Source organism: Peromyscus eremicus, chromosome X, assembly GCF_949786415.1.
Source record: "Peromyscus eremicus chromosome X, PerEre_H2_v1, whole genome shotgun sequence".
NCBI classification, from domain to species: Eukaryota; Metazoa; Chordata; class Mammalia; order Rodentia; family Cricetidae; genus Peromyscus; species Peromyscus eremicus.
In genome coordinates, this window is record NC_081439.1 from 12,559,176 (window position 1) to 12,703,354 (window position 144,179).

A 144,179-nucleotide genomic window follows, 5' to 3' on the forward strand; every position below is an offset into this window, starting at 1 on the left:
TTTTTGATTAGATAGAAAGGGGGAAGTTCTGGGGGGAAGTCTTTCTGTGCGTGAATATGTGTTGTTCCCATTGGTTAATAAATGGACTGCTTTGGCCCATGGCAAGGCAGCTTATAGGCAGGTGGGAAATCCAGGACAGAGACAGGAAAAAGAGGACAGGCAGAGAAGAGACGCCAGCCACCACTAGGAGAAGCAAGATGTGGAAGTACCGGTAAACCACAAAGCCACGTGGCAACTTATAGAAATGGGTTAATTTAAGTTATGAGAGCTAACTAGTGAGAAGCCTGCCATATGCCATGCAATTAGTAATTAATATAAGCCTCTGAGTAATTATTTTATAAGCGGCTGTGGGACCAGAGAAACCTTCTGACTACAAATGGTGCCCAATGTGGGGCACTGAGCCATATAGACCTAAGAAAGCTTAAAGATTCTGAAAGCACAGAAACAGAGTCACAGTGGGATTCCTAGTCTCACAGTCTCATGCCAGCAGCAGCACAAACTCGTCTTGTGTGTGTATATATAAAGTACTATGCAATCATAGATTGATTGATTGATCAGTTTCATTAGGACAGAAGCTTCACAAGAATGGAGACGTCTAGCTTTTCCACTTTTAAATGGATGAATAAATCATACCACACAGTTCCCTTCATGTAATTTACAAATAACAAAACATGCTGATACAACTCTAAACTTCTATTTCAAAATTAAAATTTTCAAAAATCATAGGGCAATTTTAAAGATTGAAGATTTTTTTTAAATGAATATTTGGATAGATAAAAGGTGTGTGAAAATATCTAACATGGGATAAGGGACTCCACATCAGAAGATGGGCTTGAAGAGTATAGGCTTTCACACAACTTTCCTCAAATTGTAGCCCAAGAAGACAGCATGCAAACTAGGTAGTCATTTCCCTTCTGTTCAGAATGGGGCATTTTCTTCAGCCTATATGCACTCATCTTACAAGTAGCCTATACTTTACTCCAGGATGGGGAATGTTGATAATGGCAGGGTTGCTTATCAGAACTTCTTTCTATGACAAACCCCTGAGCCTGGAAATATTTTAACTGCAAGTCCAGGGAAATCTTTATCTGGTGTGCAGAGCAGGGTGAAGGAAGGAAATCATGGTCTGCAGAAGTCCTACGATATGTCCAGGAATGAACTCTATGCTTGGCACCATGCTAATTAGAGTTTGTTAATGGGAGTGAGACTGATGAAAATATGGAATATTTTCTATAAAAATTATTAGAAATGATCCATGGACCTTGTGATTAACAAAAGTTAAAACTTATAATTCAATAGCTTGTTAGTACATTGGAAGAGTCATACAGCCATGATGATATTCTAATTTTAAGATATTTCCATTGTCCTCCAAAGCAATGACATGCTCCTTATCAATCATTCCTCATCCCCCTTGGTCTTTTAGGCCATGACAACCACTAATGTGTCCTTTGCTTATATAGATTTACCTATTGGAGTATTTTGAATAAATTGAATCATAGAATGTGGTCCTTTGCTTTTGGTTCCTTTTCATTAGTATAAAAAATGTTGAAGGTTCATCCCTGTTGTAGCATTTATTAGTACATGATCATATTTCCCATTCCCCCTTCCAACTCTCCTTGTATCTGCATCTCTCCAATACATTCCTTCCTAACTTCATTCATTCCTCCTCCCCGTTCTCCTCCTCTGTTTCTTGATAACCCACTAAGTCCATTTAGTGCTGGCTGCTTCCTGTGCTCCAGAATAGAAGAAAGGAATGTTTGTTGTTCAATGTATTCAGTGTAATGGTATTAAGTTACAGAAATTCAAGCAGATTAAGACATACATATTCTTTGGAGCAATGTCTTTTGTCCAAGGTCATGTTTTCTATGTAGATACCCAGCTATATCAACACCATTTATAGAAAAATAGTTCTGTATAAATTTTATGTACGTGGTTTATGAAAGCATATGTGCATGTGTGTGGGAGCCTGTGGAGGCCAGAGGTCAACTCATGATGATATTTCCTCTATTGCTCTGCACCTTGCTTTTTGAGACAGAGTCTCTTCAGTAGACCTGAAGCTCACTGTTTTGGCTAGAGGCAGGCTGGCCAGTGACCTCCAGAGATCTGCATGTCTTCTGCTTTCAGCACTGGGGATACAGACATGTCCCATATCACCCTGGTTTTACACTTATGGTGGTATCTGAACTCAGGTCCTCATGCTTGTAAGCACATTACCTACAGAGCCACATCCTCTTTCCCTCCTTTTCTAACTCAGTGCCCTTGTTGAAAATTAACATAATTTTGAAGGTTTTTTTAATTCTCTTTATTTCCATTTATTTGAATGTATGTTCCTGTGCTTCTTCTAAATAATTATCTCCTTTACTGTTGATTTGCAATAAATTTTGAAATTTGAAAGTCTAAATCCTATACTTTGTTTCCTTTAAAGCTAGTTTTGGCTTTTCTGAGCTGTGCAATTCTGTATGAATTTTAGGATGATACTGTAATTTAGGCAAATAAATCAGTATGAATTTTCATAAAAATTATGTTGAATTTGTAAATCAGTTTGAGGTATATAATCATCTTAGTGATAGTATGTAACAAAAATTGTTAAACAGTCTTATTAATAAAAAAACACAGAGCCAGATATTGGGGTGAAACCTGAAAGATCAGAGGAATAGAGCAAGCCAGCTACAAGTTCTTACCACTAGGAAATCCTCAGCCCAAGAGAGCTACTTCCTGCATAATCAAACCTTATATACATTTCTGTCCCTGCCATCTTACTTCCTCTCTCCTCCCAGCTACATCACTTCCTCTTTCCGCCCATCTCCATCACTTCCTGTCTGTCTGTACAGACCTCTATGGTTAACTAGTGCTGGGATTAAAGGCATGTGCCACCATGCCTGGCTCTGTTCCCAGTGTGGCCTTGAACTCACAGAGATCTGGATGAATCTCTGCCTCCTGAATGATAGGATTAAAGGTGTGTGCTACCACTGCCTGATCTCCATGCTTAATATAGTAGCTGGCTTTTTCCTTTGATCCCCAGGCAACCTTTATTTGTTAGAGCACAAATAAAATATTACCACATTAGTATGTCTTATGAACCATGAATATGGGTACTTTCCTGTTTAGAGCTTTCCCAATTTCTTTTATCAATATTTTATTGTTTTTAATGGAAAAGTCTCACATTTTTGTGAACATATTTCTAAGTATTTTATTCTTTTCTATGCTACAGTTAACCAAATTATTTCCCCCTTTAACCCATTTATTTTCTATTTAGAATCTACTCAAAATAGTTGTACATATTTCTGGGAATACAATATGACATTTTTATATATTAACAGTGTATAAATCAGACAAGGTAACTGGTAAAACCATCACCTCAAACATTTATCATATCTTTGTAATAGCAAGTCAGGAATTATTTAATTTCCTTTTCAGATTGCTCCTTTGATTCTGTATATTGCTATAGTTTGAATGTGTTTCCAAAAAATTGTTTTGAAAACTTAATCCTTACTATAACAGTGATATGAGCTGAATAGGAGGCACTTAGACCATAAGGCCTCCACCCTCAAGGTTGTATTGCTACTGATTCTAAAAGATCTTAAGCTCCAAGTTGGATCTCTTGTTTTCTTGCACCCTCTCCTGTCATAAGGTATAGACAAAAGGCTCTCACTAGGTTCTGGACCCTTTACGTTGGGCTTTTAAGCTTCTAGAACTATAAGTTAGTGCATTTTAACTTACTATAAATTACCCAGTCTCGGGTATATTGTTATAGCAGCTCAAAATGAGCTAAAAGATATACCAACCTTGCATCTGGAAACCCTATTTGGACAGCTGTGAGCAATATGAGAAAAGCAAATATATATGTAGGATAAGCATAGAATCAAAACTATAAAATAGTTACTCTTCCTGGGTATGTTTGTGACATATTAGTGCTTCTGCTTCCAAACTTTAATATTAAACACATGAATCTCCCAGGAATTTAATTACAAGTCAGGCTGTTGTCACAGGCTTTGGGATGGGACCTGAAATTCTGCCTTCTAAGAATGCCTCAGTATAGACTTAGGAGCTTTTATTTATTATTTTCAAATTAAAATTTACTCCAAATTATAATACCTCCAGTAGATTATTTTCCCATTTTATAGATAAGATTGGAGGGCAGGGTAGCAGAGGGCAGGGTATGATATTTGTGCCACTATTTCACCAGTTGGATTGTTTTGTCAGGCCAGTTGTTACTGTAGGTGGCAGAATTCACAGCTGGGTAAGATTGGTGATTGTTTTTATCCTTCAATAGTAGTAGTATGAATAGATGTCTAAAGCTATTCCCCTAAGGCGGCTATGGCAGACCCTGTTGTTTTACTGGTGATAATGAATTCTGCAGTATTACTACCATCCCTAGGGTGTCAGGCTGTAAGTTAAAGAATCTGCATACAGCTCTGGCCATATAGCTGTATAGGGAAGACTGTAGATAAGTAACCACATTCCTTTCTATTAATTTTCATCAGAATACGAGAGGATTTATATTCCATAAGCAAAACATAAGAGACAATTCCTGTTGTCCTTAGCACCTTTTATTGAAGAACGACCCTTGGTGACAATATGGCAGGCATATCAATGTCAGCCAAGAGGGGAGTGGTGGAGGACACAAATGCAGAAACAGTAAGATTCAGAAAAATAATAGCAGTACATGGGATAGACAACTCCCCGGAATTGTACAGCAAACACTGATTCTTTATCTATATACACTGCCCCATGCCCCACCCCCTTCTAAGGATTTAATCTTCAAATAATACAATATTCTGCCACAGAATGATTATTGGTATACACAGCTCCTCTGACAATGAGAGGGAGCTGCCAAGTTCCACATGGGTAGAAACAGCTAGCAGTCTACCCAACTTCTTCCATCTGAGCTTTGCTACTTGAAAAGCAGCACCTTCAGGGAGGCTGGATTTGAGGTTGCAGTCCTGGTACTCCTTAGGCAGCTTTTTTGGCACATGAGGTTAAGTGGCAACAGAAATATGAACCCAGTCTTGAAAGAGGATTTTTATGTTTTTATTCTCTTTTTTTTTTCCTATGCATCCAATGTCTCCCTTTTCAGGGCTTTAATTCCAGTATATTTATCTCATTCTCTTAGATTCTATTTGGGTATTTACTTCTACATCTTGGCTGAGTCTTCAATCATGGGACTTGAGGAGAGTCAATTATCTAGAGCTCTGGGGATGGGGAAATAGTTGTATGATAGTAATCCTGCATTGACTTCCTTTGATCCACCCTGCTTTCCAGTGAGGTTTCTGTAAGTATCTGAAGGGAAAGAGTGGAAGACCAGTAACCTTTGGGTGGGGGGTGCCAATCTTTTGACCCACTTTCACGCTGATATCTTCTCAGGGACCTTGGAAGATGGCTGATCCCAGAAACCAAGACCAGAGAGAGCTATCCCATGCCAAGTAGTACTTTGCAGTGATGTTCCTCACTGTGGAAAGGCCACAGCAGGAGTAGGGCATGCCAGTGTGGGTTCAGTCTATTGAGCTTTGCTACTTGATATATTTTTGAGGTTATCTTTCAAATCCTTTGGAAACTCAGCCAACTGAGTTCTGAATCCAACTCTACCAACTATTTTGAGGTGGGATGAGTGACAAAATGAGAATTTAGGCTATGGCTGTAGCCCAGTGATACAGCACTTGCCCAGTATACATAAACATAAGGCCTTGGGTTCCTCCTCCAACGATGCTAAACAACAAACAAACACACACAAACCACAGTTAATAGTATTTTTGGTATCATATACTTCAGGTATAATAAACATAACAAAGACTACAAATATCCAGCCTATGGCCATCATATCCAGCACAATGACTGCTCCTTGCTCTACTATAGCCAAACACATCTTTGAATGATAAAATACATAACTCTCACACATCTTTGAATGACAGAACATATAACTCTCATTATCCTAACACAAGACATTTGAACTTCTTTATTGATTGTCCTAGGGCCCATTATTAAAAGAAGGTAAGGCAAGTGTGGCCTTTACTCCAAGTATTTCCTCACCTCTCCCAATTTTCCTTTGGGTAAGCTCTCAGCCATCCTGAATAGAATAGCACAGAACATAACAGCACAGCACTGCACACCATAGCACTGCACAGCACAGCACTTCACACCATCGCACTGCACAGCACACCATTGCACTGCACACCATGGCACTGCACAGCATGGCACTGCACAGCATGGCACTGCACAGCACTTCACAGCACAGCACTGTACACCATCGCACTGCACACCACAGCACAGCACAGCACTGCACAGCACTTCACAGCACTGCACAACATAGCATAGAATAGGGGCTACAGAGCTTCGCTGCTCAGTATAGACTTCAGAGTTATGTTTAAAAGAATTTGTAATCTTCCACTTGAGGGGAGAATGGCAGTACTGATATGGTAACAGTGGTTCTTGTGGAGGCAGCAGTACTATTAAAGCATACCCAGAGACCCACAGACAAGGTTGCCACCCCTTTAGAATATCCTGCTGGCCAAGAGTCTCCCAAAGCTGTCAGACACAATGTGGCGAAAATGGAAGACAGTGACCAGTATCTGTAGCAGCAGTGCAGTTCCTTGGCAAATTCTTTGGTTGGATGAGGAAACACTGTAGTTACAATGAACCTCCAAGGACCCTGAGGAACTCAGCAGTAACATGTGGTGATGCCAGGGCTTGGTTGTCTTGGATTTCTGCTGTATTGATGGGGGATAACATCAAGGACTGCACCCAGTTAGTAAGGAACATAAGATTGAGCTAGATAAAAGGGCAGTTTGGTGGTGATTCCCCTCTTGCTATTGCCCTCCCGAATGCCGTTCCAGGACAGAAGCTGGCTACCAATGTAAAGTCTTGACAAAAGCAACAGCTTTAGTTCTTTGTACATTAATCTGTGGTTTCACTTTTCATAGTTTCAGTTCTCATGATCAACTATGGTTTGAAAATATTAAATGTAATATTATAGAGTTAAACAACTGATAAGTTGTAAATTATGTGCCATTCTGAGTAGTGTGATAAAACTTTGCTCCATTCCACATGGATCATGAATCATCTATCTATCCAGTGTATCCATGCTATATAGGCTACCTCTCTTTAGTCCCCTCAGTGATGAGATTAACAATTGTGGTATATACAGGGTTTGGAACTATCTGAGATCTCAGGCATTCACCAGAGGGGATGCTTTAGTACATAGGCCAAGAGGATAAGAGGGATACTGTCTGTCTAGATCCTGGATGGATCGTAATTTTCTCTGGAGCCTGGCCCTGGCTGAAAGTACTCTTCTAGTTTTGTTTCCTTGAGGCTAGCCACTGAGAAAGCAGTTGTTAGAAGAGTGCCTTCCACACTCTCCTTCATTCATTCCTGCATCCTAAAATTTTCAGTTTCAGGAGCGCACTCTAGTTTCAAAACACAGTGAGAAAACAGTGAATTGTACTCAGGAATGTTACGGCCATCTAGACCTCAAGGAAGCACATAGGAAAGCTATGGTAGGGGACTCTGGGGTCAAGGGGTGAGCTTTCTCAGGTCCTTGAAGCTATGGCAGGAAGAATTCACTGCCTCGGCACTTGCTTACTTAGCCACAGTGAACTCAGGCTGTCTACATAAAATGTTTTCCTTCTGGTTAATATCCCCCTCTCTAACTTATTTCTTCTTGCCTCATTAGTTAAAAAAGAAAAAAAAAACCATAAAATTAAATAAAATCAAAGACCATTTGAAATATAATAAGAATCCTCTCCCCCAATAATGAAGCTATATCCTGAAGTCAGCTGCAATAGAAATACTAGAGGCTCAAAGAGTGAAGCCCTGGCATGTGACTCCTAGTGATGTCCGGGCAAGATACAATTAAAGTAGTAGGTCCATCATGTTATGGCAGGAAGGCCATAGTAAAACACTGTCAGCTAGCTGTCGGGGAGGGTAGACATGGAACCACTTTGTTTAAGCCTGGGTTTTACTGGAGGGGAGGATGAGTACGAGGGTATACCCAACACTTGCTCTCCTTCTATGCAATCTCTTCTTCTGTCTCCTGCTGCGAAGTTTGGGGGAGGGCCTGACGCTGGTGTTGGGTGAATGCATTCAAGTAAAGCAAATCTGCTTGGGCAATGGCTAAGCTAGGCCACTAGCCTGGGGGAAGAGGGAAACTGCACATTAAGAGGGTCGTGTGGCAAAGGGGAACACTGAGTTTGTGATGTCTTTGGTGTCCTAGTACAGAGATGAAGGCACTTCATTGGTTCGATGGGTTCCCACTCACTGGGAACGAGCACAGGGCAGTACAACCACACCTTGCTTCAGCTCTGCAAGGCAGAAGCTTAGGGCCTTCCCAGGCTCTCCTCGATGGCTGGCCAAGGCAGATGGCTGCAACCATCTGCTAAGTCATTTCTATATAGTCGGCTAGCAAACTGCTACTGAAGACTGAAAGCACTTTCCATTGTGGATAGATAGGCAGGGGTGCAGAGGCACTGGTGGAATTAGAAATTGTTGGGCCCCAAGTGCAGGCTCTCTTTGAGGCATTTAAGCTGCTCTTCCCCAAGTTTAATCTTCTCATCCAGCTCTCTCTGTTCAATGATGAGAGCAGATTTCATCTTCACAAAGTGCTGGTAATCTTGGAGCTGGTCCTGAGGCAGGTATCGGGAGACCAGGCCGAACACCAGCTTCTCCCTGTGGTCCACGTGCTCCTTCAGCTCCTTGGCATCTGCCAACTGGTTTGTCAGCTGCTTCTTCTTCTCCATCAGCACCACCTGGGGAAGCAGAGGACCCATTAAAGGCTATCCCAGTCCCCAGGCATCTGCACAGCAGTCTTCCACCAAGGAAGCAGCTCCAGAGCAGCTATACATTCTGCTAATTAACCAGCCCTTGATTTCCTGTTCCAAAGTACTCGTTCACACACAAACCTCCCTTGCCTGTAGCTGCAGAAAGACAAGCATGACAGCACTTTTGGATAGGAGCTGTGCAATCACATCTCCCCATCTCAAGGCTGTCTTTAAACCATGGACCACCACTTGGTTTGGCATTGAGGAAGCCTCTCACAAAGCTAATCTAAGTCCCTTCCATTTGCTGAACAAATATCATTGTAGTGATGCCTTCTGTACGGTGTCTCTGTGGGACTAAGTCATGCCTGGGGGTGTGTATTTGTGTGTGCACGTGTATGGACCTCTTACCATGGATCAAAGCGACTTGTACAGGGGAAGGTAATGGAGTTGAATTCAAATATGATTACAGAATAATGAAATAACCTGCAAAATTGAGGGTCTCTTTGTAATTCTAAGGGGGATCAGAGGCAAATTGGCTGCTGTTGTTGCTGCTGTTCCTGTTCCTGCTGCTGTTTCTGCTTCTGCTACCACCCCCACCCCTATCACTACCATCACTATCAATCACCAGCACTAGCAGCTAGCACTGATTGCATATTTACTCTGTTTCAGACACTATTTTATGCAATTAACTCGGATTATCTCAACCATCACAGAAAACCCATGAAACAGGTTGCACGCTTATTTCATTTTTTAAATGAAGCAACTAAGATGGAGTAAAGCTAAGTAAGCTGCTTTAGAGTCACACAGCTAACATGCAGAACCAAATTTTCAGGGCACTAAAAAGCCAGTGCTCACACTCTTAATGCTGTTTCCTGTCTCCCTTAAAAGCTAAAGAGGCATTTCTTCCATCTACACCCTCAGAGACAACATCTGTACCTTCTCCTGGCTGGTCTCTGAATCGATGCTGTTGAGAGCATTCTCTACCCGGGCCAGTCGTCCAGAGAGTGACAGCAACAGGTTGACCACTTTGTCCAGGTCCCCAATAAACAAATGATACTTTTCCAACTCATTGGATTTGCAGACCGCTTTTAAGTTGGCCTCTACCTCCTCTCCAAGGGCAGCATTGGCATTGATGTCATCCTGGAGCCCTCGCTGGGCCTCCCTCAGGACAGAAAGTTTCCGACCAATGCTTTCAATGAGCTGAATCTAAGAGAGTTAAACAAAGACAAAGGATGAACATGGCCTTCAACAGAAACAGATTTGGGCTTAGCAGAATACATGCCTGCATCCTGGCACTTGGGAGGTGAAGGCAGGAGGATTACAACCTGGCCTATATACCGAGACCCTGTCTAAAGGACCAGACTAAAAATGGAAGGGGGAGGGAAGGAGGGATAGGGCAAGGAAAGACAGGAAGGAGAGAGGGAAGAGATAGAGTGCAACCTGAGCAAGTGATAAGCAATTCTAGTTTTCTGAATAGGTACCTTCCTTCCCTGTTTGGTAGGAATTTCCATGTCACCACCAGAGTTCCTGGTATTAGGAAAGTGGTACCCATGGACCCAGCTACATTTGCAAAATGCAACTGAGACTATAATAAATGAGAACTAGAGAGCTTCTGAGGCCCTAGATTGGAAAGAATTGTCATCAGATATTTGCTAATCACTTTCTATGTTCTCCTTTGGTGCCCATGACAGTGTGCTAGGCCCTTGTCCCCTTGGATCACTTTTGAGGCCTTTGGATGAGAATGAAAATTCTGCAGTCATAATGACTGTGTTTGACTTCTAGCTCTTCCAATTTCTATCTGCAGGATCTTGAATGATTTGACTTAATTGAGCTTCACTTTCTCTCTTTGTAGAAGGATTGTAGGTAAGTGTTGTGTCCATTATACTGAATGGTAATGATTCAATAATAATTAAAAAGACTTAGCACAGAAGGTGTCAATAAAAAGTAGGCCACTGTTATTACTATTGTTCAATTTGACGCATTACCTCCACCTCAGAACCATTCAGGTTTAGCGCTCTGCTCCACTATATCCACAGCCCTCATTCTTGACTGCCTGAATTGATTCTGTAGTTCCACTTGCTCAGTTTCTCTGTATGGGGGCTATTCTGGTTCTTTCTCTAAAGCCCAGCTTTGCTCCCACCCTTCCTATAGGAAAACCTCTTCTAGAAGTCTTCTCTCAGTGGCATCTTTCTTTTTGAGCTTTGAAGTATTTTACCTTAGGGGTATAGCTCAGTAGTACAGTGCTTCATTAGCTTATATAAGGTACTTATTTCCATGCCTAGAACTGCAAACAAGCAAACAGAAAACCACAAACAAAACAAAACTTTTAGAATCAGAACATTACAGTGTGTGGTGATTTGAATAGGAATGGCCTCCAAAGGTTCATATATTTGAATGCTTGGGTCATTAGCGAGTGACACTACTTGAGAGGGATTAGAAGGCGTAGTCTTGTTGGAGTTGGTGTGGCCTTGTTGGAGGAAATGTGTCTCTCAGGGTGGGCTTTGAGGTTTCAAAAGCTCAAGCCAGACCCAGTGTCTCTGTCTTCCCGCTGCCTCTGGATCCAGATTAGAACTGTTAGCTACAATGTCTGCCTGGGTGCAGCCATGCTCCCCGCTATGATGATAATGGACTAAACCTCTGAACCTGGAAGCCAGACCCCAATGAAATGCTTTCCTTTAGAAGAGTGGCTGTGGTCTCTTCACAGCAATAGAACAGTGACTAAGACACAGTGTAATTTTAATTTGTTAATTCTATTTTATATGTGTGAGTTCACTCCTTCACTGTTCATTATAAGTTTCTCAAGGGAAGTACTGCCTAGTGCTAAGTTTTGTTTTCTGTGTGATGAAGTGTCCATGCAAGACAACTTAAAGGACTAAGAGAAGAACGATGTACTTTGGCTCACAGTCTCAGACGCTTCAGTTCATTGTGGCAGCCAGGAGCAGAGAGTGAGAGCCTGTATTATAGGTTTTCCCACCCTCACCCCTTTATTGCATCTGGGCCCCCAGTCTATAGGATGGTGCCATACACATTCTGGGCATGTCTTAGTTAATCCTCTGTGGAAATGCCTCACAGAACTCCCAAAGGCATGCTTTGCAGCCTCTAGGCACCTATCGATCTAATCAACTTGATAAGATTAAGCACCATAGCCTATCCCTCCCATTTATAGCAGTAATCAGTTGTGTGACTACACTCACAGGAAGGCAATGAGTAGAGTGAGTGGAATTTTGCAGTCATATAAACCCCTGGATACGAATATTGTCTTCTACAAACTCTGAAACTTCAGATACAAAGTTTACTTCTTCATCTAGTCTACCTTTGTCCAGGGTGCTGTGACAATTTATAGTAAATATGATCACAGAAGCAAACTATTGACTGCTGTTTCTGAGACAGTAAATGCTCAATGTACATTTATTTGTGCTTTCATTATCATAAGCATTATTATTAATATTATTATAAGGAATTCAGGAATACATGTCTAGGGGCTGTTGAGATGTGTCAGTGGTTGAAGCGCTTGCATGCATGCATGAGGATCATAAGAAGCCAGGCACAGCAGAATGTGTCTGCAACCCCAGCATTGGGGGATGATAGAGACAGAAGGATCCCCAGAGTTCATTGATGAGCCAGTCTAGCCAATCACTAAGCTCCAAGTTTAGTGAGAGCAACTTTCTTATAAAGAAGAAGGTAAGAAGCAATTGAAGAAGAAACCCAGTGTTGACCTCCAGCTTCCATATACACATGCACACACATATGTGTGCACACATACACATCCTGGTACAGACATATACCAGAGTGAGGGAGAGTGAGCCAGGAATCGAGAGAGAGAGAGAGAGAGAGAGAGAGAGAGAGAGAGAGAGAGAGAGAGAGAGAGAGGGAGAACCTTGTTTAGCTGAGTGGCTTGATGCTATCCTGGGTTGCCTACAGCCTTTGTAGCCAGTATTGCATTGTGCTTAAGATCATGGACTCTAGCAACAGACTGTTTTGAATATCAGACCTGCCACAAAGTAGTGGTCTGACCTGTTAACACATTACTTAACCTCTGTGTGCTTCAACTGCTCTACAGGAAAAAAAGTAGGAGAACAATAGCACCCATATCACAGAGTGGTTATGAGAATTAAGTGAACTAATACAGACTTAGGATAGTGTCTTGTACACAGGAAGTAAGCTCCAGTGTTTGATTTATTATTATTCAAGTTTAGACTTCTGGGATGTGTAGATTTGGAGTGTTTGTTCCTCTCTGATAGCTCATTTGGAAATGTTGAAGGTGACCAAGACTATGAGGTTCCAAAGCCTGTTGTCAGGAGAAGTCAGGAAATCATCATGTTTGTGCTTGGAAGTGTGGGGATGATCACCAAATCCACTGAGAACTGGGAGCCCAGTGATAGGAAAGAGGAAATATAACGAGGTTTCAAAATCTTCTCAATTATTTTGTCACCTTCCACTCTCTCATACAAAAGCCGATGTCAGTGTCAAAGGATGACCCACTTGGATTCTCACTTCCTCACCCAGATGCCGACCTCTGGGGACTGAGGGAAGAATGGGAATGGAGGGAACGCTTTACTCTGCAGGACCTGGCCTATATAACCTGACTCTTTAGCCTGGGGAAGGCATACTGTATGCACTGTATGAAATTGGCGAGTCATCACAGGCTCAGCCAGAGCTGAGCTGTTTTTCTGGAACACTGCAAATTGATGACCTTCCTCTCCTTTCTTCCTTACACACAAACACTGCCCTGCCCCACCCGCGGTCATTGCATATCACTCTCTGTTATTCTGTTCTTTGCCATTTCCAGTCATCTCTCTTCCCTTGGCTAGACTTTCATTATGTTTGTCCCTGGAAAGGCCAGGCCTTGAATAAGCAAGGAGCCACTCTGCCATGTTCAAGAAACATAGACTCCAAGGAAGAGCATCTGGATCAATAACATTTGACACTTCCATGGTCCAATTATTTCCCTGACATTTTGCTTCAGATGGGAAATTGGAAGGAGGGCTTCTGAAAATGGCCTTATGTTTTCCTACAGGTCATGTCCTGAAAGAGAAATATGGGCAGAAGAGCAATTTACATTGAGTTCACATGTCCACAAAATGGTAAATTGGGCCTTTGAGGTTGCTATGACAACTCTATTTGCTTATGAAATAAAATAGGTAAGTGCAAGGGGCGGGTAAAATGATTCCAGGAACTTGATTAAAAAACTAGGCTACTGGTACTTAGAGGAAGAAAGGGAGGCTTGGAACAACAACAACAACATCCCCATTTACCTATTTTGTATTTTCAAGAGATAATTGACCATCATTGCAAATAAATAATAGTCTGCCAGCCTATAATTTCTCCTTAGTCAGTCTGTTCTCTCTCCCAGAAACTTACAGAGAATACAAATTAATGGCACTGCCATTGGCCAGAGCTCTGATGTGCCTTAGGCAGTGAGTTAGATTGCTTAATTCAAAAGGACAGTATGGGAAAGCAGAAACCCAGTCCTGCCTTGAGTCAAGAACCTGTTATTTAGTACGTTGCCTTGGAAAAAGTAGTTCCTCTAACTGGTTAAAAGAGTGGGGGCAATAATAACACTTACCTTGCAGGGCTAGGGCTATAACTCAGTGCTAAAACGCTGGCCTGGCAAGGGCAAGGCTCTGGGTTCAGCCCTAGCACTACAAAAGAAAGAAAGTGGGGTGAGGGAGACAGGGAAGGAGGGTGGAAGGGAGGGAGGTTGGTTGGGGATGCAGCTCAGAGAAAAGTGCTTTTCTAACACATGCTAGGCCCTAGTTTTGATCCCAAATGCTTCAAAAATTTCCACTGAGACTCAGGTTGAGCATCAGTGTAGCACACATAAAGTCCTGGGGTCCAATCCCCAGTGACAGACAGACAGATGGGCGGGTAGGCAGGATACACATACACACATACACACACACACACACACACACACACACACACACACACACACATACCCTCCAAAAGCAAGATGGTTCTAAGGATTAGAGAGATAATGATGAGTACTGCTACTGTTGATTAGAGACTAGACGGAGGAGAGGCTGTTTGATTTCCATACTGAAACCAGGACTGAAAGGCATGCTGGGGGTGTAAAGGGCTAGTTGTCCTTCAGACACAGCTAAATGCTGGAAATGTCTGGGATATACCAAATCCTTACCTTTTTTTGAGCCAGTTCATAGTCAACTCCCTCCTCTCCCAGGCCTGCCTCTGCCATCTCAGGCTGCTCTTTTAACTTATTCAGCAGTTCTGCCTTGGCCACAGAGATATTATAATACGCTGAGTAAGAGGTAGGGACTCCTGGGGCCCCCGGAGGAGGTGAGAAGTGCTGAAACTCTTGTCTGTGGAAACAAAAGGTGACCATGTGAGCACTTTTGTTGAGCGAGCACTGATGTTTCTCCTTCCTTGGTTTCCTCTACCTATTACATATGGCACCACTTTCCTTAGCTATTATAAAATGGACCAGAAGGCACTGTTCAAACATGAACAGGTCACACGGAGGCTATCTAAAAGGCAAATAAAGGCAAACTTTAAGAATGTAGCAGCCTATTTCCATGTGCCTCTATGTCCCTGCCCTTAGTAGCTTATAGGATGTTTTTATCATTTGGCTCAGTCATTAACACCCTATTAAAATATAGATGAACTTACAAGACCTCAACGTTGTGGGCTTCTGATGATAAATGATTCTCCTTAGTTAATGACCTCAGGGGAGGGACTGTGCAGCAGAGAAATGTGCTCCTCTAGGCCTGGGGACCTCTCCTCTACCTAAGCACAGAGCCTACTCAGCCCAGCTCTACCTGACCTGCTTGTTTACAAAGGTACCCCATGGCTTTTCTCATACTCTAATCTTTTATCCTGATGTCACTCCTGCTTGAAATGGCCACTCCACTGTAGATGTCCCATAGCAAAGTGTGACCTCAGCCATGGTCACCATTTTGAAGGCTGGGATTTGCATCCCTGCCAAAAATTTGTCACAGCCCATCTTATCTCTCATGAGCTCTCTGATACTGCCTCTGGTAGGGCAACCATTTGGCCTGAGAATGGACAGCATCCCTCCACTTCCAGAATATTCTCACTGGCCCCAGCCTCCTGCATGGTTGCAGAATGAAATGAGGAGGATGAAACCAGTGACACCCAGGGCTTGACAAGTAATAGCAGCAGAGTCTGTTGCCTTGGGTTCACTGAAGGCTTCTCAGAGCCTGTTGCCTTGGGTTCCAGCCAGTGGGAGAGAATTTCTTCCCAGGAAAGAAGTTGTTCTGACTCCACCCTGGCTTGGATTTAGACTCTTCTGACAATAAAGCTTCTTGTCCAGTGGGAAAAGGGGGAAGTGAAGGTTATAATGTCAGGTTTCAGTCATGGAGGAGTGAACAATTCTGCCCAGGGTTTATGCAAGGGCAAAGGCAAAGTCTTCTCTCTCTTTCTCTCTCTCTCTCTCTCTCTCTCTCTCTCTCTCTCTCTCTCTATATATATATATATATATATATATATATATATATATGTGTGTGTGTGTGTGAAATGCAATAAAGACATCTAAAGTTCAGCCATGCTAAGCCATATACATACACACACATATATATGCCATATATATACATATATATGTGTGTATACATATATGTACATACACACATATTCCCTTTGCCTAGCAGCTACTCCTACCATCCACCTGTCTGTGTCACTAGCCCTTCCTAACCTCTAGCTGTTTGAAAAGGAAAATAGGAGAAACTCATTAGTCATTTTTGCAGCTATTTGTAGCTCTTAGATAAAGGTCAAACATAATAGCTAAAAAGGCTCCACAGCTATTTACTGATTCATGCTATGCTGTCTCTTAATTCATCACACAAAGGCAACCTGGGCATGCCAATAATCCTCATTCTAGAGACATTTATTTTACACGGAGGGTTTCAAGCTTACAACTATAATACTAATCTATATATGCAGTGCTTGCTATACTGCAGAAACTGTCCCAAGACAGGTAACACACATGTGCATAGCACACACATGTGCACATATGGACACTCACAACTGAATGTTCATCATAACCACTTTACAGACAGGAAACATGAAGACCCAAGAGGTAAAATTATATTCCCCAGGTCATCAGCCAGTAAGCTACACACCAATGTTTTCTCCTTTGGCAACCTGACTCCACATTTGTGCTTTTATCCTTTATATTATGTGATAGTGACAAACGAACAACTTGATACTCTACAAACCCCCTATTTGTAAAGTGACTTTTGAGCTGGACTATGTCTTTGATATCAGAGAAGAGAGAATATTCTGGAGGGAATGCAAAGACATGAACTTTGGGAATTCCTATTTTTAAGAATTTATGGTACACATCAATGCTGAGTCAGAAACTGTAATGATCAAAACTCATGTGCTACATGGAAAGTCAGTTCCTCAGCAGATACAGCCCTACACCTCGTTACAGTAGATCATATTAAGCACTGTACTCTAGGGTTCTTTTCCTCGTTACCCTCATGAACAAGGAAGTGATTACAAGAAATCTATAGGAAGCTAATCTGAATTGGAAAGTAAACATTAAATGTAAGATCAGAACCTTCCACTGAGCATTGAGAGAATGTGCTTAGAGTTTGCGAAGCAAACTAGATCTACACTAGCATCGGTTATTAGCCTGGAGCAACGTTTGATAATTTCCATGACTTCCCTCCATATGTGTTACACAATTTGTAACTAAAAAGTAAATTTGTGGTAAAGATATACTATGGCTTAGCATGGCTCAACTTTGGATGTCTTTATTGCATTTCACATTGAAAACCTTACATGTCTGCTGGCCTCAACACCATCTATTTTGTACTGTCCTCGGGTCTGAAGAGAATCTACTTCAGGACCTAGGGTACTGAAATGACACTGTGGGCAATGTGTTAGACTGTCTGTGATCTTGTGAGACAGTTACATTTCCTTCCTTAGCTTCCCTTTTCTCTTCAGAAAGGTGGAGGGGTGGAATTACAACTCTTCCTTAGGTTTGTTAGGGGAGACTAAATCAAGGCCCTAATAAACCCTTCCTAAATGTAAAATCCTTATACTACACCTAACCTCCCAAACTCCACAACTCAGTAGCCCAGCACACTATAGAGTGTCAGTGGCTTCTCTCATCACTGCAGGGCTGACTGCCTCTGCGGCTCCCCAGCACCACTAAAGGTTATTGTACAGACTCTTGCTAGCTTAGGAAAAGGTCAACACTCCCTCACCTTCAAATGCCATCTCTGCTGAGTGCATGTTGCTTTTCCATCACTGTAAACCCTAAGAAAGTGTACATCACATGCCACCATGAAAATACGTAAAATCATGCTCAGCACATCATAAACAGGTGGAGAGACTTCGGCTACTATGGAAATAATGCTCTTCCTTAAATCTTTATCATCTGAAGGAACACTGAGAATTGATTTTTTGCAACTAGAAGCCAAGGCTGTATGCAAATGAATGCATTCCCTTGCAGCCTCTAATTCATCACAAACCAATGGCTGGAGCAGGTCATCTGATGTTTAGCAATAGGGATTTCTTTCTCAGTGGCCCAGGTGTCAGGACAATAAAGGCTCCTAAAGGAGGGAAGTCCATAGCCTAGAACTGCGACTTCTGGCGCACATTACGCTCTAAGAGAGAGGATAATGCTGTAAAGCCCCAGCCAAGTGGAAGAACAAGCCTTTGTGAGAGAGGTTGCAGAAGGAGGAGAAGAAGAGGAGGAAGAGGACGAGGAGGGGGAGGGGGAGGAGGACAAGGATGAGGACGTGGACGACGAGGACGACGTGGACGACGAGGACAAGGTTGCTGCAGCAGCTGCAGCTGCCTGGATTTAGAGGCAGATAGATCTGGATTTGAGTCTTTGCTGCACAATACTGAATTAATTAGTCCCTTATTTTGCTCAACTTCAGCTACCTCATTTGTCAAATGGGGATGATAATGGCTAACAGGGATGTTGGGAAGAATAACTTAAATAATGTACATTAAATGCCAGGCAGTGTCTGGCACATAGAAAGTGCTTAATTGAAAACTTATTTGATTATCTATTTAGCCTTTTGAAATATTAGTTCAGTGCCTACTATCTTCCAGGTAACCTTTCAATCTCCCAGCTGTAACACATAACAAGCACAACACAGCTAGTTTCTGCAACACATTTTCCAGTTGCAATACGGCAGCTTGAGAAGTCGCCACATGTGGTCTGCTAAGGGCTTCTCACAGAGCCCAGGAGCTGGGCTTTATAAATGCTTTCCTTATGGCACCTCAGAGAACTGCTCAATCAGCTCCAGATAACCAAGTAACATGATTAGCCTGTCCATAAAAGTCACATAAACAAGGTACTTCTAATAGCAGCTCCTCCCAGGCAAGATCCTGCTATAAAAAGATTTAAAGAAAGCAATTAGGGGACACCTGTCTGCTCATCCCCAGTGGAGCTCTGAAGAAGGGGAGGCAGAGCTAAGAAGCCTGGCACTGAGCAATGGAGATCATGGAGCTTCTGTTTGGGAGCGAAAAGGACAGACACACACTGGGGTGCACAGATGAGCACTGACATAGAAGTCAATGGCAGTCCGCAATCCTGGTTTGATCTCTCAGCCCAGCCAGCTCACCCTGCCAATGACTGCCTACTGTCCAGCAAAGCAAATGTGAAGCAGCAGCAAAACAAGAGGGTGGAGAAAGTGGAGGAGACAAAGAATGCCCTTAGCTGTTATAAGGAATTATCAGGCCATAAGTACCTAGCTCCAGCTACACCTTTCTTCTGGGATTGGGGGAAGAATTCAGATGCCCAGGCTACTTTGTTAGAGCAGGAGCGAGGTTTCAGAAAAGGCCTAGGTAGGACAGGCAAAGAATGCTTTATGCTTTCATGATGGGGGGCCAGATATTGATGTATACCTTAAAGATACACTGAGAAGCAACAACATATTTTCTTAATGATAAGGATAAAACCTTGAACTCCATTTTCTGAGTACCTACTTGTACCAAGTGTCTATTTATGTCCTTTACATGCAATATCTTAACAGTCAGAACCAGGTAGAGCAGGTACGTTATCATGCCTGTTTTCCAGGTAAGGAAAGTGAGGATCATTGTTAGACAGTTGCTAAGTAGTAGGGGTGAAATCCAATTCATGCTGCTGGCTGCCTTTTCTGGGACCCAATGTCTTTTGCAAACACTTACTTTGGGGTCACAGTAGCTTCCTTCTCAGTTGTCCTCCACAGTCCGTGAGCGCCATGATAGCAAGGAGCTTGAGCTTTCTCAGGCTGGGCTCCAATGTGGCCCCTTACTGGAGGCACAAAACCACTGGGATGCAGAGCAAAGGTCTCTTGCTCTAGGAGACGCTGTGAACCCTGCCTTGAGGCCTCCAGGTGGCCCATCTTCAGGGGCTGTGGCTGCTCCAGGCCCTCATCTGGATTAGGGGCATGGGAACCAGTGGTTTCTGAACTAAAATACTGGGGTGGTAGGTCTTCCTCTTTTTCTCCCTCCTCCTCCTGCTCTTGCTCCTTCTCCTCCTCTACTTCCTCCTCTTCTTCTTCATCACACCTTTGTTGCTGCTGTTGCTTCTGCTTTTGCTGTTGCAGCTGCTGCAGCTGCTGCTGCTGCTGCTGGGCTGCACGGAAGAGCCTGTATTTTTCCCAGTTGGGAGGAGGAGGACGAGGGGGAGGAAAAGCCTTCTTTCGGGCCCCAAGGAGCTCTGGTTGAGTCTCATTGCCTTTAGTAACTGGTTCCCTCTGAGGCTTCCCCCAGGCCTGGGTGTTTTGAGGCTCTAAGCTGATGTGACTCTCTGAAAAGGCTCGGCTTCGCAGTGGGCGGGGCATGGAGGCAACAGAACTCCCATCCTCATAAACTGAAGACTCCTCTGCTTTGTTCAAAGCAAGTTTGAAGTCTCCAAGAAGGTCAAGAGAAGAGATTGCTCGGTAGTTTGACAAGTCCAGTGCTGGGTTCTCAAGGCAAGGATGGAAGGGAGTAGACCATGAAAAGCTGGCCTTAGAATGAGCCATTTCCCTGCAAAACAGCAGATAAGCGTTGACCAAGACAAGCATGAGGTGGATGGGCCCATATTTTGGATGACATAATTTCTGCAAAGTTAAAATGGCTACAAAATTCTAATATATGCAGTAAATGTAATGGCCATGGGGATAACAATATAATAATGGAGACAATGACACTTTTTGTGCATAAGCTAAGTATTAAACACTAGAGGAGTGCTTCTCACCCTTCCAAATGCTGCAACCCTTTAAGACAGACCCTTTAATACATGTTGTGGTGACATTGCTATTTCATAACTGTAAGTTTGCCACTGCTATAAATCATAATGTAAATATCTGATATGCAGACCACCAAAGGGGTCATGACCCACAGGTTGAGAACCACAGCACTTTCAAGTTTTTTTCCATGTTCAAAGTTATTTGCTCCTTACAATAAACCCAGGAGGTAGTTCTTATAGTTTGGATTTTATAGTTTTGGAAACTGAGACATAGTCAGGATAAGTAACTTGTCCAGGGTTATAAAGGTTATGTGGTAGAGCTAGGATTTAAACCTGAACTGCTAGCCAAAGTCTAAATATACACATAGCACCCCAGTCTGTTTATGGCACTCAGACTGGTTTTCCTGCTTTAGTTGATTTCTTGCTCTTTTTTTTTTACTATGAAAAGTTTCTAGTGTTTACAAATATATAGTGATTTCCATAATGAACATCCACATTCCCACTTATTACCCAGAATCAGCACAATTTAATACTTTACTATCAAAAGTTTGTGAATTTTTCTTTTGTCTCAACCCTCACTTTCCATTTTCCTACTGCTATTTGATGCAAGATAGATTATAAATGAATTCCACATAACTTCCCTGTTCTTACATGTGTAATAAAAATACTAAATAAGCTATTTACAAGTATCTGCCACTTTTGGTGAAAAATATTTCCTTCTGATACATTACAACCTGAAATTTCAAAAAGAACCATTAAATTATAGGCTTTTCTGAAAACTTTCAAAAGTGGATAGACTATTCTGTTACCAAAAAATTGAGGCTAGGGTAAAGAAGGATTAATAACATGAGCAAATGTGGACTCACAGAGGAGAAGCAGCAAGCACAGGGCCTAGACGGGTACCCTGCACCAGGGCCTCTGTGTCTATAAATATGGCTTCCAGTTTAGTGCTTTTATGAGATTCCAGAGTGTGAGAATGAGTGGGTATCTGACTCTTGTGCCTTCTCTTGGGCTCTTTTCCTTCTGTTGGTTTGTCTTGTCCAACTTTGATATGATGGTTTTTGTTTTATCTTATTATATTCTATTTTGTTATATTAAAATGAATGAATGAATGAATGAATGTAAATCTAGGCACTAAAGGCTAACAACTGAACTGTCACTTATACCCACTGGGAGAGAGAAAATCAGTTTTCTCCATAGAGTGGCACTGGGTATTTCAACCACTCTTAGGGGAGGCCTCATGGTCGGGGCAGTTGACCAACATGTAATGGACTCCACAGTTTTGTTGTGTGATTTCATTTGGCTACAGTTTGTTTTTTGTTGGGGGGGGGTGGTAGCTTGGTTTTATTTTGTTTTCTTTGTTTTGAGGGGTTTTGTTGTTGTATTGAGTTTTTGCTTGTTTTTTTGAGAAAGAACTTAAAGTTGGGTGGGTAGAGAGAAGAGGACCTGGAAGGAGTTGGGAGAGGGGAAGAATACAATCAAAATATATTTAAATTAAAAAATAAATATATATAAAGGTTAAACATCTTATGAGACAATTGTAAGTACAAGTATCTTACAGATTAACAGAACCAATCAGTAAATTTAGAAATAAGGCAGACTAGCCAGGCATGGTGGTGCATACCTTTAATCCCAGCATGCAGGAGGCAGAAACAGGTGGATCTCTGTGAGTTTGAGGCCAGCCTGGTTTACAGAGTGAATTCCAACCTAAGAGTATATATATTAGAGATATCCTGTCTCAAATAAAGATAAGGAATAAAGTAGACTATAAAAACATCACCTATATAAAAACATTATAAAACAAGGAGATAAAAATTATTCAGTAAATTTTTGGACAACTTTTGATTGGTGCTATATATGTGAATATATACTTAATATTCTATGTTATATATTTGTATAAATAAAAAAATGAAATTTAAAATATGATCTCTCCTAGGAAAAATAATATTCTTTTAAGTTATAAAAGATAATCTCCAAAGACAAAGTCCAGGTACTTTGACTATTTATAAAATGTCAAACTTCCACATGGTAAGATTTATCAAAATGAAATGACATCTCTTCAGCTGATTATAAAGAGGTAAACTCTTTAAACTTATGATCTTGTTTCCTATGGTAGCCTGTGAGCAATCAACATCATGCTGAGTCCTGTCTACTGCCAGGAAATTCCCAGGGTTCAATTAGATCAGCAGAGAGACTATGCATTTAACAGTCATGACGATGGCTGAGACTATTTCTTTAAAAATAACAGTACACATAATGCTAACTAAGCTTAGAGAAAATGGAAACAAAACATCATTCCCTTCATCACTAGTTCCTACATGGATCAGAAATTCATACCCACATATCTTCACTCTTCTCATTTGGGTCTTAGCCTACCTGTAGACTCCTAATGCACAAATCATCCAATTCAGTATATCCTCTCAAGGAATAAAATAAAAACAAAAAGTAGTGAGTGAATAGCAAATGGCAGATATATATCAGGTAGAGAGGGCCTTCCTGATGATCCTATTTATTAGTCTTAATTACTCTGATTCTACTTTGCATTCATTCCTCTCCCAAAATACCATAATGCTAACAACTTGGATATAAGATAAAGTTCTAATTACACTAAATCTTTCTCTTTCTCCCCTCTCGCTCTTTAGGTGAGCGAGCACATGCATATATACATATAAATATATATCTGCCCCACACCTTGTTTGTGTATGTGTGTATGTGTGTGTATGTGTTTGAGAGACAGAGTCATGTTATATAGTCCAGGCTGGCTTTGAACTTGAAAACTTCCTTTGTCAGCCACATAAGAACTAGCATATCTTGTTATTCCCAGAAACCCTGAATCTTTATGTAAAAAAATAAACATAGAATCAAACATCATAAGAAAACTGTAGGTAATGTAAAGACAAACAAATAAAGTCAGAAACAAATTTAAGACTGTTTCAACTTACAACTAAAATTAAAATAAGAGAAAACTCTAACTATAAGACTATACTTTCTTTTCAGGACCCCAGTGAATATTTTTTAATTGCCTATATATTGAGCCAGAGGCAATACAGACCACATTCTCTAATCATAATTCAGTAATACTGGAAATTAATTCCAAACATGAAAGATGAAAATGTGTAGTATATAGAAAACAAACAGGAAAACTTTTCCACTTTAGATAAAGAAGAAATCTGAAACTCAGGATATCAAGAAACCATCAGAAGCCAGAGGATATACTTCACTAAAGTGGTAGTTCAAGGAAAATTTATAGCTCTCAACACTTACATTAAAAGATGACCTTGGAACACTCAGCTCTAAATGGGATGCCTCCATCAAATCCCTCCCCTCAGAGCTCAGGGAGCCCCACAGGAGAGGAGGCAGAAAGACTGTGAGAGTCAGAGGGGATGGAGGACATCAGGAGAACAAGGCCCCCTAAATCAACATGATCAAAGCTCATATGAACTCACAGAGACTGAAGCAGCAAGCACAGGGCCTGCATAGGTCTGCACCAGGTCCTCTGCGTATATATTATGGCTTCCAGTTTAGTGTTTGTATGGGATTCAGGTGTGTACTTTCTCCTGACTCTTGTGCCTTCTCTTGGGCTTTTTCCTTGTGTTGGTTTGTCTTGTTCAACTTCTATATGAAAGTTTTTGTTTTATCTTACTATATTTTATTTTGTTATAGTCTATTACTATCCCTTAGCAGCCTGTTCTTTTCTAATGAGAGACAGAAAGGGAGTGGATCCAGAGGGGAGGGAAAGAGGGGAGGACCTGGGAGGAGTAGAGGGAGGGAAAACTATAATCAGGACATATTGTGTGAGAGAAGAATCTATTTCCAATAAAAGGAAGAAAAGATAATACCAAAGTAAAATAAACGAATTAAGTACTCAGTTGACAAATTCTTAAAAAGAGAATCTAAAAACTGATCAAAACAAAGCAAAAAATATTAAAACAAGTAGCAGAAATGAATACAGTAGAAAATAAATGCTATAACTAATAATGAAAGATAAAAATGGAGGGGTATATGGAAAAGTTTGGAGGGAGGAAAAGGAAGGGGAAATGATAGAATTATATTATAATTTCAAAATAAAAGAAATTAAATTTTATTTATTTATTTTTAGGGAGTATTCTTTTTTTAATTTTAAATTTATTTTACATACCAAACACACTTTCCCCTCCTTCCTCTCCTCTCATTCCCTCTCCCCACCTCCCTTCTACGCTCCCCATCCCCTCCTCCTCTGTCTCCATTCAGAAAGGGTAAGGCCTCCCATGGGAGTCAACATAGAACCTTCATCCAGTAACTGGTGGAAGCAGATGCAGAAATCCACAACCAAGAAATTAAATTTTAAAAAGAAAAAATGAAATAGTAAAATTGATAAACCATTTACTAATCAAATAGAATACTCCCAATTGTTCTATCTTGCTAACAAACGAGATAAAAATTTCTCATACTTTATAGCTTTAAGTCATGAATCAAAAATAAATTGCAGAGACAGAGCAGTGCCTCCAAGAGTCCGTGTGTCTGTGTCTTGCTTTAACAGTGTTTAGATGGAACAGACCCGAGGGACTCCCTCATGTTAGCGTCCAGCCGCTTTTCAGTCTCTCCAGTCGCAGTCTCTGGAACCATCTCCCAGCCGCCTTTGGCTCCTAGGACCAGCCAGCATCATCTCTTCGCTGTTAACTGCACACTGCGTATCAGCCATGACCTCCCCAGGCTCATCAGAATTATTCCACCAAAGTGGAGGCTGCAGTGAACTGCCTGGTCACCTTGCACCTGTGGGCCTCCTATACCTACCTACCCCTCTCTGGGCTACTATTTTGATCGGGATGACATGGCTCTGGAGGGTGTAGGTCACTTCTGCAAATTGGCCGGGGAGAAGCGCGAGGATGCCCAGTGGCTCCTCAAGATGCAGAACGATTGTGGGAGCCGCGCATTCTTCCAGGATGTGCAGAAGCCATCTCAAGATGAGTGGGGTAAAGCCCAGGAGGCCATGGAAGCTGCCTTGGCCCTGGAGAAGAACCTGAACCAGGCTCTCTTAGATCTTCATTCCCTAGCTTCTGCTCGCACAGATCCTCACCTCTGTGACTTCCTGAAAAACCACTTCCTGGATGAGGAGGTGAAGCTCATCAAGAAGATGGGCAACCACCTGACGAACCTCCGCAGGGTGGCTGGGCCACAGCCAGCAGACTGGTGTGCCCTGGCCATCCCTGGGCGAGTACCTCTTTGAGAGACTCACTCTAAGCATGACTAGGAGGCCTCACCTTCCAAGGGGCTCCCTCCTCTGCTCTGCACTGGCCAGCCTCAGGACCTTCACCTGAACATCTTGAGCCAACTAGGCAGCTTTGTAACCACCCTCAAGCCCCTCCCAAGTCCTGGACCAGGTAAAAATAAAGATTTTTGAAATAGCAAAAAAAATTTGCCGAATTCAATTTGTAAAATATATAAATGCAATGTTACAAATGGTGAAATAAGTATGGATACAGAATAAATGAAAACAGTAAGAATACCTTTTGATATAACCATCTGGAAAACTTAGGGCAATTTCTTAAGAAACCACCAACTACCAACACTGACTGATTGGAAAAGAGACTATACTCATTAGTTATCATAGAAAAAAATCAAAGTACTTAACCAAAAGTACAGAATCACACAGTTTTGTGCTGTTCTGCCAACCTTCAAGGAACATACACCACTAATATTATGTACACTTTCTAGACTCTGAAATCTAAAGAAGATAGAAGAGACCCAATTCCAACAACTAGGAAATATAGAAACAAACAGTAGAGACAAGTCTCATCTAAGACTATATATATATATATATATATATATATATATATATATATATATATATGTAAACTTAAAGTATTAGTGAAGAGAATCTAGGAGGATGTTAAAAAAAGACTATACCATAAACATGGATGCCAATCTTAGAAATTAAAATCTCATTTAGTATTAGAAAATCTATTCATATAATTGACAATACTAATAAATCAAAAGACAAATGTTATAAAACAGTTTCCCTGATCCTAAAACATATTATCAAACCTTTCTAGAGTTAAAAAGCAACTAGTAGGAAAATGTAACTAGTTCTATAAAATTATCATTGTTATACCCAGGGCTTCATGCATGTTAGGCAAGTGCTTTATCATTGAGCTATACCTCCAGCTCAGCAAAACAGTACAGAGATTCCTATGAAAATTGGGAACAAGAGAAACTGCCTACTTTCCCAACTAGTACTTAATATTGTTCTGAAAATGCTGATATGAGATTTGACATGATGAACATGTAATCAATGGAAGGTGGTATTATGCATTGATGGCATAATTTATCTGAAAATTCATGATAATTGAAAATGTAATACCAACAGTAAGAAAATTCAGTTAGGTATCAAGGTATAAAATGAAAATATAGAAACCAACAACTTTTGGTTGCATGCAACCAAAATTATGCATGCAACAATTAGAAAATATAATGGAGGGCAAGATCATACTTGGCATAGCAATTAAAAAGATAAACTATGAATAAACCTAAACAAGAAATATCTGGGACTTATATGCAGAAAAGTTTAAAAACTCTATTGAGGGACATAAAACACTATGTACATAAATGAAAAGACATACACTGTAAAGACATCAAGTTTACCCAAATTAATATATAAACTTAATATGAGTCCAATAAAATTACCAGCAGATGGGATTTTTGAAAGATTCTTCTAAATATTATTTGGGACAATAAAATTGTAGTGATTACCATGAACAGTAGCAAAGAGTTGTGATGGAGAAGGAATCTTACCAACTGTGAAATATGCCCTGAAGTTACAGTGAATAAGGCAGTCTGACAAAAAGAAAGTGGATTCATGGTATAAAATACAGAATACTGGTTGGAAGTGTAGCACCTGTAATCTCAGCATTTGGGAAGGAGGCTGAGGAAGGTGGATTTCCAGGAGTCCAAGGCCAACCTGGGTTACAAAGCAAGACTCTCTCTCTAAATATTTAAACAAGCAATAAAAATGACAAAACCCATAGAATGCTAAACTGGTTCAAACACATGTGAAGTTAGCTCATTATAACCTAAGCTAGGAAAGATGGCTCATTTGCATACAGTTTTGGAACAAATAAGATAGTCACCAGTGATAAGGTTAAACCTTCATATCCCTCTTTCCAATAAAGTTCATATATATATATATATATATATATATATATATATATATAATTTCAAACGTAAAAAAGACATTATGATAAATTCTAGAGAAAAACAGAAAACACAAGCAAAACTAATCCTAAGATTAAATTCTAATGTAAGTCACTAAATATAGATGTAATCAAACAGAGGTGATACTTAATTTTGATTTCCCCCAAATTAAAAATTCATTATAAGAAAAATATCAGAGATAAAATGAAAAGGTGATGATATACTGAGAAAATCTGTTTGTTTTATGTATGTATGAAGCACACTTACTAATCCACAATAGAAACCAGCAACACAACAGAGGAGAAAAGGTATGCAGTTCATAGCAAAAGGAGGATGTCTTCTCAACCTACAGAAAATGCTCAACCACATGTAAACTTATAACTATATACAAATGATAATGAACCATTTTAAAATGAAAATTAAAGAATTTATAAGGGTATAGGAAAAATAGGTGATCTCACACACTGTTGGTGGAAGTATAAATTGGTGTCATTTTTTCAAAAGCCATTTGTAAAGAAAGAAGAGTCAACATCGATTATCCTTTGACCCAGCAATTCAATTTCTAAGGATTTTTACATATTTCTATATTATATATGTAGTTATATATATATTCTATGTTGGTATTTTAACATGAACCCTGTTGGATTACATAAGGATATTCATTATAGCTTTGTATATAATCACAAGGATGGAAATATTCTAAATGCCTTTGTATAGGAATTAAAGTAAAATAAGAGCTAAATATGAAGTGCTATATAGCTGCTCAAAGTAATGCAATAGATCTGTATTCAATTTACACAAAAATCTATAGAACTATCATAAAAGTAAAAAGGCAAGATATATAATCAAGTGTATATAATAAATAGACACTAGTTTTTTGGTACACAAGAAATGTCTAAGTGTTTGGTGAGGTGCTGTATTACTGGATCAAAGTAAGGTCCTTCTAATGTGTGTGAGTATGTAATATGTGAGAGCAAGTATATGATATACTTGGAAGTAATATTCTTTATTAAGTCCATTCTACGTATAATCAATATACATCTAATAAAAAGTGAGCATAGAAATCCAAAATAATTAGCAACATTCAAATTGAACGTAAGGCATAAAATTGACACTATACACTTCCCTGCCTGGAGCTTAAAGTATTCAGAAAACAGACCCCTTGCTGTGTTTGATAAGGGTCCTTAAAGATCATGCCACTCACACACTTCCTATATTCCTTGCCTGTATATATTCTGTTCCCTTTACATCCCATTCTCTTTCCTTCCTTCCTGTGACTTGTCAAATTCATATTTAATTCTCACTTTTCCAAGGAAGTAGTTTTTGATTCTCCACTCCTCAAAGTATAGGGCAAGTGGGCAGTCTCAGAATCCATTGAACTTACTAATACAGTACTACTTAGTTGCTTGCCCCTTAAATATGATCATTATGAAGGTGAAAGCCATGTCATGTTCATTACCACATATCATCAGTAACCAGTATGGTGTCTATGCACAGCAGGTACTTGGTAATTTCTTTATGACTATGGTAAAATAAAAGCTCATCTATTGTCCTCTAGCCCCAAGGGCAAAGCCACTAAGCAAAGGGAACAATAAATAATAGTAAGTCAGAGAGTAGCTTCCAACTTCTCTATAATCTAATTGAGGTGTGTGCATGTGTATGAAAGAGTAGTATTTAGTTTATACCTGTGTTTGCAGAGCAAGCATACTAAATTCCATAGTTTTTGGAGTGATGTAGGCTAATACAAATTATCAATTTTATCAACCACATAATGCTTTCTAACTTTATTACTGGGCTGATATCTGCTATGGCACTTCTAATGAGGTAGTTGGAGCATTTCTGCTGTGATTAACCTTTAAGTCTGGTGAAGGCCTTCCTTAGCTACACATCTCAAAAAACCAGGTGCTTCCACAAGATGCTACTTCCTACTTGCTATGGTATGGATCTGGAATGATGGGCCCCCCTAGGCTTGTTTACAAGTTTGGTGCTATTAGGAGCTGGTGAAAATATTTAGAGGTGGGAACCAGTGGGAAGGCTTAGGTCCTTGGGCATGTTCCCTCAGAGGAAACTGCAGGGCTCTTCTATTTAGTTTTACACCCAAACATGAGATGAACAGGCCTTCTCTACTATGTTCTCTAGCTATCAAGTACTGTCTCACCACAGGCCCAAAGCAATGGAGCCGGTGGTCACTTATGGGAACCTTCAAAACTGAGCCAGAATAAAACCCTATCCATTTCCCAATACTTGGTACCTAATGCCTGCTGACTGGTGAGATATTAATAAATGCCTTGGTATTTTCATGGGTCCCTTCTCCTTCATTGTGATGGAGAAGTCTGTATTTTCAGAAAAATTAAGTCATCTTTCTACTGTAGCTACACTTTTAAAACACTTGGTACTACTTTTTCACACTGGACCCTAACAACCTAACTGTTTTGTTTTTGTCTAGGTCATTTCATTGTTTTTTTTAAGCTCCATAGTACTTTACTTATATTTACACTTACTATGATTTTTTTTTTTTTTTTTTTTTTTTTTTTTTTTTTTTTTTTGGTTTTTCGAGACAGGGTTTCTCTGTGTAGCTTTGCGCCTTTCCTGGAACTCACTTGGTAGTCCAGGCTGGCCTCGAACTCACAGAGATCCGCCTGGCTCTGCCTCCCGAGTGCTGGGATTAAAGGCGTGCGCCACCACCGCCCGGCACTTACTATGATTTTAAGTATCAAAATATAAGTATTAAGAAATTAATAAATACAAGAGATTTATGAATAAACTATAATAACAGCCTATGTCAGAGGTACAGACAGAACTTCTTTCTGGGACATGATCCAAAAGTTGGACTCCACTAGCCTTTGACAGCAGTCCTTAATCAAGGTGAATCCTAATCAAGATTATCTGGGGAGATTGTTTTTACATGCAAATATATAGGGCCTTGTCCCTAGAAATTGGGATTTCAATCCCTGTGGGGGGTCCTAGGAACCTAAACTTTAAACAGCTAACTCAAGGGAGTCTAAACAAGTGCTTCTAGAATCACAGTATATAAGCAAGAAGCCAGGGTAAAGCGTAGGAAGGTTATTGTTGTTTGGGGATACATCTATTTGTTCCAATCAGGTTGGATTTGAAACTCTTCATGCTGCCCCTACCCCTCATCATATACACTGAGTTGTCAATTCCTACTTCCTGTCCCTGCATCTCTCCCATTTCGCCACCTTAATTTCCAATCTAGACCTTATGCAATACAGTGGTTTCTCCAAAGGTGTAACCACTTTTACCATTTTCTTCAACTATTAAAACTATTTTTACATAGTCCTTCACATAGCAGGGACTGGGACTATGTAAGATTTTCTTCTCATTGATCATGTACAGCAATATTTGGTGAGACTCTGTTGACGAGTGACTTGTATACATACTGGTCATAATGACTTCATTATTGTGGGCATTCCTTCTACTTTCTAGAAGCATATCTGCTTCTTCCCCTCTGATGTAAGTGGCTCTTTGATGCTCAAATGGCTGTGCACATAAAATATTAGAAGCCCAGTTCCTTTCATAGTAGGATTGGTTTGTACTCTTAACAATTTCCAGTAAGTAGCCTGGTTGGAGCCCAGTGTCTCCCAGATAGGATTATGGTACCATCAATTTGTACAACTGGAGGACCCTCAAAAGGCATGCTCCTTTCTTCCAATTGATTTTTATATTGATTATCAGGGGGGGTTAAATGAGACAAGGATGGCTGAAGTAATTAGTTAGTAACCAAAGTAGACATGTTTGTATACCTAGTCTTTTGATTCTTCATACTACTCTTAAACCCAAACTTGCTTTAAAATTTTTATTATTTTTTTTAAATTAAAGACAACAAAATTGCCTTTGAGATTAAATGCAATAAAATATCATGGAATAAACTTAACTAAGAAGGTGAAGGACTTCTACAATGAAAACTTTAAACCTCTGAAGAAAGAGATTGAGAAAGACACTACAAAATGGAAAGATAGCCCATGTTCACAGATTGGTAGAATTAATTTTGTGAAAATGACCATCTTACCAAAAGCATTTTACAGATTCACTGCAATCCCAATCAAAATACACACAATAATCTTCACAGAAAAAAATCCTAAAATTCATATGGAACCAGAAAAGAACCCGGATAGTCAAAGTAATTCTGAGTAAAAAGAACAGTACTGGAGGGATTGCTATTCCAGACTTCAATATCATAGAACTATAGTACTAAAAAACAATATGGTAATGACATAAAAATAAACATGTAGACTACCAGAATAAAACAGAAAGCCCATACATGAGTATTTGTAGCTACAGACATTTGATATCTGACAAAGAGGCAAAATCATACACTGAAGAAAATATATTTTCAACAAAAGGTGCAGGTAAAACTGGATGTCCTCATGCATGCAGAAGGATGATATTAGATCCCCTATCTATCATTCAGCACAAACATTAGGTCCAAGTGGATCAAAGACATCAATTTGAAACCTGAAACACTGAAACTGCTAGAATAAAACATAGGCAGAACCCTACAAGATATGGGTGTAGAAAAGCACTTTCTGAACAAAACTCCATTAGCCTAGGAATTAAGGTCAACAACTGACCAAGTGGGACCTCATAAAACTAAAAAGCTTCTGTATAGCTAAGGAAACAATCAACTGGAAGACAACAGAATAGGAGAGAATCTTTGCAATCTATACATCTGACAGAGGATTAATATCCAGAATATACAAAGAACTAAAAAACAAACAAGCAAACAAAAACCTCAAACAAATGACCCATTCTAAAAATGGACCTAGGACCTGAACAAAGAGTTCTCAAAAGAAGAAAAAATGGTTAAGACGTATCTCAAAAAATGCTTAGCATCCCCAGTAATTAGGGAAATGCAAATAAAAACAACTTTAACATTTTATCTTAGCCCAGCCAGAATGGCAAAGATCAACAAAACAACTCACAACAAATGCAGGAGGAGAATTGGGGAAAGGGGAACACAAATTCACTGCTCCTGGGATTGCAAACTATGGAAATCAGTGTGGAAAATTCCCAAAAAGCTAAAAATAAATCAATCATGACCCAGCTATACCACTCTTTGGCAGACACACAAAGGATTAGATACTCTACTATAGAGAACTTCCTTAGCCATGTTCACTGCCACCTTACCCACAACAGGTAACAATAGAAATAGAAACAACCTAAATGTCTTTCAACCAATGAATGAATAATGAAAATATGGTACATATACATTGTGAAGTACTATTCAGCTGTAAAGAAAAATGAACATTGTAGGTAAATGATAGTAAATGAATGAGGTAACCCAGACCAAAAGAGACAAATGCTACATGTTCTCTCCTATTGGCAATTCCTAGCTCTAGATCCTCAGATGTGAGTGTACAAGGTGGAGGAAGAGGAGAAACCAGGAAAGCATAATAAATGGATCACAGGTGGGGGAGGGGCTTGGGAAGGGAATAGCAGGAAGAAGGTGATATAAAATCAGAAATGAAATAATTGGGGGTGCTCCAACTGGGGAGAAGGGAAGGAGATCAATCCAGAAGGAAAAGAAAGTGAAACATACAACATGAAGTTTGTTGGATAAAGCCTAATCATATTATTTTATATCTACCTAAAATTATACACTGTGTGTGTGTGTGTGTGTGTGTGTGTGTGTGTGTGTGTGTGTGTGTGTGTTAAAGGAAGTTAAGCCATTAAGCCACTTGGGCTGATAGTGTTCCCTATAAGAATCACAGACTAACAAAAACCATAGTACCAAACACGAGAAATCTCCTTTGAATGGTTGGCCAGAGTAGTCCAAGTGACTCCCAAAACAATATAGATTATCAATGTAGCCCTTGGTTCTCTGTCAGGGCTTAAGGGTGGGACCCTATTGCTGCAGACACCACACACTTAGGATACAGGACTTGGATGTTCAAACTGGATCTGACCCGAAAGCCTCTTTTTCCATGGTCTAGCTAGACCAGTGTAATTCCTTACTGTAGTCTAAATCTTATCCATATACCTACAGATAAACATAGTCCCCACCCCTCATCAAATTAGCCTCTCTTCACAGCAAATGGAGATCATCACAGAAAACTGCAACTGGACACAATGCAGAGATCAACAGATCATGGGGAGCCCAGCCCCAACAGATTCACCCTCATCACAACGCCTGAAGAGGGAGGAAAGGCTGTGAGAGCCACAGTACCAGGGAGTCTACTGCTGATCATATTCATCTCTCTCCCAATTTTTTCCAGATTGACATCCCATTTTATTCCCACTCAACTTTGTGTCACTAAAAAAAAACAAAAACAAAAACAAAAACAAACAAAAAAACAAAAAACAAAAAAACAACAATAAACAAAAACAAAAACTTCAAGCTAATGTGTGCGGCTCAAATATTCTTGGATGTGTAGTCTTCCACTAGAGCGTGATGGACCTACTAGTGACTAACTTGCTTTTTCTCATCTCTTCCTTTTTGCTGAATAAAAAGGGAATGAGTGAGTCTACAGTTAAAGTCTTTGGCAAACTAGGACCTCCTGGCTATGTAGCCATTTGGCTGAGCTGGGCCTAGTTCTGGTTTCTTGACTGTTGAGCAAGGTTGAACATTAAAGAGCAGGCAACTTTGCCCAACTTCCTTGATATAAAGCAGGAGCACAGCTAAAGATTACAGCTGTGACAGGCTTGGATTGTGCACTTTGTCCAACTACATGCTGGACTTCACTCTAAAAAGGAAAATCGGCATCTACTGGGAATCTTCCTATGTATCCCAAAGCATTTCTGTGCTTTTTAATATAGTTAACCTTCAGGAAGGCTTTGTAAGGTAAGTAGTCGACTGAGGCTAAGATGGGTTACACATCTTGTTCAAAGCCATGCACTCTTTGATTTATGTAACTAGATTTTGAAAATCTGCTAGAATTCAAACCCAAGTTTTTCTCCCAGTATTTTCTGTGGTGCTCTACTGCCTTCCTGGGTATGGCTAGGGAAAGGGATAGAATGGTAAATTTGATTAGCATCACAGAGCATGGCTGCAGCACAGTGGTCTAACAGGTTTCCACTGAATTATGTTAAGCACAAGCCAGGGATATTGACCTGTAAAGGTTTTAATTTCAAAAAGGCCCAGGCCTTATAACGTATATAGAAATCTGTAACTGTGCTTTGGGACCAAATAAGGATTTTTCTGCCTAGAAGGCGGGAGTCTCCACCAATGGGCAGAACTATAGTATAGTTTCTTGCTTCTCAATATATATTAGGCACTGTTTTAGGCATGTTCATGTATGTATTTTAATTAATTTTCTCAATACCCAATAAATTAGGCGACATTATCCAGTTTGTAGCTGGGAATCCTTAGGCTAAAAAGGACAAACTATTTTCTTAACAAATAAGAAAGCAGAGTGTCCAGACTAGAGTGTATCTTCTCCTGCTCGGAGGAGGAGCAGTTCCACTGAAGCAAGGGTTGCTAGGGTAGAGTGCTCTCTTTGCCTCCAGGTATCTATGAAGACTTCAGCTCCTCACTGAAGGAAAGGGGGGAAGCATGAAAATGGAGATGAAAAGACTTGGGTGACACCAGTGAGAGACTATACGACTCTAGCTCAAAACCAAAAGCAAACTGCCTGCCAAAGCCTGGGCTGCTCTCGTTTCTTCGGACAGGCTGCCTTTGCTTCTGACAAATACATTGTCCTCCTTTGTTAAAAATGTTAGGGAGATCGAACTGAAAACGAAGAGCAGTTCCGTCAGAGGCGGAAAAACCTCCTCCTGCCTCTTCCTTCAGTCTTTTGAAGTTTCCTTGTTTGGAAATTTTATTTTTAAACTTACCACAATAGCTTGGCATTCCAGGATCATAGTAGCAAGAGTACACAGGGCCAGTGCATCTTGCCTTTCCCTTCTCTGCCCAGCCAAGAGATAAGACTGCTCCAAGAGAAACAGCCACTCCCAGGTTTTTACTAGAGGAAACATTTGCAAGATCCAGGAAACAAGACATAAGGAGGCTACGAAGAAGAAAGGACCCAGAGAGCTTGCTGTGGTCATCTCTCCGTGTCCCTGAGCTCACGGAAACTTCCAGTGGATAACAGCAAATGGCAAGTGCCAGGACTTATTCCAGGCCTTCTCCAGGTCCCCAAGAGGTGAAAACACACTGCTGTTCAAGGAGATAGAGAAGCCCTTGCTCTGATGGGGTTGTAAACAGTAAATCTTAGTTTCCCACCCTCTCCCCGAAGACTCTAGCTGCTACTTGTCAAGGTACCACACATACAGAAGTTACACACTGGTAGACAGAATGTGTGCTTCTCTTTCACTTCCCCAAAGGATGAAAAGTCCTTAAAAAATGAGGAGGATGAGTCAGATATGATATTTATGGGCATGTATGGGCGGGGCAGGATACTGCGTCATGGAAGTGGTGACATTATGTGGAGGTTCAGGAAGGTCTGATTAGGTATCCCTTTAGATGTCAAAGTTCTCATGGATTTAAATAAGCAGAAATGCTAACTGATGGAGAGTTTCAGCAAACCAAATTGTAGCCAGCAGTGCGGTCAAGCATGGCTGGTGAGAACCAGTCTGTCATTGATACAGGGATTTTTCTAAAGCCTTTGATCTCAAACTTCCCAGAACTAAATAAAACCGATATGGTCTGCTACTTCTTCAGATTTTCTTTTTTTTTTATTTTTTATTATAAATTCCAACATTTTGACACATACCCAAAGAACACTATGTGCTTTCAAGTCAAGCTAGTTATATTTGATCACATTCTTTCCTGATTTTTCTTTCAAATTCAATACATGGTTTGGTGTTAAGCTTTCTGGGGCTAACATAATTACAAATCCCCATTTCTTTGAAAAATTCAGTATTTGTATATTTGTCATTGTTAGTGGCTGTTCTATTCTAGTTCCATCATTGATGATATAATACATTGATAAGCCTTTTCAATGACAACAAGTAGCCAATAGTATGAATATTTTTCAAGAAATTAATTTTATCTTTTGGATTATTCCTTAAAGGGTATATTGGGCCAGAGTATGATGAGTAATGTATTCTTGTCACATATTTCCACATTGTCCTTTAGGATAACTGAACCAATATATACTGCTTCTAGAAAAAAATACTGTTTGCTCATGCCTTGCCTAGGCAGGATTTTATAATTTCACTTATCATTTATGTAAACTGTTGACAGTTTAATAAGAAGGCTATAATACCTTGAAATTGATTTTTATTTATATTCTTTAATTGCTACAGAGGTTATAGTTTTCCATGGAATGATTTTGCAGCCTTTCTTTCCACATGTGCAAAGTAAAATGCCTACTTATTTTCTTTGCCCATTTAAGAAGCTAAATCTTCAAACTAACCCTCTCTATCTATATTCATTCTTCATATATTTTAGACAAGCAACTGTTGTCAATAAAATTGTTCCCAGGCACTCCCCTCATTCTGAGGCTTAGCTTTTTATTACATTTTGTGTACAAAGTTTTTTTCCTAGTTTTTTTATATTTCAACCCATCCATCTTGTCTCCAGTGACATCTTCAACTTAATAGACACAGATTTATCTTGCATCCCCAGCCAGAAAAAAATAAGCTGTTCCATTGGTTTACCTTCTGGCTAGGATCTGCTATGGATCTAAGTAAGGTATATCTCTAAGTTAATCATCCTTCATGCAAATACCCTAAATTTCTCAAATTTCTTAAATTGATTTTTAAAACAAGCTTTAGGTTGCTTCAAGTGTGTTCCATATTTTCAAATTAGCTTGTTTGTTCATAGAATCCATTTTAAACTTTAACATTTTAAATCAACTATCATGTATTTGATAATTTCCATATTAAGACAGGACTTTAAGTCTGAGAGTGCAAGTCTACTATCTCTTAAATCTGAGAGGGCAAGCCTACTATCATTCTAGCTAATGTCTTCTTCCAGATTCACTTCACTATGGATTTGACAAGTTCTATAAAGTACCCCCATGAAGATTCTAATTGTAGTATATTATATATGAATATTAATTAGGGAGATTTGTATAGTCTTCGCAAGCTGAAGCAGATTACAGATATGTATTCATTTCTGTTCTTATTTCTTTCATTAGAATGTTATAATTTTCCTTGATTAAGTGTTGTGTACCCAATGTTGCATTATCACCCATATTTCAACACTTTCAATACTCACTTTGTCACACTTCCAACAAGTCCTACATGCTTCTAAATGTTTCAGTCTTACCTGTAAGGTATTCCTGAAAAAATGTACTATTCCTTATGCAATCAGATTCAACTATCCATTTTCTTCTACTGGCAGAAAATAGGAAGCATGTCCTGAATTACGGATCCCCGCCCCTGCACCCACTGCCGTCAGCAGAGAGCTGAAACCACTACACAGAGCTCTAATTTTGTCAAATACAATGTAACCTAGAAGTAATGGGCTCTGGAATAAGATGCCTGCCTGACCTTGGGACGTGATTTTAATCTTCTGTGAGTCAGTTTCCTCATTGGCAAAACTATGTCATGAATAGTAACAATCACACAAGATCATTATAAGTGATAAATAATATAATTTATGCAAAATGGGTCTGAAAAATAGTAAGCACCCAGTAAATATTAGCTACCAGGGCTCTGCTTGTCATTAATAGCAAAATGATCTCTTTCCTTAGTTTTAATTTCTTCCGGAGTATTAGATTCCTCAAGAATGAATTGGGAAAAAATAAGGCATTTTGGGGTTAACTATGGCTGTGTATATAATAAATACATATTCTGAAGTTACACACAGAGGGGGGAAATGGAAGGATCAAGGTAGGCAATCACAAGTACAGAAATCCAAGGGAGATAATCCAGAAAAGAATGTCTGCTGGCTTTAAAATACCTACAATTATGTAACTTTTTCTTCCACTAGATCTACTCATAATTTCCCCCTCCCACTAATATCAAAATGAGTTTGCATTCTCTCTGCATGCAAACCAAATAACAACTGAGAGAGACAACTAAGAATGTAACTACCTAGAATTATCTGCTTTGCTTCTAGGCACAGAGAGTAGCTGAAGATTATACTTTTGATTTTCCCACCTACACCCATCATTGCAGTTGTGACAGAAATGACATAATAAATATGAAAGTGTATGTGTGTGGTACTAAGGCAGAGTGTGTGGGGGGGGGAGGAACTCCATCAGGATTTTTCCTTATAAATGTCATTTCCTCACTGAATCTTTTCTAGTCCTTCTTATCTTACCTGGAAAAAAAAATCCCTTTACTGTATCTTACTAATTTTTAAAGTTAGCATATAAAATAATATATTTCATTATGGCATTCCATGTATGTGTATAATTGTAGTTTCCTCATAACCACTCTCTATTATCATATCCTTTCTAGTCCCTCACCACTGGTCTCTCTCATACCCCTACTCCAGCTATTTTCGTATCTGTTTATATATTGATAACTGTAGACTCCTCATATGAGAGGAAATGAGGTGTTTTGTTTTTCTCTTCACCTTACCCTCTCATCCCCCCTTACCCCTACATTCAATGCATTCCTCTCTCTGCACAGAATCCTAGTTTCATGTCATATATAGATACATACACGAACACATATGTATGTTCAACATGAAATAAAACATAATTGTCTTTCTGACTCTGATTTGCTTCATTTAAAACTATGATCTACAGTTCTGTTCACTTTTCTACAAATGGCATAACCTTCTCCTCCTTTATGGCTGAATAAAACTCCAAAACTCCCTTCTTTGTCTCTGTCTGTCCCTCTGTCTGTCTGTCTTTCTCATGTGTGTGCATGCACATTTTCTTTTTCTATTTTTCTGCTGATGAGCATCTAGGCTGATTCCCTGTCTTGACTATTGTGACTAGTACAGCAACATGGGTGTGCAAACATTTCTGTGGCATGCTGAGTCCTTCAGGCATATACCCAGTTATGGTATAACTGGGCCATATGGTAGTTATGTTTGTAAGTTTTTGATGAATACCCAGATTGGTTTACATAGTTGCCTGAGAGCCTTAACTGTGATCTGCTTCTTCCATTTTCAGCATGACATAGACATTCTTTTCCTTTCTGTTCATCTTTCCTTTCTATTTTAAACCTAATTTAGTTACTGAGATCTCTACCAAACCATCACTTAAACACCTGGCTTTCAAAACTTAGCAGGTACCACAATTACATGGAAGGCTCAATAAAACACATACTGCTGGCCATTTTCTAATTCATTAGGTTTGGGTAGGGCCTTTGATTTTCATTTTTAAGAAATTCTTGGATGACATTGAGGTTGCTGGGCCTGTGACCATGTTTGGAGACCACTAAATTAAAGTGTCTTTAATTTCTCTTCTTCTCCCTAGCCATTTTCTTCGAAAACATTTCAGTGTTAAAATCTTTCTAAACATTTTAATCACACAGTAAAATAATGATAATAATTAAAAACTAGTGAAAAGGAGTGGCCCTCTCCCATATTGCTGATAGAAATGTAAAACAGTACAGCCATTTTGAGAAACAGGCAATTCTTCAAAAAGTTCAATATAAAGTTACCATATAGACCAGCAATTCTACTCCTAAGTATATGCTAAGGAGAATTGAAAACATACCTACCTAGAAAATTATATATGAATGTTTATAGAAATAATATTTGTAACAAAAAGTAGAAACAATTAAAATGTCTATTGGTAGATTGTTGTGGAATATTAGTTGAAGATGTGTTACATTTGTTTAGCTGTGGAACATTTGTTTAATGATGCAAAGATGTGTTGCATTCTTCTATGTTGCATTTGTTTAACTCTGTGAAGCTGTGTTACTGTGTCTGTCTAAAACACCTGATTGGTCTAACAAAGAGCTGAATGGCCAATAGCCAGGCAGGAGAAAGGATAGGTGGGGCTGGCAGGCAGAGAGAATAAACAGGAGGAGAAATCTGGGAAGAGAAGATAAGGAGTGAGCAAAGGAGGAGAGGAGGAGGTCAGGAGTCAGCCACCCAGCTACACAGCAAGCCACAGAGTAGAAGTAGAGGAAGGTATATAGAATTGAGAAAGATAAAATCCCAGAGGCAAAAGGTAGACAGGGATAATTTAAGTTAAGGAAAGCTGGCTAGAAACAAGCCAAGGTAAGGCCGAGCATTCATAAGTAAGAATAAGCCTCCATATATTTATTTGGGAGCTGGGTGGTGAGCCTCCCAAATAGAAGACTAAAAACAACCAACTACAGTAGATGACTGGGTAAAGAAAATGTGATCTACTCCTGTTATTTGGCAATAAAGAAAAATTAAGTACTGAAATATGCTTCCATGTGGATGAATGGCTAAAACATCATCCTAATTAAAAGACATGAGATACAAAAGCACATGTTTAATGTGATTCCTCCTGAATGAGGTAAACAAAAAAAAAGCAAATCTATGAATGCAGGAAACAAATTAACAATTGCTTGAGGTTGAAAATGGGAACGGTAAGTGGCTGCTGCAAATAGACATGAGAGACTATTGCAGGATGGCAGAAACATTCTAAAATTAGATTGTGGTAAAGATTATACATTACCCACTAAACACACCCAAACTGTACACTTGGAATATGAAAATTCATAATGAATAAAGATGTTTTCATTTCTTCCTTGTAGAACTCCCTTACAAGCAATCATGCCATCTTTCCTATATCCAATATTTTGCTAAATTTGCTTTCCTGAAGGACACATATGATTGCAAACTGTCAAAGCCATTAATGCTGTCTTCCATGATGGCAGTACATTGACAGATTTTTCTTCTAGCACTTTGGCCACTTGATCCTGCTTTACCACTTTCTTCTCCTCATTTTTCCCTGTCTGAGTGTTTGGCAAGCATCCTCTGAAGAATGTGCTTGTAGACCTCATTAACTTCACCTCTAATATATACCAGTTCTAAGGTACCATCTTCTCTAAACCGGCTCCCTTTCTACTGATATAGACTGTCCCATCTATGTCAGTAACTTCCCAGGTCACCAGGGCTCAGCTAGTTTTAATTATCTCCTGTGTTCCAAAGCTCCAGAAACAGTTTTCTCTACTTGTCCTTCAAAAGATACTTTATAGTTTTTAGCAAATAATCTGAACAGACATTCACATGAGAAGCAATAATGACACTGAATAAACACATGAAAAATGTTCAAACTAGGATGATCAAGGTAAGCAAATTAAGATGATAGCAGGTATAACTGTTATGTCAGAAAAAGAAAATTTTCAATGATGGCAAAATTTGGTGCAAAGAACTGTTCTAGTATATTGCAGGGGGTAATGTAAAATGCCCCCTAAGGAAAGTCATTTTTTAAATCTGTGAAGGATCATAAAAATGTTCATATACTGTGAACTAGTAATCCAAACTCCAGATAGTAGTTTCTTTAATAATTGTTTCAGGTAATTGCTTTAATGAGATAATTTAAAATGAGAAAAAAAAATCTATAGATATTCAAACTGTTCTAGATAATTTTTTATAATAATAAGACATTGAAAATACCCTGATTATTCAACAATTTAGGATTGATTAAACAAATTAGTATACAATAAACAGATGAAATATTATATAGCCATTAAGATTATAATTACTAAGGAGGCTTGAATAAAAATTATTTATCAAATAATGCTTAGTGTATCAGGATACAAAAGCTCATTTGCATAGTTATTATAACCATGCCAGAAATAATCTCCACACCTATAGAGAAAACAAACAGGAAATTGGAGCAATAAGGTGGTAGAGACAAGGCTATTTTTTCTTGTGCTTAATTTTCTATAATATTGTTTCCATAATAAACAATTATTTTTTTCTCCCAAAAGATCATACATATTTATCTTTTATACTGTATTTCGATTGCACCTCCACAGCCTAGTCCAAATACACAGTGTCACTTCTGGATGACTGCCGCACTTGGTTACCCTCTAACTCATCTAGATTTCAAATACTGCCAAGTTGCCTAAAATGCCACATTTATCAAGTCACTTATCTGTCAACTTTTTTTTGAATTTTTGTTTGAAAACTTCATACATTTATATAATGTATTTTAGCCATCTTTTTCAAGCCCCATTCTCCTCGTTTATACCCCATCTGAATTTATTTTTAGAATATATGTATTTCTAAAGTGGTACTTATTAGTGGGGTATCAGGTATTGATTGATACATGTATACAATGAATAATGATTAAATCAGGGTAAACACCTCTCTTTCAAATATTTATCATTTCTTTATGGCGCAATGCTCAAAATCCCCTTTATGGCCTTTTCAAGTGTACATACACTTCATCACTGCTATCTGTCGTCACCACATCACAGGCCGCACAGCAGAGCTTCACGCTGCTGTCTAACTGGAACTTGGTACTCACTGATGACAGGTGAACACGATTCACTCTCATGTTCATCATCCATTCTAGTTCTGCAGGCCTACCCATCCTGGTCTAAAGCTCCATTAGTTATACTTCTCTGCTCTTGCTGCTGAGCATGACTGAGTATCATAACTAACATTTCTAGTGTTAAGCTGTGTTTGGAACGGTTTCTCATAAACATTTGATGTTGTTGCTCTTATCCTATCTTACAAATAGGAAGAGATAAAGATAGTGACAGAGATAAGAAGAGATAAGAAGGAAGAGTCAGTGAAGGGGAGAGAGGAAGAAGGAGGAAACACATGAACATGGATTTCAACTTGGGCAGTATTAACTCCAAGGCTTTCTTTCAGCCTCCAGTTTTCTTATCCTTCCATGAACTGATCCAAAACACAATAAATACTTATCATGTACTAGGGCCTTGTTTCAGGGGTTTCTTGTTTAAGCTTCATGTTCTTTTAGACACTTTTGCAAGGAAAAGCTGAGCTGGTCCCCTTACCAGCTATGAGACCTTGAGTGGAGAACTCACCCTCTCTGACTCTCACACCCTTTATCTGAGTTAGCAGTTCTCAATGTGTGGTCCCAGGACCAGCTGTGCCAGCATCATCCAAGGAGCCAGTTGGAAACGTCGATTTTAAGCCCTACTTCACACCTATAAAATTCAATTTTTTAGGGGCAGATTCCAATGGGCTCTGATGTTTGAACAAGCTCTCCAGATGTTTCTGTTGCACACTCAACTCTGAGATTCAACACCCTGGTCTAATGCCTACCTGCTGGAATTGTTAGGAAGTTCTGCCCTAAGTAGTGCAACTAAACTCATAGCACACAGGTTGTTTTGCAAGTAGTAATGTAGTGTTACTGCTGCTGAACTCTGTGTGGGCTACTATTTTCTGCTCAAGCTGTGGGCAGACACCATTTCTCGCTGCTCTCTTACTATCTCCCACTGTGCTAAGCAAATGGCAGTGCACATGCTAAGCTTTTCCTAAGACTCACTGATGAGTGAGTAGGAGAAGCATTTTGGAGACTGGTGAGCTGTAAAATACTGTTTCTGAAGCAAGACTACTTGGGGCTAATTACCAGCTGAGGGGCTTCGGGCAAATGAATGTGTTTGGTGTGCCTCCATTGCCTCTCTGTATTAAACATAGAAGGAACTACGCCTACAATGATTATACCTACTCCACAACCTCACAGTGAGAAATAAAGACTTAGAAAAATGTCCTCCATGGTGCCTACAACATGTAACTGAGTTATTTACTGCCTCGGGGTATTTACTGCTCTATGGTGAAACACTTGCTTAGTGTGCACAAGACCATAGATTCCTTGCCCAGTGTGAAGTAAATAAAAAGAAAGGGAAAAAAAACCTAGAAAAATGTTAGTATTATTGTTTTTGTGTCCTTTCAACCATGTCGTGGTGAACAGATTCTATCTCCTCTTTTGGCAAGCAGATGATAAATACCACTTGAAAAGTCCAGCCACGGAATCTTGTAGGATCTCTGCCTGAGACTTAGACCCCTGAAACACTATGTTGAGGGATCTATTTGCAGGCTGTCCTTTATGGACCCCAATTGAAGCATGTGAAATGGGGGTAGGGGAAGGATCTCTGGGGTCAGACTGTCTGAAAGCTGACATGAGCATTTGCTATCTGTGACCTGAGTGAAACTATAAAACTTCTCCGGACCTCATCTATAAACTAGACAGCTTGAGAACTACTATGGAGAGTAAATTATCCATCCCAGTGACTGAATTATAGCTGACTCATAAATATTGGGCATCATCCCCTTTCCCATGGCAGGAGAAAATGAGTAATTTTCCCAGACTTTGGAATAAAAAAAAGCCAAAATAATTCCCAATTATGCTATCAAATCATGGGGCTAGTATTTAGAATGCAGTTAGGAATTATGACAGTTAAACAGAGCAGCTTTTCCTCTAAGTAGTAGGTTTTAGTAGGTTTTCCTCTAAGACCCACAACTGGGTAGTTGACTAGGTTTCTGGTATGATTTTCCTCTTGTTGAGTTGGCCTTAAGTCCAATGAGACAGCTGGTGGTTACCATCAGAGGTAACTGTAGCTCTTTCCCTCATCAAAGAAGCTTCTAATCAGTGTTCCCCAGGGAGGAACCCCTAATTGGTTATCCAATACCAAACGGTCACGCCTAAAATCATATACATGCAAGCAACACTAAATGGACTCAGTAGGTTGCATTTAGATTATTTATGTGTATATATGTGGGTGTGTCAATAATAATCAAAGAAAAATAGGCCATAAATTTGAGAAAGAATAAGTAGAGGGCATGGGGGAGCTGGAGGGAAGAAAGGGAAAGGTGAAATGACCTAATTGTATTTGAATTAAAAATGATGGAGCATAATACAGACCACCTAAAAGAATTCTGGACTATTTAAGGGCCGGCAGACCATGTTAGTACCTTCACTCGGAGAACAGAGGCACAGATTGGAGCCGCCTTTTCTATCTTCTGCTTTATTCTGGAGATGGTAATAGGACTCAAAATTATTGAGAACCCTCTTTTACTATTTGGCCTGAGAAAAACCTGGCTGACAGAGCATATCAAAATGTTGTACAAAAAAAAAAAAAAAAAAAAGAGAGAGAGAGATCTGACTAGGCAAGAGCATTCCAGAAGAAAGTGACTCTCCACACCTCTGATTCACCTAGAGCCACCATCATCTCTAGGGAACATGACTGTGATCCATAATTATAGGAGTTAGATGATCCACTCTGAGCAAAGCAGTTCTTTTTTCTTTATTCCAAGCCGTATGTGTCTTTCTCCAGCAGCTGTAACCTATGACCAGCATAATCTGTTCTCACGACCCGTAAGTTCTCAACCAGTCCTACTAAAATTGTGGTGGCAGAACCCAAGAAGTAGGTACTTCCAACAATCTTGGGCAAAGAGAACATCCCTCCTCTCTGTTGACTCCAGCTGCTTGTGGCCACTGGGAAGGCAGGCTCAGTGTATGCCCTTCTCCCTCATTTCAGCAGTCTCATTCTCTATGTCCTCGGGTACACCTAGACAGGGCTGCCTCAGACAGACATGCCTTCACAACACTGTTGACTATTCTAAAATGTCCTCACAATCCACCGGGTCTGTATTCAGATGGTGGTGTAGGCAGCACACTGGATTATATGTATGGCAACAAGTCCTTGTGTGAAAAGCAGACCAGTTTTGTCAAAGACAAGCAAACCAAAAGCCATAGCACTTCTGAAAGAAGCCTCAGAGGCACAAAAGCACCCCAACTGCCTGAGCAGTCACTTACCTCCCCAAATGGCTAGTTTTCCTGTTGCCTGTTATAGCCTTCCACTTGTCCCCAGGAAATTCCTGCAAAGGAAAATTCTGGTAAGTTAGGGAACTTTGAACAGCCAAGCATCCAGGTAGTTTCGAAAATAGCAGCCTGGCCAGGTACCTTGGCTGGTAACATGGACTCTCCCAGATAGGCTACAGAAATGTATACTCGGAAGGCTGCCTTTCTTTGGGGAAGCCTGCTGAGCTACTGCAGTCATGCAGATACCCAGAAAGCACTCAGAGACCTGGACACTGTGGGCTAAGAATGTTGAATTTCCCTCTTGCTCCACTCCCCTCCCAAACCACGCCCCAAACCAGTTTAGCATGTCTGCTGTTTGCTCTAGCTCCTGATTGCACTGAGGGTTGGAGGGCTTCTGTTTGTCCTACTGGATGAACCTGTTCATTCCTCCTGCTGCTTCTTCCAATTTTGAAAGAATCTTCTTGGAAGCACTGACCTCGAGGGGGTTTTGAGGGCAAGAGGTCTTGCAGCAGAATCCCTCTCCCAGGGCTGGAAAAGGTGGAACAGAGAGGTCAGCTACCCTCATCCTCTGCCCACTTCTTCAGACAAGGGTTGACATGAGTCTCAGGGAGATCGAGTATTGGCTGCCGTTGTTCACACATTACAGAAGTAGACTGTCTCCCTTGGATATATTTTCCTGAATTGCTCAGCCATACATGCCATTTGTAAAAAATTCCCTTTCTTCTTACTAGAGCCAGAACCTGAATGCATGTTTGCTTTTCAGATTCCTCCTGGTTTTGCATTTAGCACCCTCCACCTGGAGACTCAGAGCTTAGCCCAAGAGAAGGCATTTTTTTTCCTAAGCCACACTGATCTTTTAAATTCATTTTGCTTCAATACTGCTATTATTAGCCTTTTCCAAGGTTTATTGCCTTAGCCGCAGCAGGCCTCTCTTTTGGGGACAAACACCTGGCGAAGCAGAATGATATAGGTTTTTTTGGTGTCAGTTATACTGGCTAAGACATTTATTATCTGTCCTATGTGAGGGACATGCTGTCACCACTTTGAACCTCAGTTTGCTATTTGGCAAATACAGATAGTCAGTGAGGATCAAAGGAGATGTGTAGAGAATGCCCGCACAGTGCACGGTATAGAGAAGGCTCTGTAGCATAGCACTTGCGAGTCTGTCGCAGGAAGACTGCTTGCGTGTACAAGAGCAGCCTGAGGGACTCAGACTCTGCCTCAAAGAACACTTCATTCTGGATGTTAGTATGAAAAAGGTGGGGAGTATTTTCTGATTCCAGCTTTCACAAAACCAGACAGCAGTCTTTGTGTGAGGCACATCTGAGCAATTCTAACAATTTGTACTTCAGACTCTGTCTGTCTTGACATGTTTGTGAGATGTCACTGCCCACAAAGGCACCAGAATGTGTTCCGCCAGAGCACGAGCCAGGATTTCCTGTCCATGTTCTGTCTAGTCCTGTGGAGGTGCTTAGAGAATACCAGTGGTTAAACCAGACAAAGCCCTCCACTCACTGACCTTTTGAGATTCTCAGTATTACTTTACTTTGTGCCTGAGCCGCTTAGTATCCGGAAACTGGTCTCTGTTCTTTGAACCAAAGAAGCAATACTCACAATAGGTAGAGCAGTTGAGGATTATAGCAGGACTTGCTGTTTTGGAGAAAGTGATAGTGCTAGAAGCTATCCTGTTAGCTACATGGGAGAAGGCCTAGGCTTTGCAATCTACTTATGGAGAGGCGGGTAGCACATACTCCAGAATACAGCCTCTGCAGCTAAAAGCAAGCTTCAGGTTCCACATCTGCCCTTCACTAAGTGGATGGTCCACACTCCCCTTTAACTCTGCTATATTATACATACATACACACATATGTTACACATGATAAACATACATGTGCTAAACATATGTGCTTATGTTTACATTGATACTACATGCTATATATGTATATATATATTGTTTATATACATTATACCATAAATATATGGTACATGCTATGTGGTAGCATATTCATGACAAGGGTACCTATTTCTTGATTGCTAGAAGAGTCAATGCATTGATACATCTAAAGCACCTAGAATCTAGTGGACAGCACATACAAGTTATTTTCATGTTGTTCAAATCCTGTCTCTGCACCTTATGAGCTGGGCGATCTCTCTGAGACTCAGGTTCCTCAGCTGTCTCATGTAAGTGCTAAGTGAAATCATCTGGCGAGTATGTAAAACGAATTGGCCTAAAATATGTGTGATATAAGTATTTGCTGATTCCATTTCTCCAGAGATCACTGAATCAGAGCTAGTTAGCTCTCCAATCTTCTTCATGGCAGAAAGAGCAGGCTCTCAGCCTTTCTTCAGATAGTAACCACAGCAACCACCTTAGTCGCCAGAGCTAGAGTGTCTAAACCCATGCTGTATGTCTCACAGGGTCAAGAATACAGGATTCCCCTGACAAGGGTAGAAATGGCACGTTCCTACATACACAGCCATCCACATACCTGAAAACCTAGTGTCTAAGCAGATGTGCTTGGCCAGTCTAACAGACATTAGGAGCCCAATGTGACCCTCCTCCAAGTGTAAGAGGAGAGGTATGACATAGGCACAGCTTGCCTATATTGCTACAGGCAGCTGCTGCTATCTGTCAACTGAACTCCCTTCTCTTGCGAAGGTGCTGGTCCTGAGATGACACCCCCGCTGTCATCCTCTCCCCTCTTTCCACTCACCTTCAACCCCCTTTCCCTATTACTTGCTTATGAGTGCTTCTTTCAGCCAAGATTTTCAAGCTAAGCCAAATTTCCCTTCATCTTAAAATAGCTTACTTATAAGATGATTACTGTCTGGAAGTCACTGTTCTAAAGGCCTTGCACATGCTCGCCATCTAATCCAACTTATGAAGCAGTACTGTTATTACCTTCATTTTTTAGATGGGCAAGATTAGGCACTCTAAATTCTGGGGAAGGAATTTAAACCCAGTTAGTCTAGTTTCAGCTTCAATGCCTTTCAGGCATTATCTATATTTCCTTTCCTCTTTTTTCAACATTGTGAATATTTTCAAACATATCAAAAAGAGAAAAGCAGTTTACAGTGAACATCCATGTATCCTATCTAGATGCTACAATTAACATTTTTGCTGTATTCGCCTTATCATGTACCTGTTTACTCATCTATTCATCAACTAGTACACCTTAAATTCTTAAATGCCCTTCAAAGTAAGTCCCAACAATTTTATCTGCATAAATGTAAACACTTAAATAACATAGAGTAATTCCTTAAAAGCCACAAGCTACCAAAGCTCACTCAAGAAGAAACAGATAATCTCAATAACACTGTTTCTATTAGGGAAATTAATGTGCAGGTTCAAACATTCTCACAAAGAAAATTCAGGCCCAAATTACTTCAGTGATAAATTTTATCACATGTTTAAAGAAGAAATAACAGCACTGTTGTACATATTCTTCCTGAGAATAGAAGAGTGGGGACTTCTTCCCACCTCATTTAGCTAGCATTACCAAGTTTAAAAAACAAAGATTTTATAATACAGGCTAAAATCTGCAATAAATGTAGGTTCAAAGGGCCTTAACAAAATGCTAATAAATCAGATCTAGCAGCGTAAAAAAATGTTACTACATATGACCAAGTGGGGTTTATCATGGAAATGCTAGATGGATACTTATTTTAAAATCCAATCAATATAACCCACTACAAATTTAAACAAAAATTAAAAGTGTAGGCATCTTAATAGAAATAGGAAAACATTTGAAAGAACCCAAAATCCATTCTTAATTTTTTTTTTAAAAAAAAGAGCTCCTGTGCAGCTAAGACTAAAAGGGCATTTCTCAACCAGCTGAAGGCCAACTACGGAACCACAATTACTAAGAGACTGTAGCCACCAGACTCCACAGGGAAGCAGTGAAAACAGAGCAACAGTGCAGGTCTCAGGGTTCCTTCTGAACACTGTACTGCAGAGCCCAGGAAAAGCAGTTAGGCTCACTTCCCCAGGAAAGAGCATGCAGAACACGAAAAAACATACAAAATTCCTTCTATTCCCAGATGATGTGACCTCCTATGTGCGATATTTTCTATAACCTACCTAATAGGTACTAGAATTCATCAGTGAGTTCAGCAAGGCTATAGGATATGAAGCCAATGTACAAAATTCAACTGTATTTATATGTGCAAGTAACAAAGTATTTTAACTTAATATTCAGAAAACAATATTGTTTTCTGTAGCTTAAAAGCCTATTAGAATCTTAGGCATATGTAAACCAAGATATGTGTAAGATGCATACATGGGAAATGTAAAATAATGTGTATACATGAATATACTTCAAGAATACTTCAGTATGCATGTTAAAGTTTATCATTTGCTTACACTATTTTAGGCAAAATGTGTTTCCTATGACATGTATAAATATTAATGTACATTTGTTGATTGTTGATGAATATACTCATGTAAATCTAATCCACAGCAAGCTACTTAATGTACTTCCACGCCATATTCCCTTCAACTTCTGTACGAATACATACTGGCAAACACTGTTCTCCACCTTTTTTCCAACAGAAGAGCCATGTTATCCATTCATCTGTTGATGGACATCTAGGCTGGTTCTATTCCTTAACTGATGTTAAGTACTATAGTGATAACCATGGGTGTGCAAGTATATCTGTGGTAAGACTTAGAGCCCTTTGGAAACTATACATAATATAATTTTATTTAGTCATAAAGACAAGAATAAATCATGACATTTGCAGAAAAATGGGTAGAACTAAAAAAATATTACATCAAGCAAAATAAGTCAGACTCAAGAAGACAAATGGTACACGTTCTATCTTTTATGTGGAGTCTATCTTTGAATTTTTATTAGTGCTAGCTGTTTTATAAGTGAATATATTTTTCCCTTTAAAAATTATGTAACTTCAAATTATAATTGGTTCATGGTTTGCTTAAGGTCACTCAGATACTAATTTTAAAGTTAGAACAAATTCCAGTTCTGTTCATTTTAAGGAGCAAAAATTACTTTCCCCAACCTCTAAAGCTGCACAGGTATATTGCAATTTTGGTGGCTGAGTGTAGAGAAGGGGCTATATCATTGTAATTATCCTTTCGAATGATCAATTTCACTCACCCACAAACCAAGTCCTCACCTGTATTGCTGCCTTCCTGGATTTCCAAGCATTGCTGGGTGCCAGGCTGCTGTCCTCAAGGGCACTATGCTGAGGATTATGATAGCAAGCTGTACACCGAATGCATTGGTGGTGGTGGCACCTGCAGTTGAGGCAGTTTGGCAACAGATTTCTCTTTAGCAATGCAGGGCAGATTTCTCCAGAACAATAAATGCAAGGATCATGCATTACAGTTCCCTGAACATTGCAGGAATAGGAACAGGTCCTGTGGTAATCAAAATCCCCACAGTGCAGTGGCTTACAGCACAGGGAATTTTCTAGGCCTTTGGTAGCAAAGCATTCTGGGTAAGTGGGAGTTTCTGACTGAAGTGGTGACATGGAATGGTATGATTGGTCTGCAGCATGGTATGGTTGGTCTGTGGAATGATATGATTGGTCCAGGGGATGGCATCTCAATTCTCTATAGCTCACTGACTGGAAGTTCTGGTCTATAGGTTTAGGTCTTTGGGTAAAAGTCTTATTGCTATGAGTGGTTAAGCCTGGCAAATGAGATGTAGACAAAGATTTACTACTCTCTTCAAAGAACTTTCTTCTGTCTTCAAATGGCAAGAGGATGGCTTCCTCCCCAGCTTGAGCAGCAGATGTCTTCAATTCCTTGTTGTCATCTGGGCTGGAAGGACCTTCTGTGGATAGTGACTGTGGCCTATATTCAGGCGACCATCTCCACTGACCTCCACAGACGCCCTGGGGAGCATTTGCTTTGTCAGTGTCTAAGGAGGATGAATCAGATGCCTTCCACCAGGTGTTCAGGCCCAAAGAAGACTGGCCAGACCTCTGGCCAGGGCTCATCCTTCCCTCTAAGCCTACCCTAGCTTTGGAGCTCTCAGAGGCTTGGCTGAGGCATTCTGAAGACCTAGCCCTGAGAATTATGCTTTTGTTGAAAGGCTTGTCTCCCGGGCCAGGAGCTTTTTTATATGAAGACGGAAGAGCCGAGTTAGAAGCAGAAGGTGGAGGGCTTTCTGGAGACTCTTGTGTCTCTTGCACTGGCTCCTTAGTGTCACACAAATGTGACAATGGTCCCTTACTTTTCTGGAGCTGGGCTTTCCTCCTCTGAATTTCATTGCGAAGATTGGTAGCAAACCTCTCACTCTTCCGCCGGTTTTGGATGGAGCGGCCCCGGGGGCCTCCACTTCTTCTACCACCCAATTGGCCACATTCTTTGGGCTCATTGTCACCTTCTTCAGTTGCTTCTGTGTGACCAGTAACTTTGGAGGTTGAAAAGAACTCTCTGGCTTGTTGAATAGAGGAGCAAGCGGCAGAGGGCTGCTGGCTAGCCAAGTCACTGCCTGTTCTGTTTGCTCTGTTGGGGTCTAAGTAAGTTCGTTCTGGTGGGTGTCCATCAACCTCTCCAAGTGGGGAACCACTTTGGCTCTGGTGTACTGAACTCATCAGCTTTTCATCTATGGGCCTGGTCTTCCTTTCTTTGCTAGGCTGCTCCTGAGTGTCTCCCATGGGACTTTTCTTTCCCTTAGGGTTGTTATGCAAAGGGGACACAGTCCACTGGTGCCCATCCTGCCCAGCTGGCAACTCCATCCCCTTGCTGCCTCTGGAATCAAGGTGCACCTGCTGCAGGTGGGACGCCAAGAGCTGTTCAGGAGCACTATGGCGATGCTCTGTGGTTCCTCGGAGGTGTGGAATGGCACCAAAGGGCACAGTGTTAGCCAAATCTGCTGGAGCCTCCTTGAGCAGGCTGAACTCTCTGCTGGAACCCTTGTCATAGGTTTTTGGGGAATCAAGAGCTTTGGAAGAGCCATCTCTCAGTAGCTGCTCAGAGTCCTCCTGACTGGATTCAGAAGGCTGGCTGAGCTCACAGTTCTGGTGGCCCTCATCTGTCACTTGGTCTTGCCCACTAATGCAGCAGAACTGGTTAGGGTTCCTGGTAGGCAGCACTGTCTCCAGGCCTTGTTTCTCCTTCTGTTGCAAGGAGTCCACAGGTTCAGATGCACGGCGCTGCTCTCCATTGAGGATTTGGGCTCTGGAGGCCTGAAGGCTGTCCCGCCTCACTGGAGGCTCTGGTGGACCTTGAACCATCTTGGCAGGTCCTGAGTCCTGGCTCTCCTCTGGGCAGGACGATTCCTGGGAAGTGGAGGTCACATGGCCCCCACTGGTACTGTGGCTACTTCCTGAGGTCTCAGATACATTAGGTCGGCCATCAGTGGCTTTAGTTGGCCCTGGGCCTGGCATGACACAGTCTGTGGAGGGTGGTTCCTCTGGTCTAAGGGAAAGGGCACAGTCTGAGGCATTTGAGCTAGCTGAGAAGGAGCTGTAGGCTGAGTCACGCTGGCTGGGGTACATGTTCTGGTCAATAGGTAAGAGGTGGCCCTCGTAGGTAGCTTGGCCTGGCTGTTCCAGGCTCTCCATGCTGCCAATCGAGCTGCTTTTCTCAGTGCTGCAGTGCCGGGAGAGGGGACACCACTGCACACACACGTCACTGTAAGACACAAGGGACATGCATAAGTTAGCTAAGCAGGTGACACTGTTCCTACTTTGGCCAGTCAGAGCCACCCATGTTACAAACGAAAGGAGAATGAGGCAAAGGGGGAAGAGAGGGAAAGAAGACTGACGCAGGGATGCCACAGAAACATGACAAAAGGGAGACAGGATTTCATACAGAGGAACGATGAGCAAACACCCCAAAGAATGGGGAGTGCCATGGGGACCACGCACTACGTCACTGCTAACAGCGAGTCTGAAGTTGCTTCTGAGTAGTCATTGTTGGGTTAATGTATGGTTCTCTACCAGGAGAGGCAGTGGGAAACATTAGCTTTAGAGAGGAGACCTATGGGACTGATTTGACTTCAGCCAGACTATTTCATAAACCAGGGATTCTCAACCCTGAGTGTGCATCCCAATCACATGGGGGGCTTGTTATAACAGGCCACTGGGCCTCATCACACTTTTGAAAGCCACTAGTGTCAATGAAACAAGTTCCACAGAGGGAAGTGACTTGGAGAAGACAATTTTTACAAACTCTAACTAGTGGCACAGTCAGGAAGGGAGTTTAAATGTTCTTTTATTCTGGAAATTCCATATTACTTTATTTGTAGTGCTGGTGGTAGGACTGAGGGCCTGGAACATGCTAGGGAAGGGCTCTGTTAAATTGGGCTATATCCTCAGAACCTACTATTTTTCTTGATAATAAAAATTTTGATTATTTACTGAGGCCTTTTACAGTCTTCCATTTGAAGTCCAAATAAGATGATTTTCTTCATTTTATAACTCATGAAGTAAAGCAAACTGACTATTTCAGCAAGATGATGAAGTTGAACTGCAATTGGAACCCAGGACTTTCTCAATCTAAAGTCTTAGCTGCTCTCTGATAACACTTTCAAATGAGAAAAAAATAGTAAACCCTCTGCTAGTGTTGCTGTGTAGATGAAATCAGATAAGAAACAAAGAGCCCTTGTCAGAGCCCAGGCATCTACCAAGGGCTTACTACACGGCAGTAGCTGCTCTCAGTTGTCATTGTTATCAATGTCCTTTCTACTGCTAGGAATGATCTATGAGTGGGCTTTGCTCACCCATACTTCCCTTATCTACCAACAGCAAAAGCACTCCAGGAAGACCAAGGCTGAGACATAATTTTGAATGTTAAGTGCCATTTCCCAAACACATAGCCAGACTGAGCCAAGAAATGCATGCCATTAACTCTCTTTGACTAGAATCTCAGAGGCTGCAGGTTGCTCTCAGAAAGGCCACAGCTCAGAAAGCAAGCCACAGCTGAGCTGTTAACAACAGCTCATGAGACCTCCAGAGCAGTCTCCCCTTATTCTTGCCCACTTGGTTCTGAGCTAGTAATACATTCATTTCTTATTGACAAGGGAATCTGCTATTCACCTTTCTGCTAGAACACACACACACACACACACACACACACACACAGGAGCCAGATCTAGAACATATTTCTGTGTATTCTTCTAGAACAAAACTGCCTCTGCCATGAGTCCCTGGCTTCCAATACCAAAAGAAACCCCAAAACAAACAAACAAAAAGCCCAAAAAACCAAATTAGGGAAAACTCACCCCTTAGCCTCCTTGAGCCCCACAACAAAAATCTACTCTTAGAGTGGGGATCTGATTATTGAAGGGACAATGTAGCCGAGGACTACACTTTGGCTGGCTTTCTGACTGTGGAGAAAAAAAAAAACCAAACAACAATTGGTTTGTCCCTTGAATAGTTATTTCAATAAAAATGGACAATACCAAGCTCCTTGCATTGAGCTAGACCCTGTGACTTGGGGAGGTCCCTGCTTTGGAGATTTCTGCTCTGCGAAAGAACCAATGAATGCTAGAGGAGATTCCTAGTGAGTGACTATAGATAGAGAAGACCATCTCCCACAGGAATCAAGGAAAGAATCTGAGAAAGAATACTAGTGAAATAGGATGAGAATCAGGGCAGAGTGGTTATTTTTGTGATTCAAAAGAGGCACCTCAAGGAAACACTATCAAGAAATAAAGATGCAGACTCAAAGTCATGGTGCTGGCCTGTTAGTCATATAATTAGATAAGAGCCCAGGGACTCTAGATAGCCATGCTATTTTTCTGTTATACCATTTCAGCTCTAAAACATCCAGCAGATGATCAGGGGAGGAGAGTGATCAGGCTGTCCAACCTCCAGCCTACCTTGAGGCTGTCCATCCTCCAGACTTACCTTGGGTTGCAACCAGAATGCCAAGACAAGCTGAAAGCTTCAGAAGGGAAATGCATGTTGGTGGCCGCTTCAGGGCACCCCTCCAATAGCTTGGCCACATGCCATGAGTGCGGTCTACTGACAGGGATGTTTCTCCTACAGCAAGAAAGAGCCAGGAAGTCAGTGTTGAAATCACTTCCCAAGTGACTTCCGTTCCTACCCCCTCCTTCCATTCAATGAGCTCGATTATCTTCCAAGGAGTTAATGTAGACATCTAAGTGTTCTCCTTAGCTCCTCTACTCAAATTTCCTTCATCCAATGGATGATTCCTGGAGACATAAAATGCCAGCTTCAATGGAAATGTTTTGTTCATAAGCATAGCCAAGTATTGCTGGGCGATGGTGGCACATGCCAATACTTGGGAGGCAGAGCCAGGCAGATCTCTGTGAGTTTGAGGCCAGCCTGGTCTACAGAGTTCCAGGACAGCCAGGACTGTTATACAGAAAACTCTGTTTTGAAAAACCAGAGCGAACAAACAAAAACATATTCAAGTACATACATTAATGCTAAATGTTACTATGATTGATTGATAAATAAAATGCTGATTGGCCAGTAGCCAGACAGAAAGTATAGATGGGACAAGAGAGAGGAGAATTCTGGGAAGTGGAAGGCTGAGGCAGAGAGACGCTGCCAGCCACCACGATGAGAAGCAGATGTTAAGATACCAGTAAGCCATGAGCCACGTGGCAACTTATAGATTAATAGAAATGGGTTAATTTAAGATATGAGAACAGATAGCAAGAAGCCTGAGCCATTAGGCCATACAGTTTATAAGTAATATAAGCATCTGAGTGATTATTTTATAAATGGGCTGTAGGACTGCAGAGGCTTGTTGGGATCCAGAGAGAAACTCTCCAGTTACAGGTAAACACCCAGTAGATGCTCAATAATATTTGTGAACTACACAAGAGCTGCTGACCAATGAATAGCAAGCCTACCTGCACTTGTCTTTGAGGGAAAATATTAATATGACCAATCTTCCCATTTTTCTCTACGAAAGGAGGTAAGCGGTTGAGATGCTTGAACCAGTCAAATTTTCATTAATTCTCTAAGTATTTATTGTATGTTTACTATATGCCTTCTAAAATACATGTAGTTATGGGGGTATAGCCATGAATCAAATACAGTGTATACCCCTGAAAGCGTGCTGATTCATGAAAGAGACAGAACTAATTGAAATAAAGTATCATAAAATGGCCCTAGAGACTGAAGGTTAAGATGGACACAGGCACACATAAGTGAGATACTTGAACTTGCAGGCAAAGTCATGGTAAAGATTCCAAACACTTGTGAGGAGAAAAAGGACAAAGTGGTGATAGGTTAGGGTGACAGAAGAGATTGGCTGTTTAGCATACTGGGGCAAATGACTGGAAACAGGTCTGAGGTGAAGGCTCCCCAATAGAACCAGAGGGTCTCTCTGGGGCTAAAGCCTGCAACTGCAACTCTTACATTGACTTTTTTATACAAGACCATTCATGTCAACTGGCACACTTCACATGATCAGATGCCACCCCTACACATCAGAAAGATAACCCAGGACGTGGTAGAACTAGGAGATAAAGAGATGACTGATTGGGGGGGGATAGAATCAGGAGAAGGAAGACATATAAATGAGAGAGCAGGGGGAAGAATATAGGGAGAGGGCGCAGAAGGGCCAGGCAGATGCAACAGACAAGAAGTGATGACAGACAGACAAACAAATGTCAGAAGGGAAGACACTGTGAGAAAGCTTATAGAAATATACAGTGGATGCTAGACAGATGAATGACACCGTGGGGCAAACAAATACTAATTAAGTAGATCGTGGAGAGATATTTAGATGATAGATTATTTACTCATTTATTCATATGCCCATATTGGGCACTGATGGTACAGACAACTCCTGTTGTCAGAAAGCTTGATATCCAGTGGGATAAATAAATTCTCTTCCTCCAATGAGCAATGGCAGGCAGAGTCAAGAGGGAGGATTGTAGCCTCTCTGGAAATGCAAAAATTCTAAAGATCCAGACAGCACAAGGTCAAAGCCTAAAAAGGTAGTCCTGAGGAGAAGGCCTTGCTGGAGGCATAAGACTGAGTGATAATAGGCCAGACACGGACAATGAAAGATATAGGAAGAAGGGCAGAGAAAGTTACTTGTCAAACACTAGGGCTACAGATCAGCAGTAGTAGCTAAAATTTGTGGTGAGGCCCCATCCTTATCGTCACATTGTTCTGTCATGGAACACTGAGTACACAGCAAGAAGGCTGAAGAACCCAGAAAGTACTTGCCCTGTGCTTGGCTGGAATATCACACCCAAAGCTGTGGTTTTGGGAGACCTCTGCTGCTACTCTCACCCAGCAGTCATGTGGTTAAAAAGTACTTACCAAGCATTTCCCAGTTGGAGGAATGTGTACTATTAGGTCTGTATACATCTATTATGTCTGATGCTTCTAAGTACTGAGACTGTAGTATGAAAGAGGAAACCTATGCTATTTTGGGTCCTTCTTTCCATATCCAGGATTTCTGAGTCCAAAATGTGAACTAGTTAGCATTGATCTTCCCAATTATGTAACCCACTATTTGCTCTCTTAAGTATTCTTTTATGAAGTATCATTGGCTTGTTTGCCCCCTCCATCTTTCTACCCTCCTTCCCCTACTTTCGTCCCTCTCTCCTCCATTTTGTTACCCTTATAGAGTCACAATTCTTCTTCTAGAATCCACTGCTACTACCTTTCAATTCTAGTCCATGCCCTCAACAGTGTGTCTAAAGTATTACGTCCACTTGCCAAAGAACATATTCTTGTTCTATTTCCATCCATGGCTTTTAGATCCTACCAGGTTAAATAAGAACAGAATTAGGAGGGGAATTCTCTACCACTAAATCTCCATTTCTTACTCTGTCCTGCTTCAAATATGAACTGGATCAGACTTTCAAAGTCTTTATAAGCTGTATCACACCATAGCTTGATCTCCCTGCTTGAACCACACTCTGTAGCTAGCTCTGTTCTTTTCCAACTCTGCTTTACTGTTGTTCATTTTCTAGTATAATTTATCCTAGTGATTGGACTGCTTTGATTTAAATCCCAACTCTATCACTTACTAGCTTTTGTTGCTGTCAACAAGTGACAACTTCTCAGAATCCATAGCAGTAAAAAGGAGATATTCTTAATGCATCTTTGTGGACGTGAGGCTCTAAATATTGTTCAAATTAAAGTAAATAAATATGTACTGCTAGAGTCATCTCCTCCAGGGAGCCTATCTTAAGTAATGTAGCCCTCATAATTTAGCCCATCATAATATGCTGTTTTGTATTGCTTATCAGCATTTCGTGTATATTAGCTTTGTCCTACTAACTATATTAAGCCAGTAAGCTATAAGAAGAAAAACTCTAGCATTTTACATGTGTGACTCTAAGAGTCAAGCCATCTGAGCTACTGTTTTCTTGAGAAACGGCAAAGTGCTTCTTATCTGGCTAGGTTATTACGGAAATTCGAAGCAGCATTCTCACCTGCCTACACTATTGTGGGTATGAGAAGAAGTATTCTCATAGCATCACGTAAATAGTCCAGTGATTTACCAAGTGGTCAGTAAATACCATGGAGTACAATATTGGCTATTAGCTCAACTTGTCCTTTTAGATGGCTCAAGGAACTTCCAACCAAGTGTGCCTGAGAAGCTTCTGTCAAGTTTCTGCTACACTGTTCCCTTGCCACACTTCAAACAGTAACTGATAAAGACCCCTTGGTCTCGAGAGTTTCTCCAGAAAATAATCCCAGAGGGGATAGAGGAAGGGAGGGAGGGCTCTGGAGACACTAGGAAAAAAAAGAAAGAAAGAAAGACTGGGAGGAAGGAAATCTCAGCAAAGCAACCCGAAGCCAGACTGAGTCCCATTATTCCTAGTTTAAGAAAGAGAAGAAACACTCTCCAAGCCCAGTGCCTGGTCTATTATCATTTGTGAACTGTCCTAGACTCAGCCCACACTTGATTTCAAACCCTAGTCGTGTATCCTTGCCCAAGGCATTTTTTGAGGTATAGATTTTTACTTGGGGCAAGGGGACTGGGCTTGTATGCTAGACAAGTACTCTGCTACACCACCGGAACTTGAGTTGTATATTTATATATTCTTTGTATGTAAAATGGGATAATGACCATCTATTTCTCTCATGAGCTATGGTCTGGTATAAATGATGCAGTTCCATGTGTGGAATTGATTAGCATAGTGCTTGATATAGACATCTTATAAACTTACAAAAAAATACAACAGGAGCCTCTACTGAACACTGAAGCTATGTCAGGTATGAAGTACCTCATGTGTATTGGCTGGTTTAATCCTCACTTCATTGTCATGTGTAAGAACTATTATTGTCCCCACTTCATCAATGAAAAAGGAGAGGTACAGAAAGCTGAAATTATTTGCCAGGAACACATCAGCTAGCAAGTAGATCTATGGTTAGAACTAGGATCAAAACTCAGATCTGGGACTAGCAAGGTGGTTCAGTAAGTATAGCATTTGTCACACAAGCTAGATAACCTAAGTTCAATCTCTAGAACCCACATAAAGGTAGAAGGGGAGAGCCAACGACACAAAGTTGCCTTCTGACTGCCACAAGCATGCCTTGGTACACAAGCATGCCTTGGTACACAAACACTCGCATATGAGTAATAAATTTGAAGGAAAAAATGAAACAGGTCTTCAAACGTTTTCTAGAATATCATGTGATCCCTTCTGCCCCAAGGGTTCTGTCTCATAAAGTTTATATACCTAAGGCTTGACATAATCATACCTCAAGAAACAGTAAGAAAAAGGAAGTCTTGGTGGTTCTAGATTTAAAACTATCCCCTCCAGTGGAGAAGGGGGAGGACGAGAGGTAAGTAGTATAAGACAAGCCCAGGCACCAATTATACAGCCCCTCCCCAATACAGGGATGACTAGAACTCTCATCCTTTTCCCTAAAGCTGGGGTAGGCACTATGACTGAACATATTCTATAGCTCATTATCATCAAACGCCTTTCTTAGGAACAAAACCAAGACACCAAACAAAGACAGCAGGAGGAGGAAAAAGTTGGAAACTGGCTGTACCTACCATGGGAGTTGCTCAGAGAGGAGAGGTGTCTTATGAGAGCTTGGAGTATCCAGCTAGTTCACAGTCTCAACATCAACCACTCCAGTGTCTTCTCTTAGCTGAGGACCATCAGCCCTCCACTTAAGACCTCCCTGGGTGTGAGGCCAGCAGCCCAAGATCCTAAGTGTCATCCAAGCAGTTCATGTGGATGGCAGGCCACAGCTCTCAGCCTGCTTGGGTTTTTCTGTGGCCACAGCCTTCGGGAGTGTCAGCCAGTGTCAAGGGCTGGATAAGAGTTAAGACACTACTCCAGGAACCAGCCAGCGCCCTAGTGGCAAGGAGAAGGAGGAAAGGCAGTTCCAGCAGCAACACTCCCTACCCCCACCCCCACCCCGTTCCTGACTCCTACCTCCTCAGTGCCCTGGCCCATCCCATCCACAGCTCAGAGACCAATAAGGAAGCTGGGCCCCTGGCCACTGCTAGAACTCAGGAAAGGAGCAAGGAAATGATGTTTGGGAAAGATAAAGCGGGTGTCTAAAAAGAATTTTTAAAAATACACGTAAGTGAGAGAGAAAAACACCCCAGATGCATACACTTAAAAGAATTCCTGCACTTCCTGAACTGAGTTGACCCCACCCAGCCATCTCCGCAGGTCCTCAGGGCCCCAAGAAAGGAGAACTCAGCCTGGCTTAGCAGCCTCCAGATCCAGAGAAATGGTACTATAAAGCTGGGGACCACTGACTTAGACATTTTTCAAGGTAAAGGTCCTTCTGAGATACAGAAGTTTACAAATATTCCAGTCTTTTACTTTCAAGAGGCAACCGAGCATCTGTTCCCTTCCAAAGAAAACAATTTCACACCAAACACTCCAATGACAGAAAAGGAGCAATGCTAGAATGGTGGCCCTTGGGAGTATCCCTGGATCGGCCATTAATTTACTCTCAACTCTGGCAACCATCCCTTCTGTGAAAAATCAACATGAACTCAGTTGTCATGAGTGATCCCTGTAGCTATGGCATAACATAGTGTAGAGGTGGAAGATCCAAGCCTAATGTTCATACTAATATCCTTGCTGACCAGTATGCTGACCAGACCCCAGAACATTCTATTACAAATTTGTTATACCCCTAAGCCCAGGCCCAGGTATCAGAATTTAATTTTTCTTAGGGATGTCAAGTTAGGGCTTTCCCGTCATAATTAACTTGATCTCTACTACAATTTCCCTTGGCCTCTGGCTTCAATTCCGGTAATTTATGGTCCCCATGAGGGCTTATGCAAGCTCCCTCAAGACAAAAAGTATGCTAGGGCCTTTCCTCTCAGGGGAAATTAGTCCCTTCCTCTTGCATTTCTCTGTACCTCACAGAAGTTTATCAATTTATAAAAGTACTATTGTAAGGCTAAGTTTATAGGGAATATGGATCTGACTTGAAACCTTGACTTCACTTCAAGTAGACTTTCTTGGCCTAGTGAATGTCACAGAATTTCAAATTCCTTGTGTATAAAGTACACATGGCATGCAGCAGGCACTTCATCAATGGTATACATGTGTTACTAAGATTAAGCTTACCCAAAGAGTACAATGAACACAGTGCTATTAGTAGCATGAAAATCGGTTTTAATCCAGACAGGGATGGATGAGAAAGGTTCCGTTAAGAGAAGGCTCAAAGCCGGACTTAGTACTCTCAATCAGCACTTGTCAACCTTCACTGGGCATATGGGTCATGGGGTGCCAGACTCTGATTTAGTGGATTTAGAACAGGGACAAGGCGATGACTTTCTACAGAGCTTTAGAGTGATCCTGTTCCTGCTCCTGTGATAACGACATAAGTAGCAGCATACTGGCAAATAATTGCTGTTCCTAAGGGAAAAAATTGCGAGGAAAAAAACAATCTATTCTCACTTTAATACTCAGGCTTGGGTGCCCAGTCTTTCATTCTCTTCTGTTGCCAAATATCTTCCTCTTTTCATTTAGCAGCGCTGGCCTATGCAAGTGCTTATCTGATGATGCTTGTTGAGCCCCAGGTCTGAGCAAATTAAAGAGCAACTATTTTGACGACAGTCAGAGCCTATGGTAGGCCAGCTGAAGCTGAGGACGGTGAGTAAAGGTAGAAGCATATTCTTGGCATTGGCTAAGGTAGGGAGGCAGTGAGGATAGGAAGGTCGGATAGTCCCCAGATGAGATGATTAGCAGGTGGGCACATAGGCAGAGAAATCCTTGGGCAAGGGAAGGTAAGATAAGAACTTAAGCAATAGTTGGCCAATTTGGAATTTTCTAGAGGTTATAGAAAATGGTGAGCGATAATGGTTGCTTAGCTGAATAGAGTAGCCGATAATATGATATTATCTCCTGTGCTTGGAGCAAGGCACTTCTTTTTTTAAGAACTGAGAAGACAAGAACTCAGCCTGGGGTAGGAGGATAGTAGATATGTGCAGAGAGAAGTGGCAGATCATTCAGAAGATGTTTCCCCAAAGAGTCCTTTTAAAGATGGTTATGAGGGGAGGGAAACAGAATAAATTCTGGAAGGAGCTAATCTCCAGCTACCCTAGTCAGCTGTGGAGTCAATATATTTTTACAGCACCTCCTGCCTTTGTTCTTGGTTCAGTAAACCCCTTTAAAGACAGTGGATAGGAGATGACAATCAAAAAGGGAACCATGGCTCTTTCCCACCCAGGGCAAGAAGAAAATGTGACCCCTATTATTTGGGATTGTGGTCTGGGTCCTAATGCAATGTGGACTCTTTCCTCTTCTGAAAGTGTTTGGATAAGGAGAAGCACAAAAGAGTGACCTTCATTAGCTCTGTTTACTTTCTGTGGCTCTTTTAGCCACCCCACAAATAGTACATTCCACCTTCTACACATGAAGAAGCCCAAGCATATCCTGACCCACTAGGCAGGAAGAGAAGCCTACAGATTGGTGGAGGGGGGTCAGGGCAGTGCAGAACAATACATGGCTTGTTTATCTGGCAGAGAAGGGGAAAGCCTTGGTCACTATGGAGGGACACAGAGCTCTGAACACCTTTCCCTACTAGATAGCTGGCTGGGGGACACTGGAGCCTGGTGATCCAGATACCCTTTATTATTAAAGACTCAATCAAATGGGGGAATACAAGTGTGTGTGTGTGTGTGTGTGTGTGTGTGTGTGTGTGCAATTTAATTTTTCAAAATTCTTTTTATTGTTTGAAAATATCCTACATGTATATATGCTGTGATCATGTACATCGCCCATTCTCCATTCCTTCTCCTCCAATTCCTCCCCCTTTCTACCCACCATTATTCCCTCTAAATTTCATGTGCTCTTTTTTTTCAAACCCATTGAGCCCACTTGGTGCTGCCCATATGTGTATGGAGGTAGGACCACCTACTGGGGCATGGGATAGCATCTTAGGGGCTACATCCCTAAAGAAAATTTATTCTCTCCCAGCAGCCAACAATTGCAAATAGCTCTTTACCTGGAGGTGGAAATTTGTCGCCTCCTGGCACATCCATGCTATACTTTTAGCTGGTTTGATCTAGCACAGGTCTTGTGCTCCTGTGAAATCATGTGTATGACTGCCCTGACATATCTAGACATTGTTCAGCTATTGTCATGAAGTTGTTTATTTGGGTTCTCTCAGATTTTTTAAAAATTCTTCTCTCATACAATACATCCCAACTGCAGTTTCCCCACACACTTTCTGCTTAGGACTATCTTCATTGTATCCTGTATATTTGAGTGTGTTGTATTTACATTTTCATTCAACTGTAGTAAATTTTAAATTTCTTTGTTATTTCTTCAATTATCCATTCACTATTCAGTTGGATATTGTTCAATCTCCATGACAATGTATATTTTTGTGGTTTCTATTGTTGTTTTGTAACTAGGCTTATTCCACTGTGTTCAGACATAAATCCACACACCTATGGGCATTTGGTTTTTGACAAAGAAGCCAAAACTATACAATGGAGAAAAGAAAGCATCTTCAACAAATAATGCTGGCATAATTGGATGTCAGTGTGTAGAAGAATGCAAATAGATCCTTACCTATCACCCTGCACAAAACTCAAGTCCAAGTGGATCAAAGACCTCAACACAAATCCAGTTACACTGAACCTGATAGAAGGGAAATTGGTGAATAGTATTGAATGTATTGACACAGGAGAGAACTTCCTGAACAGGATACCAATAGCACATTCATTAAGATCAACAACTAATAAATGGGACCTCCTGAAACCGAAAACCTTCTGTAAGGCAAAGGACACTGTCAATAGGGCAAAACAGCAGCCTACAGAATGGGAAAAGATCTTCAACAACCCCACATCTGGCAGAGGACTGATCTCTAAAATTCATAAAGAACTCAAGAAACTAAACATCAAAAAAATCAAATAACCCGATTAAAAAGTGGAGTACAGTGCTAAACAGAGAATTCTCAACAGAAGAATCTCAAATGGCCGAGAAACACTTGAAATATTCATCATCCTTAGCCATCAGGGAAATATATATCAAAATGACTCTGAGAGTCTATCTTACACCTGTCAGAATGGCTAAGATCAAAACCACAAATGACAGCTTATGCTAGAGAGGATGTGGAGCAAGGGGAATATTCCTCCATTCTGGTGGGACTGCAAACTTTGTATAGCCACTTGGAGATCAATATGGCGATTTCTCAGAAAATTGGGAATCAATCTACCACAAGACCCAGCTATATCAAACTTGGACATATACTCAAAGAATGCTCAATCATACTACAAGGACTTTGCTCAACTATGTTCATAGCAGTGTTATGCATAATAGCCAGAACCTGGAAACAACCTAGATGCCCCTCAATGGAAGAATGATAAAGAAAATGTGGTACATTTACACAGTGGAGTATTACTCAGCTGTTAAAAACAATGAAATCATGAAATTTGCAGGCAAATGGATGGAACTAGAAAAAAATCATCCTGAGTGAGGTAACCCAGACCCAGAAAGGCAAATATGGTATATACTCACTCATAAGTAGACATTAGCTGTAAAGGATAACCAGGTTACAAACCACAGACCCAGAGAGGCTAGGGGTAACAAGGAGGGCCCAAGTGGGGACACATGGATCTCCCTGGTAAGGGGAAATAGAGGAGATTTCCTGGGTGGGCTGGGGATGAATGAGCATGGAAACTTGAGAGACTAGGTTGAGGAGTGGGTGGAGGGGGAGAGTGCTGAGAGAGATGACTGGAAAGGGGGGCTCTATGGGGTTGAGTAGAAGCCTGATGCAAGGGAAACTCCCATGAGACTACAAGGATACCCCAGCGAAGAATCGTAGCAATTATGGATATGTAGCCTGAACTGCCCATCCCCTATGATTAGATTAGTGACTACCCTGGTTGTCATTGGAAAGCCTTCATCTAGTGACCCATGGCCAAATATTGGGCTGAGCTCGGGGAGTCCTGCTGAAGAGAGGGAGGAGGGATTGTAGGAGCCAGGGGGTCAGGGACATCACAAGAAAACTCACAGAAACAGCTAGCCTGGCTCATGGGAACTCACAGAGTCTGAACCAACAACCAGGGAGCCTACATGGGACTGACCTAGGCCTTCTGCATATATGTGACAGCTGTGCAGCTTAGTCTATTTGTCAGACTCCTGGCAATGGGAGCAGGGACTGTCCCTGGTGCTTTGGCTGGCTCTTGGGAACCAATTCCTCATGCTGGATTGCCTTACCCAGCCTAAATACAGGGGGAGTGTTTGATCTTAGGGCAGCTTGAGATGCCATGCTTTGCTGATGCCCATGGAAGGCTTGCCTCTTTCTGAGTGAATATGGATGAAGGGTGATTTGGTGGATAGGGAGGGAATGGACTGGGAGGAGAGGAAGGAGGAGTGGCTGTGGTCGGGATGTAAAATAAATAAATTAAAAAAAATTAAAACCACTTTATCTTTCACAGGTCCATTTTATTTGGGGGCCTCATACATGCAAAGCACTGGCCCTATTACTCAGGTACATCATCTGACAAGTTTTTACTATTGGTTCTAGCACTGAGAACTGGTAGTTGCTGTAAGATGAGATCATGGCTGGAAGAATAAGGAGAAAATTTTAGGGGAGGAATAGCAACAGAAAAATGAGGTATTACACTGAGTTCACTATCAGGGCCATGCTCAGTGGGTTGAAGAACAGATACAGAAAGTCTGCATCAAGGACCAGGTGCAAAGCTGTCCAGCAGCTAATACTTGTATATGGTATTTGTAGTCAATAAAGAACTTTCATAAACATGACCACATGAAACCCTCACAACGACCTCATAAATACTACTTTAGAAAAGAAGAAACAAGTTTTAGAGACTTAGACTAAGCCTCGAACATAAGTCTTCTAGCCAAGTTTCTACAGTGTTTTTCCCATAAACAGCAATTTTCAGAAGTTTTTCTAAGACACTAGCATTAGCATCTCCTGGAATTGTATTGGAAACGATTTCTTTCTTAATTTATTCCTATAAATAAATAATAAACCTATAGTAAATTAAGAAAGGAATTTCTTAAGCTTCCAAGGCCCCACTTCAGAACTTCTGAATGAGGAACTGGGAGGAGGGCACTAAGCCATGTTTCTACAAGCTCTCTATGAAATTCTGGTACATGTATGCATGTTCAAGCTTGAGAGCCTTTACTCGACCATGTATTCTGGAACAAATATTTCAATTCCTGTTCAAAGTACTGCTGATGGCCCCTGGCTCCTGCTGCTTAGACAGATGTGGAATGGTGCCCTCTAAGGTAGGCTGAGAGCCTCCCTTCTGCTGTCAGGGCTAAATACATAACAGACAACAGCTGCTTGAAAAGTTCTTGGCCTCTGGGGGCAGGAATGGACTTTTCTATGATGAAGAAGGTTTCAGAACTACAAAAGCAATTTCTGGGTCACAACTGTTTTTGTCAGAGGGACATATGGGCTGACAAGCAATTTCCATATATGAGCCTTCCCTAGGAGGCCTCGCATGGCTGAACCATATTCCGTGTAAACTCCTGGGAATTTTTGCAGTCTGAAGTATTTATAAACTTATAGTTCATTAAGCTTACCATTTCTGTGATTTTTCTTTCTTTTTGCAGCTTTATAAAATTCAGTAGACAAACATAGCTTTTACACATTTATGGTATACATGATGATTTACATATGCAAGCATTAAGTGATGTGTAAATTATGATCATTAATACACTTATTACACAACACAGGTAGTGTGTGTGTGTGTGTGTGTGTGTGTATGTGTGATGAGAACATTTAAGCTCTAACTTAGGTCTCCATGATGGCACATACTTTGGCAGGAATTTCTTAAGCTTCAGACCAACAAGGGGATACATAAGTGAGATCCTGTCTGGAAAAAAAAAAGTCTACTTTCTTATAGGAATCTAGGAATCTCAAATAACAACAAAAATCCCCAGGACTGCATAGGTACACTGCTGATACTTTGTATTTCTGGAACTTTTAAAATACTTCTTTATTTTTGGTATTTTAATGACATCATTTCCTTCTTCTCTCTCTCCAAACCCTCCCATGTATACTCCTTGCTCTTTTTCAGATCTTCAAAACCTTTAAGGAATACTAATGCTGTTTCCCCAAACAGGAAGGTATTCTATGAAGCCAGCATTTTCCTGCAATATAAAAACATAACAATAACAACAAAAAGAAAACTATAGACCACGTGCCATCATGAACACAGACACAAAAATTCTCAGTAAATACTTGAAAACTAAATAAATGACATGTTAAAGACATTACATATCATGGCTCAGGTTGGTTGTATACCAGGGATATAAGGATAATATACATAAGTAAATGTTATAAGAAACAAATACAGGAAGAAGTGAAATTATTATCTCAAAAGATACAAAAAAGGTCTCTAATAATGTCTAATATTCCTTCATGATAAAAGTCCTAAAGAAGCTAGAAATAGAAGAAACATACCTCAACACATTAAGGCTAGATATAATAAACCTATAGACAACATTATACTAAGTGAGGAAAACCAGAAATCATTTCTAAGAGAGAGAGAGAGAGAGAGAGAGAGAGAGAGAGCAGACAGACAGACAGAGGGTGGATGCCCACTCTCTCCACTCTTATTCTGTATAGATGCTTGAAATATTAGTGCAAAATGGGCAAGAGAAAGAAATTAATGGGATATAAATAAGAAAGGAAGAAGTCAAATTATCCCTGTTTACCGATCAAATTATACTACATTTATGAGACCTTAAAGATTCTATAAGAAAAATCTAAGATACGATCATTTCAGCAAAGTGCCATCCTAATAAACTAGTAGATTGTCAGTAAGTCATCAAAAAACATCCTGAGAAAGAAATCAAAGGGGAAAAAATCCCATTTACAATAGTCTCAGAAAGATAGGAGGAATATTGTGGAAATGGCTATATTACTCAAACTTGTCTAGAGTTTAATGCAATTCCTTTTGAAATTCTAATGACATTCTTCACACAACTAGAAAAACATATCCTAAAATTCATATGGAGGCATATAAGATCTCAGTGAGTCAGAGCTGGCCAGAGCAGAAAGGGTAATGCTGAAGCTATTACAATACCTGGTTCAAGTCACACTTCAGAGATCTAGTAACACAAACAGCAAAAGCATTGCACAGAAATAGATAAATCGACTAACATAATAAAACAGGTTGCAGAAGTAAACCCATGCAGCTGCATCCATGAGATTTGACAGAAGTGCCAAAAGCAAACATGGAGGAAAATCAGCCTCATCGTGCAGGGAAAACTAGATACCAAGAGAATAAACATTTATCGTGGGGACATAGATATAACTTGAGACCACTACAGTAAGTAAATAAGCCATATTCAGAAAGACAACTATCAGATTATCAAATGTGGAATCTAGACTAACACACACACACACACACACACACACACACACACACACACACAAAAGTAGGAGGGAGACTATTTGGGGGAGGGAAAAGACTAACAGAAAAGGGGAGAAAATAACCTGAATGAAACTAGAAAGTGAAAGAAAGACAAATATGTAGTTTCTCTCATATGTAGAGCCTAGATTTGCTGTATACTTTGTATACAACAGAAAACATAAACACACACAGGAGAGTAAATGTGAGCAATCATAGGTCTTATTGTATTATCTTCATACATTCTTATAATTTCCTTTAAGATCTTCCTTGTCCATCAGCCTTAGCTGATCCTTAGATCAAGCATCCTGTGTATTATCCCCAGGTAAGCGACCCATCCCCAACATGACTTCTCCCCTGCCTGCTGTCCTGAGCACCCCCACCAGTTAGTATCATCCACTTCTGCTGTGACTCCAGGCTCTGCTATGTATGGATCGCCTGTAGAACCATGTGATCTTCCTACAGACTTCTGAGGACCTTCAGTGAGAACCTTATAACTCTACAGAAGGTTTATATGATAGCATGCACAAGACCTGTACAAATTCAAGCTAGACAAAATTTCAGAAGAAGAAGTAGGCATAAAGTCCCACCCCTAACCAAGATGATATTTGCAACTGATAACTGCTAAGCTGTTATGAGCACTTGCTGCTCTTGCAGAGAAGCAGAGTTCTGTTCCTAACATCCACATCAAATGGTTCACAACCATCTGTACTCTAGCTCCAGAGGATTTTGTGTCCTCCTCTGGACTCTGTGGGCACCCACCCTCCCCCATATGCAAATAAAAATAAAATATTTTTTAAAAAAATCTGAATTTGGCACTCAATCCTCAAATTAATATTTTGTTGGTATTTGGAAGTAGGGTCTTTTAGAGGAAGTTAGGATTAGATACAGGCATGGAGAGCCATAATGATTTCATCAATCTATTTATAAAATAGGGATTTAAACTACAAGGCTTACTCTATTTTGAAATGTAATGATCAATACCTTACAGAGTACTACCAGCAAGACTTTCATTTAATCTGAGGTAGCCCTTTAACAGAAGAAATCGCAACCTTGAGAACTATATAAAATAAATTTATTTTCTTTGTCAATAATCCCCTATATGATATCTATTATAGAACAAGAAATAGACTAAAATAGTACCTGACCATAAATGTAAGGGCAAAGAAGAAGAGAGCCCAGAATGAGTACCAGACATCTTAGTATTCAACCTGTCACCAGCATCAGCAAAGGAACTGTGGTTCTATATCAGATGCTCTGTAAAATATCCTGATTTTTAAAAGCAATACTTATAGAAGGCAAATCATCCAAACTGTAAAAAGATGCATATAATAAAACAAGAGCCTCCCACACTCCTTCAAAAATGTATTCACCAAAGCAGCAATGTGACACAAGATTAAGAGCATAATTTCAGGTGGATATGGTGGCACACACTAGTCCCAGCAACTTGGGAAGCTAAGGAGGGAGGATGGTAAATTCATGGCCACACTTGGTAACCTCCTCACTCCCAATAAAAAACACAAGCTCTAGAACCAGAGTGTCTAGAGTTGAATCCACCATCTTTAACTATGCAGCCTTGGCTCCACTGTTTAACAGTCCCTCTTCACTTACATTATCTCTAAAATGAGAATTACAATAATGAAATACAGAAAGCATATTATAATACTTCTTGAAATATTGCTGTTTGTATTTGACAATATATCTTGGAGATAATTTCATATATTAAAATACTTTTTCAAAAATTTTAATAACTGCAGTATTTCATTGAAATTTCCATACCACACAAATAATGAATACTGAGGTAATTTCTAACTTTTTGCTAATAGAAACAATGCTGCAATGAATATCTTTGTATTTCATCAAATGTATATCTGATCACATATTTTAGACAAAGTTCTGCACATAGAACTCTGGATCTTATGTGACTTGGATAAGAAAAGTCTGTTAAAATCCAAAGAAGTCCCCCCCTTTCCCTTTGCTACCTGTGGCAGCTGAGAGAGCTGACCCTGTACCCCCCCCCCCAAATCAACGGCAGCACTTGGGAAAGTAGGCCGTGAACCCTGCCTGGGCAGCACAGTGGAGCTGACTCTGTTGACAGGGTGCAGGTGAGCTGTCCCAAGAATGTGAGTGTGGGATATCTGGCCCTGCCCCTCATCTGCCATATGCTCCCCCTCCACCTCACACAGCCTGTAGCAGGTGGAAGAATGGGTCATGAGAGTGGAAGAGCTAGTTCTGTCCCTCACCAGCTATAGCTCTTGGGAGAGCAGGTCCTGCACCTCTCCTGGTGGAGCTGATCCTGCTGGTGGAGGCAAAGGTGAGCCTGCCCTGAGGCCATGAGAGTGGGAGAGCTGGCCCTGCACCCTTTGTCTGCCATGTGGCAGCAAGGGTGAGGGAGAAAAGCCTCCCACCCCACCCCTCACTACCTGTAGCAGGTGGGAGAGCTGACCCTGATGTCACCATAGCAAAAGAGCTGGCCCTGCCCCTCACCAGCTACAGAACTTGGGAGAGTGATCCTTGTTCCTCACCTGGGCAACACAGTAGAGCTGGCCCTGGTGGTGTAGGTGTGGGTGAGCTTTGAGAGCAGAACTGGCCCTGCCCCTTGCTGCTTACTGCATAGGGTGAGCTAGCCAGATTCGTGCTGGAGAGCTAACCCTGGTGTTGAGGATGACAGAGAGCTGACAGGCTGACCAACCAGCAACCACCCAGGCCCAGAACCAGGGCTATGAGTTCACCCATCCCAACAACCACCCCATCTATGATGTGTTGGAGCATCTGAAGGGGTCAGTCCTCCAGACCCAAAGCTACAAGATCTCTATGACACAAGTCAATAACAAGATATCCAAGAGGAGTCACAGTGAGGGCCCAGTATCGACGGTGTAGCAGAAACCAGAGGCCTCGAACCAGACCACTGACTCATTGCAATGAACACTTATAAGTAAAGATGTACTTGTCACACTATAGCTTCCACAATGAGATTTTTCTTTTCTTTTAAACTTTATCTTGTGGGAGAAAGTTGTAAGGGCAGAGGGCAGATGCGAAGGGATGGGAAGATGAGTGGGATCGAGATGCATGATATGAAATCCACAAAGAATCAATAAAAAGTTAAATTAGAAAAAAGTCCAAAGAGCTTCTGCAATTTGCACTTCCACCAACAGTTTGTTAGCACCATGCTGCCCTTTAAATCGTCAAGTGCGTCATCTCAGGAGCTCTTTAAAATGCACGTTCTGCTTGAGCAGGTCTGAAACAAAGCTGCTTTGCTAACAAGCTCTCCTTTGATGCAGATGTTGCTGGTCTAAGGCCCACATTTTGAATAGTAAAGTATTAGAGTGTATATTTCTTGGCATTCTTGCCAAAACTATATATTAAATTCCCAGAGTTTTGCCAGTCTGATATATGAAAGTTCTATCTTGTTCCTTAATCTATATTTCTTTAATTATAATGAGTTCCAGGAAAGCCTACACTGCAGTGTGAGATCTTGTCTTAAAAAATTATGAGTGTGGTGGAATGTTGGTCCGTTTATATTTATAAGCCAAATTTCTTTTGATTTGAACTGCCTCGTCTGCTGCTTTTTCCTCTGTAAGATTTTTTTGTATACACTTTTATTTTCAAGAGTTCTTCATGTTTAAAGAGAACAGCCGCTTACCATATACTTTGGAGAAAACACAAAATCTTTTCCTCTTTTTTTAAAATATTTGCTCTTTACTTATATATTTTTGTAGTGCTTTAAATTTTAATATTGCATGGTCAAATATAAGCTTACTCTCCCTTATGACTCCCAAGTTTTGTATTTTGCTTTAAAATGTCTTTAGTATTACAAAATAAATTCATATACTAAAAGTCATATACATTTGTCCCTGAGTATTCATGAAAGATTGGCTCTAGGATACCAAAATCCATAGATGTTCAAGTCTTCTACATAAAATGGTATAGTATTTCCATGTAACCTATACACATCTTACCAGATACTTTAAAACATCTCTGAATTAAATATACTATCTAATGTAGTATGAGATGCATGCAAATAGTCATTTGACAATATTATTGTGAGAATCATGGCAAAGAAAAAAAAGCCTGTTCAGTATGGATGGAACCTTTTTCCTGAATATTTTTGATCTGTGATTGGTTGAACCTATAATTGTGGAAACTGTAGATACAGAAAGATGACTATGCTAAATGACGTTTCTGAATGAACTCCCAGACTCAATTATGGCCTATTAATCTGTTTCTTCACATACCAGTATCAAAGTATTTTAATTATTATAGTTTTATAATATATTTCAACAAGACTAGTCCTGTTCTCCATTATTATTCCTTTTCTCTCTAGACTGTTCCTGACAAATCTCATATACATGCTTTAGAATCAGCTAGGGAATGCTTGATTGTGATGTGTCTTGAAGACAACATGAGGTTGAAAGTCATAATTTGGATAGACAATTCTAGGAGTCATCAGTGGGCATGAGTTCATAGATTAGGACTGGGTCTGTGATGAAACCCTAATAGTTTTTAAGGTTCTATTCTTAGATCAGCAACATTACCATCACCTGAGAACTTACTGAGCCTCTATGAATCAGAAATTCTGGAGAGAAGAGAATGGCAGAATGCATTTCATAATCATCTGGTAGAATCAAATGTGCACTTAAGCTTTAGGGTCATTACTTTGGGCTACACAGTGGCTCAGAGACAAATTAGAGGTTCAAGGTAAAGGAGGGAAACAAAGAGAAAGAATTCTTGTAATAATTAAATGGAAGAATTTTCCAGAAAGTGTTCAAAAGTATTCATTGTTGCAATGAAGAAACTAATAATCAAGTACTGTTTCTAAATGGTTTATGTGTAGTGTGTTATTTATTGTATAATTTTGTAAGGTAGAATGTCTTCATTTTATAGATAAATTGTGGTTAAATAACTTGCTGAAGGTCATCCAACTGATAGATGACTTGATCACAATTCTAATATATACAAGTGGTAAAGTTCCTTCCCCTACTTTAATAAACTGATGAAAAGTATTCACTGGAAAACAAAGATAATCTTGATGATTTTATCAATCTTGGAACTAACTATACAGAGAAGATACAGAGAGAAGAGTTTTGTAATGTGAGAGTGTGATTGGGATAATGAGAAAATGGGAAGTGAGAAAATGAGACAATCAATCTAAGAACATTTTTGGAGAGTTCTTAAAGAGGTTTCATTGTGAAGAAAAAGACATTATTAGTTGTAAGAATATGAAATCTAAGAACATTTTTTTGAGAGTTAAAGAGGTTTCATTGTGAAGGAAAAGATATTAGTAGATGGAAGAACATGAAATTTTAAGAAGATTGTATTTTAAGAATGAAAGAACCATCTGCACAGATTTAAGTGAGATTCAGATTAATTTATCTTGGTGGGTGGAGGACAATCTTTATTTCTAGTCTCTCACCAAAACACCACACAACTGCTATATACTTTCCCCAGTTTCCAGTTGAATCTCTCTCTCCATTCACCCATCCATCCATCCATCCATCTCCCCATCCAAACACAGACATACAGACACACACAGACACACACAGACACACACACACACAGACACACACACACACACACACACACATCCCAACCTTACAGCTTCCTAATTTATGTTTTTGTTTGTTTGTTTTTGTTTTAAACCCTTAAAGAACTGACTATAACTCCGAAGTCACCGTTTATTGCTCTTTTTCTTCAGCACTTACACTGAATTAGTTACCAGGTGGTGGTTTTAATCCCCTTACTAATTCATCTTGCCCACTACAGTATTCACTATTCCTTTCTCTGTATGAGGAATCACGATACATAACCAGCCTACATTCAATCAAACTCATTCCAATATTCTACAAGTGCCAATTTCATTCTTGGCTTCCCATTGCCAACTAAGGAAAAGTTCCTTCTGTGAGTCACCTATAGATTGTTCAAATTTTCTTGTCACTTCTTCATAATTTTACATAGGCTTGACCTCCTTAATATTCCTCAAATCTAGATTACTCTCCAGCCTATTTTTACACATTCACACAAACCTTCAAACCAATATCCTTGAGGTTTTTTTTCTTCAAACATAGTAGTTTTCTTTCTCAAATATTTGAAATTACTTGATACAGGTATTATTCATCTCAATAAACACCAACTTCTTTGCTCAGCCATTTTATTTTCTATTGTTTGTTCTTTGAAATTTTCTTTTTTTCTTGCTTGTGTGTGTGCTAGTGTCTGACAAGGTCAGAGGCACTGGATTCCCTGCGACTGGAATTAAACATTGCTATGAGCCACCCAACTTAAAAGCTGGGACCTGAACCTAGGTCCTCTGGAAGCAGTAAGTACACTTAGAAACTAAGCTATCTTCCAAGCATCTGTTATTTGATAATTTGATACACTATCAGATTCATTCAGATTATTCATTATATATAATTAATATATTATATAATGAATAATAATATATTGATAATGAATATAATTCAGATTATTCTCTCCCACCACCCTCTCTTACTTCCCTCCCATTCATATCAGCTATATATATTATATCTCTTTTAACTAGAATATAGGGCTAGGACATACTCTTCCTACCTGTTCCCTACCACACTGTTTAAAATACATGCTAAGTAGTCAAAAATGGCTTATAAATAGAAATCACGTGATGAGAACTTGATGTAGAGATCTTTTATAAATTAATTTTTGGAAATTTGTTTTTAATCACAAATGCAATAGGATATATATGCTCGTTATCAGGAACTGGTCTAGCACTCTTTCATGAAGTGCCAATTTATTGCTTACCAGATACCTGTCAGGTGAGAAGCATTGCTTTGTTTGTTTGTTTTTTTGAGACAGGGTTTCTCTGTGTAGTACTGGCTGTCCTGGATCTCACTCTGTAGACCAGGCTGGCCTCGAACTCACAGAGAACTGCCTGGCTCTGCCTCCCAAGTGCTGGGATTAAAGGCGTGTGCCACCACTGCCCGGCCTGAGAAGCATTGCTTTTAACTGCCATAAAGGCAAGACTATGTGATGTTTAAAAACTTCCACAGTATTTCTATTTCTACTTAGTACCTATAGCCTATATTTAAAACCCAAGTCCATTGCTCCAGTTCACAAAACATAGATTCCTTTCATTCATTTTTACTTTTAACCAGATGTAGCTAGAGTTTTCACCAGATCTCCATTGTTATTAGTTGAATTATGAACATTATTTTTATACATTTGATATAAAACTCAAATTAAGAAAATAGGTGACCAATGAACATATTTCTAGCCTAAGAGAGATGTACAGATCACCTTGGGAAGGGGAAACAGAGGAGATCCTGATGAGTAAACAGAGGATGAGGGTGGGCAATAGAGGGGAGGAGATGGAGGATGAGAACATGAGGGAACGAGATGGTTGAGCTGGGGGAGGGATGGAGTGGGAGAGCAATGAATGAGATATCTTGATAAAGGGAGACATTATGGGGTAAGGAAGAAATCTGGTGCTGGTTAAATTCCCAGGAATCCACAAGGATGACCCCATCTTAGACTACTGGCAATAGTGGAGAGGGTGCCTGAACTGGTCTACTCTGGTAATCAGATCAGTGTGTACCTTAACTGTCATCATAGAGCCTTCATCCACTAACTGTTGGAAGCAGATGCAGAGATTCACAACCAAACACCAGGCCGAGCTCCAGGAGTCCAGTCAAAGAGATGGAACAGAGATTATATGAGCAAGGGGGGTCAAGATCATGATGGGGAAACCTACAGAGACAACTGAACCAAGCTCGTAGAAACTCACTAATTTTAAACCAACAGCTGTGGAACTTGCATGGGACCCGACTAGACCCTCTGCATATAGGAGACAGTTGTGTGGCTGGTTCTGTTTGAAGGGCCCCTGGCAGTGGGATCAGACTTCATCCCTGGTGCATGAGCTGGCTTTCTGGATCCCATTACCTATGGTCGGACACCTTGTTCACCCCTGATAAAGCAGGGAGGGGCTTGGTCCTGTCTCAACTGAATGTACCAGGCTTAGCTGTCCCCCCATGGAAGAACTTACCCTGTTGTATGAATGGATGAGGGGTGGGGGGAATGGTGGGGGGGTTGGAGGAGGGCTGAGAGGGGGATCTGTGGTTGGTATGTTAAATAAATAAATAAATAAATAAATAAATAAATAAATAAATAAATAAATAAATAAATATATAAGAACATTATACTGTTTTTAGGTAAGAAAAACAGATCTCCATTGTTATTAGTTGAATTATAAACATTATTTTTATACATTTGATATAAAACTCAAATTAAGAAATAGGTTACCAATGAATATCTTTCTATCTTAAGTTTAGTGTATAAGTACAGTTACTATGATTATAAAGAAAACGTATATCTGTGTTCCTGAAACAGACAAAGGGAGATGAGATGCCACTGAGTGCTGTATTAACACTCATAATTATGAATCTTGAATCTTGTACTCCAAGATGAATTGCTGTTTGACATCCATAGAAAATGATAACAGGAAGAATTATGACAAAAGTACATAAGGTTAATCAACAGGTAATTAATTGGCTCTGAAATATGCACAATTTAAGTGTTTTCCTTTATTGGCATTTATTATTTATTATTTAGAAACTCTGCAAACCAATCTACTGGAATACATTTCCCTATTAAAGGTACCTGAAATGAAAACATGCACATAGAATGTGAATTAGCTTTTTATGATACATATTAGACATATCACTTAAGAGAGATTTTTGTTCCACCGACGCAATAACCCACAAATGATAAGATGTCAATTTTTCCAATGATACCTGGTCTAAAATATACACATGTACACAAACACATTCTTTGGAGGCAATCTAAATCTATTGGGAGAAATGACTATATTAAAAAAGCATGTTTTCAGTATCTCCTAATGCACACATTATTAAACAGAACACATCCCAAAGATACAACAGAAATGCAGAACATAAGTAATAAGATTTTGCTACTGACTGAGGCTGACTTAGCCTCTGGTCAGAAAAAGAAAATGCCTTCACCCAACAGATGTTTTATAATGTAAGCACCAGCAATCATACTGGTTCAGTTGTTAAGTAGTATCTTGCCTAGAACCTCAACTCTAACCCATCCAAAAGCCAATTAACTCGGTTCATTCTGCTGTGGAGAAGAGCACTCTGGGTCACGACAAAACTAAAGCCTGAGTAACACACAAGGAATCAATTAGCACCTCAGACTAATTTACACTTTCACTCTGGGCTCATACTAGGCTGCTGCTGAGGATAACCTTCACAGAGTGAGGCAAGTGAGAATACATGCACAGCCTAAGGATTTGTAAATTGATACAAGGATTTCTGAAGAACTCAGCTAAGTATTCAATGTAACGTTTTTGAAAATATTACGGAGACAGAAGTAGATAAGTACCAACTGATGTGGCTACAGAGAACATAGTAGATATGAAGCCAGACACATTTGGCTGGAAGGGAGTGGACATGTCATCTCATCCATTCCTTTGGAACTAATCTCCTCACTTGAAAATCAGGGAGGCATTCATCCCTATCACTCAAAAGACAGGCATGACAATCAAATAACATGATGTACTTGAGAGCTACTAGTATTGTAACTGATCCATATTAAGTGGAAGAATAGAGAGACAGAGCTAACATTTACAGAGAGCCTATTAAATTCAAAGTGATCTGAGTTCTGGCCAATTTTCGTTAATATTACATGGGAAAGTTCCTTGGGAAAACCTTTCATTCTACATTCAACTGTTTAAGGACAAAATTCTCAACACCTTTAAACCAACTGTTAGTTACGGACTGATGTAGCATAATTTCAATGAGTTACAGAATTAGGATAGTCTTGGTAACTAGAATTTCAGCAATGTCTATATAAGGGGGGAAGAGATGGGTACACACACAGGTCATAGATTTGAATCTTAGCTCTAATAGTTATTAGCTGTATGGCCTTAGACAAGTAACATTCATTCTGAGCCTTGGTTAAGCTTTCATTATTGTGTTCTATGATGTTACAAGGTCTCTGACAAAGCAAACATTTCCTGTCCTTGGATATAATTCATAGGTAATACAAAGCTACTTCTTAGTCCAGCTGTGACAAACTAATGGCCAATATCAGTGTTTATATGATACAGAAATTTTTATGATGGAGGTTTTCTGCTGCTTCTCATAATTCTTCCTGTTCTGGAAGATTCATTATAATGGCTCTTCTGAATCATATATAAAAGATTAATCATTCTCCCCATTGCTTCATGAATATATTCTCCTATTCTTCCTTAAACTCTCCTTTATTAAATCTTCAACCTTTCCAGAAAAGACAAGGTAACAAAGAATCACATATACACAGAAAATGAGAGGGGTGGGGGCAGTGTGCTGGCTAGTTTTATGTTAACTTGACATAAGCTATAGTCACTAGAGAAAAGGGAACCTCAACTGAGAAAATGCCTCCATAAAATTGGGTTGTAAGTGGGAGCTGGAGAGATGGCATAGTAGTTAAGAGCACTGACTGCTCTTCCAGAGTACCTGGGTTCAATTCCCAGCACCCACATGGCAGCTCACAACTGTCTGTAACTCCAGTTTCAGGGGATCTGACACCCATGGCAAAACACCAATGCACATTAAATAAAAATAAATAATATTTTTAAATTGGGTTTTAGGCAAGCATGTGAGTCATTTTCTTAATTAGTGATTGATGGAGGATTGCCCAGCCCATGGTGGGTGGTGACACCCCTGGACTGTTGGTCCTGAGCCAATAGTCCTGAGTCTATAAGAAAGCAGGCTGAGCAAGCCATAGTGAACAAGCCAGTAGGCAGAACCCCTATGTGGCCTCTGCAGCAGCTCCTGCCTCCAGGTTCTTACCCTGTGTGAGTCCCTTCCCTGATTTCCTTGAGTGATGGACTACAATGTGGAAGTGTAAGCCAAATAAGCCCTTTTGTCCTCAACTTGCTTTTGGTTATGGTGTTTCATCACAGCAATAGAAACCCTAACCAGAATAGGCAGGATGAGGGAGACGGAGGGAGAGAGGGAGATAAGGAAAGAGGAGACAGAGACAGAGACAGAGAGACAAAGACAGAGAGATAGAGACAGAGAAACAGAGATTACAAATGAAAATTTCTTAATCTCCTATAACCTGTATGCATCAAAACTAGTCTGAACTTTTTCCAAAGTGCTCCATTCTCTCCAACAGTCTCAGAGACCTTAGGAAGTCTCTTCTTGAAGCACAGGGGACAATCTCATATAAAGAACCTGTGCTATATGGAAACTGCTTTATATGATACTTAGATAATGAGAAGGGAACTTGATTTTTATGTTCTTTCCCTAGAGGAAAAAAAAATCAACTTACCCTGTGTAACTTCTCAAAGACCATTCAAAGATATACATTAACTTTATACTTAGGAAAATTGAAAAATATTCTGCATCCTCATTACAGGAAAAAGGGGGAAGAATATATTAAGAATATATTGCTGCATTAGGAGCCAGAGACACAATCATTTTTAGCTGCATGGAGATGCCAGAACAGCCAACTAATGCTTTCCCTTTGATTAGCTGGAAAGCAATCAATGCACTCTTGCTAGATTGGTGCTTTCACTCAAAATAGAAACTGGCCTGAAGTCCAAAAAGCTGGTAGCTCAGAGACAAATTCCCCAAAGGGATCTTGACACTTGCTCTAAGATCCAGAGTTGGCAAGCTCATCAAGGTTTGGGCTCATAAGCTTTGGGCTTAAAGAAGCTGTTAAATTATAAGGAAGTATACTCGACATCTTTAGGGGTTATATACTTCTTCCATTTAGTTTTTTTTAAAAAAAAACACTTTCAATGTTTAAGGTTTGGTTCATTTAGCTATGTTTGTGAAGAGATGATTTCTTAATTAAATTTTTCTTTTAATTTCTGAATGTATAAAATGAATATGGAAATCATGCATCTAATTCTTAAGGGGTGGTACTAAAATATTATCAAGACTCTTGCTCTGGGAAAATGGAGATGAATTTTCCTATCTTTGGATATTATATATAAGTAAAACAATCATTAAAACACTCTTGTCTAACTTTCTTTGATACCATTCATTAAGAGAAAATATTTGAAAGCATATACCTGATGAAAGAACTTTTTTTTAAGGTTTTTTTTTTTTTTTTTAGTTTTTTGAGACAGGGTTTCTCTGGGTGGCCTTGGCTGTCCTGGAACTCTATCTGTAGACCAGCCTGGCCTCGAACTCATAGAGATTTGCCTGCCTTTACCTCCCAAGTGCTGAGATTAATGGTGTGCATCACCACTGCCCAGGTGAAAAAATGGTATTTTAAATTAAAAAAAAAAATCATTGTAAAAATTTAAATCCCACTGTAAAAACCAAAGCAAGAAATCTAATCTGAAGGGTCTTAATGTAATGAAGATGATTTTCATTACACGAAGCAGGTAACCCACTTAGGAAAGGTTGAGTGGTAGGGCACAGTTGTCAAATTTCCTGGGTTTTCTTTTTGCTCTGTGGAGTCCAATAGTGGGCACAGGCAAAATCACTCCTAACAGACGTCCATTCCCATTACTTAAAAGAGGGGAATTCTAGCAAGACATAGAATGTTGAGAAAATATCTACTTTGCTCCAGCCAAACACCACAGGAAATCTGTGGCTCTGTCTTTTCTCATGTTAACAAAGGTTGAATGAGAAGCTTAGATTTCCACTCTAGATACTCTTAAACAAGTAATTCAATCCTCACCCCACCCACTACCCAGGCATTGGCAATAAAGGCTACATACAGAATCAGGACTTCCGTACATACTAGGTGGTAACAAACCTTCACCTACCCACAGTATTGATGAGCGTTCCAGAAAATGGGGTTATCTGCCTCAACATGTCAAGAGCAAGCAGCCTGTCCTTCTCCCTGCTGAGGAGGGCACACAGAAAGCAACAAGGGAAGTTTGAGAAGTCTAGCAGGAACAAAGTACTCCCTTCCTTGGGTGTTAAGAGAGGTCAAGCGGAGAGCCTGGACTTCTGCCTGCATGTGGCATCAGCCCTATCTTCTGAAATGGTGATATCAGAGGAAACCATCTAAAATAGAAAGTTCAAATGTAATAATAATCTCTAATAGAATCCTCCAAAGTATGCATTTCAATGGAAAACCAGTCATCATGCTATGAACCAGGAAGATTTTGAGCAACAACACAAAAAGATAATAGGTACCAACACTAAACTGTAAGACACGTTAGAAGTGTATAACAAAAGCATCCATCATAAAGATACTTCAGTGAGTAATTACAGGTAAGCATGAAGTGAGTGACAAGTAAGAACATCTCCGCCAAGAAATGGCATGTCTTGACAAAGACATATAAATATAAAGAACCGTCAAATGGAAATTTTAGAACTTAAAAAGAAAATAAAAATCCCTAAATATTCTCAGAAGCACTTTCAGAGGCAACAAAAAAGAAATCAATTAAACTTTAAGATAGCATTAGAAATTACCCAATATGAACAACAAAAAGCAAATTGACTACAAAATGGGAACAGCCTCAGGACTCTTTGGGACTGTCATGAAAGAGCTAACATAATATCAGTCGACTAGAGGGAGAAAAAGGGAGGAAAGGGCTGAAAATACCCTTGAAAAAATATGGCTGATGAGCTTTGGTGTATATACACACACACATGCACGCACACATACACACACACACACACACACACACACACAGCTGAAACTTTCTGTATTTGACAAAAGACATTTTCAGATGAAGAAAAGCTAAGAGCTAATTGCTGGAAGGTTGATTCTAAAAGAATGATTCAAAGAAGTTCTCTAAACAGAAAGGAAATGGCCAAGAAATCTTGGATATTAGGAAGAAAAAACATGACAATATATACATATATATGTACAAGAAATAGATAAATAATTTTATTATAAACAAGGAAACATAATGGCATATAGAGAGAGATAAAGTTTTATACCTTAGACAACACTGTAAAGTAAAAGCAACAAACTAATAAATGGTATATATTTTATTACACACACACATATTAGCCACTAACAATCCATATGAAAAGATATGTTTTTGGTTTTTTTGGGTTTTTTTTTTTTTTTTTTTGGTTTTTCAAGACAGGGTTTCTGTTTGTAATTTTGGTGCCTGTCCTGGATCTCACTCTGTAGACCAGGCTGGACTCATACTCACAGAGATGGCTCTGCTTCCTGAGTGCTGGGATTAAAGGCATGTGTCACCACCGCCCAGTTGATATTCTTAAAAATATTAATGATGCCTAGCTATGATGCCTCTGAAGCACAACAATGATCAGCATGGCAAGATATCTCTAATTGTGCATTTGTATCAGTTCACAAAAAAATTACAAAAATTGTAACAACATATATTTTAAGAAGTAGAACTGGGAAAAAATGGGATTGAAAATTTTTCACTTTTAAAAATTCTTGTTAATATAGTGGAATAAGCTATCTAAGAAGTCTTTACTTGAATGGTGATTGCTAACATCTTTGTAAAAAATGGAGTTATTTCTACATTTTGATGCTTTTGGTTGGTAACATATTCAAGTTCTCCATTAGTTCACATTACAGAATTGTTTTATTTTCATAGGATGCCAGTGTGAGGATAACCATGGTAAGAGAAATAAAACAGAAAGGAGAAACAGATCAATCCACAGTTATATAGTATTTAGAGATTTCTATGCCCATTTATGAAGAATGAATAGAGAAAAGATAAAATAAGTAAAGAAACAGTAGGATTTGATCATACCATTTACCAACAAAATCTAATTGAGATTTATAAGAACCATTACAAAACAAAAGAATGCAGACTGTTTTCAAGCACTCATGAGACATATACTAAAACAGATTATATCTTGTTCCATAAGACAAATCAACAATTTTTAAAGATTTCAAATCAAACATAAGTACATTTTTCTATTACAATGAAATCCAATTATAAATTAGCAATTAAAAAAACCACTGGAAACTAAGCAACATATCATAAGAAATATATGAGTCAAAGTAGAACTTTCCCAAGCAATCACATATTACATTAACTAAATGAAAATAATAATACAGCAGATTAAAATTTGTAAGGCACAGTTGAATCAATACTTTGAGGAAATGTATTGTCATAAATTACTGTGTTAGGGAAAATGTAAGCAGAAGGATGAAAACAAAACAAAAAAATGTAAGAGCAACAATCAATGAAACTAAAATAAAAAATTCCAGTAGGCAGACACAGGAAAACAGGAATTTGAGGCCAACCTGGGCTATGTAGCAAGTTTCACGCCATTCTGTACTATATATTAAGACTATCTACAAAGAAAATAAAAATGAGAGAGAAAGAATGTGAGTCACCTAAGAAAATATTAGCACTAGTTATATATAAAATCCTCCTGAGAAATGAACAGGAAAAGAACTCTTCCCAATTCACTTCATGAAGTGAGAATTGCCTATATGTAAAGACTAGACACAAAACATAAACCCTAGACTTCATGAATAATGAATGACACAAAAAATCCTTATGAAATAGCATTCTTTAATGCACAAAGAGAATTATATGTACTCAGGAAAAACTTATGCCTGTGATGCAAAACCAGCTACATGCTTAAAAACCAGTCAGTATGTTATGCTGCATCAAACAGACTGAAGAAAACTCAAAGGATCTATTGTAGTCATGAACTGAAATGCATTTGATAAATTCAACATCCATTTCCAACAACCTTCAGCAAACATGGAATAAATCAGAAATTTAAAGGGCTTGTGAGCAGGAAAAAAAGAGATTTTATGGAAGAAGAGTGGATAGGTTTATCTAATGCATGTGACATAAATATTGGAACAGGATGACAGGGGGTAGACAGGTATAAGTGGGTTAGGGGGTAAAGGAGATAGGGGAGGGGAAGACCAAATTCAAACTAAGCATACTCAAAAATGCCATAAAAAACTTGTTTCTTTGTATGCTAACTACAAGTAACATTATACAGACTGATCAGGCTGTACTTATGTATTTAGAATCAATTAATGAAAAAAAGGCCATGAATCTGAAAGACAGCAAGGAGAGTTTAGAGGGAGGAAATGGAAGGGGAAAATGGTATAATTACATAATAATCTCAACATAAAAGTAATAATAATGTAAAAAAAAAAGATGGAGTTTCATTATATGCTGAAGAACATTTGTATAAACTCTGCCATTAACAACATACGTAATAAAAGGTTGGCTGCTTTGCCTTATGATCAGAAACAAGGGAAAGCCACTCTTCCTTGATACTGCTGGACTGTAGAAAGACACAATAAGATAGTAAAAAAAAATGATGAAACACACTCAAACTAGACAGGAAAAACTGTTCCTATTTAAAGAGGATGTGTTAAAAATCTCAAGGAATCTCAAATAAACAAAGAAAACTCAGAGAACTAATAAACTCAGCAGGTTGAAGTATACAACATTTTAAAAGTAATAATATTTTGAGCACTAACATCATACGTGCAGAAACAAATTTAAAATATATTTACTCTTGCTGCCCAAAATAAAATGCTTAAGTATAAATCTAACAGAATTATATAAGATGTGTATGCTGAAAACTATAAAATACTGATGAAAAAATCATCACAGATCCAAATAGAGACACTGTGTTCCTCGGTTAGAAGTTTTAATGTAGTTTTAAAAAAAAGGCTATTTTCCTCAAATTTCTGTACACATTTAATGAAATTTGTATTGAAATTTCATCAGTAGTTTTATAGAGTCCATCTACCAAATTTTAAGAATTATATTTCAGTAATCAAGGCTGAGTTGTATTGGTGGAGACCTATATAAACTCTTCCACAACTGGAACCAACAGAAACGCCATAAATAGACCCTTAGATAAACCAAACTTATTTCTGAGAAAGCTGCAAAATCAATTCAAAAGGGGCTGGAGAGATGGCTCTTGTTGTCCTTCCAGAGGACCCAAGCTCAGTGTCCAGTAACATTATCAGACAGCTCCCAACTGTCTATATAACTGCACCTCCATAGTATCCCATACCCTCTTCTGGCCTCCATAGGTATTTACATGGGTATCTGCATGCACGCACACACACACAAACACAATGATGATGATGATGATGATGATGATGATGATGATGATGATAAAATAATAATAAATCTTAAAAACAAAGCAATTCAATGGATGAAAGGTAGCCTTTTCAGGAAATGGCACTGTAACAATTATACAACTATACACCTAAAAATGAATCTCAAGACTCATGCACATGCACACACATACCACATAGACACACACGCATATTTAAAATGGGTCAAAGATTTTATGTAGGTGCAAAGCTAAAAACTTTTTAGAAAAAAATAAGATCAAATCGTCTTTAGTATCAAGATCATTAAAGGAATTGATAAACTTGGATTATTTTAAAATAATGTAATTGATTATTTTAGTAATATTTACCATAGACTATGATGAGTAAAGTACATTCCCTGCCTCCAAGGAGCTCACAATTCGCAGGGCAGAAGGGTGCCCAGACTGGCAGCTATGCGGTAAGAACACAAAGGAGAATCATTTTGTGTCCTGTGGGAATGATGACTGGTGATAAATGATGGGTCTTTAACAGAGTAGGGACTTTACTAGTCAAAGGAGGGGCAGGAGAACATTCTAAGCAAAGAGGGTAGCATCTGCAAAGGCAGAGTGCTGAGCAGACAGCTCTGGGTGCGTGGGTGAGATGTTGAAAGAGACTAGAAGAATGACATTTAAAAGAAAAGGTATTAGAGGTAGTATTAATAGGATTTTGTTATTGACATGATAAAGATGAAGCAGCTGAGAGAAGGGAGAATTCGAAATGCTTCATGATAGCCTACTTTAAGGGAACAGACCACTGGATGATCTGACCATGATCAAGACCATGAAAGGAGGAAAGGAGGGAAATATACTGTATTTGAGGTTCCTATGCAAAAATATGGTAAGAACACTAGAAATATACTGTTGGAATTCAGAAAAGAGTTTGAGGCTAGAGATGTAAATGCAAGATGCAGTAGCATTCAGGTAGTTGAAGCTATAGTAGTAACTTATGTTTTACACTCAAAGGACAAAAGTGTAGGATATCCCCCCTCTGTCTGTCTGTCTGTGTGTATGTGTGTGTGTGTTTGACAAAACATTTGATAAATTGATAAAGTCCAGAATTCTTTTCTGACTGCTTGCCAGTTAGTTTTCACAAAAGTAGTTTCTTCAATGCATCAACATTTAGAGAACTCTGGCTTAAATAAGAAGAGATGGAAAGGCTGTAGTTCATTCATTTCTCTGCCATTGCTGCCAACTCCCTGTCTCAGTAAGACTTCCCCGGGGAGGAAATAATTTGCTGAAGTCAGTAAAGAAAATTCCATAGCTTTCCTTAGTGCATAATCACTGACTACACAAAGTGATTTAGAAGTCCCCTAGAAGATCTGGCTAAAATCTCTCCTGCTACAAATGTTGCTATTTCTTCTGTCTTTAACAGAAAAGGAAAACAAAGTCTCTTGTATGTATCACTGAACTGTGTTTCTGGTATTGAGTTTAAAGAAAAGAAGATTTGTCAAGAATAAAGAGACTGGTGGGAGGCCTTACTGTTGACGAGGAAAAATGGGTGAATAGCAGAAGCCATAGGAATCAATTCCCGGCTTTCTAAAGAAGCATACATTTTTTTTCCTAGAGAATATTTGCAGTACTTAAAAGCAGCTCATAAATCACTTCTTCCTGTCTTACAAAACAAATACGTGAAGAACAAATTGAGCAGGGTGGTGCAACTCTGGAATCCTAGCACTCAGATAAAAAGAGAGAGAAAGAAAATTGTGAGTTTAAGATGAGCCTAGACTACACAGTGACACCGTTTCTTAAAAGAAAGCATCATAGAGCTAGCTTACCTATTTTATAAGGCAAAACTCCCTATGGTTAGAACATGTAGTAGGTTGGAATTTTTTGCTTTCTGTTTGTTAAACCATTTGAGCAAGCGTCTACCTTTTCTAAGGATCTGAAAACATTATCTCTTCAGGTTGAATAATCTTGATTCATTTACAAAGCTTTCATTTGAATGGCTTTTCTAGCCATTGATAATTTTATAAGTGCTTTCATGATTGCTCACCACATTTTCTACACTCAGCTTTATAGTTGTGATAGGACCACTTACCTCTCTGATAAAAAGCTGTTCAACTGTTTTTCAAAACATTCTGTTCTATGCAAGGGATATGAGCCTCTGGGAAAATGAAACATTTCAGAGGAAAAAAAATGTGTTGGGCACTGTTGTTAAAGGAAGTGAGTTGGTCTGTGATACTAATTAAGTCTGGTTATTGTATCTAAATTAAAGTGGTGTCCCCTATCTGCAGCTTTAAAGGCTCCCAAGTGGACGGAATAGAAGACATGCAAAAGAGAAAAAGGTTGAAAGTGTCTCTTGTTTAAGGAAAGAGAGAAAATCCAAGTTTTTGTACTTAGGGCTGTCACTTCCTTAATGAGGCTATTCTTTTTTTTTTTTTTCTTCTAGAAATTCTGTCTGGTGGGTGAGGACAAAAATAACAGAAGGAGGAAATTTGAAAGCAGGGCAGTCCAACAGGTAAATTTGGACTTCCCACTGGTTAGCACCAACAGCCACGGCTAGGGGAACCGCTAGCTTATCAGCTGTGGCCAACATGGTGTGAAGGAGAGCTAATCACTAAAAGAGGCAGACTGGGGTATTTTGGATACTGAACAAATTCCAAGAATGAAAATATGCTGCCAGGAGAACACTGTCATTTTATTTTAATTTAGACTACTGGCAGATTGATAAAAATGAGGTGGAAGACCACCATTCCTGGTAGTGTTTATATACATATATGTATGCATGTAACAACAGTTAATGAAAAAAGAGGCCACAAATTTGAGAGCATTAGGAGAATTTGGGGGAGGAAAGGGAAAGGGGAATGGTGTAATTATATTATCATCTCAAAAAAAAGACATAAAAATTACTCTAAAATTGATTGCAGTTATTGGTTAATGTTAAGCTAAGCTGATTTTAATATCAATATCTGTGACTTTTAAGAGGAAAGCATAATTTACTTTCTTCTTAGTGTGATAAAGCAAACAGAAACTTCGACTTATGTGGGGAGATGGGCTGGAAAAAATAAGAGGTAAAAAAGCCAGTGCATCTTAAGATGCTGAATTCCAAGTACATTATCTGAATTCTTTAATTTCATCCTCAGAAGAAATCATTGAAAATGAAACCAGAAGTTGACTCAGAAAGAGAACACATCTAACCTATCAGTTCATTGCCATTTTACACGTGTATTCCTAGGTGTTCTCTCCCAAGGTAGCATTCATCAATTCATCAACTTTTTGTCTATTCATTCCATCATCAAATGCTGTTATCCAGGCATTGGAGCCGTATCTTGGAGACGAGTGGTGAATAACTCAAGGTTCTAACTAATTTTTCAAGTTTTGAGGAGTTCTCTCTTTCAGTCTACTGGACTCCTATTATAGATTCTGTTATCTTCCTATCAATGGGAATTCTTTCTATGTATGCCTGTGGTCAAGTGTGAGTCATTCAACAGAAGGGAAACAAACAAAATGATCAAACTGTTTTTTTTTTTTCTCTGACACAATCAGCCAAATTAGTGTAGGAAAAAGCTATTAGGTCACATCCAGTCTACCCCTCTGGGAACAGAGCAAAACCACTCCTTGTATTATGCTACATTATTTTCAATGACATTGTCCTGTCTAATTGTTAATAATTAAAATGACTCAGTGGCAGAGTTCCAGTATTTCTTTTCAAAGTTTAACCCACAATGCAATATTTTTTGCTGTCAAGATTCAGTTTCTCTGATAGTTGGCTTAAACAACCTTTGTCTTAATTTCATCTAGCTGTGATCTGATCTACCCTGAACTCATTCCATGCATTTCCTATTTTGTTGATGAATTTATATCCTTCAAATATAGCTATAAGTCTATTATACACATTTCTCTCTCCTCTCCACTATGGCTGCTAAGCTACCCTTAGAGGAAACTGTAACTTAATACAACTTCTGCGTACCAGTGTTTCCCACTGTAGGCAGAGCAATGCCAACTACTGTCTTGCAGTTCCTGGGTTAGCCTTCCGCTGTCTATCTTGTCTTGAGGTCCCAGACTGTACTGGAAGTGCCTTTGGTACCTCCACTGTTTTGTTCTTCAGTGGTACAGGAGCATGTCTTTAGAGATCTTTTTCTAAACACACATATGGAAGGAGGCACAACAGACAGTTTTCTCAAAGGACACAGTAGGAGATTCTGTTGATTCTATGTGGGCACAGAATTTGTGAATTTTTTTTATTCACTCTCATATTCAACATTTGTTGGAAACCAGCAGCATCATATCTTGGACGAGATACTATAAAAAAGACTATATGACTTTGGTATGTCATTCTTCCTCAGGAAATTCACACTAATAGATGACACAAGTAGATTCCTCTCAGCACCAACCTCTGCCACTTTTCACTTCTAAAAGGATTGTTGAGCTGGGATGGAGCTCAGTGGTACAGTGGTCACCAATCATGCCTAATACCTAACACCCTCTATACCACAAAAACAATCTACATGTACAATTCTTCACCTTCAACTCACTGGTTTTTTTTGTTTGTTTGTTTTGTTTGGAGAGGGTGCTAGAAATGGAACTGACAGTTTTGTGGATATTAGGAAAGTGCTATATCACTAAGCTACATATTCAGCCCATTCACATTTCATTGAAACTGAACCAGCTCCTAACGTGTTAATGAAAGCTTTTCTGCCAAAGCCAACTAATAACCTCGGCATTATGCAACTCGGCAGTCTTACTTTTCAGTATTCATCTAACTTGACTGCAGCAATATCTGACTTGACAGTAGTGATTGACGTGCTGCTCCATCCTACTCCCTTGGTTTGCATGACACTCTTCTTCTCTTCCTACATCTCGATCACTTTAAAGCTCTTTTTCTCTCCTCACTCTAGGCTGATGGGATCCCCTTATATTTGATTAAGAACTAAAAGCAATGAATAGAGAAATCTCTCTTTATCATGTCACCAATTTACCCTTCGTTGCCTCCTCATGCAGCAGGTGAATTCTGCTTATTTTTACCAATGTTTTTTTCTACTTCTGTTCTAATATGCCTAAAAATCTTACTGCTCTGATTATTTCTTCCTTTCTAGGACATCAATTTATCTGTCTCCACTAAATCAGTCTCATTAGCAGTTAGATATTTTATGTTTGTGATTTAAAAGACAATTTCTCTCTTTACGAAATGAGCAATTTTAATAATTGACAATATTTTATATATATTTGCTCCAACTGCCCCTTAAGCTAAAACTTAATTTCTTTACCTCCCAGTATTTTAGCAAACAATCAATTTAGGGCTCTGACTTTAGATTCCATTGTCAAAGTTGCTAATTACTTCTATGTTGCCAAAATCAATAGTAAATTCTCAGAATTTGTGTCTCACCAACATTTGACACATCTGAGCACTCTCTCTTCTCTCTCTCTTTTTTTTAAAATCAGTATCCTTACTAGAACTATTGAATACTGTTGTAAGGTTTTTCTAGCACCTCACTGGCCACTTCTCAACTTCCTCTTTTGTTAATCCTTTTCAACCTACCTAAGGACTTCATTATCTCAGGGATGAGCAATAATGCCTCCACTTTGCTGTTTATATTTAACCCCCATTAGCAATACCATCTAGTCTAAAATCTTTAGTGATTGGAGATAAGTCCAAAATTTGGATATCCAATTTTGACCTATTTCATGAGCTGAACTCTAGACTCCTCTATCATTTAATATTAGCATATCTCAGTAGACACATCAAATTTAATATGCATAAAATTCAATTAGTTTGACTTTTTCCCACACCCATCAAACTTGGTTCCAATATCTCCAGTCTTTTCTGCCTTAGTAATTGGTACCATCCAGTTATTCAAGCCTAAACTAAGGAACTTTTTAATTCCTCGCCTATTCATTCTCTGTCATAACCCTGTCCAACTCCTACTTCATCTATTGGCAACTCCTCTGAAACAAATCTTAAATCGTACTAATTTTTGCCATCTCTCTGAGTCAAGCCATCACCATCTCCTACCTGAACCACTGCAATTGCAGTAGCCATAATGATCATCTCTAAGTTGAAAACCAATCTTATCACTGTCCTGTTTGGAATCCTTTAATAACTTCCCCCCTCCAATTATAGCACATTTAGAATTCTTTTTTAAGATTTATTTACTTATGTATATGAGTGCTATATTTGCATGTGTGCCTGCATGACAAAAGAGGGCATCAGGCCCCATTATAAATGGTTGTGAGCCACGATGTGGGTGCTGGGAATTGAACTCAGGACCTCTGGAAGGGCAGCCAGTGCTTTTAACTGCTGAGCCATCTCTCCAGACCTATATTTAGAATTCTTACAGGAACCTATACATCCTTATGCAAGTTTGTTTCTGATTACCTCTTCAATTTCAACTTTCTTCATGTTTCATTTACTTGGTTACTAAAGTCTGATTTCAATTTTTTGTTGTTTTGTTTGTTCATTTGTTTTTTAAACTTTGGTGATATTATGTTTTTCTACATCTAAAGGTCTTTATACTTGACATTCTTCTGCCTTACAATGCTCTTATCCCCGGATTTTCACAGAGCTGCATCTTTCTCATCATTTAATTCTTTATTTACAAATCTTCACATGGAGGCTGGTAAAGTGCCAAGCATGTAAACATGAGAACTTGAGTTCAGATCACTAGGAACAATGTGAAAGTCAGTGTGGTGGCATGTGTCTATAATTCTAGTGTACAGGTGGAAACACGAAGATGCCTAAAGCTCTCTGACCAGACTGTCTAACCATTTGGTGAGTTCTGCGTTCAGTGTCAGACCCTATCTCAAAAAATAAGATGGAGAACGGTAAAGGAAGTCACCCAATTTTAAACTATAGCCTTCATGATGTATATGTGTACATACATGTATACACACATGCACATACATACACACACACACACACACACACACACAACTGCAGAAGGACCATTCCTGACCTAGTTAAAGTCTCATCTATCCCTGTTGCTTCTAGAAAATCTCTATCATACCCATTTCTGTGCTCATACATTTCTTCATTTTCCTTCACAGCACCTATCACTAACTATTAGGTATATTTTTGCTTCTCTGTTATAATTGTTTATCCATCCCCATTGGAATGTCAGATCCGTGTGAAGAAAAATTAGTTTTTCAGTGCTGTGTCCTCAGTTCCCACAAGAGTACTTGGCATAGATGGAGTATATGTCTAGTAATTCTTCTCATATTAATTAATGAAAGGATCTTCTTCTTGTGCTTAGCTAATGAATATATGTCACCAAACATTAAGCACCTCTTCCATTTATTTTTTTACTTCTGTTTCTGGAAAATCCTATCCATCTCAGTAGCTTCAATTACCATCTATTCTAATAACTTCCCATATAATTACTGAGTACAAACTTTTTTTTTTATATCCTAGAACCATAGTTACAACTGCCAATCATGATTTCTACTTGGAAATCTTATACAGTTCAAACCCTACATCTTCAAAATTAAATTATTTTCCTTTCTTTTAATATAACAAACATAAAGTATCGAGTGCAATGCTCACTACTGAATAAATTCAACTTCATGTAACTATGTTTGAAATTAATGTCTTATAACTTCATCTAGCCTGTTATGAAATTTTGGGCTCATTTTTGATTCATATATCTTTCCTTTACTGAATTCACAACATCAACTTTCAAGTATTTGGATACCTAGCAACCCAACACCCCTGATATTCTCGGCTTCTACTTTTCACAACAGTGACTCTCCTTGTCATTGCTTGGCACACATGTTCAACTCACTTAGTTATCCACATAATTCTGCTAGACACTAGGATGGCATGTTGAAGATTCAAGAATGATAATCTTATAGATTTTGCCCAAAATTTACATGGGGAAACATACGAGCAAGCATGCTGTCACAGTCCTAGCTAGGTAGAGGAAACCAGAGGAGAAAACATAACACATTTCAAGGCTGCACTGGCTAAGGAAAGCTCAGAATTGGCAAAGCTTGGATCAGTTTTCAAGTGTTAAGTAAAAGTAAGCAAAGCAAAGAAGGGAACAGTCATGATTCTGAGCCAAAGGCGCAAGATGTGAAAAGGCAAAGAGATGTGAGAATTGATGTTAGAATTGGAGAAGTACAAACAGTTGAAAGTGGTTGTAACTTTGAATGCAAGTTTTTGCACAGAAGGTAGAGAAACATTGAATGAGAATTGTTTCTTAAGAGGCCTGTTTAACCATGTGAGAGGGTTTGGATTTTATTCTGAACACAATGGGCAACTTTGAGTGTTGTTGACAAGTAATGGGTCTGTAACTAGATTTACATTTTAAAAGATGACTCTGGTTGTAGCACAGAGGTTATATTCAGGAAGTAAAGAGAATAACAAGACTGGAAATAGGTAATATGTTAAGATGTTGTAGTACACAAACCAAAAAAAGGAAATAGAAATTTTGAGTAGATAAAAATGATCAGAACTTTACCAATTAAACATAGAAATCATAGTGGAGAAAACTGGCTTCATTGTTAACTATTTATGTTTAAGGAAGCACACAAAGACATGAGTTTTTATCAGGGTTTGGAGGCAAAATTTAATCAGTTTAATGCATTTAACAGTGAACATATATTTTCAAAATGGGGGAGCCAATGGAGGTTTGTAGAATTAGGAGAAAAAGAAACAGGACAACAAAAGGTTGACAATATCTGAACAATGGAGAATAGGAATTAAAGAAGTATTTCTCAAGAAGAGGACAGTAAGAGCTATAACCCAGGTTTCAGGAAGATAAGATAGAAAAAAGTCATGTAGATCCAGCTACAGAGGGTCATAAATGCTAGGACAGAGTACTTGTATTATTTCTGGAGACAATTGGGGCATATTTGAGAAAGGGAATTACTTGACCCAGGCTGGCACAATAGAGATCTCATAACTCATGAGGTTTACCCGAAGCACAATTATTGCTGATTGAAATAAATACAGAGATGTACTTTAGGAAGATTAATTTGGCAGAAGTGCAAAGAATGGGTTGGAGGGCATCCAGATAAGAGGTAATGAGTCCCAGGCAGTAGTAGGAAGAAGACGAAGGAGATGGATGACATGGATATTAGAAACACTGCAGAGGGAGCTCAGAAAGGACTTGGGGGATAAAAAAGAAATTAAAGAGACTCTATAGTTGTGAGCCTGACTTATAGAGATGGGAATGATGCCATACACACACACACACACACACACACACACACACACACACACACACAAACAAACACACAAATGAGGTATCAGGACAGCGGTAATGTGCATCTTGGAATGAAAAATCTGGAGCTCAGGAAGAAGTAAAAGCTGGGAGAAGGATCTGCCAGTCTTCTATCTCCAGAAGTCTTGGAAGTAGACCATTTCATAAAAAAAGAACTGGCAAGGGAAGAAGTTAAGGTAAAGGATAGAATCCCAAGCTTACTTTAGGTACAGGAAGGAGTTGTTTCTCTCAAGTGCAGGAAGGCTCCCTAGAGAAGGTAGCAAATGTGAAAAACTCCAAAAACATTAGAAAGAAAGACATACTGGTAGACAGAAGCTGTAGCTTTAATACCACTTCATCATTTTGAGTTTCATGGCTGGAGGAAAGCCCTTCCTCTCCGTAAGCCTCAATAGAGTTATGGAGGACAGTACAGCAGACTTATGGAAAGCAGTGACTGCGGGTAGTTCTACCAACACAGCTCCTCTGACTGGACCTTCATTCTGGTGCATGGCCAGTCTGTGGTTTAGCAAAGAAAGGTAGACAACTTTCTAGGTTGAGGAACAACACAGCAGACACAAAGGATGGGAGAGTCGGGGGTCTGTTGCTCAGTGGCATTGATTGCCTGTCATGCATAAAACCTTTTAGTTTTTTAACCATTGTATGGAGTTTCTGTCTTTTTCTGAAAATGATTTATGCCAGAGACCTGCAAATTTACTTATAAAGGGCCAGATACTAAATATTTATACAAGTATAAATAAATATTTTGTATTCATTTTCTAAACTACGATTTTTTATTAATTAAGGATGTCATACATGCATGTAATGTTTGATCATGTTACTCCCACTCCTCCCAGATTCACCCTCCATCCCACCACCCACTCCTAAATTCTTATCTTCTTTTTTTTTTTTTATAACTCATTGGGTCCAATTTTGTACTGCTATATTCTTTTGGGTGAGGTATATCAGGGTCAACCTATCCAGAGCCACACCCTTAAAGAAAACTGACTCTACCTTCCCCAGAAGCCATCAACTGTCAATAGCTCCTCAGCTAGGGGTGGGGCCTCCTGAGTCCCTCCTCACTCCATACTGGAATGTGGACTGACTTGACTCTATGAGCAACTGTGCAAGCAAACACAGTTGCTGTGAGCTCATGAGTGCAGTGGTCCTGTCATATCCAGAGATACTGTTTTGTTCTGCTCATGCCCAACCTGACCTCTGGCTTACAAACTTTCTGCCTCCTCTTCCACAATGGTCCCTGAGCCTTTGGAACAGGGGTGTGATATACATGTCCACTTTTATATTTAAGTTTTATAAACTAAGGTAGACTGAGGAATTTTTTCTACATCCTGCTATAGGGAAGTAGGAAAGACTCAGGGATATACATATACATATACATACATATATATATATATAAAATATACATATGTGTATTTATACACACACACACACACACACACACACACACACACACACACACACACACACATACACTTGTGGTGGTTTGAAAGAAAATGGCCCCTAAAGGAAATGGCATTATCAGGAAGTGTGGCCTTGTTGGAGTAGGTGTGGTCTTGTTAGAGGAAGTATGTCACTGTGGAGGCATGCTTTGAAGTCTTATATATGCTCAAGCCACCTCCAGTGAGACAGACCACTTCCTGTTCCCTGTGCAAGATGTAGAACTCTCAGCTATGTGTCCAGCACAACGTCTGCCTGCATGCTGCCATGTCCTATTATGATGATAATGGACTGAACCTCTGAACTGTAAGCCACCCAATTAAATGTTTACTTTTATAAGAGTTGCCATGGTCATGGTGTCTCTTCATAGCAATAAAAACCCTAAGACAATATTGCACACAGCCTGATATAGGAAAGTGGCTATGAATAACACTACATGATAAAGATACATCAATGAATAAAGACTTTCCTCACCCTTCATGGTTCTTGTAGTCCAGGGTGAGAAAAATTCTGAACCACATGGGTTATACTTGCCTAAGATTTATTGGTCAAGGAGGCCCCAGAGGTACCCCAAACAGTATAGGCTATTACTATTTGCTTTAGGTTACCCTTTATAACTAGATAACAACACCATATTACTGAAAGCATCACACACTTCTGCTGCAGGACACAGAAAATCTGTCTTGAACTGTTGGCTAACTTCCATAGTTCTGGAAGGTGCTATGCAGGCTGCTGGGGGAGAAAAGAGATTAATGATTTTATACAGCCCTGGACCATGCATGGTACAATACTGATGTATCAGGCAAGGTGTGTGCACTGGTGTCACAGTTGTGAGACTATTTACGGTGAGTAACTAATGACTCTCATGATTATATTTTCAGCCTTCCCCACAGGAGAGAATTCATACCAGGTAATGTATACATGGTGAAAACCCATGGGTAGAGAAGTCATGGGCCTTTGGGCAGAACCTATTGATACTGTTTTTCCAAATAGTCATGTTACCAAAGTGTCTTTTAAATATTTATGTGTATATCCATAGATTTGTGCTGCTTTTAACCTTGGTCAGAGAAACTTCTTATTGCATGGCTCATAGTTAATGCAGAGACTCATTACTGTTGAAAACGCTGAAAAAAAAGATCTGTGTGTGATCAACCACAGATAGAATACCTATATCAACAATTTCCCTGTCCCCAAGGAAGAGGAAACATTGAAGAAGAGGGGGCAGAAAAAAATCTAAGAGCCAGAGGATGAGTAGATAGACTGTGAAATGCTGGCCTCTGGACATGATATGGCTGTTGCATAGATGAACTCAGCAGCTATGGTCATCTGTAGAAGATCAAGCCAGCTAAAACTTCCAATGTAGAAGGGGAAGGGGCTCCCAGAGGCCCCACCCCAAGCTGAGAGGACCTATTGGCAGCTGATGGCTGCTAGGATAGTCACTTTTCTTTGGGGAGTTGGAGGCGTGGCCACTGGTAGGCAGGTTCCTTATGCCCTAGTGTATGATCTCATACCCATGTACATATAGAAAGCACTAATTGGACTCTGGGTTAAAATAAAGGAAGGAAAATATGAAATTTCGAAGGAGATATGATGATGGGGTCCTAAGCAGGGAGCTGGAGGGAAAAGTGAGGGGTGGTTATGATCAAGATATATCATATACATGTATGAAATATTTAAAGAATAAAAATAACAAATAATACAAATAAATAATACTCAGTTAGCAGGCTATATTAAACAGGTAGTAGGCTAAACTGGCTTGCCAAACTCTGGTATAATCTCGTAGGGAAAATACATTAGCAGATTCTTTCAATGCATTGTGATAATGACTAGAATTCTATAGGAGCAGAGAAGGGCTACTTGAATCAACCCAAGGTGTCAAAGAAGGTATCCTAGAAATGGGCTCCCCAGGGCTGTAATTTCAAGCTTGTGAATGCTACTGGGAAGGAATCTAGAGAATGAAATTGAAATTACCAGTTCTGTTAAGAAGTAGAAAATGAAGAATCATAGAGTTGATAATCAGCATGATAGTCCTGAAAACTTCATTGTTCCAGAATGAATAAACAGCAAGGTATACTTGATGAAGTTGCAGGTATAAGCAGCTCACTCTTCTTACTGCCTGCTGGGCAAGGACGGTCACTGAGAAGTTTTCGGCAGTGGACAGATATATAATTGAATCTATATTTTGGATTTGCCTCTGTGCTAACAACACCTTGGCAGACAGATTTGAGACAGTTCAGAGAAGAGATAAGGAGAGACTGAACTAGGGTGGTCACAGAGAAAATGCAAAGAAGAGTAAAGATCCTGGGATGGTCTAAAGGGCAAACAGCTCTCAGTTACAGTCAAGAATGACTATTGGGTTTCCCACTCAGATGTATCAACTACTATTGGCAGTGGGGGAATGTAAGGGGCTAGATAATGAGTTCAGATTTATACATACAAATTTATACATATTTGAATTTCCTGTTAGATTTTCCAGTAGTGATTCTTACTGGTCTTCTGAATATATGAATCTGAATTGTAGGGGAGATTAGAATTAGAAATATACTCATTAGCACTGAGGTGGTAGTTGAAATAATAAGTGAATGGAATAGCTCAGATTAGATGAGTGGATAAGCAAACTACAAGCCATGGCGGTCAAAAGGAGGTAAACAGCATAGGAGAAAATGAAACTGAGGTAATGTAACAGAATGGGAATGAAGAGAATGGTGTATGAGAAAGGTAGATGGAGAAGAGATTCTTACTACAGAGTTGTATTGAGTTTTTCTCTAGTGATTCTGGAGAATTGAGCCCTGATGCCCTCCAGGTAGTGGCTCCCAAACTGCTGGCTTTTCATTTAGAAACTTTAGTAAAATTCATAACTGGAATAGCTCCCACTACTCAAGAGTTTTTGATTAGTAGGCCTAATATGGCATCCAATAAAATGCATTTGTAACAAGTTCCTAAGTGATGCTCACTAATGAGTACCAGCTCTAAAACATCTATTGTATAATTAATTTCTCTCTCTAATGGATCTATGCATCTTCCTTAGAAAAACTGAAATAATAGTCACAAATTATATTTTGTGTTCAGTGACTGAGGAACTCTGGTCAAGAAAGACTATAGGTGTTCATGATTGAATTCACAGACTCCAGGAAAAGCCTGACATTCAATAAATAATTGCTGACTCAAATGCTTACAAGAGCTTAAGCATGGTGCTACATGCCTATAATTCCAGGGTCTTCGAGGCTGAGGCAGGACAATCATGAGTTCAAGACCACTCTGAATAAGACCCTGTCTCAAAAGTGAGAAGGAGGTGACAAGATCTGCTGTGGGAAAATCATTCTATATGCTGTGAATATGTATTACTCTCATCGGTTAAAAAAAAAGACTGGCCTATAGCAAGGCAGAATAATGCTATTCATATATAAGCCTCTGAAACCAGGCAGTTGGGATGGGAAAACTCTGTCTACAAAGATCCTTTGCATAATCAGAAGAGTGAAAGAAAAGATGAGCATGAATCAGGTGCAAAAATGTAAACTACAAATGAAAAAAATGATCTGGAGGCTAACTGATAACATTTATAAGGAAAGTAGGATGATAAACGCTACTTTGAACTTCAAAAATTAAAAAAAATTAAAGGATATCACAACAGAATAGAGGAATAACCAAACTAGAGCAAGTGAAAATACTGTTCATTAAATAACTTCTGAGTTTTTGTTTGTTTGTTTGTTTGTTTGTTTGTTTGTTTTTGAGACAGGGTCTCATGTAGTCTAGGCTGGTCTTGACCTCATTATATACCTAAGGCTGGCCTTGAACTCCTGATCCTTCTGTCTTCACCTCTCAAATACCACAACCAAAAGTACTGGTCCTATAGGTATATGTCACCACATCTGACAAAAACAAACAAAACCCAAAAACTTATCATTATAGTATGTGTTTTCTAGCCATTATTTTTTCTTCCTTCCCCCTCTAAGTTTTATTGTAATAGACTTTTTTTTTCTACCGAGCACCAAGCCAAGGGTCTTGTGCTAAGTACACACTCTACCACTGAGTTTTGCTTTGCTCTGCTTTGCTTTTTGCTTTGTGGTACTAGGAATGGAAAACTGAACCTGGAGCGTCTCAAATGCTCTACCACTGAGCTGTATCATCAGCTATTTAAAAATCACTTTATGCAATATCTTTCGGCTATTCACATAATCAAAATTATTTGTGCACATTTTTCAGTGGACATTTTTAAATTTCATCCATATATATCCTTTATACATCATGCACATTTCTTCTTAGGGGTACTCCTGAGTGTTTTATGTGTTTAGATAGTGTGTGAGTGGGAGCTCTTACTTTGTACAGCTTCTAATTGGTTATTGTGGTCTAGTGTTATTTTTAAAATAAATTTGTTCTTCTTTGACTTCTTTAAACTAATTTCAATACTTTACAATTTGGTCAACAGAGTTAAATAAAGACCAACCTATGTACATTTCTAAGTCTGTATAAGAGTCAAGACTTTACCTTTTTTCACAAAAAAAAATTAGCTCTTAAAATGAGCTGTTATCATCCTATAATTCAAAACTACATTTATGGACTTTGCATCTAACTCAATAATTAGAGTATCCTGTGTGGAAGCAGGGTATTAGGTTGTAGTATTAAACTGATGCTAGCTTTAAAAACAGCTGGAATAAATCTGCAACATTTTCAGATCTATCCAATTGTCATGGAGTCTAGGTTATTTCAAAAACTTTGAAGGCACTCACTGATTGAAAGTATGTGACCCTAAATTATTTCTGGAAATTTTAGTTTAATTATTATTGTTGTTTTCAGTGTTTCTGCCGTTTCAGGTCCTTTCATTATACAGCTTCTGAATGATTTTGGCATTTAAAACTGAAGTAGATATGTTAAATTTCTCTGTGATTTCAAGATTTCCTAAAGTATAATTATAGTAATCTGTAGTTAATTCCAGAAACTATTTCTATGGTGTTATTTGTCACTTATCATTTAAATTTTATTTATAATTCATCTTTGTTTACTTGATTAAATTTGCTAGAGGCTTATCTATTTAATCCATCTTCCCAGTCCCCCAAATCAAGCCCTTGGCATCAGTATTATATTGGATTTGTAGATATGTAATTGTATTCTTCATTTTTAATAAAATATCAAATGTTATAAATTTACTTCTGAATATTAATCTCAAAGTTCTGACAAGTCATGCTCTCATCTTTATTATTTTTATTAGTTTGCTATTTTTTCTTTGATCTGATATTTACATATAAATGTGTTCTGCTATATTAAAGTTGCAAAAGATTTTTGTTTAAATTTGGGAAATTTGTACATTCTCATCAGAAACAAAAGCCAATGTCACTTCTGCTGCTAAGAATTTGCATATATTTTCTCTGCAGCATAACATGCAATCATTTTTAGATGTTACATGAATATGTGAAAGTAATGAACTATCTATAAAACATTTTAAAATTGTATTAATTAGAATGAATGACTTATGCTTTCAACTCTTCCGAGTATTTGCATTTTGGTGTTCTTTGTTTTCATGCCTAAGTTATGTCAAAGTCTTCAATACAGATATTTTCATAAATTTTCTTTTTCTACTGCTAACAGTTTTTCCTTTATATATTTAGATACCATGATTTTTAGTTAAAAATGGTACTCAGTCACAAAGTCCTAGCCATAGCTGAGGAGCTAGTGGTAATCAATAGCTACCTGGAAAGGGAAAGTTAGTTTTCTTTAAGGATATGTCCCCTGATAGATCAAAAATGGTTCAGACTCAGGGGTATACAGGCAGGACTACTTGGAGCAATGTTTTTTCAAAAAGAAATCCATGAAGGTACAAAGTTGGGTGGATATGGAATTGGGGGCTGGATCTGGGAATAGATGGGGAGGAGGATGAATATGATCAAAATACAATGCATGAAATGCTTAAATAATTAAAAAACTATTCAAACTTGCTCATGAATATCATGTCATTAATGTGGTTAAATATTCTATCCATATAAAATAAACCTTTTGAGAATAACACGGCTCTATGGTTCTTATTTTTAATTTTTGTTCAAGTAGAAAAGGGACCTGCTCAGATGCCTTTTTTGGAGCATGGATTGATTGGAAAGAGATAAAACTGAATGCTGAGAAGCCAGTGGGAAGGCTCTCAAAATAGTACAGGTGAGAAAACATGAGTGATTGAATTAAGACAAAACAACAGAGGTTTAGAGCAGGTTAGACACGTCAAGGCTTGAATTTACTTGGCCTTGAGAGTGAGGCAAGAGGAGGTCTGACAATGATACCTTGATTTCTGACTTAGTTAACTATCATTAAAGGGCAATGTAGGGCTGCGGATGTGGCTCAGCGGTAAAGTGCTAGCCTAGAATGCACAAGGCTCTGGGTTTGATCCCTAGAAGTGTGCATGTGCAAACACACACACACACACACACACACACACACTCCATATACATACAAGCTGGATTGGGTTTCTGGGTTTTCAGAATAAGCCATTTTCTAAAGTCTCTTTGTATGTTCATCTTCAAAGGACTTATGCCAAGACCTAAAGCCCAGCACTGGAACTTTGTCAGTGATTTACTTAAACCAAAGTCCTTTTACTTACGTCTAAGACAACAGGATGAACACTTATAAATTGTAAGTACATCACACTTCTTTTATGTGCTAATTTATGAAGAACAGAGACCTTTTTCATAAACTGAAGGGGAAATTGGGACTAAACAAGAAGGAACAAACTTCCTATACCATGTCCACAGCAGTCCATAAGGGAAGGTGAAGTTTTCCACAAGAGGGCAGCAACATCTCATAAATTATGCATGGAATGCCTCAAGTAATAAGGGCTGAAGTGGGGGTGCTGAAAAAGGTAGAAAATGTAGGTACTGGGAGCCACAGAGCCTTTCAGCCCATGCAAACCAAAGGTCCCTGCTATCTCCAAGGCTGTAACTACAGCCACTCCTAAGTGACGCTCTGTAGTGGGAGTGTCGCTGGAGTAAAGAAGAGAGGATGAGTGGTTAAAACCCCAACATCCTCACATCCCTTTGAAACTTCTCTGATAGTATTCACATTGTAAAGTGCCTCTGTCTTTCTACAACAAGAATCTCACCAAGAGCCATGTTCTCTGTTCAGATATTTGCCGTACCCAATTGGTTTCCCAGCAAATCATAATCTGTAGACTAGGGTACAATGTACATTACAGCTCTAATGCACTTCCCATCTAACAGTGTTTGGCTACTCCAATTATGTTTTTTTATACCTCAGAGAAGGGAATGGAATGAGATTCCCTGATACAGCATTATGCATCTATGGCCAAACCCACCTTGATCTTGGAAGCTAAGCACGATCAAGTCTGGCTAGTACTTGGAAGGGAAAAAACATTATGTAAGAAGAATTTTATGTAAGTTGTATCATTTAATCTTTACAATAATAACACTATTCAAGGAATTACAATTTCCATGTAATAGAACAAAGGAGTAACATTCAGGAATCTATCAGATACTAAACAAGAACTCTTATCAAGTGACCCCTCCATGAAGTTTTACTTAAAACATAAATCATAACTGATACAAAGTGGTGAAGATGTACATCAATAGCAGAGAGCACTTGGCTAGCATATTCAAGGCCTTGGATTCCATTCATATAAGATGGAATCAGTGATAACATAGCTACTATATGGTACAAGGTACTACTTACCGTGATGCCTATATCTGGAAAGGCATGGCTAATATTAGATACTAGAAGATCATGCAATACACCAATGGAATTCTATATAATCTGCCCCATGTAACCCCAAACTGTTATCATTTCTCTTTCAGGGAAAGATTGTTTGGATAAATTGTCTGAGAGTTACATGTGATCAATAGAAGAATTTATGATAGCTCTCCTTCTGGCTTGGTTGCTAGAATGTCACCAAGATAGGGAGCTTTGGTGGAGAATAAGGTGTTAGGCTTGGAACAGCATACTATACTTAAAATGCTATAGGTACATCTAAATAAATATAAATGTCCAAGAGGAAATGTTGGTTATATGGTCTGGGACAGAAGAGATAGAATCATCCACATATAAATATAAGTTGAAACAGGAGGAACCAGTGATATTTTCCATAGTATAATTTCCATATTATGATGAAGTTAGGAAAGGTAGAACTACTGAACAAAATGTTTAAGGCATGGTCAAATTAATGGTCAAGTCATAAAGAAAACTGGTTACAACATGGACAAAAAGGTAGGACACAAAGAAGTAAACAGAGTATGTTGAAAGTCAGAGTTTCATATAGGAGTTTTGTAATTTAGACCGGCTGTATCAAATGTCTTCTTTAAATCATATATGACGAAGACTGAAAATAATCTACTGGCTTTAACAATAAGGCAACATTTTGTCAATTTGAATAATAGAGACCAAGTTCAGACCGCAGGTATTCGAAAGCTAAATGGAAGGTAGAAAAGTGCATGCACTAAGGATAGATTCTACTTTTGAGATGAAATGGAAACAAAAGAAGGAAAACAGCAGTAGCCAGAGGGAGAAATATCATGGAATGTAATTCACGTTTTTCCTGTAATAATAATATATTATAAATAATTTAAACCATATGATATGATGTACTATGATAATATTTCTTTAATAATAACAATGATGCAGAAACTTAGGCACATGTATAAGATAAAGAAAACTGACCAACGAAAAGGAAAAGCCTGAGCTCTAGCAGCCCAAAGTAGAGATACTGCAGAAAAATGAAAGAAATGATCTAGGGGTGGAGCTCAAATGTGAAAGCATTTGCCTAGCATCAGGAGGTCCTTTTATCCATCCCCAGCACCACAATAAAAAGGTGTGTGTGTGTGTGTGTGTGTGTGTGTGTTCATAAATACATAAACACAACCTGCTAACTCCATATAATGTTATTTGTAGGTCTATCTTTTCAGAACTGACCATTTGGTATTGGATAACTGATTAGTGTGCTCTTCTCCTGCTCTCAGTAACAATATTCACAGAAAAAGAGGCCATGACTTTGAAAGAGAACAAGGGGAGAGGGTTTAGAGGGAGAAAAAAGAAGACTGAAGTGATGTAATTATGTCATAATCTCAAAAAATAACGAAAAAGTTTTTCAAAGGGCACATGAACAGGCGGATGCTTTGGCAGAAGCCTGGAATGACCACACCCAATGGTGTCCCTGCCCTTCCTCTGCTTGTGTAACGCTAGGGAGCCAAAATCTGTCTATTTCTGAGGGTTTATTTTCGTAATCCCACCTACCCTTTAGCTCAAACTTTACCTCCTCTTTTGAATGTAACCCTACTGAATTCTGACATGACCTCTTTTCTCTTTAATTAACAATTTCTGTTTCAACAATCTATTTAACAAGCACAAACAATTCTGTGAAGCATTTTATTGCTTCTTTATATTATTAATTTTTATTGAAATATACATGCTTTTTTCACCTGTGAGACTATACAAGGTAACATTTCTGTCTTGGCATTCACCATAGCATCCAGAGAGCCTACCATGGCTGGCAGCAAAATTCTTTTAAATCTCTGTAGATATGTGATGATTGAACAACAACAGGGGAGAGAAGAAAAACACCTGGGTTATAGAGATTTGCTTGTTTTGAGTCACTGAGTCCTCAGAATAGTGAATAAGTTGAGTCCGGAAGAAGCATTTATCTGAAGGGGTATACCGAGTATATGACAGTGTCAAAATATGAACCAACAGCCCTTTGTCCATTCTGCTTTAGTTGTCTGCACAATTCTGTTCACAGAAAATACCTCTCTTCTTGATGATAATGCTAGAGATGCCACTTTATTGAGGCTGGATTATCAATCAAGTACTTTTCAATGGCCTCTGCACCTGTATCTTACCTCCTGACAATCAGCTTGAGGATCCTGAAGGAGCCTTTGATAAGGATGAGGGCTTCTTGGCGGGAGCCATACAACGGAGTGCCATTGATATTCACCAGCTCATCGCCAGTTCTCATCTTCTGGGACAAGGCTGCCTTGCCTCCATCTTCAATCTGTGTTGCAGAGAACAAAACAGAAAGCAAGTCGTGAGGGGACTTCTGCCCCAGAATTTTATTTCCTGACTTCTCCCAACCTTGTAGCCACAAGTAGGATTGGGAAATTCTTCCATTCAGCTTCAAGAGGAGCTGAGGAGTTGATCATAGGCCATTGGTTACTGAAGGCAGAGCTTGAACAAGCTCTTGAGAAACGAGGCAACACAGCAATAAGGCAATTCATCCCTGAAAGAAGGAACAGTTCATCTGGGATGATAGCACTTCTAAAAAAGAAAGTGATGCTTAGAAGGAAGTCCATCATGTAGCTGAAGTAGCCCATGACACTGCAAAATGTACACACAAATTAGAGCCAGCAGAGTGCCATCAACAGCTGGGAAATCCTTTTCGACCTTTGGGCAGCATTGCAGTCTGACAAAGTTGGGTTTGGATTGGGGCTCTACTGCTTTCTAACTGTGAGATTCTGAGACGGTTACCTAACACTTTAGAATCAAGTTGCCTCATATGCAAACTGTGCCTAGCAAAAGAACTCACCTCACAGGATGCTTATGTCACTTGTTTGGGAGCTCTGAGTTCTTAGCTGACTATTATAACAAGAGGGTTGATGCTGAAAACCTTGGTGGCGACCTCTAGCTAAATATTCTGTGGTCAGAATCCCCAATATACGAAGTAAGTACAAAGTCATTGTCTCTTCAACATATTCCTAGCATAGTACTCGCCTATGGACAGTCAGTAAAAGCTGGGAATGTGTTATTAATCCACCACAATTTAGGCATTCTCAATCACCAGGGTAATCTCGGCAAAGATGCTTTCAGGCTGCGGGACTCTGCAAACAGAAGTAGAAGCAATAGCCACTTGGATAGGCAAAAGCCAAGCAGAATGGCCCCAAAGACCCAAGTTTATAGTAAATTTTGTACGTAATATCCCACTTACCACAAATGTGATTTCCACCTGTTAGAGTATTAATTCTATCTACAGTAATGGGGCCATCTTATCCATCATTAACCTATTCCCCAAGTACTTAATGTATTTTAGTATGTACAGAACAACAAACCCACTGAGTGGTAGAGATACACAAATAAACAAAGCTCTTAGCTCCTAGCCCCAGATGGGAAATCTTGTCTAAAGTTTAAATGCCCACTAACATGATCATGTTAAATAAAAATCCAGCCCACCCACATTAAGTGTTTTGGGTAATATGGTAAGTAAGAATGATAAAATCATACAATTCTCAGGGGAAGGAAGATTCTGAGCAAGTTATCACTGAGGGCTGACTCTTACTGAGGCTATATTTATACTTTTTTCATTCAAATCTTTCTCTCAGTGTTTTATCACACCCCCTCCCTGAATCCCTGCCCACATCATGAAAGTCAGAATATTGCTTTGTGAGCTGTCAGGTAGAATCTTTTGAGTTCAAAGAAAAAAAATACTAATTCAGAATTTTTAAACCCCATTAAATAAATTGAAATTCTGATTAAATTACAGATTTATCAAATATATTGTTGCTAACTCAACATTTAAAAAAAATAACCTCTGAAAATCACAGGGTAGCCAACTGACAGACAGACAGACACACACACACACACAGACACACACACACACACACACACACACACACACACACACACACACACTTTTTCCAGTACCTGGGCAACCATTCACTATAAAACAACCTAATAATGGCAAATAGGGACTAACTCTCAAGAAATTAATTAGGATTATATTCTTGTTTCCATTGTCATTAGCATTACTGCTTCACAGACACTGCTGCCTGCCTTAAAAAATTACCTACTCAGCCATGTGTGATGACACGAGTGAAGGGAAGGCAGAAGAATCAGGAGTTCAAGGTCAGTCTGAGCTATGTGAGACCCTGTTTCAAAAACTACACCAACAACAACAACATTAAGGGGAAATTTGAAGTAAAGTGCTATAGTTGAGTTTCAGAAAAACAGTCTGAATGACTCATTCTTCTGGCTTGCATGAGAGGCCTTTAGCTTTCTGACAGTTAACAAATAATCATAAACAGGACTAACTAATGAATGCTAATAGGGTTTTCTCCACTGATGCACATTAGTCTTAATTAACTCTACATATTTTGTATTCATACAGTTCAATTATCCATATTATTGCTACCCATAGAAAGCTATCTCTTCCATATATATTGATGGTAAGTAGAGCCTCTGGTTAAATATTCAGTTATATCTAAAAGATACTTGCTCATTCCAGGCCACAAGCAGAAAAAAAAAAACCTTTTAAACTAAAATGCTTAATTAATGCTGCAATCAAAGCTTTCACAATGCTATTTTGGCTGCCATTTTCTGCATTTAGGTAGGGACAATTTGTTTTTGAACTAGAGTTGTAGGTCAATTGCTTGCCCCTTTCTGTATTCCAAATCTCTTTTCAGTCACCAGCATAGTATTCCTCAGAACAGATGTGTTGAGTGTAGTAAGGCCACTTTAGTACAAGTATGAAGATGCTCAGATGAGAAACAAGTGAATTTTTGTTACCTAGCACAATCCCAGATCCCAAATGTATCCAGATTAGGAAATAAGGTTCCATTTGATTGAAGTAAACCTCACCCTAGTCACTCTCTAGAGGCAGGCTATTTATTGGGCTGTATAACTAACTCTTTACCCATCAGGACTTTGGCGGTTGTTTTGCAATAATGTTTCTCCCCTCTACTCTATCTCCTCCCAGCTCCATGTTCAATTCTTCTATTTATTATTTGGTCTTTTGACAGCTAAACTTCCAGGTCAGCAGCTAAAATGTTTATAAAAAACACTTGCTAATGTTCTTAGTAAGGAAAAAGTAAGAATAAAGAGGAGGAAGACTAGAGAGGAAAGTCAGCAACCTAGAGGAAAAATTCAAAGTGGATGAGAAAATCAGCAACATATTTGAAAGAGTCAGCAAGGAAATTGATATTTTAGATGAAAGAAATTAGAAACGTTAAAAATGAAAAGCTCCAGCAACCAAATAAAAGACACAGTAGAGAGCAGCATTGATAGACTCAACCAAGCAGAAGAAAGGGATAAAGTACAAGGTCAAAGAAATACTATACTCAAGTACCAATGAGGACAAAACCAGATAAAAATGATCACAATAATCCGGAACTCCAGCACATGATCAAAACACCAAACCTATGAATCCATGGAATTGATCGGGAACTAACCTGGAGGCCTCTTCCTGAAGACTATCTCTCAATTTATCCAAAGATGCTATGCAAGCTACCAAGGTAGAAAACCAGCCAGTATTCCTACCCAGCTGTAAAGCCCATAAACCACAACAATGACCAACATGGCAAGATGTCTCCAATGGTACAGTAGTAGCATTTATATTTTGGGATAATCAACAACTATTTAATTGGACTGAATCTGATCCACAGGAGATAATTCATGCCTGGCATTGTAAATTTCTAACTACCAGTGGCTGGTGAGGTTATGGACCATAGAGAAGAACTTACTACTGCAAATTTCTTAAACCAGTACAATTTCTAACTGTATTCTAAACACGTATCCACGTGTGTGTGTGTGTGTGTGTGTGTGTGTGTGTGTGTGTGTGTGTGTGTAGCTCTCACACAACATTAATGAAGCTTTTCTTTTTGCAGCAGATGGAGACCACTACAGAAACTTAACAATTGGTCAAAATTTAGAGAATAACTGAGTGTAGTGCCCATCCCCAATTGATAAATCTAAAACACACAACCCCTATATCTAAGGCTCAGAGAACATCACAGATGAAGGAAAGACTGTAAGAGCCAGGGGATGAGATAGTGTCTTCTACACAGGACAGGGAAGCTGCACCCATGAAATCTCAGCAATAAAGTCACTATACAAGACTTGCATTATGACAACACCAGTGGACATGCCAACTCAGATGGGTGAAAGCTCGCAAGCACTCACCCCTAGATGAAGAGCTATAGAAAATACCTGAGAAAGGGAGAATCAGTGTTCTCCAGGGATGAGCTTCCTGATAGGTTATTCAATCCTTAGTGGACAACCAGAAACACATATATGTATCAGCAGTACTAAATAGACTCAGTAGTTACCTGATGATTGATTGATAGACAGTTCCATAGATAGATATAGACAGATGATAAATAGGATAGGATAGATATAGAGGATGGATATAGGTTTTATACATATATATGTAACAATAATAATTAAAGAAGATGTCAATAATTAGAGAGAGAGAAGGGGAACATGGGAGGGGTAAGAAAGAGAGGGATGGAAAGGATGTAAATACAGTACTCATGTTTGAAACTCTCAAAATTAAATAAAAATTTAAATTAAAAATAAAATAAAATCTAAAATTTAGAAATCAAATAAATACTAAAAGCTATATGAAGGGAAAGAATAACTCTCCAACAAAAACAGAAATGACAGAGTAATAGCAGATCACTTGTCAGTGATGCTTGAATCCAGAAAAGCATGAAATGACATATTCCAAGTACAGAAAGCAACTAACAGCTAAGATTGCTATATCCAGCAAATTTATCATTCACAATTGATGGAAAAATAAGGACACTTCAAGACAATCACAAGCCAAGGCTGTTCATGACAATCAAAGTAGTACTGCAAAAGATACCAAAAGAAATGCTAAACATGGGGAAAGAATTAATTTCATGAGAAGGATAAACAAAAAAAAAAGGAGAGCTAGGCAAGAATCCATCACATCCAACACAGTAAATCAGCAAACCCCTAACACTAATGCATGAGAAAGTAAAAACAAAAACAAAAACAACAATTCAGGCAACCAGAAATGTAATCATCAAAATAATAGGAACTAGTAAACATCTCTCAGTAAGAGCCTTAATTATGAATGGTCTTCACTCACCAACAAGGAGACACAAACAGGCTCACTGGACTTAAAAACAAAAACCAAACAAAACTAGACGGAACCAGCTCTTGTCTCTAAGATAAACATCAGGACTAAAGATACCCATAGACTGAGAATCAAAAGATGGACGTCAACCTATCACGTGATTAGAAGCTGAAACAAAGAGGTGTGGCTATTTTGCTATTTGATAAAATAGACTTGAAACCAAAATTAGAAGAGATAAAGACCATTACATATTAATAAAGGGAACAACAGTTCATTAAAAAGATGTAGCAATTGTAAATATGTGATGTGACTATGATTACCTCTGCTTTCCATTTAAAAAATATAAGTAATTATAGGTGTCAAACGAAACTTTCTTGGTCAATTCTCTAAGATTCTGGCAAATTATCAGACCATAATCCTTATTCTACCAGTTCATCCACCTTTTTAAGAAGGTAAAAACCATATCTGTTAGCAGATAGATTGTTTCTGCAAATCAACAGAAAAGATTAGTCCCTACAAAGATATATATATATATATATATATTTCAAAGATGCTAAAAAGTTATTCACAGAATATCTCATCTTTGAAAGACATTCAAGTTTTTAATAACACTGAAACACATGTTCAGCACTCTGTCCTGTTTTGGTAGATCAGTAGAATGAAATGTAGAGATGAGGGTAAACTGCCTTTGGCAAGTTCAACTATTAAGAAATACACTCACCAAAGACAGATGAAGTCCTTACTCCTTCTGAAACTTAGTGTGAAATCATAAGCAAACCTCAGAATGTAGGCTGTTTCTGATCTTCCCCCTCTTCACTGATGCTATCTGTTAAGATCTCTTCATACCAAGAGAAATTAATCAGGGTGCCCTGAAAAGAGCAGATGTGGGCTTTGAAACCTCTGCAATCTCTTTGCCATGGCTTTCAACACTTTGATTCTAGTTTATAGACACTGTCTACCTTGTCTCTCAAATTCCTCTCTCAACCACCAAAACAGCCTAGGGGAAAAATTTCTGTTGTGCCCAATTTCATCTTCCTTATGTTATTCCATAAAGACAAATCAAAAAACAAAACTCTGTCTTTTAGATACATGTTAATTAAAAAACAACAGCCAATTTAAAATACGTAAGAAGTCCTATTTTCAAACAGTACTCCACATACATAGCTGAAGTGAGAAAACAGACACCAGTGGAGAAGTCATTCTTGCCCTTTACCAGCTAAGATGCAGGTAACCGAATCCCATAAGAAGTTGCCCTAGGGATCTGGCCCAAGGACTCCCCTGATCTTGAGTCAATGGAATTCTGATGTGACTCGTGGTATCATCTATCCCTAAGGACAACACCATCTTCCCCAACTGCTTAATCACCATCTAGTTTACAAAGCCTCACAACAAAGGACTTCAATGCTCTGAATCATTAAAATTTCCCCAGGGATTAGAACAAGTCAAATTCTCAGCATCTTTGCCAAAACCTCAGTCAGCCCAGAGCCAAGCTCAGCTCCAGGAATTAGGTGCTAAGTATGGGGCAAGGCATTTAAAAGCAGTGACCCTGCATCAGCAACCAAATGTGAGATTGTTTTTGTTCCGGCCAACGCAGATGGTCCCATTCCCTCCATGGGCTAGGTATAAGACAAACATGATTGCACTAGAATGAATTTAGGGTCTCTTCCGTTATTAGCAGGCATGCTCACTGGGATCTGTTTGCACTTTATTAACTCAAGCCTTTTATTTATGATTAGAGTCTTTTGCTGATATGAACGTTATTGAACATTATATTATACATAAATAAAATTGTTTATATTGGGTATGTATGCTGAAAACAATTTTACAGATAAAAAACGTTTAGTAGAAAAAAATAGGTCATAGAGAGTTAAAAAATAAAGCTGGTAGAGGAATACAAAGGAGTATGTCTTGTGCCCTTGAAGTGGGAAGAGGCTTCTTGGTCAGGACGCAGAAGTCAGAAACCACAAAAGAAACCAAAAATTGTATTGCATCAAACGTGACACTGAATAGAGTAAAGAGACAAACCACAAAGTGGACAAATATTCATAACACATATCTGACAAAGGACTAGTGAGGAATATCTGGGAGGAGTAGAGGGAGGGAAAACATGACCAACATATATTGCCTGAAAACATTTAAATAAAAGAAAGGAGACTAGAATATATTATATACTTAGAATACTGAAAACTGCAACAAACAGACAGTTAACAACTGGCACAATATCTGAGCAAGTACTCTATCAACAAGAGAGCCATATGTCGCCGGGCGGTGGTGGCGCACGCCTTTAATCCCAGCACTCGGGAGGCAGAGCCAGGCGGATCTCTGTGAGTTCGAGGCCAGCCTGGGCTACCAAGTGAGTTTCAGGAAAGGTGCAAAGCTACACAGAGAAACCCTGTCTCGAAAAACCAAAAAAAAAAAAAAAAAAAAAAAAAAAAGAGAGCCATATGTCAAACAAGCATAGGAAAATGTGTTCTGTATAACTTCTGATCATGGAAATGTAATCTTAAATCACAGAAAAATATCACCACATACCCTGTAGAATGGCAAAGTTTTTTTTAAAAGACTGAAAAGACTGGAAAGAATAAGAAGCAATATTTCTTATTGAACTCTCAATATTTCCAGCAGGAATCCACAATTCTACAACTACTCTAGAAACTCCTACATCCAATATATACCTAGGAATACCCAAGGAAAACATGCATGTGTTCATAAAAATATGCTTATTCACAACAAAGGAAAACTAGGAACAACCTAGAAGTCCGTTAGTAGATATATTTAAAATAACAATCAAACACATGAATCTCAGGAACCTCATATTGTGTTAAGTGAAATAGTCCAGTCTGTTACATGATTCCATATGACACAGTCAGGAACAGTAAAAGCTACTCAACGGTGGCTGGAGAGATGGGTCAGTGGTTAAGAGTGCTTACTGCTCTTAGAGAAGATCCAAGTTTGGTTCCCAGTACTCACTTCAGGTGGGTCACAACTGCCTGTAACTCCAGCTCCAGGGGATCCAATGCTTTTGACTGACCTCCACAGGTAACTGTATTCACATACATATACATATACTCACACAAAGACACATATGCACACACATAATTAAAACTAAAAAAAAATGATGATAACTTTGAAAATTAGTTAACTATGATTGTGAAGATGTGAATAATCTGCTGGGGGTGTTAGAAACACTATACATAATCATCTAACTGTTGATTATATGAAGATATATATATATTTCTTAACATTTATTGAGACTTGTGTGTTTTACTGTTTGTAAATCAATCCTTAATTTTTAAGAAAAAATTTAAAGATTTCTAGAGTAAACAGCTTATATTTCTGCAAGACAAACCATTTCTTATAAATGGTCAGCTTCCATAATAGGGATTTACTGTATGAATTGATACATTCCATAATTCTCTCTGTTTTGAGAGAGTTTTCATCCACATCTGCCCCCAGGGTTGATACTTTCAGTTGAAAAGAGACACAAGGATCAACACTTCATTTTCTTTACCTGCCTACTGGTACAGGTTAAAAGTTTTGTTTTGTCTTATAGTTCCTGTCACTTTCTATCTTGGCATATTCTAAACAAAGGATCAGTCCTCAGTGATTATCAGAGTCATTGTCTGCTGCTCCTCTTGTCTATCCCAGATACATCAGCATTACTAACACCTATCCCTAGAAGCTTAACCTTAGCAGGCCAAGTCATACAGGTAACTAGGTCTGCTCAGGCATCATTACTGGCCTCTCACTGGATTGCCCATGATTCTTGGTTATTGGTATGATTGTAACTAAAGTAGTATAAATGATCAAAGAAACTTACAAAGTTGATGTGGTAGTGAAGGGGTAGAGAGGACTGGGGTAGAAGAAACCAAAGAAAAGATGTATACCTGGATACTAAAATTTGGCCTCCTGTCTTCTAGAAGTTATCATTAGCGTTCACTCTGCATGTGCATGATCAGAGCCTCTATATAAGGCTAAAACTATCTAGGATAACCCAGAAACCCTAAATACCTCCAACATGAAGATAGCACTATGAGGATATGCCTATGAGACTGTAAGGACCAGCATTATTTTACATAGAATCCAGCATAAAAATACTGTGGACTAGGTATATAGCTCAATGGGAGAACAATTGTGTAATATATGTACAGATCTGAGCATCAGCCCCAGGATCACAAAAAACAAAACAACAACAACAACAACAACAACAAAAAAGAAACTATACTGACATATCAATTCATTGGCATTTATGAATTTTTTAAATTAAAACAAGAATATGTGTTAAAGTCTAACAGATTATTTAGAGAGATGGCAATAATACTGCTTGGATTAATATAATCGTTATTTCTACACTACCAACCTATTGTTAATATGAAAACTTTTAATTGATTTGATCAAAACTTATTTTAAAATAGCTTGCTGGATGTAATGAAATAGAAATGACCTTCTGATCTAAGTGGTATTATGATTAACTATTTGGAATCTGAACTATCCACAGCCAAGCTCACTGAATAACTCTATGCTAGTTTCTGAAGCCATTATTCATAACCTATTATGCAAAAAAAAGCCAAATACAGTTTCTAAAGAGTGTACAAACCCGGCATTAGTCATTTCTAACTGAAAAAAGACTAATACATTAAGTAATCTTCAGGGGAGAAATTACAGGCTGTCTGTGGAACCCACTGGCCTGCTCTGCTAAGTAGAAACCACTTGATCATTTTACTAGCTACTTGAGTTGCTCCCCCAGATGTGGAAGAAGTAAAATGGAGCTTGCTTTCTGCTTTCCAGAGTGGGATGTCTGTATTCCACACCCAGAACATTGTTTGCTACTGTCTGGGCTCCCTTCCTTTCCCCAGCAGTGATCTGAATCTCTGGTCGACATGTATCCCTCTGGTCAGTGGACAATGATGACTAACAGAATCATTTAACCTCCTCACATCCTCTGCTGGGCTACCAAAGCAAAAGGCTCTCACAGAAAGACAGCAGAGCCGGGCATCTGTGTACAGTGTGAAGGCAGTAACAGTAATATTCTTGATTTGCCTCAGGACAGAGCTATCTTTAAATTAAACTGCCACACTTGCTGTTGCTTTCGCAGAGAGCTGCAAATCTAGGAGCAAGTGAGCCATCACACTGTCAGGTCACATAGTGACTGTGAAATGACACACCATCTCTTTCCTGCTCAGTGAGATGTATAAGGCATGGGTTATTCTTACAGCAGACATCGTTTTCTTTTCTAAGGCCAGGATTAGTTTGAGGGAAAAAAAGGAGAAACTGATGGGCATTTTATGTCCAGATCTGGGGACCCAGCAATTCTTTCTGCTTTAGGGGTTAAGTTCAGACAAAAAGAGAAGCATATTTTTTTTAGCTCCTGTCCCTGCTTATTTGCACTTCTCTAACCTTAAGCTCACACGTAGAGCCTTGTCCCTTACCCAATACTAATGGAGCCCCTCTGACAGCAGACTCTGCACCCCTTGGCACGAAGTGTTCTTCACAGGGAAGATCACTCTGGTGGTTTTTTATATCCCTCACCTGAAGGAAACTCCTTCAACCCCTCCTGAACTACCCTTCCACTTCTCTCACCACCCCCCAAGGCATTTGTGATCACCTAGTGTGCCTTGTCCTCCCTAGTGTCCTCCTAGGTCTTCTGTCTATCTCAGTCCTTCTTCCTGGGACTCCTGTGGTAAACTTCAACTTACCATTAATATCTCCTATTCATGTTCACTAATTAAGCCAGACAGACTAAGCATGATTCTTACAATGTAAATAGCATATCAGAAGCTCAACATGATCTGACTATGCGCATTTTACAGAGCTCCTTCCATACAGTCCCAACACACACACACACACACACACACACACACACACACACACACGCACACGCACACGCACACGCACACGCACACGCACACACACACACAGAGGCACAGTTATTATAGGCTTAGAATATTCCAGGATAATTACCCTTGAGGTAAACATTCCTTGTTTGTCATGAATTGCCCAAAGATTAAATGTTAAGTTTGAAGCCTTTAAGGAAACTTAGGTACACTGCAATAATACCGTGTGTCAAAATAAGATTCTCCTTAGTTTTTAACATTCCAAGCCTTGGGATATCAATGAAACAACTATATAAGCCTTTACAAAGTAACCATGAATACTGGGAGATTTAACTCCTCCCAGCATCTGGAAATTCAAAGTAACATGTATTCTACCTGCCGGTAGACAGCCATTACAACCGACTGCTTCAATCTAGTATTTCTTGAAAATTTTAACAGCATATACAGACCATGAGTATAAACCAGTTTAAGTTGAGTCAGTTCTTAACCAGTTCCTTTAGACTCCTAAAAGTTGTGTGTGTGGGGTTCTCCAATGTTTGAAGGAGAGTTTGTCCTAATCCGACTTCATGTGCCAATAGTTCTTATTTAAAGGCCATTTGCTCAGTAGATTTAGAATTTTATACCTTAGTGATTTTTATGTTTATGCCTTTATGAGGTTTTCATATAAGCAAATTCACAGGTCAGAAAATGTTCCTTTATCAAGCCATATTTCCTGGTTTGGGGTTTAGAAAATATGGACACCGTGATATAACTTAGACTATCTAATATCTGCAGTGTGCATTTGGCACTAATGGACAATAAGTGATAGTGAAGTTTTGTCAGGTCTGATCCAAATTACCTGTGGCTGCTGTGAATTATATGGAATTACACAGAGTTTAATGGTTCTCTGGCAATTTGCCTTGGCCCAAAGCCAAGGTAGCTAATGCTTCAATCAAACTGTTCTCCCTACCCCCACACCAAGACATTTTCTGTTCCTGTCTGGATGTGCCTGGAAGAAGCCGAACAGTTCCCTGGCCCTCCTCTCCCCTTCCTCCTCCTGCTCCTCCTCCATTTGTATGCCATGACATATTAATGGCCTCTGCAGTTTTGCAGAGACAAATTGCTTGGCTAGCAGTTATAACGAGAAGAGTTTTAAAGATTTGATTAAAACAGAAGAGCCAGCAGAGAAGAGATGAGACGAAATAGCAATTGGCCCTTTCTCCGGTAGTGCCCTCAGCTAGATCAACATTATTCTGATGGTCAAGAGCCCTGGCTCCACACTGCAGCACTACCTTCAGAGCAGACCTCTAGAACCTCACCACAACCTAGGAACACAGCTCACCATGGACAGGTAAGCCGCCCAACAAAGAATGCCAGTATGGAATGAACGGCCTTCCTCTGTTTTCGAAACCCCACTGGCCTTTGGCTGCCACAGACTGTTGTCATCACTTTGACGGGGTTAGGACAGTGGGAAAAGGCCAAGTACACAAAAAAACAAAACAAAACAAAACAAAACAAAACCCTAATAAACTTGCAAAAACACAATTTCCAATTGTGAGATGCATCATTTCCTGCCCTGATTGTTCTCACCCATCCCTGTTCATCACCAACCCCAGTCCTCCTCAATTGCTTTGAAAACTTCCAGTAAAGCTTCAGCACTAGTAACTCCTATTCTTTGGCAAAGGTGAGGCCTAGATCCTTTGTCTAACCAATTCTAAAGTCCCACTTACTGGCTCTCGGAGGGAGAAAGCGCATTTAAAGAGACTAGCTGCCATAGTACCAGCAGGAGGGAGGGGCAAAAACCACAGGATTCCTACTTTGCACTGATTGCTGCTAACTCATTTCAGCTGCTAAGGAGAGGCCCTGTTGGGGGAGCCACAAGAGGAAATGGGTTCCATGTACAGTCCACCTTAAATTGCTCACAATTGTGTGCTTGAAAATAGTCTCCACTAAACATTTCACATGCCTATTAGCACAAGCCGTAAAGCTTTCGGCTTTGCTGCGCTTTTCGCCCAGATTGCCTGAGTCACTTTCCTATGGCAAAGATGATTAAACAGTTGGCAAGTGAGCTGTGTGCAGGCAAGATAAAGGAGCTGCAAGGACAGTTAAATCTGGGTCCAGAAAGGATGGTTTAAATATGACTTTTAGGCACATAAAGGATTTAAAGGATTTAGAGGATGAAGGCTAACTGTTCTCAGTTTGATTGAAAATGGGGTTGGGGGAGAAATTGAAATTGTAATAAGAGGTCTTATGATAGCAAGAAGAAAGAACTTCCTGCCAGGAAAGGTAGATAAATATTAGATGGAGTGGAGTAGTCAGTCAATGACGGCTATGGAATATTCTTTGAAGTGGTTCTTCCAGAGGTAGAGGGGAAAACTGAGAGGCAGCTGAACGTCCGAATTCAGGACATGCCCCCCCCCACCCCCAGTACCTAGACTTTTCGTCTCTGTAACATTCCAAGATCTTGAGAAGGGTCACTGCCATACGTAAGTGGAAAATAAGAGCAACAAGCAGCTTACTGCTCCTCCCAAATGTTTAAATTCACCCAACTCTTCAGACATTTCTATGAGCCAAGCCTGTACTCTGGCCCCACAATCTAAAGGGAAAAAAAGAAAAAGAAAAGGCTCACTTTTGACTTGCCAGGGCCCCTAGGCCATGCATATGGGAACAATATTTTCTGAGCCCAAAGCAGGACATGGTCTAGCAATTATATTTATAGGGACGAAAGGACAGAATATGTGAAATCAGAGCTGTCCTGGGAAATGTGGGATATATGGTCTCCATAGCCACATATTATCTCTTTCTAAGGGGTCTGACACAGGAGAGAGCTAATTAAAACTGTACTGTGTTGTTTGTGGGCCTGGATTCTTTCTTTGTCTACAACAAGATCAGTTAGGACTGTGAAAAGCCCAGTACAAACTGAAATTCCTCCTGTATAGATTACTCTGTGTCCTCCCCCACTCAAAACTTTGCAAAAGCCGGGCGGTGGTGGCGCACGCCTTTAATCCCAGCACTCGGGAGGCAGAGCCAGGCGGATCTCTGTGAGTTCGAGGCCAGCCTGGTCTCCAAAGCGAGTTCCAGGAAAGGCGCAAAGCTACAGAGAAACCCTGTCTCGAAAAACCAAAAAAAAAAAAAAAAAAAAAAAAAAAAAAAAAAAAAAAAAACTTTGCAAAAGCCAAGGGCCTTGCCTGTTCTCTTCATAAACAGCTCTGGAGGATATTATAGAAGGGAAAAATGTGACCTGGAATAAAAAGTCCCATTAATTCATTCATTTACTAACTCATTCCTTCCTGACAACAGTAGTTCTCAAAGAGTCATCTCTAGACCAGCCACGTTAGTGTCTCCTGGATGTTTGTTGGAAAAGGAAATCAACCTCCCCAATGTCTACTGAGTCACAAATTCTGGGGTAGGGCCAGTAATGTGTGTTTTCATTCCTCTAGGTGATTTTGATGAGTGCTAAAGCGTAAAAAAATCCATGGATTAGACATTCTCCCGGGGATGCTTAGTGACAATCAGCAACAATGCCATTAACCAAGAAAATGAAAGCCACAGGCATGTTCACTAAGGATGAGGATTAGCCACCATTATCTCTGCTAATCTAGCCTATAATGTCTCTCAAAATCCGAGGATCATAGAGTCATTTGACTCTTACCAAATTGTAGTTAGACTTGAAACTCCATAAAGTTCACATTGGCAGATTCAACCATTTGTAGGCTAATAGTAATTCAAAGAGTGAAGAACTGTCCCTGGTTTGAAGATTCTTAATGTCTCCTCTTATATTATTCCCTAATAATACAATATAACAATCATTTACACAGCATGTACAGTGTATTAGGTGTCCTGGGTAACTAGAAATGCTTCTCAGTATCCAGGAGGAGACGTGCAGGTCCTGTGCAAACAGTATGCCTTTTTATATGAAGTACTTGGGCATTCCGAGATTTTTGGTATGTATTTGGAGGATTTCTGGAACCAATCCTTCATGGCTACTGAAGAACAACAACTGTAATCAGAGGCTAGGTTTCAAGGGGATAACTCAGCTTGTTTGCTCTTATAGTCCTTTTTCAAATAAGCCAAAGGGTTTCTCATCTAAATGCTACTCAGACATACACACACTACTCTTAAACAGTCTGTGAATATGTTAGCCATTAGCCTCAATGTGAATCTGAACATACTAACTAAGGCTCACCCTACAAACTGAGCCAGGAATATTTTCTGTTTAGCAGCATTATGTTTTACTTTGAAACATACATAGATAAAAGGACAACCACTTAATGCTGGTCCTTAAACCCTACTAACATTAAATTACAATTAAATAAAACAATTATTGTTTCATCCTGATCTAAACTGATATATTTAATCATAATGTCTACTTAAATAGGAAAAAGAAATGCTTCTGGGCAAATTAATTATCAAAGTGAAGGGCACTGAGTGCCAAATCTTATTAAATGCCACCTGGTTCTCCCCTACAGTATCAGTTAGTAAAGACAGAAAAAGAGATCTAAGCACAGCCTTAGAGTTAATCAACTACTTCTGGCTGCCAGTAAAGCTGCTGGTTCTGTTAGAAAAGTCATATAGCATAGTTAATCTAAATCAATGCATGAAAGGCAGAGGCCAGCCTGGTCTTCATAGCAAAAACCAGGCCAACCAGGGTTACACAGTGAGACCTTGTCTCAAAAAAAAAAAATAAAAATCCACACATGAAAATTTCTGGGGTGATGGTAGCATTTTATGTATTAGTAGAGATTTAGGGTACACATATACATAGTATATCAAAACCCACTCTTTGATACATTTATGATTTGTGTTATTTCATTATATATAAATTTTGCCTCAAAAAAAAAGAGAATTCTAAACATTGAACAATGGTAAGTAATACACATACTGAAGTTTTTGTGGGGACCAGTTCTTAACTTACTTAGAAATATGTCAGAAAATAATAAAGCTACTAAGTGGAGTAAATCAACTGGTAAATAGATCTATGATAATGAAAGTAAATCTCCAGTGCCAGGCAAGAGAAACCTCCTCTCGAGTTGTTGGTCAAGGGAATTCAAAAGACATACATAACAATATAAGCTTTTGCTCTGACCTTAATTGCTTCCTAGATATTGAAAGTAAGTCCCTATTGATGAAGACAAGAGAAATTGATCTGGACTTGACCTGGGCACCTCCTCTCTGAGGACTAGCCCTCACATAGTATTGGAAGGATTATGCAAGCTGCCAAGGGAGAAAAACAATCAATAGTTCTATCCAGCTGTAAAGTCTACAGACTACAACAGTGACCAGCACAGAAAGATATTCCAAAACATGCAATAGTGGTACTTGTATCCCAGAGGTAACCAACAGCCACCTAATTGGATCCAAAGTACACTCAATACAAGGAAATTTATGTCTGGCACTAAAAACTTAGCCATCTGTCCATGGCTGGTTGAGGTCATGAATCTTAGAGAAGATGTCACTAATGTCACTCCTAAACCAGGCGAGTGTACAGTTTCTAACTGTATTGTAAATACATATCTTTACAGCTACAGATAAGTGAGGCTCTCACTCCCTCATCAAGGAAGCTTCTTTTTGCAAAAGACAGAGACCATTATAGAAAGCCATAACTGATCAAAATGAAGAGCTCAACTGACCATGATGTGCCCATTCCCAATTAACACATTTAATACAACTTCCATACATAAGGCTCAGAAAACATTATGGAATATTGTAAGAAAGATTGTAAGAGCCAGAGGACCACCTCCTACTGCATTACCTACTCAAGCCTCAATAAGAGAGAAAGTGCCTAGTCCTAGTGCAACTTAACATATCAGGGCTGGCTGCTATACATGGGAAGCCTGCCCCTTTCTGAAGAGAAAGGAGTAGGTGTGGATGGGGGAGGGGCTGGAGAGGGGGGTTGGGAGAAGAAACTGGGAGGAGAGGATGGAGGGAGAGGAAACTGTGATCATGATGAAAAATAATAATAAAAAGATGATCAAAATATGGTGTATGAAACTCTCAAAGAATAAAAATATTTTGTATTTTAAAGAAAAGTATAGTAAGATGTTAACAGTAGAATCTAGGTGATAGGTGTTTGAGTATTTTATGTAAAATTCCTTCCCATTTTTGTATATTTGAAATTTCCCACTACAAAATGTCAGAAATGAATTCAAAAGATGCGAAAGGCCACTTGGTTTAATTATAAAACAGACCTTTCATTACTAGAAACAGTGCCATGTGCCACATACTACTTCAAATCCTGACTCCCTCATATAGTACAACAGTGTGACCTTGGGCAAGTCACTTTACCTCTCTGGAACCTGTTTATTTATCTATTAAATTATCTGTTTAAAAAATAGGAAGAATGAGGTTTACCTCATAGAGCAGTTATAGTTTGAATAGCATGTAAACTGCTGGTCACTTAATGAGGGTGTGCTCTGTTGAGTAGGGAACTCTGAGTAAAATGCTCCTTATTTATCTCTTAGGGGTTCCACTGGGTCTCAACCATGGAATGAATGCCTTTTGTATCAACCTCAGCTTGAACACTGAATACCTTTAGTTTCTTAGAAATGGTTTGCAGATGGGGCCAAGCCTTTGGATTATGGTGTACGTACCACAAACCAAATGATTAAACTTACATTCAATCAAACCTGGCTTGCAAACTTCTTCCAAAAATAGGCAATCCATGGAAGAAACTTTTGGAAAGAACTACCAAACAAATTTTAAGACAAAAAAAATGATGACCGAGTATGGTCTGAGGTAGCTCTGCCTGCAAACATTTGATCCTATGGGCAAAATGTCTGTACCTTAGCTTGATCTCTCACTAACTTTCTACATAGCTCCATTTGCAACTCAGGGATGGTGCTCAATGGAAAGGGACACTGTTATTTGGAAAACATATTCATTCCTTGTCGGTTTCCTTATTGGTTCATTTTCTGCAAGGATTCTCCCTACATTCTTTCCCTTAATGAAAATTCCCTTAGTCACTAATTAATATGAGACAGGTGAACCATTCCACTGTTTTAGCTAAGCCCATGCTCCTCTGCAAATGGTCACCTCTGGCTTTAGTGAGTCCTCTGGCAGGTTTAAAGCAACAGGGAGGTGGGCTGTAACCTCCAAGAAGGCATGTTCAAAATTTGAGGCCCAGGAAGCAACTCAACAATAGTCAGGTGAGTACCAGTTAGGTGGTTTAAATGTATTTGGCCCCCATAAACTCAGGGAGTGGCACTATTAGGAGATGTGGCTTTGTTGGAGTAGGTATGGCCTTGTTGGAGGAAGTGTGTCAACTGTGAGGGTGGGCTTTAGGGTCTCATATATGGTCAAGCTATGCCTAGTCACAGTTCACTTCCTATTGCCTGTGGATCAAGATGTAGAACTCCCAGCTCCTTCTCCAGCACCATATCTGCCTGCATGCCACCATGTCCCACCATAATAATGGACTAAACCTCTGAAAATGTAAGCCAGCCCCAATTAAATGTTTTACCTTTATAAGAGTTGCCATGGTCATGGTGTCTCTTCACAGCAATAGAAACCCTAATTAAGATAGCCAGTCTCAGGCTTTTATAAAGCCCAGAAACCGACAAAAGTATACATACAGTCCAAGAAGCTGTTCAAAGGAGTACTTTATGAAACTGCTGTACAAAAGAATGCAGGATAGCACAGGCAAATATGCCCCCAAAGTACAACCAACTTTTCCATGGTTCATATCTGATTAGCCTAAGAATAAAGCATTTAAGGGCACAGAAGACAGCAAAGGGGTCCATCTAAGGCGGTAATATCAAGCAAGGCTCTGTCACTGGGCCTCAACATATAATTGAGGTTTGCTTTAGGAGTCAGAGGCTACAAATTGGACCTGTCTTCCCATCATTGCCAGCAGCCCTTATACAGTATACAGAACTCTTAATACTCAGGAATACAGCACTTGAAAACACAAACATGTTGCTGTATATTTAAGAATGACTCACCATTTTAAATGTACTTTAACAGTTTGTAAATATGATTTAATACACCATATGTTAAGATAGCCATTATCAGATAGATGTAATTTTTAATGATATGCTCTGAGACTATCACTAAATGCTCTTGTCTGAAAAACCGGTACAGAGGCCCCAACCAGTTATCACGGGCCTGTGCAGTTTCTAAAATACACGCTACAGACAATCACGAGGTGACTTCAGAGGAACCTGCTCTGCCTGCAAGGGTCAGAGCACATCAATATTTTGAGACTTCAGTTGCCAGGGAGGCTTCGTTTGTAGACTGCTGATTAGGAGCTGCAGGGAGCCTTGGAGGTTCAAAACAAATGGCTAGGAGGAAGAAAATAATAAGAATGATAGTGCATTTGTCAAGTGCTAAGAGAGCAGATTTCATGTATTCTACCACAAAAAATGCTAAGTATGTTAGGTCCTAAATATGTTCATTAGCTCAATTTAGCTATTCCACAGATTTTTTAAACATTCAGTTGTATATCATAATTATACTCCTTGTCAATTAAAACTAAGGTTTTAAATTTTTAAATAAGCTGGGTATGGTAGCCTGTGTCCCAGCTTCTTGTGGGAGCAAACTAGGGGGGTTACAAGTTTGAGGCCAGTGTGGTCAACAAAGTGAGACCCTGTCTCAAAAAATGTATAATAAACAGGCCTCAAATGTGTAAGACATTTTATATGGGTTATCAAGTGTTCTTCCATTATCTTACAAGACCCCTATTACCAGCCTGCTAGGAATCAAGTTAGATGTAATAAGACCTACGATTTCTGACAGAAAGAACTGAATTGGCTCAGAGCAGTTAACAGAGTCTCTCAAGGCCAAACAGCTAATATAAACTCAGGAAATATGAACTCAGGCATTCTGAGTACCCAGGTGCCTGTATTGTTCACCTATCTATTAAGACAGATCTGAGGAAGTCTTGATACTTACAGAGTTTCCTGGACTTTGTAGCTGTTAGATTTCCTTTCTATCAGCTAAATAACAACAAGGCAATAATTTACCCACTTGTTCCTATCAATCATTATGATCAGGTGAGTCAATCTGAAGCCTGTCCTTCCTTTAGATGTCATATTTTAGTTACTTGAAACCTGCCTGGAGATTGTGGAGTGTTTTCCAAGGAAGACAAAATTATTTTGTGTGTGCAAGCCTGTATGTATGTGTGTGTGTGAGAGATGGGGGAGACTAGAGATAGAACCAAGGTCCTTGTGCATGCTATGCAAGCACTCAACGAAGTTACATCCTCAGCCACCTCAGCCCCGTTTTCACTTGTTATTTCGAGGCAGCAGCCCATTAAGTGGTTCAGGCTGGCCTTGCATTCGCACTGTAGCCCAGGCAGGCCATGTGACTGTTATCTTCCTTCCTCAGCCTCCTAAGTGGCTGGGATTATAGGTCTGTGCCAGCAGTGCTGGCTCACAAGATCTCATGTCTTGAAGCTGGAGTTTAGTTCTACGAGCCTCACCTTCTCTATAGTACTAATAGTTTGGCTTGCTACTGTGGGCTATCCTCCCGTGGTGGGGAAGGCAGATCTCAGAAGACGGGAGTCAAAGAAGTTCCTGAAATGAAAGTTAAGTTGTAGAGGGTGGTAGTGCATGCTTATATTATAATCCTAGCCTTTGGAAGGCTGAAGATTACCACAAGTTTGAGGATAGCCTGGGCTACATAGTAAGTTCCAGGTCAGCCTGAACTACAGAGTGAGACCTAAGAAAAAGTTACTGCTTAATTACCACCACTTATTAAAACTATGCTAATCCATACAAGCAGAAGCTGAGGACCAAATCAGAAGAAAAGTATTGTCTTCTTCATGCCAATGCCACAATCTCTCGTCCCTCCTGTCAGTGCTAGGGGTGAGGAGGCAAGAGCACTTATGGTCATATCACTTCCAACAAGTTTTCCTCACTCCACCTTAGGTGGCATCAAGCTGACTCCTGTCTAGGAGGCAGCAATCTTGAACTGCTCACATTAGTATGAAAGTTTTCACCTCCAAGTCCCAAAGCCTTTCTAGCATTGTAAGGAAAAGTTCCACCGAGATGACTTTATATCTCATTTCTATTCAACACTCATTGTGTGGCCAAGACACTCCTGGAATGTCCTTTTCCCCAATGATAGAATAGGAAGAGCCTCTTCCTTTCCCCTCCAAGTAAACCATGAAAGACATTCATTAGATCTGTATAAAGATATGAAAAGTGCCTTTTACCACTATCAGGCCACAAGCCCTGATACTTTAAGGAGCTACTTAAAGGATTATGAACAGGGCTGAACAGGACAGTTCCACTTACAAATATCCACCATGGTAAGTAAAACACACATACTGAGTGGCCACTGTGGACTGGGATCCAAGCTGAGCTTTGGGGTCTGAAAATGTCTGTGTTTCTAATATCTGTGGGCAGAAGTATTAAGCAATGAAGCCAGAAAAATTTAGTGTGGATGGGATGAATCATGAATGTAGAGGTAATATTCAAAATACTGACCAGACAAGGGAGACAGAGCCAGCACAACAGGAACACCAACCAAGCAGAATGAGTCCAGTCCAGATATGGAGCAATGTCCTCCAGGCCCCATATTGAGCTGGGTACTAGAGGCGGCCCAAGAATAGGGAAGAAGGCAGCTGGAGGCATAAGGAACTCACAAGAGCAGCCATAAGCATTGCACAATTTTTACAAGAGTCATGGTCCTGTCAGTACATCCCAGTGAAATACAGCAGCATTTCAGGGCCAGTTGTAATGAGCATAACAGTTACCTTGTAGATATTCAGCAGTATGGAAATGTCATGTAGATTGAAAAGTATCCTTAGCGGCAATATTCAGCATGGAACGGATTATCAGCAGCATACAATGAAGAAGACAGATAAGGCTTTGAATGCACAAGATGGATGTTAGCCTGAATTACCACAGTGGCAACAAGTACATATTTTTAAATGCAAGCCCAAAGATGCTTCCACAAATCCCCAATTCTAAATACAATCTTTGCTCTCAAGAGTTGTCCAGACCTACTGCTCTTCTGGTTCTGATCATCTATCCCATTGCAAACTTACATGTTCCCACATGCGTGCATGCATAGATACTGGCGGTGGGGTGTATACTTCTCTGACAGATTTTGCTTCAATGTACATACTCAAGTAGTAGCTGTCAGGCTATAAGTATGGTAGGAAACAGGCCTACTAAGAAATTTTCATTCAAATACTAAAGCCATCATATTTCTAGCTGTAAAAAAAGTGATTTTCAGTGTAGTTAACTGCCTTCATAATACTATGTTTTGAATAAACCTCTCTACTATTCCAAACACAGTCACATAATTATCTTGCTTTTTTCTCTTACCTGATGGACCAATGGGACCAATAAGGTTGGCACTATATAGCTCCAATACATAGATAGGAAAACTGAACATCATAGAGAAGGGACTTCCATAAGATCACTTACAAGGAAACTGTAGTGGTATTAGAACTGAATTCCTTCTGAATCTTGGTTTCATGTTCCTCTCATCCTTCTATAAAGTCTATTTCAGACATAATTTCAAATTGTTCTTGTTCCTACTTCCTATAAACCAATAATTATTCTACCCATTTTAAATAGTTAGTTCTACAATAATACTTAGATATATTAGTTAAGCATATATACTAGGAATAATTAGAACACTTAAAATACACAGCTGGGGGAAGGTGAGGGGGCGGGAGCGGGGAGAACAAGGGAATCCGTGGCTGATATGTAGAACTGAATTGTATTGCAAAATAAAAATTTAAAAAATTAAAAAAAAATACACAGATGACTCAGAGATACCAAAACTATTCCTAAAGTCCTACTCAGGTCTCACCATCACCAACCAAGAAATTTCCCTTGTTGACACCAATTCAATAGCCTCAGCCTATTGCCTTTTAAATGTTTACTCCTTGTGTTATTACATTAGTGCCTTATTCTATCCCATTGTGTGTTCTGATAATTAGTCTCTGACTTCTTTGCTTCCTCTTTCTTATTCCTGTCTAGCACAAAACTGGATACAAAAAAGATCACTTACTGAAGTGTTATTAGTGGATTGTTTGATTCATTAAAGCCAGTGTCTGTGATTCCCAGGTCAAGAATGCACTCTAAATCTGTGTGCGCGTGAGTGTGTGTGTGTGTGTGTGTGTGTGTGTGTGTGTGTGTGTGTGTGTGTTGTACGGACTATGTGCATTTGTATCCATTCACCACTCATCCAGTGACCCTGACAGTAACTAACTCAATGCTGTCAAAATGCAGCATCAGCGTATAGTTATTTTACATTCCAGCAGGAACTGAAGTAAGGAAACTTTTACCCCTAATTTTTCAAAATAAATATTTCCCTTGTTCCAAGTGGTATATTTTTGACATCTTGTGTACATTTCTGAAATAGAGTCCAGATGAGAAGCCAGCACATGTGTATGTCCATGAGCCGATTGCTGCTCATAGACAGTTTCATTTCTGAAACTCCAAGTGAAATGTGCACGCACGTGTGCGCACACACACACACACACACACACACACACAGAAGGGGGGGAGAGAGAGAGAAGGGGGGAGGGAGGGAGGGAGGGAGAGGAGAGGAGAGAGAGAGAGAGAGAGAGAAAGAGAGAGAGAGAGAGAGAGGGAGGGAGGGAAGGCGAGCAGGGTATCAGTTGCAGAAAGGAGGTAGGCCAACACAAGAGAGATTGCTAAACAATCTCATTGAAGCTTGTGGCAAGTCTGGTTAAGACAAGGGTATGGGAAAGGCAAGAATGAGGTGCTATAACGGCATCTGTCTCCTCTCCAATTTCCTAGGGTCATAAATGAGAAGGCAGCTAAATTTTGTTCTTAACAAGACAGAACACTTGCAGAACGTCCTTTAGCAGTGAGGGTTGTCAAAGAAGCCAACTAGGCAAATAGAATGCAAAGAACATCATTCTCTTGGCCATTTGGTAACTCACAGTCCCAACCAAGGGTGAAGAAATATTTGTTTCTATTTCTTTTACAATATGCAGCACTGCCCAAGTACACATCATTTACCAGGTATAATAAGTGACAGTATCCATTCTTTTGTCCCATGGGGATTAGTAGTGTCATTTCACAAGTGGTGAGACTGGAATGTCAATTCTGTCACCACAGTTATAACTCAAGAAGTTTCTCCTATTGCTGTGCCTTTCCAGTATGCTCACACACTTGGCTTTACATACAGAGAAAAAGAAGAAGTCAGGGGTCCTCAGTTCTGGCTAGAGGACGAACAGATTCAAAGAAAGGAGGACCCTATTCAAGGAAATGATGAATACTTTTGGAAGGTTCCCTTAGGGAGAGAGAGGCGACAGAACATGAGGCAGGAACAGATGAACCGGACTGTGAATAGGCTCCTCTCCCCCATTAAGTAGTGCAGATTTTCTTCTGCGAGAGATGTGACAGACCAGAAGACGGGTCTCCAGGTAGGAAAAGGCATGGTGGCAGTGAGGACAGATGGTTCAAAGGAGCAAAGGAGGCACTGACCACAGGGACATGGACAGAGCTACAAAAACGTATGGCACCAGTCAATCGGAGGCCCAGCTCTGAAAATGCTGCTTCCAGAAGAGGCCCTGTGACTCAGCCTCAGTATTTCATTTCAAAGCTGGGCCTGCAGGCTTTGCAGCATCTACCCTCTCAGCCTCGCCTTAAACACTGCATATGTTACTTTGACTTACAAACTCCTAACAAGTTTTGTTTGGTCCTTTGGGGCCTCCTCATTTGTCTCCATTTTCTAAGCTGGAGGCTTTGTGGCTCCCCTGGGCCCAGCCTAGCCCAGATGGCTGGGGCAGGCAGAGAGAAATCAGGTAGGCTCCAAATACAAAGGGCCTTGATTAGCACATGTTTCACATTCCCCACATTGCATGGCAATTCAGAGTAAAACCCTACAAGATTGTTTTATGAAAGATTTGGGATAAGTTTGGGGCTTCTTTTTCTTTTTTCTTTTTTTTCTAAGTGTGGTTCTGGGGTATAGCTATTTCCGCTGTCCTTGAGTTAAATAATAGCAGAGGGAAAGAGTTTATAGCAATGCAGAAAAGATGTTTGACCACAAGTCCTGAGGAGGAAGGAAAATCCAGCATGGATGACTGCAGTAATGTTCATAAAAGACCAGGGAGATGAGGCCACCAGGGCTACGAGGGGTGATAGGAAATCTCAGTTAGGCAAAATGACCTGTCTGATCCTCAGGCCAGCCGGAGTCCTCAGCTTATTTGCAAGCAGCATTCAGAGGCGGATTTTGTTCTGGTTGGTATAGCCCTAGCATAACCCCAAGGTGTGGATGTTCTCCACTAACCAAGGAAACGGAAGCATACAAATGAGTCATGCGTACTTCATGGATAAAGGCAGTCAGCAAAAAATTAAAAAAAAAAATCATGGGAAACCCACCCGCCTATAGAACAGGATGTTCATAACAACAACCTCCCAGGCTTACATCTTTACATGTAACTTTATTTATTATTACTATTTCTTTTCTCACAAAATAATGGTTTCATTACATTTTCAGTCATGTGTATCACTGTGCTTTGCTGATATGTGCCCTCTATTATCTACCCTTATACCAACCCCAAACTTATCACCTCCTCTACCTAAATAATCACCTGACTTTCCTGTTCATCTAATATATATGAACATTATACTATACTATACCATACTGTAATATACTATACTATAATGTATGTTATAATGCATGAGCCCAGATGAAAAAACTTTTCATATATATCCATCCCAGTCTGGATTCATGTATATGAGCAAATGAATGATTTCATTCCTGAAACCTCACTTGCAGAGGAAAGTATAGTTTTTCCTCAACTTCCCTTCCTGTCATTCATTTCCCTTAAGGTATGCACACATACACACACACACACATACACACACACACACACACACACACACACACCAGAGGGAGAGGGAGAGAGAGACAGAGATAGAGAGGAAGAGAGAGACTGAGAAAGATTCTTTGATCTTTTTTTAGTTAATAGCTTTATTAGATATAATTTACATACCATGAAATTGCTATAACATAAAGATTCATTCATTTTAAATGCAATGCAATGGCTGTTACTATTTTTGCAGAGTGGCATGACGATGATCACCAAAATCTCATTTTAGAACATTATTATGATCCAAGAAGAAACGTTCAGCTTATATATAACCTGTCTTTGTTACTATACCCAGCCCCAAGACACCTCCACAAATCATGGCTCTATAAATTTGCCTTTTCCTTTAAATAGAATCGTAAAGAATATGGTCATTTGTGTGTCTTGTTTCTCTCTCGTGTGTGTGTGTGTGTGTGTGTGTGTGTGTGTGTGTGTGTGTGTACACATGAACGCCCAGAGGTCAACAACAGATGCTGTTCTTCAGGTGCTGTCAACCTTGTTTTTTGAGACAGTTTTTGTTGATTGGCCTAGAGCTCCCCCAGTAGGAGGCTGGCTGGCCTGCAAGGCCCAGGAAGCCACTTGGCTGCCTTCCCAGTAGGATCACAAGCACCTATAGCATCTAGAGCTGTTACTTGGCTCTGGGGAGCAAACTCTGGTCCTCATGTTTACACAGGAAGTACTTCACCAACTGCACTATCTATCGAGTCCTAGTTCCTTTTACTTAGCATAATGTTTCCAAGATTCATGTACGACATGGAAAAGATCAATATTTCCATTTTCTCTGTTGCCAAATGGTATGCCACTATAGGGACATACCACACTTTGTTCATCTATTTACCAGTTGATGGACATTTGGTTACCTCAGTGTTTCATTATCATAAATAACACTGTTAAAAACATTCATGTATAAATTTCTATATAGAAGTGTTCTCATCTCTTTTAAATGACATCTAGGAAGATATCTACATCATAGGTCAATGTATGTTAGGAAGCAAAGGAATTGCCAAAGTGTTTTCAAACACTTCTATTCCATTTTATATTACTATCATTTAGAAAAGTTCTAACAAACATTAGGCTAGTGGAAACTATGAAAAAGCCAACCAAAATTGTCCTAATGCCATACAGAAAGTAGGGAAACGGCTGACAAACTATATTCACTAAACTGTGGTAACAGTTGGGGTCAGTGGCATTTGAGACTCGACTTGTCCCTAACCTACCTTTTCCCCATTATTTTAAAAATGCTCTATACTAAACGGCTACCACTGAAAGGATGGGTGTCCCCCTTTTCTCATCCTCACCAATACTTGTATCATCTATATATTTTACTATAATTGCTATAAGGGGTGAAAATGATGTGCTATTTTGACTTAATTCCATTTCCCTTATAAACAGTGATGCTGAGCATCTTTTCCTGTGTTTAGTGGCTATTTGTTCATTTCCTGGGGAGAGGTATCTGTTCAAATTCTATGCTCATTTTCAATAGGCTATCTTTTTATTATTGAGTTGTAAAACAAACTATTTATATTCTGAATACAAATTCCTTGTAGCTAGATATTTTTAAACCATTTTCTCCAGGCACAGAGGTTGTTATCAACAAGATAATTAGGGTTGAAGGCACTCACATTCTAATCCCTGGAACAAGTGAATATGCTCACTTACATGGCAAAAGAACTTTCTACATACGATTATGTTAACGATTCTGAACTGAGGAGAATGCTTAAACTACAAGAATCCTGCAAACTACTGTATTCAGGCTGTGGAACAGAGAAGTGACGACACAAGAGGAGTCAGAGACAAGTAAGAAGCCAAGGAATGTGGGATGTCTAAAGCTGAAAAAGATAATGGAAGTAAATCCTCTAGCATTTCCAGGAAAAGTACAGGACTACTGACATGGAATTTAGTCTAGCTATATATTCAGTCTGTTATCGTTTGAATGTCTCCACCAAAACAGTCACAAATTCAATCTCTACTGTGAAATATTAAGCAACAGGACTAGGTGGGACTTTCTATAGGTGATCAGGCTTGGTAACACGAGTGGATTAATAGCTTAGAGGTTACGTCAAGAGTGTATCTATTATGGAAGCCAGTTTGGCTCCATCTTACACTGTGCTCCTCTAATCTTTGGATGCTGTCTCCCTGTGATGACTCCACAGAATCCCCACTCCTTGACCTGAGACCCCCCCCACACTCCAGACGCATGAGCTGAATAAACCTTCATTCTCTTTACATTATCTGACATGATGCATTCAGTTGAAATGGACTAAGATCATGTCATAGTTCTAATCTGTACAATTGTAAAATAATTTTATTGTCATAAACTATTAAGTTTATGGCAACTCATAAAAATATTAAATATTAAACATTAAATATTAAATATTTTCAGTCTTTAATAGTAGGCTTTAAAGTACAAAAAAATGTAGTGCTTTATGACATCCAATGTTTATTTGTGGTTTTGTCACTTATACCTTTAGAACTGCATGCCAGAAACTATTGCTGGTAGTAGTTCGAGGATGGAGACATGAAGAGCTTGTGAATCCTTTTTCCAGAGAAATAAACATTTAGCTAGTGGAAGCTATAAAAAAGCCAACTATTGAAAGGCCCTGAAATGGTCCTAATGGCACACAGGAAGTGGAGAAATGATTAGTCAACTCTATCTTCTGGAGTGGGGTCAGAACAGTGGAAGTCAATGGGAGTGAGACATGACTTGTTCCTAAGCCACCTCTTTTCCAATGTTAGAGAAGCTCTATTCCAGACAAGTATGGATAGGAGATAGGCTCCCCTTAGCCTCCAGAGTTTCATTGGGAGTTGGGGAGCAGGAAGCTTTTGTTATAGAAGTGTTGCTCTAGGGTGTTACCACTGAAAAGATGGATGCTCCCACCTTTTCCACTTACGAATGCTTTGCTCCAGGCATGACCAACCAATAGCAATGGTATAAGCAGCCTGCCATTACTAACAAAGAAGGCATATATTTCATGTTTTGGCGTGCAAACACAGACTATCCTCCAAGAACTTGCTCATACAGTAGTGCTGTTACTTCAGAATAATAGACCACGGTTACTGCCTCAGTTACAGTACAGGGATTCATAGGTTCCACTTGGGGCAGAGAGTAGGGTCATCAAGACAGAAGTTTCCAACAGCTCTACCTGAGGCAACTGAATGTATCTGAAACAATATGCAAAAGGCTCTATGACTGTGGGCTTATTAAAAACAATAGAGATCTAGATGCACAACTAAGAGGGAACCAGCAACTCTGTAACATTAAGACCCAATTAAATGGCAAACTCACCAGAAGTTTAACAAAGACAGAGCTAAGCAGAGCCGTCCTGGGGTTGCCAACATCTGGAAGTCTGTGTACATATGTGCTTATCTGGGAGCAATCTGAGTGAGAAAGCAAGCAGACTGAAAAATACTCTCCAACTACACAGATCTATCAGATCAAGGGACTTAAACACAACCTTGATAAAACATGGGTTGAACAATAGGCTATTCTTACTCAGGAATTGCTCATAGGAATCTAGGCTTTTCAAAAAAAGTCCCATTCAACCCTAGAAGCCCAGAGAGAGAGAGACAGACAGGGACAGAGACAGAGACAGAGAGACAGAGACAGACAGAGAGCTCTGACTAAATCATAAATACCCTGAATTGTGAAAACAAACTCCAGACTACACACAAAGTGGGGAGAGGAAGTCAAAGTCCAGCAGGTTATGGGGAGTAAGCACAGTGTTTGATGGATAAATGCTTCTTGTAAACCTGAGGGTGATCCTATGAAGCTAGGCCAAAAGATAAAAACCAACAACAGTTTAAGCATGGGCATCACAGAAAACACACTGTAGGAGAATCAGACTTCACAGAGTAGTCCATAAAATCATCTTCAACAACAACAAAATCAGACGACTAAACAAATAACAAGCTACAGATATTTAAGGATAGCATGGTCATTATCTTAAACTGGTACCCAATCGCAGTGATAGAACAAATTCATGGTTAGCATACACAAAGCCCTGAGTTCAAACCCTAGCACTCCAAAACATAGCTGTGAAAAAAAAATGCTATACATGTTGATATAGAAGAGAGTTCAGCTGGGCGGTGGTGGCACACACCTTTAATCCCAGCACTCAGGAGGCAGAGGCAGGCAGATCTCTTGTGAGATTGAGGCCAGCCTGGTCTCCAAAGCGAGTTCCAGGAAAGGTGCAAAGCTACACAGAAAAATCCTGTTTCAAAAAACCAAAAAAAAAAAAAAAAAAAAGAGAGAGAGAGAGAGAGTTCACATATCATTTTTAATATATAGGTTTATTTGCAATTATATAATGAAAGAAACAGAAAACTGTGACCCATACACAGGAAAGGACATAGACATTGAAAACAGCCCTTGAAGGAGCCCCAATGTTAGATTTGCCAAAGATTATAGAGAAGATGTTATATCTTTTTTCCTGCGGCTAGGTAAATGCTCTAAGTGAGCTACACACTAGGCCCAGCAGCTGTTACAGATGTTAAAATAACTAAATCAATGCATATTGAAAGAAAGTAAATTATAACAAAAAATCAAGTAAAAAACACCAGTAAGAGACAGACATTGTAAAGAGAACCATACAGAATTCTGGAGTTGAAAAGTACAACTACCCAACTGAAATAGTCAATGGAGGGACTCGAGAGTAGATCTTAGCTGGCAGGTAAACATATTACTAGCAATCACACAAAATATATAACAGAAAAAAATGTAGGTAAATGAACATAACCTCAAAGAAATGTGGGGAACCATTAAGTACACCAATGTAGGAATACTGGGAATATGAGAAAGAGAAAAGAGAAAGAGTCTAAAAACATATTAACAGAGCAATGGCTGAAACCTTTTAATTTTGACAGCCAGGCTAATTTACAAAGCTAACAAGCTCCAACTCCAAATGGGGGAAACGTAATAGTTCAGACACAGCATAATGAAAACGTCGAGGACAAAGAGAAGCAGGTAAGAGTGAAAGCATCAATAGAAAATCACTCCAACAAGACAAGAAGTGGACTCTTGTACAAAAAGTAACGGGCAGCAAAAATTAGTGGGATGAAGACTTTACCGTGCAGGAAAATGACACCACCAACGTACCATATAATCAGTAAAGTTATCTGAAAGCTCAAAGGCCAAATGATGACGTTCTATGATCCCATATAATGAAAATTGAAAAGTATTATTTACATACCTTCCTTGAGAAACTTCCTAGCCCTACTGAAAGTAATATTGGATAGCAACTTGAATATTCATGAAAACAAAACCTTGTGTTAAAGACAATTATGTAGGTAATAACAATACATGTATTTCTTAACTTAAAGTACATAAAACAATTACTATAAATCTTTTGGGGGGGCCTATAGCATATAGAAATGTAACACGGGACAATCGCCACAAAAGAGGGGCCATGATATTTTTTAATTCCAAAGGAAATGACACTATGATACAATTGTAACTATGTTCAATAAAAAGATATGAAGAGAAAAAGAAATAGCATAGAAGGTTATTTAAGTTTATTTTATTTATCTTTTATTTTTACTTATGTGTATGTGCCACAGTGTGTGTGTGTGTGTGTGTGTGTGTGTGTGTGTGTGTGTGTGTGTGTGTGTATGCCATGTCAAGTGCCTGCAGAGACCAGAAGAGGGTGCTGGGTCCCCCAGGAACTAGAGTTGTTGCCATGTGGTTGCTGAGAACAAAACCCAGGTCCTCTGCAAGAGCAGCAAGTGCTGTTAACCACTGAGCATCTCTCCAGACCCAAAGTCATCTTTTAAAGCTATACATATAGTTGTGTTATCTTTTCCCTTCTTAGAGTTTTAGAAAATAAGAATAAGAATATGAAAAATAGTAATTATAAAAATGTATCGTTTGGAGACTGACGACTAGCATGACAGCATGGGATTCTCTGAAACTCCTGCCATGTCTCTGTGAAAGAGGGGAGAAATGTTGGGAAAAAAATCAAAATTGAAACACAACCACTGAAAGCCTCTAGAAGAGGTGCTAAAGCAGATGGAGAACAGTTTTGGAGAAAAATCTATGCAAATTGATCAATAAAGGCAAGTGTGTGGTTTAGAACCCAAGCCACTCCTACCTGATCTCCCCCTTCTTTCATCCAGCTGCTCTCCTGAGTGCGAAGCTTTTTCTCGGCTCCCTCCCAGCAGGTGGCGCTCTCCCTGGGCGCTTAGGATAAGTTCCAGGTAACTGAGACCAGAAAGTGAGACACACTGTCTTCCTTCCACCCTCCATGCAAGCAGGCCAAACCTTGGCCATGGTTTGCTTAGAATACCAAAGACCCAGTAGTTCTTCTCTGAACAGCTCACAGCAGGAGAGGCAAAAGCAAAAGGACCACTGACTACCACTCTCTATCTAGAATTCAGTTCCTATAGTGGGAGTGTCATGTGTCACGCAAGGAAAAGAAAAAAAAAGACATTTTCCCCACCAGTGTCCTGGCTCTGATGCTTGGACTGGAGAGAGAAGCAGGTCATAAAAAATAGCTGGAGGTGGGTGTGGCTGTGTACTCTTGTAATTCCAGGACCCACCCGGTAGAAGGAGGAGGGTCATTGCAAGTTCTAGGCCAGCCTGGGCTAAATAGTGAGATTTTTTTGTCTCACAAAAAGGAATAAAGAAGATCTGGGATTGGTGACGCAAGCCCATAATTCAATCTACGCAAGGAATAGAGACAAAGAGTACGACACAGAGTGTGCTCAAGGCAAGCCTGAGCAATGTACTGAGCACCTTGTCCTTAAAATAAAAATGAAACAGGCTGGGAATGTGAGAGCCCTTACTGTAAGAGTATGCCTGGGACTCTGGGCTTCCTCTCTAGCATTGTGAAGAGCAAACAAGCAAGCCAACACAAAGCCTCGCTGCTCCTAACCCCTCCCAAAGCCACTACCTTTACACTTGAGACAGCCTAGGTAATGGTAAAGCTAGATGCTCATCAGAAACCGTGGACATTATAGTGAAGGGAACTGGGAAGAAAGATGATCTAAAGATCAAGCCTGTAGGCAACCTATATTACAGTTGAGAATGGCAGTGGGGTGGGGTGGGACAGCTGGGAGGAGCTACCTGGGGTCAGACTAAAACATCAAACAGTGACCCCAAATTACTCCTTGGAAAAAGATTAAACTGACAGACTTCAAATCCAAGGGGACTACTATAAACAACAGGACAATTAGCCAGTAATTGGTGGGATTTAGGAGGTGGGCCTGGCTAAGGAAAGGGCATAGAATCTTACCAGTGTCCCCCAAAGTGGTTCTGAGCACACCAATGCTCTGTCTCTCTGAGGGGCAGTATCAGAGACTAGACACAGTGTGGGGGGGGATGCATTAAAATAATCCAGCTAGTCACTAAATAAGCAAAATAACAAGCTTCAGAAGGTCCACTAGGCAAAGCTTTCTGACAAAGTATCAGAAGTGATATAAAGGAACAACGGCAGCAATGTATGACACATATGCTTGGGGGGAAAAGCAGGCAAAAGGAAAAGAATCCTGCGACAGTGACCAGATGTTGGATTTAGAAGAAAATATTTCAAAGTGACATCATATGTGCACAAAACCTAAGAAAAGCTTGGTTCAAGAAGTAAAAGGCATAATAACAATGTCACGTGCAATAGGAAGTATCAATAGGGAAATAGAATATTTTAAAACGAAGATTCTTGTATGTTGCCCAGGCTGTTCTTGAACCTATTGGCCCAGGTGATCCTCCTTCCTCAGTTTCCTGAATAGCTACTAGAGACATGCAATACCATGCCAAGTGGAGGGTCTCATCTTAATATACGAACTAGGCCAAGTCTCATTTAGTGTAGAAAGAAAAAAGGAAATATAATCTGGGAGCACTGATGGAAGATGAACTGAAAACATCTATTTGACTCTGAAACTATCCTTTATCCAGTCTAGTAGATGACTGGCAACCTTAGGGAGGTTCCTTCCACATCCCCAAAACTCTTCATAAAAGAGAATTCCAAAAGTATTGCTTTTCATCAATGTGGTCCTGGGTCCTCTGATTTGTATTGCACTTATGCAAACATGATAAAGCATGTTGCTCTATCAGAGAAATTAAGAGCACCATTTACATAAATGCCCCTCCTTCAAAAGAATATAGGTCACACGAGCATATTATCAAAAAAATCATGAATGAATTCAATTTCAGGCCATTATTTTGACTATTTGTTTACATGACAATGTACAGCAAATGGTAGATTATATTCCAAAAATCCATGGTGAGTCCCTTTGGAAGTTAGCAGTGGTAATTACTTAACTGCTCTTACAAGGTCTACTTTACAAAACTGAGACCATTCTACCATTCTCCAGTTCATGTCACATCTCATGCAAGATAGCCATTGTCTAAAGGGCTTTAAAAGAAAAAAAAAAAAAGAATTAAATGGAACAGGGCTACTTTGCTCAAGCCAGAAAGAATTCAGGTTCAAAGCAGTTACTAAGTCTTCTCAGTAGAGGGCACTGGTGGGCAGGGTTAGGCTAGCAGGAAAAAGAAGCAGGACAATAGCTTCTCTGGTGTGCCCACTAAGTACTCAAATACAATACTTGAGTATTTCATGAATCCTGATAATTATCCTTAAGGTCATTAACAATGTAGCCTCCAAGAGGTTAAATGAACCAAACAGAGATCTGGTACCCTCCAATTCAACTAAACCCTTCTCTTTTCTAAGAACTACTAAATTGGCAAAATCCTCTCATTGAGAGCTTATAAATATGAACTAAAAAGGAGGCTCATGTAGGACAGAGCAGGACCCACATAAGATGCAGATGATTTTTAAATATCTGGGCTGTGTAGAACAGTTGAACACAGATAACATGTAAAAGGTATAAACTTTGGAGCCAGCAACAAGATAGAAATTACTCAGAAGTGGTTAAGATTACAAACTAAGAGCCATTCCCCTATGGGTAAAAGTTGAAAGACCTGCAGTAAATCAGACCAGAACATCTGGCATTAAGAAGGTGCTCAGACATTTTGGGGGGGGGGGAGTGGACATAGAAATATTAGAAAGAACCTAGCATTTGGTTTTAGCTATCTAAAGGGAAGCCATTTATTAATGCTGCTCTCCTTGGCTGTCTCCCAGAACTTGAAGATAAGACCATACTGCTGAAGACATCACACATTTGAGACAGGACGTGGAAAAATGGAGCTGAAAGTGACCTGAGGACTTGCTCTTAGAATAGCCAAAGGTGCTATGCAAGCTTTCAAGGAGGGAAAAACCAATCAATTGTCCTACCAGCTAAAGCTTACAAACCATAAGGACCAGCATGGCAAGACATCCCCGATGATTCAATAGCAGCAGTTTTACTTTGGGGTTTACCTACAGCTCTCTTAGGGCCCTCTCAACATGAAGGAAACTGTTGCTGATACTGGACACTTAGCCAACTACCTGTAGCTGATGAGGTCATAGACCCTAAAAGAGAATCTACCACTGTCATTTTCCTAAACCAGTGTACTTCCTAACTTCATTCTAAATACTTATGCTTATACCCACAGACCAGTGTAGATCTCACCCCTCATCAAAGAAGCTTCTTTTGTAGCAAATGGAGGCCATCACAGAAATCCACAACTGGTCAAAATACAAAGACTGTGCAGTGCCCATCCCCATTTGATGTATCTAAAACACACAAATCCTACACCTAAGGCTCAGGGAACATCACAGAAGATGGGGTAAAAGATTATAAGGGTCAGAAGACCAGGTTATGTCTGCTGTGAGATATCTTCTATATATGACAGGGAGCTACACCCATGAAATATTAACAATATAGTCACCTAAGCAAAGCCAGCTGTCATGTCAATGTGGATGGGGAAAAATCTCACAAGATCCCACCCCTAGAGGAAGAGCCACAGGCAGTTCATGACTTCTAAGAGGGAAGATCAGTCTTCTCCAGGGACAATTCTCCTGATAGATTGTCCAGTCCCAAGTGATGAGCCCTCAAATAGCTTACCCAATCCCAGAGATCAGCCCTAAGCACATACACATACAAGCAACACTAAATAGACTCAACAGGTTATATAATATTTTTTGATTTTTATTGTTACATATATATGTATTAGTACATGTACATATATTGTAGCAATAATAACTAGAGAAGAGGTCATGAAGTTGAAAAGGAGTGGGATGCCAATAATGTAAATATAGAACTCATGTATGAAATTCTCAAAAAATAATAAAATAAGTGGGTTATTTTTAAAGTATGAACAGTTTTGTGTGGTTCCAAAGCAACAAGAGTAGATTAAGAAGTGGTCTTCTGAAGCATATGTCTCAATAGAGAGCACCTAAAAACTGGCTTGATTTGCTTTCTGAGATTTGGACATAAAGATGAGCTCCAGGGCCAGGCAATGATGGCACACGCCTTTAATCCCAGCACTTGGGAGGCAAAGGCAGGAGGATCTCTGAGTTCAAGGCCAGCCTGGTCTACAGAGTGAGTTCCAGGATATCCAGGGCTACATAGAAAAACCCTGTCTCAGAAAAAAAATAGATGAGATAGAGATAGAGATAGAGATAGAGATAGAGATAGAGAGAGAGAGAAGGGGAGGGGAGGGGAGGGGAGGGGAGGGGAGAGAGAGAGAGAGAGAGAGAGAGAGAGAGAGAGAGAGAGAGAGAGAGAGAGAGAGAAGATGAGCTCCAGGAATTTTTTTCTGCTTTAGGAAGCTCAGATTCCAAACTAACAGGAATCCCAGCAGATTTCTAGTTGATTGGGATCCTTCACTCTTGTTGTGTGAAGGTCTTAAAGATTCCCAAGTAAGAACTGGCATTTTGACATTCAAAACACTAGACCAACTCTCCTAAGAGGGATTTGTCTACA

The 144,179-nt window shown here is 39.5% G+C and overlaps 1 protein-coding gene and 1 pseudogene across 1 annotated transcript; one reads left to right on the forward strand and one right to left on the reverse strand.

The window, feature by feature from the left end:
* Positions 1–7,104: 7,104 nt before the first annotated feature.
* Positions 7,105–107,948, reverse strand: Shroom4 (shroom family member 4). Its single transcript, XM_059251256.1, has 8 exons — positions 107,797–107,948; positions 56,436–56,570; positions 51,747–54,216; positions 46,605–46,666; positions 19,881–20,705; positions 14,890–15,070; positions 9,687–9,956; positions 7,105–8,738 (listed from the first exon to the last, which is right to left on the reverse strand). The coding sequence occupies exons 1-8, from the start codon at positions 107,910–107,912 to the stop codon at positions 8,469–8,471; spliced, it is 4,329 nt and encodes a 1,442-aa protein (XP_059107239.1). The 5' UTR covers positions 107,913–107,948; the 3' UTR covers positions 7,105–8,468.
* Positions 23,371–26,204, forward strand: LOC131899599 (ferritin light chain 1-like; annotated as a pseudogene).
* Positions 107,949–144,179: the final 36,231 nt, after the last annotated feature.

Bases quoted from the DNA above. Each gene is read 5' to 3' on its own strand.
- Shroom4 (XM_059251256.1), bottom strand. From the start codon at position 107,912: ATGAGAACTGGCGATGAGCTGGTGAATATCAATGGCACTCCGTTGTAT. The intron at 9,957-14,889 runs GTAAGGATTTGG...TAACTCTCTTAG, and splicing joins ATGAACTGGCTCAAAAAAAG to ATTCAGCTCATTGAAAGCAT. The intron at 8,739-9,686 runs GTACAGATGTTG...CTGCTTCCCCAG, and splicing joins CAGAGACCAGCCAGGAGAAG to GTGGTGCTGATGGAGAAGAA.